At 45.7% G+C, this 131,344-nt stretch overlaps 1 protein-coding gene and 1 long non-coding RNA gene across 3 annotated transcripts; one reads left to right on the top strand and one right to left on the bottom strand.

Annotated features, from left to right (window-relative positions):
- The first annotated feature begins 27,502 nt into the window (after window positions 1-27,502).
- LOC105467459 (transmembrane neural differentiation associated intracellular calcium regulator) lies at window positions 27,503-77,039 on the top strand. 2 transcript variants are annotated; one of them, XM_071099646.1, is made up of 4 exons: window positions 27,503-27,827; window positions 28,099-28,416; window positions 45,508-45,633; window positions 74,241-77,039. In XM_071099646.1, exon 4 carries the CDS (start codon window positions 74,280-74,282, stop codon window positions 74,424-74,426), a length of 147 nt encoding a protein of 48 aa, XP_070955747.1. In that variant the 5' UTR covers window positions 27,503-27,827; window positions 28,099-28,416; window positions 45,508-45,633; window positions 74,241-74,279; the 3' UTR covers window positions 74,427-77,039. The 2 variants fall into 2 exon arrangements, with proteins under 2 accessions (XP_070955747.1, XP_070955746.1); XM_071099645.1 differs by lacking the exon at window positions 45,508-45,633 and having other exon boundaries at window positions 27,514-27,827.
- Window positions 77,040-99,495: 22,456 nt separating this feature from the next.
- LOC139364082 (uncharacterized) lies at window positions 99,496-101,333 on the bottom strand. Its single transcript, XR_011625334.1, has 3 exons — window positions 101,117-101,333; window positions 100,849-101,028; window positions 99,496-99,934 (listed from the first exon to the last, which is right to left on the bottom strand). It is a non-coding gene; the product is annotated as an uncharacterized lncRNA (long non-coding RNA).
- Between the last annotated feature and the right edge of the window lie 30,011 nt (window positions 101,334-131,344).

Raw genomic sequence — 131,344 nt, 5'->3', positions numbered from 1 at the left:
GCCAAGTAGTCCAGCTATTTTATCCTTAGGTCTAATTACAACAAAACATGCTTAAGGACTGTCAGAATCAGAGGGCGAGAAGTTTTCAAAAATCTGGACGTGGGACTCTTAAGGTGTACAGTGTCACACTGAGGCATAAATGCTGGAAAGGGCAATCTTGGGATAATTAGAGTTTGACTTGGAGTTTGTTTAGCTGGAAATGTCATATTTGTACTTACATTTAGAAGTGATAACCAAGCTGACTAGTTTGAAATAAAAAAGGGTTCATCATTTTGGCTCAAGTGCTAGTGCTGACCTGATTATTGAAAAGCATTTTTAAATAGCATAAGATAAAGGTCAAATACTTCATAACTCTCAAACTTCTTCCAAATGGGGTTGGAAAGATTCGTGATTCCATAGCACACAGGGAAGGTGCTGAATGCTCTACCTATTGCTGTCCTGGCTCAACCTCTCCAGTCATGGCTCCTTATCTCTTGAATCCCCTATCATGGAAAGCCCCCACCTCATCAGGCAGTCTTCCTGGCATATCTTTATCTCTGTGTTTTGTTCTTGCTGTTGTTCCTTTAGCTAGAACTCTAGTCCCTCCCGGTATATTTCTTCTGCCACTGGCCATCTTCCACTCCCTTCCTTGCCCATTTTTCCATACAGGCCAAGCTCAAATGCTGCTGTTTCAGGATACAGCTGTTCCAATCATTGTTGACAGCAGAATCCTGACGTCACTAGCCAGGGGAGGTCATTCAGCAATCAATCAAGTATTTTTGAACCCCAGTTATGTGGCAGACACAGTGCTAGGTATAGCGGTGACCATAGAACCTGACTACCTCCTCATCTTCGCCTGGTGGATCTTGAAGTCTAGTAAGACCTCTAATAACACATGAAAGAGTTATTTTATCTCTGAATGCTATAAAGATGACATAGAAAAATTATTGCTGTGAGCTGAACTCATGATATGGAATTTATTTAACATAGAGTTTACTAAAGAATTAACCTTAGCCAATTTCATGCAACAGTTATTACATTGTATTTCCTCGAATATGAGATCCTGTCTTTTCAAATGTCAGTGGTCTTGAAATCAAGCTGTACCTTAAAATTGATTTTTAAAAGAACTTGTCCTCTGTGCAAATGTTGCCTCTGCCTGTCAGGTGCTGTCAACTAATTTGAGTTATTTGACTTGGCAGCACCACCTAGAGTTGGATTTTATCTTAAACTGAATCCCTAATTGTCACTTGCAATGTCTTCAGAAAGATTACATTCTAGGGCAGTGTTAAAACAGAAGTTATTGCAGGCAGAAGGGCCTGAGTACAGATCTGCGGGAGGTAAATTTACTAAGAGTAAAGCCAATATCTGTGGCCAGAGGGGTCCCGCACTTTCTCATTGTCTTGAAAAGCAACAACCTTTCCTCTAGGCGGTAAGCATGCTAATTCACAACCTATATAGTGAAGCCTTTTTCTTGTCTATATATAGCGAAGCCTTTGTCTTGTAGTGAGACACGTATAAAAGGATGACATTGGTCAGGCAATGCAGTTAGCTGGTGGCAAGAGAAATTGACTGATCCCTCAGAATGGATTAGAGAATAGTAAAGCTGGGAGAGTTAGTGTGACCGGCCCAGGCTAATGAAGGACGGTGACTTAGGAGTCATGAGTCAGAATCTTGCTGATTTCCAGGAGAAGCTTTCTACCTTCCAGCAATAGAAACTCAATTAAGAAAAAAACACAATGTTGAGTTTAACCAAATAGGAAACACAGACAGAGTGCCAATGTTCTTCAATATGCCTTGAATTAAGGCATTAAAGAATGAAGGTCATGAACAGAAATTATGGAAAACAGCATGTCACCACACTGCTCTGCATCAAAGCCAATGGCCCAAGGTGAGTGAAACTTCAGACGCTGACTTATGTAAGCCCTGGGCTTAAACTTGAGTTAAGAAACTAGAGAAGAAGGTGGCATAAATGGGTGACATTGTCATCTGAATGTTCTTTAATGTACATCTAACAGTGCTACTTAAAAAAACAAATATTAATGAATTTAGGGATATTTTATAATGGTTAAAACTACAGGAATTCCACTTCTAAGTATATGTATATATATACACATACATATATATACACATACACACATACACACAGACATATATATACATATGTATGTCCGAATTCATTGACATCAGGATCTCTAAGAGATATCTGCACTCCCATGTTCGTTACAGCATATTCACAATAGCCAAGAGTTGGAAACAACCTAAATGTCCATTGATGGATGAATGGATAAATGGATAAAGGAAATGTGGTATATCCACACAATGGAATATTATTCAGCCTTTAAAAAGAAGAAAATCTTGCCATGTGTGACCAAATAGATGAACCTGGAGGACATTATGCTAAGGGAAATAAGTCAGCCACAGAAGGACAAATACTGCATGATTCCACTTATATGAGGTATCCAAGTAGTCAAACTCATAGAAGCAGAGAGTAAAAAATGATGTTTGCCAGGAAGAAATGGGGATTTGATGATCAGTGGGTATAAAAATGCAGTTACGTAAGATGAATAAGTTCTGGAGATGGGATATAGTGCCTATAGTTAACAATACTGTATTGTGTACTTAAAAAAATTAAGAGGGAGGCTGAGGTGGGCAGATCACGCGGTCAGGAGATCAAGACCATCCTGGCTAACACGATGAAACCCCGTCTCTACTAAAAAATAGAAAAAACCAGCCAGGTGTCGTGGCGGGCGCCTGTAGTCCCAGCTATTTGGGAGGCTGAGGCAGGAGAATGGCGTGAACCCACGAGGCGGAGCTTGCGGTGAGCTGAGATTGTGCCACTGCACTCCAGCCTGGGTGACAAAGCAAGACTCCATCTCAAAAAAAAAAAAAAAAAAAAAAAGAAAGAAAGAAAAAATAAGAGAGTAGATCTCATGTTAAGTGTTCTTACCATAAGAAACAAAGACAACAGGGCATGAGGAAATTTTGGATAAGATGGATATGTTTATTGCCCGATTATAGTAATGGCCTCAGGGGTGCATGCATACGTCCAAACTCATCCAATTATATACATTCCATATGTACACAGTTTTTGTATATTAATTATACCTCAATAAAACTGTTAAAAACAAATTAAACTAAAAATGGAAATTCTTGTTGGATTATACTCATATTATTACTATTTATCACTTAGGGATTGGCACTTGAGTGATACGGCAGAAAAACCAAATATCAACGACATAAGCAATATAGGTTTATTGTTCTCATAAAAAGATAAATTCAGAAGTAGAGAGTGGCCAGCATTGGTTCAGGGCCAGTGACACCCTGATGTTCTTAGTCTGGTTTGTATGGTTGCAATATGGTGCAGTAGTTCCAGCCATCACATCTATGTTTTGGGCAGGAGGATGGAAGAAGAGAAAAGATGCAAAGGAGAAGAATTTGCTCCCTTTGAGGAGCTTTCTTGGAACCCACCCCAAGACTTCTACCTACATCTCACTGAGTGGAACGCTGTGAAAGCATAGCTGGGGAATGCGGTGGTTATTTTTAAGCTGGGTTCCTTGCTATCTTCTAAAAATTGGGTTTTTAAAGTAAAGAATTCAGGGATAGTGGGTAGTGGGTATCAGTGGGCAACCAGCAGCATCATAGAACCTTCTTATGACACTACAGAGAGTGTTTCTTTCTCTCCATCTGTAATTGCTCAAAGGTCACAGTTCAGGAAGAGCGTCTTCCCTATTTGTGGCTCATAGTTCCTAGTTTAATACTACACAGATGCACTCAATGATAAAAGCACAAATTAGTCTGTCTTGCCCAATATGCAGACTTTTCTGCACTGCACACTTCATCGCGGTGGAGGGAAAGTTCATGTATCCCTGAGTTTGGCAGGAAGGACAAAGTTTTTAAAGTGTTTTAGCTGAAAAAACATCTTTCTCACTGCACAGAAATCAATGATTGAAAAATCCCTGCTGGATTGCACCATCAAAGATCTCCTCTGGCCTGACACTTGGAGGTTTATCTTTAACCCTCCGTTTTGGCTATTTATGGAATTGAAGCAGCCTCTCCACCAAAATAGAAGTTGCATCATTTGATCGCTGAAGTCCCTACTGGGTTTACAGTTGTGTGATCCCCAGTGCTGGCATTCACGGTTTCCTCTTATAGGCTTCTTTGTCTGTTTATCTCTCAGTATTTCTTTATTTCTGTCTTGTGTGATAGTTTTCACGTTTGCATCCACACCATACTGTGGGCTGTTTGAGAGCAATGATCTTTGTTCCTTCATCCCAGCAGCATCTCTGTGGTGGGCATCTTGTGGATCCTTATTAATACTGGCTAAATAAATGGAGTCCTCTTGCGGAATTAGGTCCTTGCCTAAGGATGCTGTGGACTATTGAAAGCCTGTTCCCTCTCCATCTTCCACTGTTGTTTCTGCCCGTCATGATGGTTAGGATGGCAACACCAATAGAATAACGACCACCATGGGCAAGTTATAAATTAGGTAGCACGCACTCTATCTAATCCTTCAACAAACCTGAGAGGCAGTGACAATTGAGAGGGAGCTGATTCCCAGAGAAGTTTAGCCCCTCGGCCAAGGTCACACAAAGAGCACTTGACAGAGCTGGCAAACAAAACCAGATTTGACTTCAAAGCTCTGTTTGAGGCTGGGCACGGTGGCTCATGCCTGTAATCCCAACACTTTGGGAGGCCGAGGCAAGCAGATCACAAGGTCAGGAGTTTGAGACCAGCCTGGTCAATACGGTGAAACCCCATCTCTACTAAAAATACAAAAATTAGCCGGGTGTGGTGGTGTGCACCTGTAGTCTCAGCTACTCAAGAGGCTGAGGCAAAAGAATCACTTGAACCCAGGAGGCAGAGGTTGCAGTGAGCTGAGATCGCACCACTGCACTCCAGCCTGGATGACAGAGTGAGACTGTTTCAAGAAAAAAAAAAAAAAAAAAAAAGCCTCCATTTGATTGAACCCAGGATAACTCATCTTGCACTTTCATGGACTAGACATTGACTTGTAGTGTGTTGTGGTTGTTGCAGAGGAAATGGAGACATTCCTTCTGAACCTAGAGCTAGGAACAACAATGGCTTGGAAGAAGCATTCATATTTGTTAAAATGCACTCTTTAGCTACAATCTCATACTGTTTCCTGGAAAGAAATATCTTGCATACTGTCAAACCTCCCACAAAGATTTTCACATGTCTCCAAAGCTTAACAAATAAATATCATTGTCTTATTTGACATGCTGATCCCACGTGTTTTCTGGCCAGTGAATATATCCAACTAAGGAAGGCTGGAGCATTTTAGTTCAAAGATGTCTGTCAAGGTCCCCAGTCTCTGTAGAGCACTTTCAAGGGGAGAGGAAATGAGCCGAGGGATGCCTGTCATGGTGGATGTCCAGCACTTTGTAATTCAGAAAACACCTTGCCTCCACTATCTCTGTCGTCCTGCGTCCCTTGAAAGGTAGAAAGGTCATGTGAGGTAACAGTGGGTTGAACAATCTATCCGTGGGCATAGACAGAGTAAGAGGCAGCTTTTGCTGCAACTCAGCTCCAGGACTCTGAATCTCATGGTCTGTTCCCACTCCAGGCTGCTGTGGCTACAGAAAAATAAAAAAAAATCATGGTCTTGTGCAACTGTCTTTGCTTCCTCAGTGAGCCACATACAGACAACAAGCATAAAAGCATTTTTCATTTGAGCCTGGGCCACCTAGAATCCCTGGGTGTGAACTGCCCAGGTGGGGTTCTGGGCACCTGTGTGTATGTGGCTGACCTGGGCCTGGGTTGACCAATCGCCATACAGCAGAACTGGGCCTGAGCAGAGCCAGGTGGACCAGGCCAGGATGATGAAGAGGTGGCTTCGGTTCTGTGTCAGCCACGAACTCACTGTGTGACCTTGAACAAGCCCTTCTCTTTCTGTGTGTCTCCTGCTCCTTATCTGCAAAATAAGGGTTTATAATCAATCCTGGCCAAGCTTCTTCTGAAAACCCACAGTACTGGGACCTGATCCCAGGTCACACTTACCCGCAATGAGAGGGAGCTTGGCCTTCCGGGCTGTCTACCACATGAAGATTTCAATCACAACACCTGCCTCTCATCTTCTTTCCCATTTCCCCCTCACTCTGCTCATAGCAGAGTCTCTCTAGTTTTTGTTTTGATACTTTAGGAGCGAGTAAGAGAAAGCCTGACTCAAACCATTTTTAATAAAAAAAATGTAATGGGTTTGTGCATCTGAAAAGTCCAGCAGCTCAGGGCCTGTTTCTCTCAGTATCTCCAGGTTCTGCTTGTTTGGCGTTTGAGTCCTTCTCAGGGTGAGTCTTTCTTCATGGTTTCAACATGGCCCCTGCCTCTTGGGAAGACGTGCTTCCTCGTTTATCCTCAAAGATGGGAGGCGGGGGTGCAGTGAGAAACCATCTCCTTGTACAACCATCCTACAAAACCCTGGGCTTTTGGCTGGGCATGGTAGCTCATTCCTGTAATCCCAACACTTTGGTAGACTGAAGCAGGAGGATTGCTTGGGCCCAGGAGGTCAAGGTTGCAGTGAGTTGTGATCGCACCACTGCACTCCATCCAGCCTGGTCAACAGAGCAAGACTTCGTCCTGACAAAAAATTAACAAATTAACTGGGTATGGTGATGTATACCGATAGTCCCAGCTACTGGGGAGGCTGAGGTGGGAGGATAGCTTGAGCCCAAGAATTCAAGGTTGTAGTGAGTTATGATCACGCCACTGTGCTCCAGCCTGAGCAACAGAGTGAGACCCTGTCTCTATAACAAACAAACAAAACCCTGGGCTCTCACCTAGCTGGATCCATGTATGATGCATGCTCAGCCCTGAGCCTGAACAATAACTGTACTAATTAGTTTAGGCCTAAACCCTGTACCCTACCCTAGAACAAGAGGTGAGCCTGCCTCACTGAAACACAAGCTCTGCTAAGGAAGGGGTTCAACTAAACAAGTGGGGTGCAGGTGTCATCAGAAAAGAATGGGTATCGGGTGGCTCTGATCACCTGACGGGGCCTTACAACAGTCCTTGGTTGCTATATTGGTGTCAATACCAGTTGGTACCTTGGGTGGTATATTGGTTTCTGATGGCTTCTGTTGAAAGAAATTACCACAACCTTGGTGGCTTAAAAAAACACAAATTAATTCTCTTACAGTTCTGGAAGCCAGAGGTCCAAAATTACTTTCACAGGGTTGAAACCAAGGTGTTGGCAGGGCCATGCTGCCCTGTGGAGGCTCTAGGAGAGAAGCTGTGTCCTGGCCTTTTCCAGCTCCTAGGACTGCGTCCCTCGGCTCATGGCCCCTTCCTTCATCGTCAAAGCCAGCAGCGTAGCACCTTCCAATCTCTCTCTGTTTCTGTAGTCACATCACCTTCTCCTCTATCTCTCTCCTCAGACCATCCTGCTGCCCTCTAATGAGGCCCTTGTGACCACAGTGAGCCTACAAGGCAATCCAGGATCGTCTCCCATCTCCCATTCAAGATCCTGAACTCTATCCCATCTGCGAAGTTTCTTTTGCCTTATGACATTCACAGGTTCCAGGGTTTAGGACCTGGACATCTTTGGGGGCCATTGTTCCATCAACCACAGGTAGCTCTCCTGCTGCCGTGGGCATAATTACATGTACCTTCTTGGTGCTTCCCAGGCCTTTCCTCATACCGGTGCAATGGCATTTATCACATTTTCATCCTGGAATCCTGTATGTATTTACAGGTCTGCCCACTGGGCTGTGAGCGCCTTGGTTCTATGAACTTTCTATTTATTTCCCCAATAAGCATACCAGCATGGCTGGCTCAGAGCAAGTTCTCAGTGAGTGAATAGATAAATCTCTTCGCCCAAGCAACGTAATGCAAATTGAAAGCACAAGACCCGAGGGAACCTGGAACCAAGGACAACTCAGAGACATCATGGGGTTAACACAAAGACCCTACATCTCAGGCTCAAATCTCCAGGCCCCTTCTGCTGCCTCCATACTGAGAGAGTTAGCCAAGCACATCTTATTTCCTGGAACCTATTTTTAAAATCCCTCAGTACTAGCGAGCAACATTGTAGCTATAAATAGAAGCCATGGATTTTATGATCAGGAAAAATGAGTCCATCATATTATTAAAAAAATACCCACACACACTCACTATTTATAGCCCAAGGATTTCCACAGCTGAGTATACTCACTGAGAACCCCTGGCTGATTTTCCTTCCAGCTGAACAGGGCTCATGGGAATGTAGCAGGCAGGAGGAAAGTATGTCATCCTAAACTGCGTTTATTTTTGAAAACCTACTTTCTAAAGAGAAGGGGATCATGCAAAATGTATGTAACTGACAGGAGTCTTTTAGGAAAAAAAGAATCACATTGCTCGTCATGGAGTAGCTCGGGGTTCAGAGGGTGAGGGTGAAGCATCCGCACAAAGACATTCATTGTGAAACACACCAGCCAGGCCAGAATATTTAGGACCCGGTGAGCCCCTCTGAAATGGAAGTCATAGCCAGTCTGCATTGAGCTCTTACTGTATGCCAAGCTCTGTGCTAGGGACATGCATGTATTATTTCCTTTTACTATTTCAACAGACACAATGTGCTAGTCCTATTATTATTAATCCCTTATTGCATGTGGGTAAACCAAGGCATAGAGAGGCTGAGCATGTGGGATTGGAGAGGGAGCCAGCATTATGAAGCACAAGCCTAGACTGTCAGCATTATGGTTTCAGAGAGCAGGGAGAAGGTGGGTGGAGACCCGTCTGCACATGTTTTCCATTTGGTGTGCAAGGCCTCCATCATCAATCTCTGTCTGACTCCTGGGACACCCCTTCCTTCTCTTTCCAAATCCTTCTCCTTCCTCTCCTCCCACTCAGCAAATGCATCTTAGAGAAGGAGATCATTGCCTTACTGGCATAGGCTCAGGGTGACGTTTATCATATTCACCCTCCAGCCTGGGAGGCCATGGCCAATCAGGACACCTGTTGACCATAAACAGCCAGGGCCACCATACAGTCCTGTTCTGTACCCAGGAAGGTTTCCTTTCTTCCAGCTAGATGCCCTCCTTATTTCTGTACCTCATCCAGTCCCGCCACTGCTTCCTAAGATAGCTTCCCTAATTACCCCTGCCCTTGCCACTTTTCCTCAACTGGCCTCTGTCTTCCTAGAGGACCGTATCTATTAAAATCACCCAAGTTGCAAGACCTCAAATGTCCTTGGAAAAAGCAGATGCTGCAAATATCAGGTGTCAGCTCCCAGGAAGCGGGCATAGACGGTCACAGAGCTGAGGCTAGAGGAACATCAGTTCTCAAGTTCCAGACTGGCTAACAAAGAAACTGAGAGTCAACTCAAGGGAATCTCCATCCCTGGCCAGTGGTGGAACCAATACAGGGTCCAGTTTTCCCAAGAGTGAGCATCAGATGTCATGTAGGAGAATTCTGAGCAGGGTCATGCCTGTGGGCAAGACATATCATCTGTCAACTTTCTCTTTTGGAAAATGAGCATCTAAAATAAGATTTTGTAATTACTGCTCAGTAAGATCTTCTTTGTCTCCTCTACCACGCTCTTGTCCAGGTCAACATGAGATCTCCCGTGACAGCAGCAACACCCTTCCACGTGGTTCCCTTTTCTTTGCTCTGTCCTTTCTCATTCCCATTCGTTCTTCATGATTCAACCAGCAAGGTCTTCCAGAAACTCAAATTGGGTTATGTCATCCCTGCCTCCTCTCTATGATGTCATCCCTGCCCCATCCCAGTCCTCCAGGTAAATCATAAACTTCCTATGACCGTTCTTAAGGCCTTTCATGGTGTACAAGGCCCTGTCCATTTCTCTAGTCTTTCCTGTTGTTGCTACACAGGAGGCCTTTGCTCCAGCCAGAGCGAGTCACTTGCGGTTCCCTGAACCCATCTGCTCTTTTGTGGCCCTGGAGTCTTTGCTCAAGCTCGTAGGAGTTCTGTGGAAACAGAGACTGTGTTTTTCATCTCCTTATTTCTTGGTTCGTAGGGGATGTTTAACACCTGTTAATGGAATAAATGGATGGATGGGCAGATGAATGAGTAAATGAATGTATGAATACCATTTTCCGCCTCTGGAATCCACCTGTTTTCCAAGACTCCTTCAGTGCTTCCTCACCTTCAACCTCACCTTTATTGTACAGTCTCTCCTGGACATCACCTCCAGTATATGTCTGGTACAATTTCATTAAGCCTTCCCTGATCCCAGTTACTGCAGCCCAGTATATATTTTCTGTATGCCTGCCTTCCCCACTAGACTGTACCACCCAAGAACAGAGACAATGTTTTGAATGTGGGTTGATTTCCAGTGCCCGGCATGAGCTTTAATGACTGAATGCACTGAAAAGCTGTCTGGCCATATGCATGAATGAAAAAGCTCAGTGACGTATGCCCATGGTCATATGGAGAGCTAGAGGAAGAGCTAGGGCCAGATCCCAGTGATCAGGCTTCCAGTTCTCTGTTCTTTCCAACGTGTCCCAGTGTAGATAAGAAGCTGGAGATTTCACTAGTTTCAGAATTTTTTCCAGGTCTCTGGAATGCCACAAAACACACCAAGCAAGTAGGAGTCAACTCAAAGTGACCAAACCAGAATATGTCTGCCCATGATGCCAAACTCAATCACTATCAGTGGCTTCTTTTCTGGAAGAATGGGATCCAGGGCATTGCTAGTTTCACCTTGGATCCTGAATGACTGGATTACAAAACAGGTGATGATGCCTTGGGAGGAAGGTGTTGACAGCAGAAAGATGGGAACAGATTTCAGAGCTGGGAGTGGTTCAGAGTAGCAACAAGAGCCTCGGACAAGAACCTGGATTATGTTTTCAACTCTGTTACTGATTTACTGGTCTGTCTGGGCCTTGGCTCACATTTCCACAATATGATGGAAGTAGAATACATTTTCTCTAAGGCCCTTCCAAGTTCTGAAGCTCTGTGTGTTTATATCTCCAAAGCTTATCTGAAAAGACACAAATGATTTGAAGGTTAATAATGAAGACAGAACTTTTCTAGTAACGTGACAAGTAGTAGGCTTATTTTCCAAGTGTTCAACAATCAACAACAAATGTAACAAAAATAATAAGAAAGATAAAATTTGGAAGGTTTCTTAAAAATAAACCTACTAGATTCAACGTGAAATTTAATAACTTACAAGTAATATCCTAACCGTGATCCACCCCCATTACCTGGAAGATCTTTGCTTCTGCTGATCCCCATGCCTTCTTCTAATAGAAATGCCCTTACAACTATTGTTTGCAGTAGGGTAGGGAGAAAGGAAAGAAGGAAGGAGAGAGGGAGGAAGGGAGGGAGGAAAAGAGGGAGTAAGGGAGGGCAGGAGAAACCCCTTACAAGATTGCAAAGTACTTTCATGTAGATTAATTTAATTTGTCATAAGAAGCCTCTGAAGCAAGTCTATGATTCCCATTTTACAGATAGAAAAACAGAGATGTAGATAAATCTCCTGCTAAGGTCACACTATTAGTAAAAGGCAGAAATATCAATTATGGTCATCTTGAGTTTCCATTCTATGGAGCTGACAATAGGATAGAAAAGAGAAAGATCAAAAACCAGTATCAGCCACGTAAGGGCCATCACCCCCCACCAAAACAAAGGGATGCTGAACCTGCCTTATCAGATAACAGCCATCAATGTAGGTCGGTAATTTCATGTGACTGAGTTACAATGACAAAAGCTAACAATGGCTCTCATCTTCTGAAAGATGCGACTTTGTTTAAAGCACTCAGGAGAGATTTCCCACACTGAAATTCCTACATTAAAACTTTAATTAAATGCTACGTAGCATAATAAAATAACTACCCATTTTGTCCATTCCTTTGTCATATTTCATCTTCATTGCTGCCACTTTAAAGATTTTCTATTTTCTCTATGAGTTACACTAATTTCTTTCTTTCTTTTTTTTTTTATGTTCCAATACAACTTTATTTGCAAAAACAAATAGGCTGAATTTCGCCCACTGGCCATAATTTGCCAATCTCTGCTCTGTAGGATAAAGTTCACATTCCTTAACCTGGCATCTAAGCATCTGTCATCAGTTCCGCACCTATCTCTACAACCCTATGTGTTATCGTGTCCCATGGACACTTCACATCCTTTGTTTTGAAGCCGAATCTAGAGCAGGGTTGCTCAACCTCAGCAGTACTGATGACTGGGCCAGAATGATGCCTTGTGGTGGGAGCTCTCCTGAGTTACACTAATTTCTAATTAGCATCATTTTGAAGTTGTACAAATTCTGGTATTTCAAAGGAAATCAAAAGAGACAGAAAAGAGCCACAAGATATGATTGATGGAGAAGGTGAACTCGGCACTTCCGCAACACGCGTAACTGCTCAGTCTGAGTGACTTGGCTTTGAAAGGCATTCATTGCAAAGCAAGGAACATTTGTTGTGAATCTAGTGTTTGGCATGGGGAAGGGGCAGATGGAAAGATGAATAGACTTTGAGGAGTTCAAAATCTGCTGGCAAAGATGGACCCAACCCCACTTAGTGAGTTCTACAACAGTTCTCTCCCAGCTTCTTGTACTGAAGTACCATTTTTAACCATCTTTGCAGCCATCTCTTCTGTGGGTGTGTTAAATGAAAAAGGAGCATCTGCCCCCAGGTCTGTTAATAATAAATTTCACAGCAACAATACTATTATTGCTAACAAGGACGATTAACATTTGTATCATGCTTTAACACTTACCAACCACTGTCACACTCAATGTGCCTTAAAACTGCAGAGTTAGAGAAGTTTGAGTCAGGTAATATTTTTCCACTGAAAATATTTATATTCAATTTTCTACAAGTAGCAAATTTGAGACATTATTAACTTTTTTCAAATATTGTAAAGAGAACCCCTTGTGGGCCATTTCTAACTATGCCAAAATGCATGCTGACATCCTTCAAATATTAAAAAGAGCAAGCAAAACATTTCAACTATCTGGACTATGTGAACCAAGCCAGTGGGGAGTGCACATGACTCTGCAGAAGCAAAGAACATTATTCAGCAAAAAAGACATGCATTCTGCATAAAGCTATAAAATAATTTTTTCCTAGAGCATATTTTTAGATCATTGTACTGCAAGAATGCTGATTTCTTTCTAAAACAAATTGACTATCAAGAATCACTGAACTTCTGTAAAAGAATAGCAACTTATCTAAATTTCCTGTTTTGACAAGCATTAAGGAAAATTATGTAGTACTCACAGCCACAAGAGGAATGTGCTATATCGTTCTTATACTGTTGAGACTCTTAATCATATCAAAACAAATAATTTCACTCAGCTAAGTTTGTACTTGGTACACCAGATATTCTTATTGCAATACTTAATTCATGGACTCAAACCATTGGCCATTCAAGGCTAAGGGCATAGAGGAGCCGGCACATGCAAGTCTCTCTCCATGGTACTGAGTTGCCCAACCTCTCGCGTTAGGGTCTAGTTGTGTCTCTTTCCTGCTGAGAGGACCAGATGCAGAGTCAGGATTTAGAACCCTGTTCCAGCTCCATCACTACATAACTAATTGTGTAACCAAGGTCACATTATTCACTTGTTTTCTCTCACCCTCAATTTCTTCAGAATGTAAAATGAGCACATTAAAAAGAGGGCTCTAAGCTCCAACATCCTGTGATTTGGTGACTTAAAATTGCCAAAGTAGGGCGGGCATGGTGGCTCATGCCTGTAATCCTAGCACTTTGAGAGGCCGTGGCAGGCAGATTGCTTAAGCCAGGAGTTTGAGACCAGCCTGGGCAATATAACAAAACCCAGGTTCCACAAAAAAAAAAAAAAAAAAAAAAAAAGCAACAATTAGCTAGGTATGATGGTGTGCACCTGTGGTCCCAGCTACTCAGAAGGCTGAGGAGGGAGGATCACCTGAGGCCCAGGTAAGTAGAGGCTGTGGTGAGCCATGATTGTGCCACTGCACTCCAGCCTGGGTGACACAGTGAGACCCTGTCTCAAACAAAAAATAAAAAATAAAAATAAAAAAGATATTGCAAAAATATTTGAACAACTGGCAGGGTTCTCAATTTGATTTATCAAAGTATAATTAGGGTCATCTCTCATATTTCATTAACTATGCTAGGTATTAAAAATACAATTACATATTAGTTAGAAACTTTTTGGTTGAAATGGACACAAAACATACTGACTTACGTGGGAAAAAAAAGGTAATAATGTCAGGTAATTTATTGGGTCATGAACCAAACTTGTAGGATTCCAGCTGGGAGTCAGGTACAATGGGAAAGAGAACCTGCAACACCCTCAAATCTTTGTTTTTTTCTGCTTTATTCCTTTATTCCAAAATGACTTTTACCCAGAAGGCGTGTGGCAGATAGAGTTTCAGGTGGCCCCCAGTTATCCCAGCCTCTTAGTACTCACAACCTTATACAATTCCCTGTCCTTAAGTATGGGCATGACTTGAGAGTTACCTCTCACCAATAAATATGGCAAAGGTAAAATGATGTCACTTCTGTGATTATGTTACCTAAGACTGTAATGTATTTCTTGCTAACGTGTTTTTTCTTGCTGGCTTGGATGAAGCTAGTGGGCCTGTTGGGGAGGCCCCAGTGACAAGGAATTGGGGGCAGCAGCCTCCAGCCAACAGTCACGTAGGAACTGAAGGGAGCCTCTGGCCAACACCAGCCAACAACAAACTCAGACCTTCGGGCCTATGGGCAACAGCACCCAATTCTGTCAACAGCCATGTGAACTTGGAAGCGGATCCTTCCCCAGTGGAGCCTTGAGATGAGACAGGGGCATCTGTTCCCACCTTGATTACAGCTTGCAGATGAGGCCCTGGTGCAGAGGACCCAGGAAAGCTGTACTCAGATTTGTGACCCACAGAAACTGTGAGATAACAAATGTATGTTTTTGAAGCCACTGAACTTGTGGTAACTTGTTATATAATAGATGAATAACATGAAGGGCATGGCCACTAAAATCCCTGAACCTGCATCTCAAGCTTTGGAACCTGGGCAGGGCTGAAAACCAGTTTTTCTCCTTTACTGTTGAAAATTCCTAATGGAGAGCTTTGATCATCCCAGCTTGTGTCAGGTATCCACACTACTAACCACTGAGGCCAGGGAGGTGGAAATCTGCAGGAGGCAGCAGCCTCTATTCTGGCTGATTGAATTGGATAGAACATTTCCCATGACAAGAGAAAAAGTGCAATTATGGGCATGCCAAACTGTAGCTGCCCACCGCAAATGGTGAACAATGTACACATGTTCTTTGCCCATGATCTAGAGGCAGGTGTATATGAGTTAATTGCCCATTAAAATCAGTCATTTCCGTGCTGCTGTAAGGGCAGTACAGATCTTGAAGAAGGACATTTACACAAACTTGAGAGTCACGAAAAAAAATATCCAGGGAAAGTGAAACTTAAGATAGCAACTGAAAACTCAGTGGGAGTAATCCAGGTAAAAAAAGGGACAACTAAGAATGCCTCAGACATGGAAGCCATCATGTGAAAAATGCCCAGGCGCTAGAGAAAAAAAATGAAGTAGCTGGTTGATTCCAAACATCTTTAATACACTCAGACCACAGAGTGGAGAGTATGCTAGGAAAGTGCCAAGAAAGAGGCTGAAGAAATTATCCAGGGCTGGGACATAAAATACCTGGTATTAGTCAGAATTCCTAGTGACATATCACAGACTCCATTCTTAGTTGGCTCACAGGGTTAAGACACCATGCAGTCAGAAACTCTGCAGCCGTGGTGATACCCAGCATACCAGAGCATCATGGTTGCCCATCCCCACTGTTGGCACCAGTCATCCCACACTGGATAACAAAAGTTCTCCCAGAGAAATTAGATTTCCCCCGCTTCTGCCTGGTGGGAGACTATCTCCCAGCTCACCACTGGGTCTGCTGCTTCAGATAACACTTTGGCATCCAGCTCTCACAGTGGGGGTCTGATTGGAAGAAGCCGGGTCACTTGCCTGCGTCCAAGCTGCAAGGAAGGCTGGAACGTGTTATTGTTGATGCTGGTTTTATTCCATCATGGGAATGTGGGAATCATATATGGGAACCGTCAAAGTGTAGAGAGGTTGTTCAAAAGATAAAAACATCCATAAACGACAGCTGCCCATGAAAGTCTTCATGAGCCAGCTGAGAATTTTGCCTTTGTCTTGGGGGATGTCATCAAAGGGGTTTGGGTAAGGGAATGGCGTGTTTCCTCTTATAGTTTAGGAAGCTCACTTGGTGTAGAGGGTGGAGGATGAATTGGAGGCAAGGAAGTCAGGTGGAAACCTGTTGAGGCATTCAGGTGAGGAAGTCCAAATGCCAGGAATAAAGTTGAGGCAATGGGAATGCAGAGGATACCTCTGGGTGGATACTAGGAGACACATAAAAAAAGTATTTTCTCTTAAGTAGACAAAAATACTTAATAAATTACCATTCTTTTCTGCACACCCACCCCCCATCCTCCACCCACATCTTAGCAACACTTGGGGATATTCCTGTCTACCTAGGGTTAAATTTGGATTTTTAAATGCATTTTCCCAAAGAAATATTACAGTGGTGGGCTATGTGGGAAACCTATCATTTTTAATATAGATTCTCTGACAAATGTCTTTTAAATATATACTGAGCATGGAATCTTTGTCAAATGAAATCTAATATAAAGTCAGCGAGGGCAGATGTTGGGTGAGCATTGTGTTTTTTGGTTCAGAACTCTGCCCTCCCTTTCTTTCCAAAATATCAGCCTGGAGGAAGCTCTGCAGAACCCTGGGGTATCATGTTGCATGGTTTGAGAACATGTGCCCCTTGAAAGTGTGTCTTGAACTTACTCAAAAAGCAGAACTGACTCTCAGTTGCTGTTATCTGCTGCTATAAGTACTAGGTGGATTCGCTGGGGAGAGAGAGGAAAAGGAAGACAGGAGCTACCAGAGAAGGTTTCTCGGAGGAAGGTGGCTGGTGCTGAGCCTCCAAGGATAAGAAAGATATGCCAAGGAGGAAGTAGCAATAGGAGTGCTCTATGAAGAGCTGATGCTGGCAAGGGCACTCACTGGAATTAGATGAGTGGTATGGTGGGCAGACTAAAAGATGTCCCCACTAGTCCTTGTCTCCTGGGATTCACACCCTCATATAATCTCCTCTTCTTGAATGTGAGCAAGATCTGCTTTTAACAAATAGAATATAGCAATGGTAATGGGATGTCACTTCTGTCATTAGGTTACATGAGATCTTGATTTCTGTTTTTCTTGCAGCTCTCTTTTTTGTCTTCTGGCCTTGCACACTTTGATGAAGCAAGCTGCAATACTGGAGAGGCTCATGTGGCAAAGAATTGCCGGTGGCCACTGGCCAGAAGTCATCTAGGAAGTACCCTCAAGGAGCTAAATTGTGTCAACAAGATCCTGAGAAAAGGCCTGCAGTGGATACATCCCCTGTTGAGCCTTCAGATGAGCTCCCAGCCCTGGTTGACACACTGATTTCAGCCTTGAGAGAGACCCTGAGCAGAAAGCTCAACTGAGTTGTGCCCATCTAACTGTGAGATCACAAGTGTGTGTTGTTTTAAGTCACTAAGTGTTGTGAATGTGTTACACAGCAAAAGACAGCTGATGTAGTGACTTTGGGCATGTTCTTCACATTCCTGACCCTCAGCTTTCTACTCTGTAAGTGTGGGGGAATATGTGAACCACCTTTCAGGTTTGTTGGAGGGATTATATAAAGCAAGACATGGAATGCCAGCATTCTGTAGAGCTAGTTGTAGATGTTCAATAACCAGTAGCTACAGCCACCACCACTAACATCAACCATGCATAAAGGAGAAATAACCCTCAGTAGATTTTCGCAATCTGTGCATGTCTGTCACTTACTGGAAGAACCAATATGGCCCTGTGAACCTCTCCCAGAAATCTAGCACTGGAATAAGAGCGAAAGACAGACAAAACATCTCTAGATGCTTTAAACCCCTCAGTTTCTAGGGTTGGCCCTAACGATGCATGCTTCTTGATCACACTGCACCAAGGAAATCCCAGGTTCAGTACCATGGCTGGATCTGTAATACACATTCATGAACTGATCTTATGTTAGGGGAGAGAAGGGCAACATTGTGCTAGTATTTTCAGGCAGCATTCCCAAGTTAATGTAAAAAAAAAAAAGTCTGCATTTTCTTTATCATTCCTCCATCATGTTCAACCCCCAACGAAGATTACAACCTTCAGATATTAGTCACTCTCCAGTTGTAAGAGTTAAGATTAACAGGGTAAAAAGATATTCTGTACTGCTTTACCAGAAAAGCTTGGCTGATCCAACAGATTTTAACTCTGTAGGACAGATTTTGCTGTATTTGTGCTTTCCTTTTTTTATTCTGTCTTCCCCAGAGGAGTATTAACTCAAAGTCATCACGAGAAACCCATTGCTGCTTCCTGCTTTTTATTTTATCGCTTGCATCTTTCTCTTTTATAATTTCTCCAGTCATTTGATTAAGCACACACACACACGCACACACACACACCCCGAGGATGCCATCCACTTCTAAAATGGCAACAATTTGATTGGAAAATGGAGAGTGTATAAAAGCATTTTCATAGCCACCCATTTCACTTTCATCTACCTTTCCTGGTCTACTCAAGCCAACAGCAGGACTTTGCTCTTTAAATGTAAAAGCTGCTATGGAATGCAGTTAGTGACTGAACTTAGAAAGGAATTAAGAAGACTGGAGTGGGTTGGAAACTAACAGAGAGGTACCCTCTGGACTTGTATTTTCAGTGATCTCTAATAAAAATATGATGGATTTCAATGATGTTTTAACAAGGTTGCTGATACTTAAATCTTAAGTATTTAGGAAAAAAACAGATAAGAGATGAAAGAACTTTTTTTCTTTGTCCAAAGTAGGTACGGTGACTGTGTTTTGAGTGGGTGAACTCTGAAAATAACAGTAATTTGACACACCAGCCATTAAGAAGGCAAAGAGGTAAGTCTGTCAGCCACTGCTTGTTTTGTTAGTCTGAAAAGTGAGAAACTATTTGTTGAAAGTTCTGCATTTTTGTTCATTGATGTGACAGAAGGTGTTGCATTTTATTAGCAATAGCCTTTGCCTAGTCATATATACTTATATTTTACTGTTAGCTTTAAATTAATGGCTTCTAACAATTGGAAATATTCATTAGCTAAGTTTGGATCTTTGGAGATTAAAAAATAGCCTTTTCCAGTCACTGTTTTTTCATCTGAAAACTGGGAATCATGATGTGTGCTTGTGGTGGTAGTATGAATTTTAAGTAGAAATAATTTACATGAAAGGGGCCTGGCACAGAATAGAGGCTCAATTAATGCTGGCAAGGATGATGATGATGATGATGATGATGACGACGACGAAACTAAGCAGAGATGTATAATATCCTGATTATTCCTATGGAAAGCATAAGCTTTCTTTAATCAATGAAATGTCTTTAGACATTGTCCTAGATGGATTATGAATATGGTCACCCTAGCAATTCAACATGCCTGTGTTTCATGAGATATTTGTAAGTCATCCAAAGCCCCTCCTTCCTTATTCATTTACAGCAATCTAGTGCAAGGAACTCCAGCTGGATTTAGCTTTATGCAGAGCTTCAGACAGGCCAAATTGGCTTATGACTGGTTTGTGAGAATAAATAGAAGTTTTAGGAAGGATCTAGATTGGAAAGACAAGATGAGGAGCCCTTTGCCTTCCTCATCATCCATTAAGAGACTCTCCTTCAACCTGAGGGAGGCAATCATATGATGGTTTGCTTCAAACTTAGCAGATGATGTGGTTAACTGGGTTGGGGGTAGTGGCGCAAGAAATGGCCTCTGATGCTAGTTCGGCTCTGTGGCATGTCATCTCTTAATTATCGCGGCTTCCCTGTCACTGGAGAATATTTGTCAGCTTTTAGAACAATTAACATTATGGAGAGTTGAGACTAAGAGGAAGAATGAGGAACTTTAACAACCTTTACATTTTTAGTCATTTTATAGATATGTCTATTTTATGGACAATCTCCCCAGCAGAACTGAATTACTACATTAATATTTATCCTTGGAATAAGGTAATGTGTGCTCGAGTGTACGCAGAGCAATTAATTTAACAATGCTCTCCAATCTTACCTTGGGAGCTGAAACCAAGCATGCTGACATCAAGTAATTATAAATAAAATATATAGGAATCATTTTGTTTGTACTTAACTGGGGACAAAGCTATTACTCTCTTGCCCCCTGTATTGTAAGTTATCGTTAAAAATAAACAAGAACCACCTCTCATTTAGGAATTCAACACTGTCCAAGCTATGGCTGGGGGAGATAAATAAAACAAGGCTAAGGCTGGTGTGTCCTGTGGCCTGGTGGGGAGGTGAAAAGGGAAGGTTCAGCTAGAGAGGAGACCTCAGCACTGAGATTGGACAATCTACGTCACAGGCAAAAATGGGAATAGAAGATGAAGGAGCACTGGGCTGAGGGTATCCCTGTGAAGACATGAAACGTCTGTGGCATTTTTATGTGATGCTTCTTTCATGTCTCACCAGGAGGACACCCCCGACATTTTCTGTGCTCTTTTAAAATTCCAAATAAACACAGCCACGACACCAAGACTTCTTCTATTGGGAGAGCAAACGTGAGTTTGGTTCAAATAGGTTTTGAGCATGATTAAGTGACTGAGAGTGGATGTGTTAAGGCCTGAATAATATCTGAATGCTTCTCAGGTGAAAACCTCTTAGGGGTATCTGTCTCGCAGCTGGGGAATCCTGCCAATGGCAACCAACCACCTTGATTATCTAACTGTCACCTGCAAACAAAAACAGCAGCAAGAAAAATGTAAAATGTAAAAATGTAAAATGAGTTTGTTGCTGCTGTCTCACTTTGATGGGAGAAAGGAATGAAAACTCAAAGCAATGAGGGCTTTAGAAAAATCAGTGCCTGGAATTCACCATGGTGTGGACTGGATCGAGCCACTTAGGATGAGGGAAGCAGTCTTTGCACAAAGACAGTAGAAACAGGAATTAATCAATTTGGCCTTTGCCGATGCTATTCATAAGGGGACATTATTTGTTTTTGGTTGGGAAATCTTTGCTTCAGCACGCAGGCTGTGGATTACTGCATAAGAACATTTTCTTTTGTTTCCATCACATCACGGTGTTTGCAAGACAGTCTGAGATGGGAAAATGGAACCTGTTTGTATTCAATCTGGTTGAGAGAAAGATAACGAAACGGCCACAGCCTTTTTTTTTTTTTTCCCTAAGAGATGATTTTTATTTATTTATTTTTGTGCCTGTGATCCTACTTGGAAAGAAAGCAAATTTCAGTTAATAACATTGTGCAGTATTGTTACTTTGCTAGATAGATACACCACCGGCTGAGTATATCCCTCCCCCTGCCTTTGGAATCTACCAGGTCCTCATCACATTCTGGCCAAGCTAGGTGGGGCCAAGGTGACCAGCTCCTCAAAGGCAGGTGCTTTGTCCAGCTCAAGGTCTGGCAGCGAATTTGCTGAATGATGTCCCCAGACACACCAACAGAAGCCCAACAAAACTAATTTTGCTGGTACCATACCTCATCCCTTTCAAACACATAGTAATGTATGAGCCACATGGGTATAAAGGTGGCCCAGAAATGATCCACGCAGTTATTCATTAATGAGCTTATTCATCAATGAGTGCCTCTTTCCCAGTGGGAGAGGCTTGGGTGTAAAAAGATTTCCAACAGATTTTCACTCTTGAGATTGCCTGGATTTGTACTACATCTATCTTGTCATATTAAACAGGCAGAGAAAGCCACTGCTCACTTTGATGGGCATCGGATACTGGCATGAAAACTGTAGTCCTGAAAGTCTGCGGAGGCTGCTTCATAGATTATTCATTTATAGTTGTGACTATTGTAACAGGCAGACAGCAAAGAAATTTGAATAACTGTCATTAACTGTTGGACTCTTACAATCTCAAAGGGACCTTATAGGTTACTCAGACTCTTTTCAACATCACCGCTTAACAAGGCTTCAGCTTTTGCTTGAATGCCGCAAGTGATGGGAAACTCACTACCTACCAAGAGAGCCTATTGTTATTTGTATTGCTGTGAGTCAGGAGTTAGAAAATTGTTTCTGTAAAGGGCTGGATACTAAATGCTTTAGGCTTAGTGGACCATTCAGTCTCTGTAGCAAGTACTCATCTCTGTTCTTGAAGCATAGACAAGACAAAAACGAATGGGTGGGCACTAGAACCTTGTTTACAGAAGTGGTCAGTGAGTTAGATTTGGCCCATGAGCTGTGGTTTGCTGACTACTGTTCTAAGGGTGAAGGTGTTCTTTCTCGTCTTGAAACAAAGCAATTGTCTTCCTGGTGGCCTACTTCAACCTCTTTGGGCCACCTGTAACAGCTAATCAAGCTCTGTCCTATAAGAAAACCCCGCAGCTGGCCGGGCGTGGTGGCTCAAGCCTGTAATCCCAGCACTTTGGGAGGCCGAGATGGGTGGATCACGAGGTCAGGAGATCGAGACCATCCTGGCTAACACAGTGAAACCCCGTCTCTACTTAAAACATACGAAAAACTAGCCGGGCGAGGTGGCGGGTGCCTGTAGTCCCAGCCACACTCGGGAGGCTGAGGCAGGAGAATGGCGTAAACCCGGGAGGCGGAGCTTGCAGTGAGCTGAGATCCGGCCACTGCACTCCAGCCTGGGCAACAGAGGGGACTCCGTCTCAAAAAAGAAAAAGAAAACCCTGCAGCTATTTGAAATTGATGGCATCCTCTTTCCAAATCATCTCTTTTGTGTTCGCCACTTCTCTCAGCTCTTTCCAGCTGTCCCAATTTCAATCTTTCACCACCTCCTTGGTGTGGCCAGTTGATGATCTCATTTCGATAACCTCTCGATATGGGTGTTGCACAGCAAGATTTCCAACCTGAAAGCCGATCCTAAACAAATGTTTGAGTCCTCTTCACTTCATTTCACCTGTGCTTTATGGTGCTCTTCACTCAGGCCCTGCCGCTCACACAGGCTGTTCTAGTCACGTGAATGCAAATGAGCCAAACTGCTGCTCAGCCCAGAGGCTGCCCTCTGTCTGGATAAGCCCAGCCAGTCACCCTCCTGGCCTCCCGCTAACCAGGGGGCTCTGCTGGATAGACGCTGCCCCTCCCTGGATTAGCATTTTCTTCCTTCGAAGCTGGAGATGCTTACAGAGTCAAGTGAGCTCAGGAAGAAGGACATGCATTGTGAACTGTAAAGAGTGATGTGCAAGTATTAAAAATTAACAGGACCAGGTTGGGGGCGGTGGCTCATGCCCGTAATCCCAGCACTTTGGGAGGCCGAGGTGGGCAGATCACAAGGTCAGGAGATCGAGACCTTCCTGGCTAACGCGGTGAAACCCGTCTCTACTAAAAATACAAAAAATTAGCCAGGCATGGTGGTGGGGGCCTGTAGTCCCAGCCACTCAGGAGGCTGAGGCAGGAGATTGGTGTGAACCCGGGAGGCGGAGTTTGCAGTGAGCCAAGATTGTGCCACCGCACTCCAGCCTGAGCGACAGAGCAAGACTCTGTCTCAAAAAAAAAAAAAAAAAAAAAAAAAAAAAAAAAAATTAGCAGGGCCAGACCACCCAGGAGGAAGCCCTAGGTTCAAGTCACAGGGTCTGTCAGGTATCAGCTTTGAGACTGAGGAATCCTCCAGACCAAACCCCCATATATACGATGAGAGCCAATGAAATGTGGGAAATGAGAGGTTTTGAACACCTCAGAGCACCATAAAAAAATAAAACGTCATTAACAGTATAGATACTGATTTTTAGAAAGGAAAGATGCTTCCAATTTTTCCTGAGCCATTTCTAAGGAAGTCCTTTCTCCTTCTTGGGTCCTACTATCCCCAACCCCATATCAGACACTTATCTGACTACACTTCACATAATGTTTCTTCTCTAAAGGGAACAACCAGGTTTGACCTCTCTCCGTGGGCTCTATTTTTCAGTATTTGAAAGTCTTTGCAAGTGCTGCTCTTGGACTTGAAATATTTCTGCTCCCCAACCCCCAAACCATTTCCCTTTCATTTGACTGACTCCCACTTATCTTTCAGACTCATCTTAGAAACCTCCCTCACCCCAGGAAGGCTTCCTCAATCTCCTAGATCCAAGGAAGGGCCTCTCTTTTGTGCAACCACATGACCTAATAAGTGCTCAAACACTTGTTAAATGAATGAATGCACAAATGAAGGAATAGATTGTGGATCCAATAGGCTAATATCTGCAAAAAGCTGGGAACAGATGTACTATTTATGTGTCTCAGGCAAACAATACACTCATTACAGATCACCAAGCCCTCTCACACAGAAGGACCTGTGAAGTGTACTGTGTGCCTCGCTATGTCCCTGCAAAGTGTGGAGGCTGGTAGGGATCAAGACCCCATTGTCCTTATGAATGATGGGAGGAGCCTCAGTCAAGCACAGCCACTAAGTCTTGGCTTGGGTGGCTGTCTGGAGGCTGGATCCTCTTACAGCTACCTGCTCCACTGTCTCACACTCACCACCCCATAGGCCAGACTCAGCAGATGGCCTTGCCTGCTCCTTCAGGGAGGAAACCAGCATTGACAGGAGGCATGGGCTCCCCTAGCTCCCTCTCTACTTGCCTCCCTGAGAGCTCAAAAGAAGGGCAGTCCCTGCACAGTTTCGAGACTTTTCTTCCACCTGTGTCCTTCAGCATCCCTGGGACTTGCTCCATGTCTTCAACTTCTTGTCTACCTGCCTTGGGTCTCTCTCTCTCAGCTCCTGCACACAAGAGCTGCTTGTTACCAGCTCTGGGATTTCCCCTGCATATTCCTCCTGATTAGCTTGTTCTTGCTTCTGCCTTATCATCTGCCCAATATTTACAGATCCTTGGGGACCCAACTCAGATGCCACCTCCTCTGGGCAGCCAGCTGCAGTCCCTGCAGACAAGGTATAGTCACTTTCCTCTATGCCTCCAAGAATAGTATTTGGTAACCTCTATAAGACAGAGCATAACAATTCACAACAACTATGAGGGTCTAATGATGATGATAACTATCTTTTTATCAACAGCTCACTTTGTTCCAGGAACTATGCTGGAGACTCCATGCACACATCTCATTGGCAATCCTAAGTCTCAAGCAGCTACTAGCTATGTTACCATTGTTCTTTGTTTCCTTTAGCCTGGCGGACAGTATAGGAAGTTAGGAACTTGGGCTTGGGGTTAGGAAGACTGGATTACAAATCCCCAAGTCCATCATTTGCCAACTGCATGACTTTAGGGAACTTACATAACCTTTTCGAGCTTCGCTTCTTAAGCAAAGATAACAGACCCACTTTACAGGGTTTGGTGAGGTTAAAATGAGCTTTCCTAGATAAAATTCGTGGTACCTGGAATTCCTGGCATGGGTTAAGCCCTCAATAAAAGCACCTATGAGGATCCAGAAGACAGAAGACTTATCTAAGTCATTTTTGCATCCCTGGTGCCTAACACTGTGCCTGACTTCAGTAGATACTCCTTACAAAGTTAGGGAGATGTTCTTCTACTGCATTGCTAAGGAACAATCCCTGTGTGGCCATAGGGATCATGGGCTTCCTCAATCCTGGCTTTCCTGTGCACTCCCCACTTCCTATTATTTGAGAAAAACAGGAAGAATGACTATGTAATGTAGGAGTCTTCCCTGCTCCCCCTTTCCCCACGCATACACACACCAATAAAACATGTATGTGCCAGCTTTTGCTGTGCTCAAACAACATGTTTCAAATCTCTGCAAACCATGAATGAGACATTCGTGCCATCGAATCACACTTCCTTACAGGCTGCTTTGTTTCCTGGAATAGCAGGACGCATGGAATCCAAGCTCTGAGGTTTCATTTATTGTAAGCACTGGGCTCCCTGACAAATTAGGTATCAAACTCTACCTGCAGATTGGGAAATGGGGGCTGAAGAAAGAGCTGGCTGCCAATTTGGCACCAAGAAATAGTCTTTCTGGAGTTTCTGTGGACCAGCTCCCTGTCTGCAACTACCCATAGTAACTGGTTGGGAAATTCAGAGATATTGCTCCCAATTTCACTGGAAAATGTTGGAATGCAACTGTTATACACAGGCTGGGATGCAAAGTGCTTTTCTCAGAAAAGTGTGGCCTTTGGACCCTGATTTCTTCAGACACAAGGTTTCTGTTTCGATAGACTTACAGGGTTTTTCGACAGGAGTTACTGGCATGTCAATAATAACAATAATTGGAGGAAATGCCTTGTCACTAAGCCAACAAAAACCACTCAGACTCTGCTGTTTCCCAAAGCCCCTCACGGAGGGACTCTCTCCCGTAGAGCCGCAGGGCTAGCGTGTGGGTGTTCCTGGGCAGGCCTGATTCCCCTAAATCTCCGCAGAGTCTGTCCTCTGCATCTTTCTCCCCACATCCATACCAGAGAGGAAGCCAGCAAGGCCAGCTAGGGAGGGTATGGGTTGGTCTTGTGGGTGAGGTGGCAGGCGATTCCTATTCTGTAGCAGGGATGGGAAGGAAGCAGCCTTTTGGTAGGCAGGAGGATCTTCTGGAAAGTAGGGGCAGAAGGTTCCTTGCACCATCCAACTGGGGAAGGCGCACAGCGGTGGGCCCTGGTAACCTGCTAACCAGGATGTCTGGGTTCTTCCCCCAGCTCTGCTTCCGAGGCACCCAGCGGACCTGGGCAATTTGCCCCCCTCGTCGTGTTTCCCGGCACTTGCCTTACCTCCCTGGCCGTTGGGGTGGATTTTGGTGAGGTCCCAGAGAACCAGGAGACAGGCGGCTTCTCTTCTAGAAAGTCATGTTCACATTCAGGCCTTGGGTACTAGTACTTAGCTATGACCTTTAGAGACAAGGACTCCATCTTCCTGAAGACGGTACAAACGTCCTGCGTACTGCAAGCAATTGGAGGGGCCTGGATTTGAACCCCAGTCTGTGTCAGAGGTCCTAAGTCCTGAAAGCGGAAGGCGTCCTGAGGCAGGTTATAGGGCCTACGAGTCGGGCAACTGGACACGGGGATGGGTTGGGGAGGGGCCAAAGGGCGGCAGGGGTTGGGGTTGTAGTGCTTTGACCACGACATAACTACCTTCAGCTACCAGGCCATCCTCCTGTTCCCTGAAAGATAGGAGGAGCTGGAGTGGGGAACGGAGCAACCTGGGCTTCCATAATGAAGAAAGAGCGCAGGAGCAAAATGTCCAGGAAGGAGGGAGGGAGGGAGACCAGAGGAAGGAGGAGGCTCCTCTTTCACCCGCGTCCCCAGGTCCCCATGTACGCCACGTGGGTGGGAGCGTGTCCCACACATCCACGCACCCACAGCCACATTCGCCACGCTCCCGCCGGGGCCGGGCTTACCGCGCGCCTCTGGGTGCCCAGCCTCCACAGGCCACGTAGCCGCCACCTGCTGCTGCATCCCCACTGCGGGGACCGGAGCACTTAGTGCCTCCCTTCGTTCCCCCGCCCCGCGCAGGCCTCCCATCCTCCAGGGCCAGGCGGAGGCCACGTCTTTCCCGGGCCCCCACCCCATCGCGGAGAGGGAGGCGGAGGGAGGAGCTCGGCCCGCAGCCGCCAGCCCTCTCGGCACTGGAGCTCCCCCTCCCCTCCTTCCCCGCCCCTCGGCTGCCGCAGCCCGGCTCGTCGCGCGCGTCAGCGTGGGCTCCCCGGAGCGAGTCGCTAGGTAACGGGGCTGGCTCCGCAGACCCGGGGCCGGGGAAGCCCGCGCGCGTTGTCAGCAGCGGCGCCTTGGGGCGGGGGGCGCGCAGATCCTCCCCCATCCCGGCCTGCAGAACCCCGCTCGCGCGCAGCCCCCGCGCAGGATGCCTTAACCCGCGGCGATCGCTGCCGCTGAGGTGCCCCTCCCCAGCAGAGACCCCGACGCAGCCAGCCCCTTCCTCCTTCCCCGCAGGTGCGCACTGCTCTGCGTGCGGCCGGGTGGGCGTCCCGCCGCTGCGGTCGCGGTAGCCGCTGGTAAGCTGCGCTCTGGGGCTGGGGCAGGAAGCAGTGGGGGGCGCTCGAAGAGCAGGGCAGCTTCGGCCACCGCGGCCGCCAGACCGGCCATGTGCTAAAGTTTCTGGGGCTCGGCGCCCCACTGGGCGCGCAGCGCGGGGCGCAGAGGCGCGGTGGGTGGGGCAGCACGGTCCTCCTGGCGCCCGCCCGCCCCCGGCCCCCGCGGGGCGCAGCTCTGCGTGTTCTCATGCTGACTCTTGCTCTCTCTTTCCCTCCGCGCTGCCTCCCCGAGATCCTCCCTCCGAGCCCCGGCGCGGGGCATGAGGAGCCCCCGGGTGCCGCCCAGAGACCAGCCGGCTGCGCGCACACCTCGCCAGCGGCAGACGGGGACATGAGCAGCGCGCACAGGGTCCCGCGCCCGGCGGCCAGCCCCATCCGGCGGCGGCCCGCGGGTCAACGCTGCCCGGGAGAATGAGGCAGGAGCCGGCGGCAGCCTCCTTTTTTTCCTCCTCTTCGCCTTCCTGCGGCTCCGGCGCTCCGGACCCGGGCCGAGCTTTGGCTCTGCTGCGTGCCCCGCGCGCCCCTCAACCGGCTCCGGATGCGCTTCTCGGTAAGCCAGGCCCACCGCCTCGCGAACAATGCTCCCTCTGGAGGGCCCGGAGGCCGCCTCCGGGCCCCTGTCCTACCCTCCTTCCCTACTTAGAGCCTGGAAACATTCGGGGCTTCCGATTGAATCCTTCAGTTTCCCGTGCCCGAAACCCCGCCTGGAGGCTGAACTGCCGGGGCAGACCTGGTGCTTTCCTCTGCCTTCTGGAGAAAGATGCGGGCTTGACATGCAGGCTGGAGACCTGTCTGGTCTAGATAATGGCATGTGTATGCAGCTGGGTTCAGACTTAGCATTTGCGGGCAACAACTCTTACTTAGTGGGTGTCCAGGCCGTGCCGGGCAGTGCGCCTCAAAACCGCTCTGGGAAATAGGTTCCTGTTTCTCCTTGGCCCCGATGAGAAACTGAGGCTCAGAGAGGTTGAATGACTTAATCAAGGTCACAAGGTTAGGAAGTGGGAGACCAGGATTGGAAACCAGGGTACTCTACTTCCCTGCCAGACTGTTCCCTTTGTAACAAACACACCTGTCTCATTTCTTCTACTGACTGCTTCCGTCCCAAGAGTCATTGCATGTGTGTGAAAATACTTGCTCCAATGAGCATCTGTTCTGATGAAACAAATTGCCGGTAGCATGCACTTTTTGTTCATCCTGCCATCACGTTGCTGCCAACCCCTAATGTGTACTCCAAGTGTAAAGCTGGGGTTCTGTTTTCCCAGTCCTCTTGAAGGATGGAAAGGACAGTGGTTCCTCCTGTGTGCCCAGCACATGCTAGGCCTCAGAACTGCATCCTAAACCTTTCCCTGGGGGCAGGGCTCATCAAGGTTACCTGCCCCTGGTTTTGTAAATCTTGGAGATGGTTACTTAACAGGAGAGGAGGCTGATCCCAGACGGCCACTGTGCAGGGGCTGGCCCAGTGTTGGCCCATATTTGCCAGCCCTCAGTGTCAGCAGAACTTCACACTTCTGAGCCCAAAAGAAAAGGAGTTTTAATGCAGATCCGATGCCTGATGCATGCCCCCAGTTCTCTGGCTTGCCACTGTTAACTGTTTGCTTAAGTGCATTTAGTTCAGTCCTGAAGTGGGAAGCCACATGGAATCAATTGGTCCTGGTCTGAGGGGCTTGTTCCAATGGTGGAGTCATAGTGTTGAGCTCAGCTGTCTACACGTACATTTGTGTTGGTGCAGAGCAAGTCCCTTAGCAGTAGGGGCCTCTGTGTCTCGGTTAGTAAAGAGCAAAGCAACTGTGGATTGACCGGCCCCTCAGACCCCCTTCAACTAAGTGATTCTATGAGTGAAAGAACTAATAAGTTCCAGGCTTGAACTACGGTGTCTTAGTCCAGTGATTTGGACAAACGTTCTACACTGAATGGGTTGTTGATTTCCAAGAAGAGTACATGGTTTCCAGGGAGCTGCGAGATTCAGGTTCAGACCCAAAGAGGTGAAGCTGAAGCTGTGCCTAATAGATTATTTATTGGGCTAACACATAGTGGCTATAAAATGTTCCAAGCTACCAGATTGGGGTTATGGGACAGGTTAGGCCTTTCAGTAGGAGAGATGACATTAACTCCTAAGAACTGATGACATACAATGCATTAACAAGATGCCCAGCAGGCTAGAAAGCAGCAAGCTGGTGAGCTTTTCCTGCCCCTCCCAAAAAGAATCAATCTTATTTGCATAGGTAAAACATTCCCAACGCAAACAATTACTGCAAATAAATAAAGTGATTTTTTTTTTAGACTCTCCCAGCTCCATTGTTTGCTGAGTATATTAGCCATGCCTGGAGCCTGCCTGAGCTTGGCTGTAGAGGGGCTGGGACAGGGAAGGTGGGCCGCAAGGGTGTTCAGACTCTGAGTTAGTTTTTGGCTGTGGGTTAGAGCTAAATCCATCACTTTGACCTATGGGCTGTTAATGGGGTTGTCATGGGTCTTTTTAAGATGTGGATTAATGAACCTCTTAAAGTGTTGCCGAATCCTAAATGAAACGGGCGTGTCCCACCTTTTTCCCAGAAACTCAGCTCTCAGCAGGTTTTGTGACTGTTTTAAATTCACAAAACCAGAGCAAAGCTTTCATTTTTGACAGGCTCATACGGTCTGCAAAGGAAAAATAATGCATCTTGTGTGGGGATATTAATCTCCTAGCATTGTGTGTTTTAGCTTCTCATGATTAACTGGTAAGGTTTTGAATAAAAATGAATGCAGAGAAACAATCTTCATTAAGTTGCTTTTGAAAATGCTGAGGTAATTATGAAATAACGATTTTTGTGTCATAGATCGTACTACTCAGAGCCAAAGCTGGATTACATCACAAAACATTACTCTTGCTACTGATATTTATTTTTTAATTCATTCGTTTTCTCCTATTTTTTGCTTTTTTTCTCCCAGTGTGAAAATAAGCAATCAAGAATAAATTTTTCCTTTCCAGTTTTTCTTTGTCTTAAACCCAGGGTTTTTTGTTTTTTTTTGTTTTTTTTTGTTTTTTTTTTCTGTGAGATCCCTAAAGCTGAGCTCTGCCACACTATGCGTATAATGGCCTCATGTTAAAATATGTTTTAAGGGCCTCGGATTTCTTTTGGGAGAACAAGAGGGTTATGTGTAATAAGTAAGTAACAACGATGAGACGATGAGACGTTTCCCTTGTTTGCTTACTATTCTAAGTCAGGGGTTGAGACCATGCCCTCATGATTGCAGCAGCCACACTTAGCATCCTGAGGACACAGCCCGAGTGCTGTGGCATTTCCACCTCAGTGAAGATGCACAGCTGGACTGATCGGAGTGTGGAGGAAAAGAACAGCTTCCAAAGGCCAGGAAACCTGGGATTTATTCCTGACTCAGTTGTTAATTGGCTTTGTGGCCATGGACAAATTATTTCAATTTGCCAGATCTGGGTTTATATATATGCAATGGGTGTGTACGTTTGCATGTATATGTGTGTGTATTGGTACCAGAGGTCACCCTCCAACTCTAAGTTTGAAGAATCCTCAAAATTTGGAGATAGCTGGTTATTAATAGCTCCAGAATGCTCTGTACTTTAAGGTTACATAACATCCCAATTAGATATTCTTATAAACAATAAGAAATTGGTGATTATCGAAGATATGCTGTTTATTACCCTAAGTGGAGACTCCGCACCCTGAATGTGTGAAGGAGGATGGAGCTTTGATCTTAAAGGTGATTATGCCGGCTTCCCTATCAGAGTCCCCTTGCATGGTAGAGGCTCAGCACAAATCTGAGAGCGCTAGAATGAGCATGACTGTCTCTAGGATCCATGTGGCAGAAGATGCAAGAACCATTATGTAATTTGGGTCAATGGAGTAAGAAGACTATGACATTCTATCTGTGTAGCTTTAGGGTTCAGGAGACTTGAAGATTTCGCCTCAATCTCGGGCTGTTCCTGGAAGGTAAGGAGGGGAAGTATGGAATTACTGTTTGCAGTTGTTTTGAAAATGGAGAGTGCTTTAGTTAGAGCCTTGAACTCAGCTGAAGCTGGGAAATGGTGAGGAAGAAGTGTCTATTTGGCTGGTATTTTTGCCAGGTTTTGTGTGCAGGCTTCCTTGTAACATCTAAGAAAGTGTGTTGTCTGAGGTCAGTCTCCCTGGCGAAGCTGCAGTCATTTTCAGATAGAGAGGGCACGAGAAAGGAGCCACCAGCCCTTAAACATTTTGTCCTTGCAACTCTGCAAAGTAGATATTATGAACCCCGTGTTCTAGATGAGGAACCCAGGCTCAGAGAGCTGAAGTGTCTTTCTCAGTCTCTAATAATTATCGAATGGCAGAACCAAGCAATGTTTTAAATGGACTCTGCTGGGGTTTAAATCAATCCGTGCTGGACCTCATTTCCGCTGTTGCTGCAGTGTGTCTGTCTGGCAACCAAATTGTGTCCTTCCTCCCCAGTTTCTAGATAACCATGGCACTAAAAAAAAGCATGCAGATGATTTGACAGAAGTAACATATAGAGGTGATTTTGCTGTCAATAAACCTCTAAATTCACCAGGATTTTTGTTAGTATATTAGATTTCTTGTAACTACACGATGTCAAACGTATCCATTTCCAGAAAGATCCCTAAATAAGCCAAGTGTAACCCTAAAAGGGTTAGTGCTGGTGATTCTTTGGGAAAATCTAAAAGAATTCCTCTGTGTCCCACACTCATCCCCCTGGGGTTCTGTGGGAAGTGAACACGAACTGACATATGCAACCTCAGTCTGAGAAGTTGTCGCTAGGCTGCACCTCCTGAAAAAGGGACACAATAAAAGTTATGTAACAGAAGCTTTCAAAAGAACTGCTTCTCCTCCTCCAGGATGCCCATGAGTTAATCCTCCCCCAAACAACAGACTAGAGAAGGTATTCAGAGGAACATATGTAAGACCTTCATGGTTCACCTGCAGCTCTTAGGAGTTTCTGGGACTCGGGAGGAAAGGTAGGTGTCAAAGAACTTTTCACATTACGGAGTAGAGGTGCTGTCGTAGCTGATATTGGGGACGGCCTTCGGAAGGTCACCCATGTGAGTATAGCAGCTGCTGTTCTTCGTTGTAAGTGTGTAGAGCTGGCCAAGCATCCACCATTCCCAGGACTGGAGATTCCAGGGTCCTGTCTGTAACACTCAATTTACAAAGAGCAAAGGAAAATCTCTGAAATACTCTGTCGTCCCATCGCGTGGCTTTACATTCTGGTAATGATACTCAGGCTGAGTTTCTTCACCAGCAGTTGAAAATGCTTCCATCTCTGACGCTGGCCTTGCCTGTGTCATGCGAGTGACATCTTCACCAATAGACCCCTCCTTCATCTTCCTTGGATCACTGAGCTACTTATATGGCAAAAGCTTCAAGTTTCTTGATAGGTGCTGAATGAGGAAAAGCAGACAGAATGAGTTAGAAAGCTTGACTATGCTTCATCTACAATCTGCAAAATACTGACCACATCTCAGCAGTCAGCACAAATTTTTGATTTGGTAAATGAGGAATAACATTGCATGTCCTCAGTGTGGCCTGTGGAATCTGCATCTTCTGCCCCCAAACTTTGAGAGAACAGGTGCCCCGTGGCTTCAGCTTTGGGCTATATTTCTAATATGTGTAGTTATTAAAAAGTAGAAAACGCAAGAGTAGCTTTGCAGAGTCATCAGAGAGGATAAGATAAGAAGACAGAGAAGTTCACGGCCTCTGATACGTGATTACTGCAAACACTTATTCGGGGCATGATAGTAGAAACGATTTCACACTTGTTTCCAGCAACAAGAATCACAGGATACATTCACTAAGAAATTTAGGTGTGTTTCCTGTTGTCTTTGTATGTGGCTTATGTCAAGTGCAGATGGCACTTCGTGTGGTTAAAAACCTCCACCTTCCCAAGTCCTTCGGGGTGGCTGAGAGAGGCTAGGCTAAATGCCTTGGTGGACCCGAATTTTTGAAGCCTGAATCCCAAGGTCAGGTGGTGGTCTTGGTGAGGGTCAATGTATTTCCAGGTGCTTCTGTTTCTTAATAATCTATGATGAGCTGCTGTATGTACCTCATTTAGCATCACCGAGCAAAAGAGCAAACAGAGAATGCCCAGGGCATTTTCCCAGCCTGCCACGTTTCTCCGCCTCTATCTGCTAATATGGTCTCGGGATCCCGATCCGCTTGATTCTTTTAATTCAGAAAATGGATGATAACGACAGTCATTTTTTAATGATCAATATTGATAAGTCTTTTTTATATATATATATATATATTTTTTTTTTTTTTTTTTTTTTTGAGACGGAGTCTCGCTCTGTCGCCCAGGCCTGGAGTGCAGTGGCCGGATCTCAGCTCACTGCAAGCTCCGCCTCCCGGGTTTACGCCATTCTCCTGCCTCAGCCTCCCGAGTAGCTGGGACTACAGGCGCCCGCCACCTCGCCTGGCTAATTTTTTGTATTTTTTAGTAGAGACGGGGTTTCACTGTGTTAGCCAGGATGGTCTTGATCTCCTGACCTCGTGATCTGCCCGTCTCGGCCTCCCAAAGTGCTGGGATTACAGGCTTGAGCCACCGCGCCCGGCCAAGCCATTTTTAAATAAAGTGAATGCCCCCGGAGAGCATCACGTGCAAGTTTAAAATGATTTATGAATGGATACAGTATCCTTGCTCAGAGGGCTTTATTGAATACTTCTAAAACAGTACGCCCAGTTTTGCAGTGTTAAGTCTAAAGGTAGAAGTGAAAGCCACATCCTGTGTTCTTCATCTGAAAAGGAGGAGTGGAAAAATACACCCAACTTCTGAAAGGGAATGTTGAGACTGTTCCACTATCACTTTTACTGACAAGATAACGTTGCTTTGGTCTGAAACTTCTCTGTAGATGCAGCTTCTACACCAGGGCTGGTTGTCCTCGAGTCTGTTTGAGGACATCCCTGTGGCGGTTGAGAGTGGCTCTGTCCATCTGTGCAGGCATGGAGCCATCTCCTCCACAGAGCATGCGTCTCTCTGGTCCTGTCTGATTACCAGGATCCACCCCACACACACACCATCATTCTTTCCTCAGTCAGGGGCAACGGTTTAACAAACAGTTATGGAGCACTAGCTCTGGTCGAGGCACTGCTGGGCATTGAGGCTGCCGTGGTGGACACAGACAGCTGTAGTGTGTCATAGGCTGCTACTGTCATAGGCTGCTAGAGGGGCGTCACCCTCTGCCCTTTTTAAGGGGTCTGTTCAGAATCTGGAGGACTTAGCTGTTGCAGACTTGGAGGCACACGAGGGCTGGTGGGGAGAGCCCAGGCTGGGAGGAGGTGGCCTTCTCTCTCCTCTCACCTTGGTGCCTAGGGCCAAGCCACCCCCCACCTCTGACCCTTCTCTGGTTTTAAGTGCAAAGATTGGGCCACTGTAGGTTTTTTCCAAGTGTGATCCAGGTACCACTTCCGTGGAAACACCAGGTGAGCTTATTAAAATGCGTACGGGTGGACCTTGCTGCAGACTTGCTGAATTAGAACTCCTGGGGATGGGGGGCTCAGAATCTATACTTTTAACACACTTCCAGGTCACTCTCATCTTGGGCGGGCACAGTGGTGTTTGAGAATCACTGGTTCTCACAGGTGGCGGATCAGTAATGCCCCTCCCTGCTCTAAAGGACTCAGAATGCGGCACTCACCCCCATGCTGGCCATTCTTCCCACCTTCACCCACCACTGTGCTGTCCGAGTCCCTTGACCCTCTTCACTGTGCTTGCCGCTCCTCCTCCTCTGCGCACTACAGTTTGCTTCCCATATGGTAGCCAGAATGGGCCTTTTAAAGGATCTCATTTCTCCTCGACTGGGAGAGCTTCAGTGCCCCCTGTGCCCAATAGCCAGGGACCTTAAGGTGACCCTCAGGGCCCTGCATGATCTGGCCCTCCATCTCACCTCCTCACCCACCACCTGCCCCCTTGCCTCCCTCTTCATGCCACAGTGCTAGAACCCACTCTATTGCCAGGCGTTCACTCCGAGGAGCCACAGGACCTGGGGACTGGCAAGGCAGGGTGCCAGCCCCAGTAGGTGGGGCACAGCGCTGTGAAGCTCTGTTTTCCGTCCCGCCACCACGCTGAAAACCCCTGCAGACTGACACTCTTAAGCCCAATTGGGCAGATCTGTTTCTGGGCCTGCCCACCACCATAGTAAAAACAAATTTCAAAGCAGCTCTTTAATTCTGGGCACCGTGTTACAGGGTGACTCATCATGGGACTGCATTGTCCAAGTGGCTCTAGAACTTTTTTTCAGAGGAAGTTTCTGGGTATAGACTGCAGCCCTCTTGGGCTGAACTGTTAACTCAGCCACTTTTGATCCCAGGGCCCTGTCATCCCTCCTTCTCTTCTTTCCACAAATATTCACAAGACACCTGCTACATCCAGGCACTGCGGTCCCCGCAATATGTGTCTGCGTGGTTGTATCTCCGACTGCCGCTCTTGCTTACAGATGAAATGATGTGGTCTGGAAAGTATTTCTCTGGCCTTTTTTTCCCCTCCTACCGAGAAATAGTTGCTCTGGCCTGTGTATCAACAGTAGCCCTTTTGGGGCCTAGGTTAAGCAAACTGCACTCGAAAGTATCAGTCCCTTGGCAGCTAGGAGGGAAAGATGGACTGTGTTGTGAGATTCCCCTCCGAGGCGAGCTGAGCGCGACACTGGAAGATCTGTGGGGTCTCTCAGCTGGGACGCATGCTCAGCGTGTGGGGCCGGGGCTTGGTTTTCTGAAAGCCAGCCTGCCCAGCAGTGCAGACGAGTGAAAAAGGCCAGGACAACTTCAGACCCTTTTGGGTCTGATGTTGCAGATGCTTTACCTTGAATCGTAAGGAGGGAAGCATTTTCATTCTCGGCATCATTCTTCTTTGGGATGCTTTCTGTGGACACGTTGACCAAGCCTTCACTGAGAGGCCATTAGCAAAGTGGGGTGGAGGATGAAGGTAGAGATGTTCCCTGCCTTTTATGGATTCAGAGACAGTTGGGGAAAACGTGCTACGTAACTACCTGTAGCCAATTAGAGTGATTGACATGTTCCGAGAAGGCAGAGATGGGAAAGATGGGTTTGGCCAGGGGAGGGTGGAGGCGTTCAACTGGAGTCTTGGGAGATGAGAAGGAATTTCTTGAGCAGAGATGAGCGGGAAAGGCACTCTAGGTAGGAGGGCAAGTGTGAGCAGAAGCACAGAGGCCTGTTTATCAGGGAGAGGGGACTGTGTTGTAGGTCTGTAGAGTCAGGCTGAGGCCATGAGGCAGAGACAAGGCTGGGTCACTCCTGCTTAGATGGGAGTGGGTCTTGAATGCTAGATTAAGGAGGGTTCCACGTCTTACAGGTGACAGGGAGCTGTGGGAGGGATTTGACTGAGGATTCGCATTAAAAAGATAGCTGGTAGCCCTTGTGTGACCTCCCATACCCTCTATATTATAGGATAGTGAAGATGTGTAAAATCTTCAAGAAGAAATACTGTGCGGGAACAAGCATGGTTGTCCCTGGTGTAACCTCAGGCACCGTTTCTCTGATTGCAGTGTCTTTGCTTGTCTGTATCTATTGACTGATCCTCTGGGCCCTGCTGCCCAGACCCCAACTCTGCCAACTCTGCTGAGGCTCGGAAGGAAAGCAAGGTAGCCGCTGGCTTCAGCACTTGCTGCCCAGCCATCGTGGACTCTAGCCAACAGGAAATGGAGCGGGCAGTGTCCCAGCCTGATTCACCGAGCCGTGGGTCTCCCTGTGCCTCTGCAAATACATTCAGGCTGCTCCTGGCCTAAAAACAATGCTCCCAGACTTACATCCACAGCTGAGAGAATCCAGGGCACACATTGGCCGGCCAGCTTCCCTGAGCTTCCCCCAGCAGTGGGCTCAGTGGGTGGGAAAGGGGGTCACAGTCAGGAATTAAGGCATGTGCCACTCAGTGACCATTTGCTTTAAAATCCACATGCTTGGCAGGGCTGGTGACTTTTGCAGAGCTGGCTGGACAAAGGGAACATGAAGAAGGGAAGAGTGTCTCAGGGTCATGGGTGGTTATACTACCCTTGACCTTCACTTTCTTATTGCTAAGGAGGAGAGAGAGAAAAAGAGAAAAAGCATGTTCCACAAGCCGGTGGGCAAATTCTTAGCTGGTTTCTGTGGAGTGTGGGCCTGGCAGAGAGCCCTCTTCATTACTGGCTGACTGCCAGATGGTGCCAAGGGCATGGCATCCTGGGCAGTCAGCCTCCTGGTGAAGATTGCCACCCTCTGGAGGGTTCCTCACCCCAGGACGTGGGCCTGGGAAGGGAATGCAGCTCCGCCCTCCATGGGTCCCATTTACAGGTCAACAAATTGAGGCCAAGAGAAGCGAAGTGGAATTGTGGCCGAGCAGGACATCAAATCTTTCTGGAGTCGGTCATGATCCTTGAGGCCAGCCAATGTCCAGTGCCCACTGCTGGCAGAGTCCACCTGGAAATGGACAGTTTGTCTTCACACTGCCTTGCTGCCCACCACGCACGGAGGACGTAGCTTTCTCCTTGTTCATCTGTCTTCCCTCTTGGAACCCAGGCCCAGAGCCATGGGGCTGGGCAAGAACCCTAGATGTCTGGCCCTTTGTTTGTTTCTTGGTTTCTGAAGCTTGTGTGGAAGTTGAATGCAAGCAGAAAAAGGAATTCAGTAGCAAGTTATCAGAGTAGATTAGAATGGTTGTCAGGATCTGGGCATGGAAGTCGATGGGGCTGAGTTCTCTGTTTGGAGCTCTAAGGCTCCTGAAATGCAGCATCAGGTGCTGGGAAAGCCTTTCATCCTGGTTCTCAGAGCCCCTGGTGCACACTTACATACATACATAAGTTTAACCCAAACCATCTCGTGAGATCATCGTCGCTGGCTCCATCTCCTTCTCTCAACTATCTATTCCCTGGATCCTCAGTACCTGGGGCGAACCTTGCTTGGCACCTGGAAGTTACTCCTGGCCTGTTAGTGACCGGACGGAGCATGCATTGTGCAAAGGGATTTGTGCAGCGGTCAGTCTGGCTGAGCTTTTGGGGCAGCCTGGCGCTCCTGACTGTTTCTCACCTTACCAAGTAGGTTCTCCTAAATGCATGAGAAGCTGATGACAACTCTGCTGGCTGACTTCAAAACAGTAAAACCTTCAGGGCTTTATTAGGCAGATCTATAAGTACAGTTCCTGCTCATAAAATGCATCCATCACAGCCCCATGGAACATAAAGGAATTGTTTGCAAACTTTCCCAGGTTATTACCCCCAAACTTAGTAAATATATGTATTGGATAAATAATCTTGGGAGGCCCATAAATTATTGCAGTTTCGGACAGAACTAATCTACCTGCTGGCACATTTCATAGGTTTCACCACCTTATTGACTCTCATTTTAATGAAAGAGGAGAGCAAAGCTATAAAAACTATCCTCTTGGGTTAGGGACCCGACCAGATGATGGATGACAAAACAGTGTAGAAAATGTATGAGTTCTGTGTGGTTATTCAGGGTAATTATTATTAAGACATTTTGAGCATCTGACCTCAGTTCCTTTTGTTTTCCTGGGCAAGGACCTAGTACCTCCCAGATTCTGCTGCACTTGGCTGGCGACTCTCTGTGCCTACAGTCTCACCATTGGAATGGCAGTTCTTCAACAGGATTTTGATGGCTGTCACAGTCACTTTGGGGAACATGCACCTTTTATTTGAAGCTGTTCTTTGAGTCAGATTGTGAGGCACTGGACAGACCTGGATTGAAATCTGAGCTTATCCTCTAACTCCCTGTATGATTCTTGGACAATTTGCTTCAGCCTTTGTGAGTCCTATTTTCTCTTCTGAAAAATGGGCATAATAACAACAATTAATGGTAATCCCAGCTTTGATTAATGTTTACTGGGTGCTTACTGGGGTGGGGACCCTGTGCAATAGGTCCTTTCCATGGATTCGTTCACTGAATGTGTACAACAGCTTGATAAAGGAGTTACTTTTATTATTCCCATTTTACAGATGAAAATACTAAGCCCTCAAGTATGTATTGGTGCATACGAAAACGTCTCAGATAGTGGTTTTGAACATGGGTAATCACTTATTTCGCTCAGCTAGGTGACCTTGCTGCGGGGCTCGTGTGAGGTTGCAGTCAGACTGGCTGGGCTGGAATCACCTGCGAGGCTTCCTCACTCGAATGTCTGGCACCTGAGCGAGAAGGGGGGCACAGCCTAAGGGTGGGAGTGGGGAGGCTGGCACAGCTGAGACTCTCCATCGCTCTGTGGACGCTCCGTGTGACTGGGTAACTGTACTGCCTACCTGTAGCCTAGGGCTCCATTGCCCCAAGAGAGAGCAGGCAGTTGTAGGAAGTGGGGGTGTCTGTATCCTCTTTGGTGATCGAGCCTCACAAGTCACATAGTATCACTTCTGGCGTGTCCTTAGAAGCAAGTCCCTAAGGCCAGCCCATATTCAAGGGGATGGGGGGCAGTTAGACTCCATCCTCTGACGGGAGGGGTGCCGAAGGGTGCCAGTATGTTTTCAGCCACCACGGAGTGCTCAGGTGCCTTACACGAGGTAGACCATTGCAAGGCAGCACACTGGGGTTTCGGATCCTGAGCACGGCCGTCACCCCGCTGCAGTGTAAAGTGTGAAGCACCACAGGCCCCGTGAAATGGGACCTCTGTAAGCATGTGAGCTGTTTCCCCTTCCGATGTCCTTTCTGAAGAAGGAAGCAGAGCTGTGTGCGAGTCCAGCTGCGGCTCCTCAGCTTCAAAGAGGCCCTTGGTACCAACCCTTGGGGCAGACCATCTCCCCTCCCCTGCTGTCCCTGGCCTCCCTTCTCTTCACCCGGAGCCACCTTCTCACTTTCCTGGGTCCTGGGCAATTCTGTTTTCATGGGCCTCTTCCTCCATAAAAAGAAAAATTAAAACTTATTTCTTAGGACTGAGCTGATATTAAAGATGAACATATTAATGTTATATATTAAAACATTTTCTTCTACCCAGAAGTTCGTTGTTTTCCTTCTGATTTTAAATTGGAACATTTCTGTGGGCCCTGGGCACTGTGCCTGCTGCATCTGAAGGAGAATTTGGCTTGCCCTTCCCCCTCCACCCCTCCCCGCCTCCTCTCCCTCCCCCTCCTCATCTTCCGCCTCCACTATTAACTTTTCCGCTGGACCACCACTTAGTAGGCTGCTCTCCTCTCCTACACTGTGAACTTTCAGGTTCTTCGAACCCTGGGCAAGCCCCGTGACTGGGAGCTGACTGTTCCCGGTAACTCTGGCTTTCCTGTTTCCTGGTCCTTCACCAAGGGTAGACTTCCCTTGTGAGGAGGAACTTAAGCAGGAACTCATCTTCCCTGTAAGCCCACGGAGCTGTCACCCCCGTCTGGCTTCTGGCTGGTCTCTCAAAGCAGAGCACCGGAAGGGCCTCCCTTCCTGTGCACCTGCAGGGGTGGTGGCAGCGCAGGGATGGCTGCTCTCCTGGCTCTTGTGTCTGACGCCCCAGCCAGCCCATCCATCCATGAATCCTCCACTCAACCATTTAGGAAACAGCTTTTTACTGGTGAGCATTTCATGAGGGCTATCTTGTCTCCTTCCTCATGGAATTTAGAGGGACACAAAGAAAAAAAAAACAAACAGAAAACCTGACAAATGATTCTAAGCAATGGGAGATGTTTTTCCCCAAGGAGTGGGGTCTCACTCTGTTGCCCAGGCTGGAGGGCAGTGGCTATTCACAGGCGCAACCATTGCACACTAGAGCCTTGAATTCCTAGGCTCAAGCAATTCTCCTTTTTTAGCTTCTCAGCGATGGGAGATTTTTTTGTAAGAAATTGGCATTTCATGGAAATTGAAGCAAGAAATGCATTCTGGCTTCATGAAGGAGAAATGAAGCCATCAGTGACCAGGATGTCTTCCTTCCTCTCTGTCTGGAGCCCCAGGTCTCACCATCTAGTACCCTTTGTCTCTAACTTTCCTTTTCAACTTTGGGTTTTTCTGCTTGTCCTCTGAGCATATGGCCAAACAATGGTCACCCTAATATGGCAGCCCCAACCCTACATTTGTGTGGCCCTAAAGCTCACTCCGTCTCCCCGGGGCCTAAATTCCCAGGAGAGAAGTAGAGTGCCCTGGCTTGGTGAGGAGCCCTCTGCTCTAAACAGCTGTGGCTGGGAGGTGGTGTCACATGGTAGGGAAAGCTGTCCCTCGAGGCTGTCACTGGGATAGGTTCCCCAGGTAGGGTGTGCAGGAGGGGAGAGAGAAATAGCGCGTTCCCCACGCCTTTGCCTCAAAACCAGTTCCTGGTTTAGGGTGGTGGTTGCCAGCCTTTTGATGTCCACAGAAGAGGATATTTGTTTAGTTGGGAAATTGGTATAAGATTGCCCAGTTTTAATCTGCCGTCTCTCATCAGCATGTGATAAATAATTTAGAAAACAGGAAGATCTTAATATTAGAATTGTAAAAGTGTTTTAAATTTATTCATTAATCAAATTAATCAAGTGTAATTAAATTAATCAGTGTATTGTTCTTGGTTTTCCCATGTCACCACTGACAGCTGAGACTTTGGTCATAGAGCTGAACCGGTCTGTGGGCTTACACCGGGCCCCACAGCACTCGGAGTCCTCAGAGATCATTTTTAACAATAATAATGCAACCCAGACAGGAGCAAAAAGAGTCGACCTGTGTCTGGAGCCTGCTGAAGTTGGGGGACAGGGAAGCGACATGATCTAGTCTGTGATTTAGAAAGAGCCCTTCAGCCATGGGGAGGTTGAACTAACATTCACAAATTAGAAATCTGTGCTGGCAAACGCTTTTAAATAGAGCAAATGTTTGGCATAGGCAGACACACTCAAAGTGACTGATTTCTGAAAGTGCATCCCCGTTCAGAAGCTAGAGCCAAGGTCCCACCTCCTCGGGGGTTTTCCCTGGAGCTTGAAAGGAACCTGTCACTTGCCCACCTCTGAGTCTGAAGACACAGACTGGCGGCAGTCGTGTTCATGACGTCACCTTTGACGGTTGATTCCTCTTTTGGAGAAAACCACTGGCTTTTGGAATAATTTTCACCCTCTCTCCGCAAGAGCCCTGCGATTCATGTAAGTTCTGTTTATAAAGCCCCTTCATGGGCACAGGTCAAATTTAACAAGTGTGGAATAGGTGGGCAAGGCTTACTGGCCCAAAATGGCAGATGAGGAAAAAGGCTCAGACTCCCTCAGGAGCCTGCCCAGGGCCACACAGCTCCTAAGAGATGGAGCAGGAATTGGACCAGAGTCTCTGCCGCCAAGTTCATCTCCCTATTACTATACACTCGCTACACATGCCGCTGAGAGGCTGTCCCTGATCTTGGCTCTGTTGTCTCTTATGTGTCCTAGCTGGGTGCTTAGTCTCCTAGGGTTGCCATAACAATACCAAAAGCTGGGTGGATGGAGACAACAGAAATGTATGGCCTTGTAGTTCTGGAGATGGGAAGCCTGAAGTCCATGTGTCAGCAGGGCTGTGCTCCATCAGAAAGCTCCAGGGGAGGGTCCCTGTCTCTTCCTGGTTGCTGGTGCTTGCCCACAATCCTTGGCATTCTTGGCTTGTAGCTGCACCACTCCAGCCTCTGCCCCTGTCTTCGCATGACCTTCTCCCTGTGTGTCTGTTTGTCTGTGTCCAAATCCTCTTTTTCTCTTATGAAGATATTAGTCATTGGGTTTACTCACCCTGACTCATGTGACTAGATTTTAACTTAATTGCATCAGCAAAGATGCCATTTCCAAATGAAGTCACAGGTACTAGCGGTTAGGACTTGAGCATATCTTTTTGGGGGACACAGGTCCCCTATGACACTGAGACACTGCCAGGGGGCCCGTAGTGGACCATGCTCTTACCCAGAAAGTTCTGTGCCTGGTCAGTGTTCTTCCCTCCCTGGGTTCTCCTCAGTCCCCTGCTCAGGCCCATGAGATGCTTCCAGTAGGGGCTGTGCTCATGAGTCCCTCTGCCAGGAGGGGCATGAAGTCAGCTGCTGCCAGCCTGGGGACGGGTTGTGCCGCTTTCGCATCTGTTTGAGATGCTGCCAGTGCGTGGCCTCAGTGAGTGGGTGGCAGTGCAAGCACAGTGTGTGTTCCGGGGAGCGGGGCCACCTCTGGCTGGAGGTGTCGACTTCCTCAGGGCTCCTGGCAGCACCTGGTGCATTACTGGTCAGGGTATCATTTTGACCTCAGGGTGGCCAAGGAAGCTATGTTTAGGGAAGTGACATGGAGCTTAGACATTCGAGCTGGCCTGGTTCTTTTTCCCCCACCAGATGACAAGCGTCTCTAGGGCAGGGATGCCTGGCCATCTCTATGTCCCCTCCAGCAGTTTCAGGCTCATGGGAGCTGCCATGTTTCTGCAGCTTTAGTCCCACATTGCTGTGACCCTGTGAGGCTCCCCTGGGCAAGTCTCTTCACTCTCTGAGCACCCTGCAGGGCTGCTGTGGGCTTCCATGAGATGATGCATATTAAAACCATGCACGACTTGAAAGGCCTCCAAGTCCGCAGCTTTCCTTATTATCTGGGAGATGCCTCAGGACGAAGTGGCAGGACCTGATTGAAGAATACGGTTGAAGACAGCACCTCGATATGTCTGGTGGTGCAGGGATAGGTGGCCTTGTAGCCCCAGTGAGAGCCACTTATAGGAAAAGGTGGTAGATTTGGGCAAGGAGGTGGCCCCTCCAAAAACCTGTTGCAGTTTCAAGTGAATTTCTGAAGACACGTCAAGTTTTAGGTGTGCTGAGTCTGCAGTGACCATGGCCAATGGGATGGGAAAATTTTCTCACTAGAGACCAGTGAGAGGGAACATGGACTCTCCAGAGAGTTTCATGAGCGTCCCTGCCAAGGACTAGTGGAAACCCAAGCGGGTGAGGACAAGGATAGTGGGAGAGGTGGGAGGCCACCTGGGATCTTGGAAAAGAGGAAGTTTCCTTTTGGCAGCATGGGAAGCAGCCTGGGAAAGCCCGGGTTGCAGGATGGGAATCCAGGGTTTTAGCAGACAGGAACCTGGAGCAACCTGGCTGGGCAGTGCTGTCGGCAGACCTAAGAATATTGACTGCTTGGCCTGTAAAGGAAAAGTCTGTTGCAAAGTGGGATTGAAAGTGGCCAGAAGCCAACGGGGAAGGGACCGCCCTCACTCCTTATGGCTCTGAGGGGTTGGGTCTGTCCTCAAGTCCTGTGTGTGGCCCTGATTCCTAAAGCTACCTGGCTGCTCCCTGAGAGCAGGAGCTGCTTTCTGAAAGACCATGGATCCTCCCCCACCCCCGCCACCCCCGGCAAGCAGCCAGCGGAGTGCCAGGGGCATAGCACGTGCTCAGTTAACGAGAACCGACAAGACCCGTTGCCAGAGGCGGCTTTTGCTCCGCTGCTGGAGTTCTCAACCCAACTGTCTATGAGAATAACCTTTCCAGGAGCATTTGAAAAGTACTCATGCCCGGGCCTCCTCACTCTGTATTAATGTTGCAGTTGGTCTGAGCTGGAGCCTGGCACCAGGCATTTTCAAAGCTGCGCATGGATGCTGCATTCATTATTAAGATTCACCACCAGCTCCGAATTGTGGCTGCACTATGTGGGCACGTGCCCGGTCTTTCTGGGCCTGTTCAGTCATTTGCAAATAGCCTTGCAGAAATATACATGGTGGGTCCCATGTGTGCCTGGCACACAGAGGCACCCTGGCTAATGCTGATTCAGAGTCGCAAGACGATTTTGCCCTGTTTTGGAGGGTAGCTGCCCTGTGGAGATGACTGCTCAGAGGAGCTGGCAGCTTTCCAGAAGAGAGAAGAGGAGCAACCATTGCCGATTGGATCATCCAAGCTGGGGTAGCGTCTGTCTGGCTGTGAGTACTGGTTTAAGGTGAGCATTAAGGTCCCGTGGGATGTCAAGAGTGTTTGAGGAGAAAGAACGCATCTTCTTGGTCTAGGTCGCCTTTCAATGAAAAAATGCCATTTTGTCAGAAATTCCCCTCTTGGGGGATCAGGCCGTGCATTTGATGTTAACGAGCTCTCGTTGAACACACGCTATGTGCTGCATCTGTGCAAGGGCTTGGGGACCCCTAAATGAATTTGACAAATTAGACAAAGTCATGCCCTGTTGGAGCCCAGCGGCTTTCGGGTCCCCCTTCCCCAGGCACCTTAACCCAGGACAGCCACACTAGCAGGAGGAGGGCGGGGAGGGAGAGATTCACACATGAGGGTCAGGATTTGAAATGCTGATGAAGAACGGGGTTTGCGGGGCCCTTGTCAAGAGTTCTGCTCGTCGAAACATTTTTTTCTTGGTATAAACTGTTCCTAATCAACTGAGAAAGGTGATTTGGAACCAGGCCCATGACCTTCTGCAGGTGCTGAGCTGTAGGGTCTATAGATTGTTGGGATGTTACATAAAACAAAAAGCCCCTAAGGCCATGCCTGGAAGAGCAGGCTTTCCCACAGGTCAGCCTCCTTCTCTGCATATTGCAGAGCTTCAAGAGATCTTAAAAGAAAGGACTCTTTTAAGCAAGGGTCAGATGGGATTAGGATGACACACAGCGAAGGTGTAGATGCGGTTGCAGTGAAAGAGAGAGTGAGGACCCAGAGACCTCCTGTCCTCAGCCACAGGCGGCTTCCTCTTGGAGTCCGCGGCACGTGCATATTGGTGCTGGGCATCCCAGCCACACGCTCCTGCTGGGCACCACCTCTCTCCTGGTGATAGGTTGGAGCTGATGGCACAGAAATGGCCAAGGCAGGGAGTCAAGCCAGACAGCCAGCATCTCCAGAGAATGGTGACAGATGCTGTCTGCCAGGTAAGTGCGGGAATTGCAGAACCAGCCTTGAAGCTGGACGAGGGTCATACAAGGTGTCCCAGAGAGGGGACATCTGAGCTGCATCCTAAAGGAAGAGTAGCAGTTAGCCATGTGCAGAAGGGTAGTCTAGGCAGGAAGAACAGATGTGTCTAACCCAGGAGGACAGCATGGGCCAGTGGGAGGAGAGCATGGGCCAGTGGGAAGGGCAGGAAGCTAGGACTGGGCAAGATAGAAAGATGTGCCTGCTGGTTTGATAGGGTGAGGGAAGTGTGGGGCCCCATTTTAGCTCAGTAGTCAAAGACCTGAGTTCCAGCAAAGCACACATGTGTGCATGTTCTTAGAGTGTGTGTGTGGTGTGTGTGTGTATGTGTGTGTGCATGCATGGGAGGAAAGGGAGTGGAGAGTTGTCAAATGAGGCAAGCCAAAACCCAGGCAGTGGGATGGTCATGTTAACATCTTTTACAAGGGAGTTCCCAACACATCCTCCAGGATCATGGTTCACTCATCCTCACATTGCTGCAAAGCGGGAATTTTACCAATTATTTAAAGCCCTTCCAAGGGCTTCCAGGGTCTCTGATCTTCCTGGCATAACTCTCTGGCATCTCCCTCACCCTCAGTGCCCTGTGCCCCAGACCTTGGGAACATGTTTCAGGCCCAGTTTTTTCTTCCTTTGAGCCATGGCACGTGCTGTTGCTTCCACTGGAACACTCTCCCACTTCTGTTCCTCCTTCAGATCTTAACCCGCAGTTGCAGTCTCTCTGACCCTGGTCCCTCCCACTGCAGGCTGTGCTCCTGTGTCTCTGGGCTGCTCCACCACACAGTGCCTGCCCATCATAGCATCCACCACCAGGTGGCCTTTTCCTTGGTAGGTTCCTTACAAGCATGCAACATGCTTTGTGCACCTCTCAAATCTTCAACACCTTGCGTGGTACCTGGCCCCAGGTGGGCACTTGGTCGCGTATTTGTTAAATGATTGAATCCTTTAGAAAGCCCAAGCTCAGCAAGGTTAAGAAACGTTTCTGTCAGTGAATAACAGAGTGGACATTCAAACCAGCCTTCTTGCTGGTCCCACTCCTGTGCACCTCTCACTGCACCTACCCAGTTGCTGCCTTTCCTACCGATCTCAACGATTATGCAGTCAGCTGTGGGGGAAATGGGGCTGAGAGTCCAGTCTTCTAGAAGGTGGAGTGAACCAGGCAGGGTGTCAGTGTTCAGGCTCAGTGGGGAAACTGAGGCAGAACTCCAGCAATAGAGATTGGGCCGTTCCAGCTAAGTAGGGGGAGTGCACAGACATGACCCTGTACCCACTGGAGACTTCATTTGTGGCAACAAGACTCACTGCAGCCCCACCTCCTAGGGCAAAGCACCTCCGGCCCCGTTTTGCGTGGAATAAAGCTGGGACTTCCATGAAGGGACTGGGCCAGATGTGATTGGCCAGCCAGGAGCTGCACCACACCCTCTGGAACTCTAGAGGCCATTCCAAGCCTCACTTGTTTTTCTTTTTGCAAAAACAGAAGCAGAAAGCCTCTGCTCTGTTTGCCTTACTCTGCAAATAAAAATGGAATCGAGAGAGTAGCAGTTTGAATCCCACTTGCAAGCAGTTTGTAAAAAGTGCCCAGGTGCCCCAAAAGGTGGAAACATTTATTTTCCATTTGCAAAAAATAACACTTTGTTATGTCGATATCATGCGGCAGTAGAGTACTCTGCAGTTTGCAATTTGGGAGTGCAAAGGGCAGGGTCTCCTTGCAAGCCTGGCTCTGGGAAGCCTCCTCCCCACAGCCCTCCGTGTTTTCCATGACACTCTCCAGCTCCCAGAGCGGGCTGCCTTGCCTGCTTAGCGGGCTCTAAAATCGTACTTCACAGTTCATGCCGTGATTCGGGCTTGCGTTGGAATTTGTTCTTTCAGATAGCTCTGTTTGGCGTATCTTTTTATTTCACAGTAAAACCATTTTTAAAAATTAACACGTGCACATTGTCAGAAATCAAATTGTATAGGTGAGTGTATCATGAAAGCCCTGACAAATCCTGAATGCTTGCTTTGTGCCAGGCACTGTTCTGGGAATGTTTTTCCTGTAAACTCATTTAATCCTCATCACAACCTTGTCCCCACTTTGTGTGATCCAGGATTTGCATCCAGACAGCGCATTGATCGTCTTTGGACCCCAGTCGTGGACTTCCTGATGTGGAAGAGGAAGCCATGCCATACTACTGGCTCTTTCTCCTCCTCTCAGTTTCATCCGTGCTTATTAAAGTGCTTCTATCTGTTGCTTTTTAATCTTTAGATACATTTTTCTCCAGCACCCTTGCACAGTGCGTCCGTCTCCTTATTTCATAAGGTGAGGTTGTTAATCCATATTGTTTCTTTTGTCTTTCCTCTCAAGCTTCGGTACCACCCACCTACTACCTTCAGGCTGACATTCCTTCAAGGTTGCTGAAGTTTGCATCCCGTCCTGAACACTCTAGCATATGTGTTGCCCATAGCTTGACTCTGAATGTTGAGAACAGTAGGTGACATTGCTGTAATTATTGCTACATTAGAGGTGTCTAATGCGGGGTTAGCTCATGCGCTGGGATGACCTTTTCTTCTCCAGAGATCAGTGTCAGAACCCCTAGACCACTCAAAGCAGAATGGCCCAGAACAGACTTGAGTGGGTTCTCCCGCCTACACAATGTCAGTTGCTTGGAAGCATGCCGTGTTGTCGTTTGCTTCATCTTTGGATCATGACTTCATTGTGCAGGATATTTTTTCTGGGATTTCTGGTTGCCTTTCTTTTTTTTCTTCTTGCTTTATATGCCTTTTTCATACTCTCCCTTTTTTCATACCGTCTGTTCCATTGAGTCTTTCCCCATTGTTTTTGTTTTGTTTTGTTTTGTTTATTTCTGGAGAGCTAACCCCTCTCAGGATGCTCACCCCTCCTCTACCCAGGGTACTGTATCCTCTCCAAGGCTGCTGCCCCCAGGTCATCTTGGGCTCGCCATCATTGCTTTCCTGGGTTGGAGGCTCTGTTTGCTCAAGTTACTTCCTTAGAAAAGGTACATGGAAAGTAAACTGTCTGAAAATGTCTGTATTTCATGCTCATACTGAGGGTCGATTTCCAGGTTCCAAATCATTTGCCTTTAGAATTTTGAAGACTTTAGAGTTTCCCTTTTTTCATTTGCCGATGAGAAGTCTGATTCTTGGTTCTTATCGATTATTTATTTTCTGTTTTTCTCGTCCAGAAGATGTTAAGAATTCTTCTTCATTCATGGGGAATTCTTCTTCATTCAAGGGGTTCATGTATTACATGAGGATAGTGTCCAGGGTGGGTCTTCATTTATTCATTGTTCTGGTCATCCAGTGGACTCCTTTCATCTGAAAGCCCCCGTCCTTCAGCTCTAGGAGATTCTAATGGAACTGATTGTTTAAAAATCTTCATTCGTTTCCCATTCTCCACATCTGAGCTTCTTACTTGTCAGCTCTAAAATCTTCCAGAATGGGATTGTATTCTTCTACATTTTTCTCAATTCTTTGCCTTTTTGCTCTTTATTCTAGATTTTGTTGACTTCATTTTCCAGTTTGTCATTTTGATTTTTTTTAACTTTTAAAAAACATGTTGGCACTAACATTTTTAACCTCTGAGAGCTTTTTCTTGTCTCTGATCATTTCTTTTCCTAGAATCTATTTTTGTGTTATAGATACTAGGACACTGAGTGCTGGAATAGTAATTAGAGCATTTTGTTTGTTTGTTTGCTTTAGTCCATGAATTATTTCTGTCTCCTCTGTGGTCAGTTTTTGATTGTTTTGACCCTGCTCTTCCCGCTGCTCACTTTCTCATGTGCCTTTTCGTTCTGAGTTGAAAAAAGTCTAACAGCTCTTGTGAGATTTGGCCAATGAGTAAACAGGCTGAGAAAGACTGGGTAACTGACCAGGGTCACCCAGGTAGAAATGTGTAGCTGGTAACCAAACCCCAGTCTTCTGATTTCTACTCTGCTTCCCTTCCCCCCAAAACTTGATTGATTTCAAGTAGATTTGAGGCCAAGACTTATCCCACTTTGCTGATTGCATGGAGGCCGGCATCTCTTGGTAACTGGGGCTGTGGAAGAAGCTGACTTTCCCATCACTGGTCTGTGACTCATCCGTGGTATGCTGGAGGCCCCAGGAGCTCTGTGGTTGTCAGGAGACCATGCAGCCACATCTGGAATGGTTGGTAGCTTCTCACTGGCCTGATGTCCTTTGTCAAAGATGAGGCCCCAGAATCCACTCCCAGGTACCCCACAGCCCCCACAAAAAGCTCAGGCTTCTCCCTCTCAGAACAGGAGACCTGTGCTCTGAGATGGGGACCACAGTGGAGCAGCACCCACTAGAAGGACTCCTGGGTCCCCGAGGCTTGGTTAGAAGTAAATCTTCACCTGCGTGCGGAAGAATTCAAGGGGGTGTTTGACTGCAGGCAGGCTGCATGTCTTAGTCCATTTGGGCTGCTATAACAAAATAGCATAAATTGAGTGGTTTCTAAACTACACACATTTATTTCTCACAGTTCTGGAAGCTGGGGATTCCAAGATCAAGTTGCCAGTAGATTGAGTGCCTGGAGAGGGCCCGCTCCATGGTTTGCAGATGACCTTCTTCATGCTGCCTCCTCGCCTCTAGTGGAGGGAGATGTGGAGAACTGTCTGGGGTCCCTTTTATAAGGACATTAATTCTATTCATGAGGGCTCCACCCTCATGACCTAATCTCATTCCAAAGGCCCTACTTCCTCATACCATCACCTTGAAGGTGAAGATTTCAACATATGAATTTTGGGGGGACACATTTAGATCACAGCAGTGCAAAATTAGGAAAATGTGAAAGAAACCATTAAACCATAGATACTTTAGCTCATGTCACCCTCCTCTTCTGCTCCTGCGACTTTCTCCTATAGAATATTCCGACTTGCAGAGAGAAACAGTGAAATCATTCAAAGGAATTTCTCGGCCCTCCAGCTTTGGGATGCTCCTTAGATCACATGGAATCTGAGACTGAACCATTTATTGGGAGCTTTTCTTTATTCCTTTATTTTTTTTTCATTTATTCAGCAGATGTACATGAAATCTTCCTGTAAGCATAAAATGGTGCTTAAATACAAGAGGTGAGAAGGGTGCAGAGTCAATTAAGACGCGGTGTCTGTCCTCAAGGGCCCTGCAGCTCAGAGGGAGAGACAAAAGTGTGAACAGGTGCACTGCGAGGCAGAGGGAAGGCTGCACTGCTGAGAGGTACAGTTAGTGGGCTGCGTGATTGCGGGGAAGGGAGTGATGAATTGTGCTCAGGGGAACTGAGGCAGACTGGTGCAGAGACGGCACCAGGGCCAGGCTGGACAGAAATTTGAGTGTTATTAGATGGAACCAGTAAAGGGGGCAAGGCATGGTTTGAACAAGAGCCAGGGGTCAGAGGCTCACAAGTGCCAGGCCTGTCCCAGGGCTGCTGGCCCCCGTTGGTGGGAGTCCAGGGCAGCAAAGGACTTGGCCATGTGAAGATTTGGGTTTCTTGTCTGGTGAGGGCACAGTGCCTCCTTCTTAGGTCTGTGCTGGGGAGTAAATGAGCCAGCTGGGGCAGGAGGTGGGCTCCATACTGGTTGCATAGTAAGCCTTAATCCAAGTTAGCTGTCATTGCTTATGACAAGGTGGCCAACAGTTCCACCTGGCCTTGGAGTGCATACTAGTTTGGAGAGCAAGTGGTGCCGGGTTTCAAAGAACATTAAAAACAGTTCATGGCAAAAGGAGAGAAGCAGATGCCCTTAGAAGGGGTGCAGCCACCTTCTCCACATTGCCATTTCGTGGACAGGCAAACAGAGGCTCGTAAAGGAAAGATGTAGCCCATTTATGTGCAGTGAGACAGGACTGAAGGTATGTGGTTTATAGATGCCTTTTGCTTCTTTTTTGTTTATTTAGTTGGTTAGTTATTTTGCTCCCTTTACCTATTTTTTAAGAGCGTATTTTTCCCTGCTTTTTAGTTTCAGTACTCATGTATAGATTTCTTTCTTTTATTTTCTAGCATAATGTTTGAGATGGGTAAGAGACAGTCCAGGCAATAGCTTCAGAAGGTGTGTGTTTAACAGGCAAGCAAGCAAGTGCTGTTGTCTGGCTCGGCGTAAGAGCTTTCTGACCAGCAGAGCTGACAGGAGCCATTGCTTATGGACTGCTTTGGGAGGTGATTCATGCAGCCCCGGAAATGCTCAAGCAGAAATCTGGGCAACCATCTGGTGAAACTAGTAGAGAAGGGAATGAGGGTTCAATGAGTGGTCAGACTGGAAAAGCCTGAACATTCTCTTCCTCCCCGGAGAGTTGGGGGCCAGGGATTCTGCTCATGTATTCAGACCCTCCTGCTGTAAGCATTTTGTGAGCCTCTCCTGGGCGCCAGGCCTCATATAGATGCCAGTAATAAGGATGTTAAGGGACAGAGGCAGGAGATGTAAATTTTCTAATGTAGAGCACAGGAGTTAATCTTGTGGATTTGGGCTCAGAACAGCCCCAAGGGTTGACAGCCCTGGCGCCTAGCAGGGCCATCGTGGACAAATTACTTAACCCCAGGGAACTACAACTTTCTTTTCTGGAAAATGGGCAGATATTTATTCATTGAGCCTCTGCCATACAGCATTGTTCTTGGCACAGGGGCTGCAGTGAAGGACATGATTGTTGTCAAGTGGCTTCTCTTCAAAGTAGGGAGGAGAAATGAAAACATAGCATACTTTGGAGTAGGGAATCTGACTTTTTCGGTACTTTGATGAAGATGAAGTAGGGCACATAGCTGGAGAGGGATGGGAATGGGGGACCTTTATAGGCAGGGCATCCTGGAAGACTTTTGCTGCAGGGACATGGTGTCTGAGCAATCTGAATGCTGTGATGGAGCCAGCCAGTGCAAAAGTTTGGGCAAAGTGTGTTCCAGTAGAGGAGACAGCCGGTGTAAAGGCCCTGGGGTAGTATTTTCAAAAAAGATCAAGAATGTTCAGTCCTTTAGTTGTGATGGGATTGACAGAGAGGGAAGAGTAGCAGGAATTTAGATAGCTAAGCAACAGTAGTATCATGCATATTTTTCCGGTGTAACACCTTATAGCAAAGTCATTTTTTTCCAAGTCTTTTTTTTTTTTTTTACCCCTGTTAGTCTGGACATGTATTGGATCAAAATTGTAAGGTTGACTTCTCCCTGCGTGTCAGCCGCAGTTTCTTCAAAAAGTTATCATTCAGAAGGATGCTATTTCCAGCCTGGACAAAACACAGTTGGAGGGATCCATATGCAGAGATGAGAATTTTTATATCTCAGAAGATGGTAAAACCCACCCAGCTGTCTAGTCATGTCGGAAAAAATCACATTAAAATGCAAATGCTCCTGAGTAAGTGAAATGTAGATGGGTGCAGCCCGCCAAAGAAAAATATTCATGAAATACAGGCTGTTGATCCACGGCTAGCATGGGCCAAGCCATTTGCTCAGCAAGACCTAAGCGCTAGGAAATCGCAATGATGGGAGCTGTTCCGTGCCCTTAGCAAACCCTGATCTCCCCAGGGGCATTTGGAAATGGGGACGCTCAAGTGCTGGGTAATCATGGGATGTGGTGGGGGAGCCTGCTTCGTAAAAGGACAGTCTGACCACATCCCTTTCATCGTCTGTTTGAACCTCTCAGCATGGACCTTGGGGACAAAGACTAGAGACAGTGTCACCTCCACCTTCCCAAGAGGAGGAGATCTGCATTTCCCTGCATTGTTTAAACTTCTATTTCTGATCCTATCAGGGACTGTAAGCTGGAATTCCTTAGAAACCTTTCTCCTTTCATGGGTGGGTCTTTGAAAAAGCATTGAGAACATAGATTTTCTTAGTAAATATCTGTTATTTGCAACTTTGAGCCATAAAACATAGCAGCGGAGAGAGAGAGAAAAATGTCTACCAAACAAGATGACTGTTTCCCATTGAATCCATGCAGCAGTAATCAGGTGGGCGTTACTATTCCATTTTGTAGACAGGGAAACTGAGGCTCAGAAACAATAGAGTGGGGCCGTTCAGAGCATGGCCTTGGTGAAAATGAGAGAATCCCAGCTCTCTCACACCCCGAGGAATGGGGAGACGTTTCTCCCACTCGCCGACTCCACTTTGCCCATCTATAAAATGTGATCATAGCACCTTCCTCTCTTCTGTTGTTGCAAGGATTAAAATTGTTGATGGACATAAAGTGCTTAGAACATTACCTGGCCCCTGGGAAGCAGTCAGCAATGCTAGGGGCTCTGCTGACTGCTTCAAATGTGACCACGGTCACTCAGCAAGCAGGAAGTAAGAGATGATGACATCAGCACGATTGTCCCTGTGCAGGAAGACCACGCTAGAAGCCCAGAGACCCCTTGAGATCACCAGCAACAAACATTCAACACAGATCACAAACGAGCATTGTCCTGCTCACACAGTTCTTGCTCAGTTACCCGTGGAATTATTCTCCCCACTTTACAGATGAAAAAAAAATGACATTCATAAAAAAATAAAAAAAACTTCTTTTCCTTAAGGATTGCAAACAAAAGCCTCTTTCAGCCAGTGTTCTCGTTACCTACTGCTGTGTAACAAGCCAGCCTCAAACTTGTGGCTTGAAACAGAAGGTGGTTGTTATCTCATGGGGTTCTGTGGGTTGACTGGACTCAGCTGTTGGTTCTCATTTTGGGTCTCCTGGGTATTGTGGACAGATGGTGCCTGGGGCTGGAGCCACTGGCTGGTAACTGGGCTGGGTTGGCTGGCACAACCAGGGCTGTAGGTCTTCTCTGCCCCCGTTTCTCTCCACCTGGCTAACTGGGGCTTCCTCACAGCAGGTGGCCTCAGGGGAGTTGGATTCTGACATGGCAGCCAGCTTCCGAAGAGGGAGTGTTCCAAGACACAGGAAATGGAAGCTGCTGGGCTGTAAACCTGGCCCAGGAACCTGCATGGGCTCTCACCCAAGGGGAGGGAGCATGGACCCCTGCCTCGTGACTGGAAGCAGGGCGTGGCCATCTGTAATCCCCCATCGCTGGGCAAGGTGGATTTTGCAGATCCTGGAGGGCTACGTATGTGTAATAGTTCACCCCCCTGTAACATAGGTTCTGCTAGGTCCCTCAGCACAAACCTGGAGCCTTGCTTGATCCTGCTGGAGACAGAGGCCATCACTGACTCCTGTTAGGGGGCCTGGGTGGTTGACTTAGACCAGAACCTGCCTCTTTGGGGATCTGGGAAAAGGTCACTCTGGCAGACGGACTGAACCCAGGCAAGCAGTCAACATTCAAGGCCTGTGGAGGACATGCTGGTGATAGGCAGAGCACGGTGGAAGGGAGTGGGAGAGGACAGGTGGGCCCTGGAAGGATTCAGGAAGGCAGGCAGGCCGACCTCCAGGCCTCAGGAGCACAGCCAAGGCCACCGGGCAGGTGCAGGGCAGACCACTCTGTCTGGCAGGTGAGGGACAGGCATGAAAGTCAACAACCCAGGCCAGGGTCACCAAGCAGGTTTCTGGGACAGGAGCTGAGCCAGAGGCCGAGTCCTAAGAGGTGGGCCACAGCTGTGTACTGGTAAAGCCCAGGTGTCATCTCTGAAACACAGAAGCTGGGGTTCCCAGAACCCAGGGCCCTTGAGGCTCAGCCCCAGAGAGGAGGGGAGCCCCTTCCAGGCCTCGGGCCCTGATTGCTGCTGAGAACCAAGGCAGGTAAGGTCTGCAGAGGAAAGTCCAGGAGGTGGAGGGGCTGCCCGGGCTGGGTACCGCGCAGGGCCTGTGTTTATATCCTCTTCCCCTCAGGACACCAGCCCCGGCTGAGGACCTGTGCAGGATGTTCCAGAGCTCCCTTCAGTTCTGGGGTTTTCTGTAACCAAAGACTGACCCAGAGCCTGTCACCAAAACCAACTCATTCCACCAGGGCCCTGGAAGCTGTGGTTCAAATCCAGCACTCCTTAGCCTCTGTTCCCTACATCCTCTAGAGGGATTGATACTAGAGCAAATTCTTAAGTAGGACTTAGCAAAGACCCTGGTGGTTTGGCCTAAGTGTTTGTGAACTCGTTGAATAAGGGACTTAAGCATTACCTCTTTTTAAAATTTTGAGCTAATGTAGAAGTAGCTTCTGCACCCAGTGTCCCCTCCAGTGAACGTCTTATATAACCCGAGTGTAATCAGCAAATTCAGGAAGTTACCAATGTGCAATACTGTTAATTCAATTGCACACCGATTCAGATTGCACCAACTTTCCCACGAATGTCCTTCCGTTCCAGGATCCCGTTCCAGATCCCACACTGCTCAGTCGCCATGTCTCCTTACTCCCCTCCAATCTGGGGCAGTTCTTCAGTCTTTCTTTGTCTTCCATGACCCTAACACTTCGGAAGAACACTTGTCAGTTATTTTGCTGAATGTCCCTCAGTTTAAGTTTGCCTGAAGCACTTTTTTGGACTGAGGTTGTGCATTTTTGGCAAGAATCCTGCAGAGCTGATGTTGTGATCTCCTTGGTGCCCTATATCGGGATTCATGGTGTGGACATCACTGGTGACATTGACCTCGATCACTGGGTTAAAGGGATGTCTGCCAGGCTTCACTGTAAAGTTACTATCTTTTCTTCATAATTGATAAATACTTTGGAGGAAATACTTTGAGACCATGTGAATCTCTTTCTCCTCAAACATGAGCTCATTAGTTGTAGCATCCATTGGTAGATCTTGTCCACAACAATTATTACTGTTGTGAGCGCCTCCTGGTGATTTTTCTGTTTCTCTCTCTTTGTATTCCTACATTTATTTATTGGAACTCTACTGTAAGGAAGAACTGGTTTTTCTCCCCCATTTATTTATGCGATTATTTATCTATGTCAATAAAAACTCATAGACATTTCTTTTATCCTATGATTTATAATCTAAGACTGTAGTTATTTATTTTCTTGCTCAAATTGTCCCAGCTTTGGCCATTAGAAGTTCCTTCAGGTTTACTCTTGTGTTTTCAACCAGCCCCTCCACCCCCACCTGTTTTGGAACACTTCCTTAACTTTCTGGTATCACAAGATGTTCAAGGCTTATCTTGTATGTTCCCTTCCTCAGCTCTGGAATCAGCCACTTCTCCAAGGAGCCCAGGTTCATTTTATTGGAGAATGGCGTAGAGAAACCAAGGTTTGGGTGCCAGGTATCTTTATTGCTACTGAGCTGTCATTGCTTTTAGGCCTTTTAGGGGATATCACTGGGAATGACATGGACAGGCACTAATCCACGCGTGCACACTCATCTGTATTTCTGTGTCCGCCTACCTGGATGTATATTAAAAGCCATGTGTGTATACTGGTATCTCTAGTTCTAATCCAACATCACAAGGCTCATTTTAACTTTTTCCCTTTCTTGAAACTTTTTTATCCAACAACAAGAAGCCCAGCTTTTGTTAGCTAAAATATATTTATTTAATTCTAGTATACACTAAAGTAGTTTCAGATTTGTTAACCCATGCCCCCATGAGAAGCACATTTTACTGAGTAGGTGATAGTGTTTGTGTACAGTCGTTTTGTCTTCAGCTTTATGCTATCCAATCAAAATACTGTTTTCCAAAATTACTTACGTGAGTTCTTTTCTTTTCCACCCCCTTCAGTGTAGTCATACTATTTATATGTAATAGTTTGGTCCACTTATTAATGTTTACATTCCATTCTGGGTTTCCTTGAGGTCTTGGTTGGTTTGAATTGTTTTGTGTGGACATATGAAAGACATGCTAAACATCTCAATGCTCCTCAGTCAGATCTATAGCAAAAGATACACTCAGAGAAGCATCACTTCCTCCCCGTCCTCGCCATCGTGATCCTACCCCCGTCTTCTCTGCATCCCTTTCTCTCCCACCTCTTCTAGGGAACCTGTCTCTTTAATTTCTAGTTTACCTTTCCTATATTTCTTTTGCACAAGTGAGCAGATGCATGCATGCATTGTTGTAGCCCCTTTCTTCCATGAGGTGTAGCATGCACTTTGACACTTTGCTTTTCTAAGTTAACATTGGGTGCTTGAAATCTCTCCAAGTCCATTCATAAGGTCCTTCCTCCTTCCTTTTTGCCACCACATGGTACTCTTATGTGTGGACATGCCGTAGTTTTTTCAGCCCCATCTCCTATATCTGAGAATTTAGGTTGCTTTTCATATTTTTGCATTTACAAATGATGCTGCATTGGATGAACTTGCACGTGTGTTTTTGTAGCATTGGAGGTTATCTTCAGGGTAGAGTCTAAAAAGTGGAGTTGCATAGTTGGAAGAGAAATGTATATGTGGTTTTGTTAAGTGTTGTCAATTTTGTTTCCAGAAAGCTTTGCTTTCAAGGGTTAGAAAATGTTTGTTTCTTTTTGGAAGTCAACGGTAAGCATAAGGGGCAAGGTGGGGGTATTGCTACTCTTGTTATGGGGTCTTTAGGATGTTGCTTTTCTAGCCAGAAATCTCTGTGGCCAGTGGTGCCTTTGCCCAAGTTCTTGTCCCGCATCCAGGAAGAATGAGGTGTGCAGACAAGTGGAGGGTGAGCAAGGTGAAGAGGTGCTTTACTGAATGTTACAACAGCTCAGGGGAGATCTGCAATGGGTAGCTCCTCTCTGTAGGCAGGTCATCCCGTTGAGTGTTCAGCTCTCAGCAGAGAAGAGGCCCTGGAGTGAGTGGCTCCTTTATGCCAGCAGGTTGTCCCACCATTTCTTCAGCTCTCAGCTGAGAGGAGGCCCTGGAGAGGGTGACTCCTCTTTGCAGCTGAGTCTCGACATCTCTGCAGATCTCTGAAGCCCTCAGCAGAGAACATAGATCCTCTCTGCAGTTGGTCCTCCTGTGGTCTCTCTGTCCTCTCCATCCTCTGCCCTGCTCTGGCTGACCCTGGGGCTTTTATGGACCTCAGAGGAGAGGAAGTGTGTGCCAGTTGGTCCATGGGCAGTCATGGGTGGGCCAGGAAAAGGCACCACAAGTCCCCAGTTCGATCTGCAGGACTGGCAGCCCGGTCCCCAGCCTTCAGGCCCTCCCTGGCCTTAAGGTGGGGCCTTCCTAGGGACCCACCTCCTTCTGCTCAGGAATCTGCCTGCCTCCTGATGCTGTTCATGGCACCCAGGTCCCAATTTTGCTCTAAGATCAGAGCAGATGCCAACAGCAGGGAGAAGTCAGACAGTGGGAAGAGGCACTTCCAAGGCTGTGAGGGCAGGGGTGACTTCCCAGGTCCCCAGGAGTGCAGGGAGGCCTGAGTCTGCAGCCATGGTTTGGGCAGCTGCAGCAGCACCCAGTGGGGTGGGGCTCCTGCCTACTCAGCCGCTCCAGATGGCCTGCCACTGCCATCACTCTGATGGAGGCTCTTTCTCACCAGGCAATGATCTGTCAGGCAAAGTGCGTCCTCCCATCTGTCCTCTCAGCATCGAGGAAGGGCAGATGCTGGTCTCTCCCTGACAGCTTACTGAGGGCTCTCATATACGCCGCCTTGTTTTGTCCTCTAACAACCTCATGAAGAATCGGGGCTTACTCTACTGTTGGCTCCATTTTAGAGGCAAAGAAACTGGGGCAAAGAGAAGTTAAGAGATTTTCCCTTGGTCACAGAGTTAGTTGGGATCACAGAGTCTCAAATTAAGTTTCCTCAGATTATGGCCTTCTTCCCCTCTCCATGTACACTATTGGAACCATAAGAGGCCTTGGCTATCACCCAATTTGAGCCCATCATGAATCCATTATGGATGAGGACCAGAGAGGGAGGTTGATGTATTTTAGGTGACACAGCTCATTGAAGGCCATACCTGGAACCCAAATCCCTGGGTCCTTCCCCTACTCCTTGTTAGTCCTGGGAATTGGAGGTAGAGTCTCCCTGGCAAGTGGGGTCCATGGCCCGGTGGAAGTGGCAGGCAGGCGGGGGGTGACGTTGCTGGGCTGGAGGTCTGCTCCATAGGCCTGTGTCTCATCTCCACTATTGAAGCATCCTTGCCTCAGAGATACCTGGTGACTTGCGTTCCTCAAGGAAGTCTAGACTAATAGAATTAACCTTTCCCACAACTGAAAAACGTGTTCTCATTGAGCAAAGGAATTACTGATTAATTTACCCTTAAGTGTCAGTACAGGGAGCTGTTTTTTCTCTCTTTAGATCAGTGTTTAAACTTTTCTCACTCAACACACAGTAAACTAATCCCTCCTTTCCATCAGACTTCAGGGGGAGAAAGAAAATAAACAAGGTTATCCTTGCTGCCATCTCTTTTTTTTTTTTTTTTTTTTTTTTGAGATGAAGTCTCACTTTGTCACCCAGGCTGGGGTTCAGTGGCATGATCTTGGCTCACTGCAACCTCCTTCTCCCGGGTTCAAGTGATTCTCCTGCCTCAGCCTCCCAAGTGGCTGGGACTACAGGCGCCCGCCACCACGCCCAGCTAATTTTTTGTATTTTTAGTGGAGACGGGGTTTTACCATGTTAGCCAGGATGGTCTTGATCTCCTGAGCTTGTGATCTGCCTGCCTTGTCCTCCCAAAGTGCTGGGATTACAGGCATGAGCCACCATGCCCGGCCGCTGCCATCTCTTTATAGGGAAGTCCAGCTTGGAGGGCTGGGCTAGGCTGTCCCTGCCCCTTGTCTCAGCTGCCTCTCAGAGTGAGCCAATGCATGCACTCACTCTCAGTACAGAACACCGTGGCTGCCCCAGGCCGGGCTCAGGGGCCAAAGAACAGGGAGGTGAATCAGACCCACCCAGGCCTGACCCTCCAAAGGAGCTCAGTTTAGTGGGGGAAAGACTCAAATCAAGAGATGGACACAGGATAGGGCAGGAGTTGCCCAGACATCCGAAGACGGGGTCCTAGGAAATACTACCAATGGAATTGAGCCTCAGAGGGCCAGCAATAGTTATCCAAGCCAAGAAGAGCATGTGAACAAACGCACAGAGGTTAAAGCCACAGCAGGCGGTGGTGGGACAGGAATGTGGTGGGCATTTGAGGGCAGGCAGGAGATGGGCAATACCTGGGAGTCATGTCGGCTGCATGATTTAAGTTGCAACTTAGTTTATGATCATTTCTTTACTTTTTTCACTGCCATATCCCTAGTACCTACAAACTTCCTGGAATGTTGCAGAGGTTCACTAATTATTTTAAGTATCAATTCCTTATCTCTAAAATGCAGATAATGCTTATTTTTGTCTGTGCTGTCGCAGTGTCTCTAGAATAGGGTCTTGGCTGGCCATGGTGGCTCACTCCTGTAATCCCAACATTTGGTGGAGGTGGGCAGATCACTTGAGCCCAAGAGTTTGAGACCAGCCTGGGCAGCAGAGTGAGACCTCATCTCCAAAAAACAAAATAGAATGGGGCCAGCATAGAGTAAATACTAAATAAATATTTGTTGAGTGGGTGGATGGATGGAGGAACTGTGTATTTAGTAATTAGTAGCTATGACTTTTATCATCATGTGTGGCTGGATAGTAGCTACTGGCCCCATCATGACAGATACCAAGTACAAAGCCAGATCCAGCAACATCTTTGCAATTAGGGAGGGGAAGCACTGTAATTAATGCTAATCATTGTGAACCTTCGTTGATCAGACTAAATGCTTTACAGATGTTTTATCTCTTCAGCGGTCCTTTGGAACTCCTGGGAGTAATTCCTGTCACCAGAGATGGCCTGGCTGCCATCTCCCTTGAGTGGCCGTCTGATGACAGCCACACCATTCTGTGGCTGCCTGTGCTGGGCATGGGCACATGTGGAGGAGTTTGTCCTTTGGAAAACTCTTGCCCAGCCCCTGATGAAGACCTTGCCTGGGTTCAGACTCTGTCACTCAGAGACTCCCAGCTCATTTCCTGAAAGCCTGGAAGGCAACTGTGGAATGTTGCCAGAGCTGGCAACCACCCTGTCCAGACATTTAGTCCTGGAGAGCCGGTTACCCATTTTACTTTCTGTGGTTTGATTTTAGGAGCCAAGTGAGTTTCAAAAATTCAATATAAAGTATCTAATGCATATAAGAGTATACATAGTGTATATGTGTGATTGAGAAAATAAACAGGAATTGAACATCCATGTATACATTGCATCTAATGAATAAATTCCACAAGTGCCTTGCATGACTTACAAAGGCCTCTGTTCTAGTCCCTGCTTCCTCCTCCAGCCTCAGCTCTTAGGACAACCCCCTCACCATGCTGCTGTGCCAGTCCTCCTTGATGTAGCATTCCATACTTGCACATTTTCTTTGCATCTGCCAGTCCCCTGCCTCAGTGCCCTTCTCCCACCATCAGCTGAGATGGTCCTACTGGCCTTTGATGTCTCCGCTCAGACCTTCTATCTTCTGGGGACAGTTCACTGTGTGCCCTCTCTGCAGTGCCCTGAGCCCTCATCACCATAGTGATCAATTTTTGTTTTCCCCTCCTTGGGCTATGAGCTCGTTGAAGGCCAGAGCTCTCGTCTTCCATTTGTATATGCCCCTTGCTTTGGGTGGCTGTGTTTTAGGTGACCACTGAGGTCTCTTCCTCGAGGGGAGAAGTTGATACTTCCTCTGTGCTCTGGCCTCATCTGCTAGATTTGTCAAACAGTGATGCTAAATTTCTAGGCAGGAGCTTGTCCTTGTAGATAGGATCAGCGTGAACCTTCCCCGCTCCAAAATATGGAAATGTTCTCAAGATGGAGAAACACTCAGAATTACAATTGAGCCAGAGCCACTCCATTGAACGCAGGCAGCAAGTGATGGAAAGAATTTGGATAGAATAGTCCCTGTCTTCCTTTTCCGGAATGTCTGGTACCTTTTAGCACATCAGGGAGCACAGATTTAGTTCTGAGACTGGCATTATTTTGACAAACAAGTTGGTACTAGAATTAAATGACACAAAAGTCAACTCGCATTCAGCCTGAACATCTCTGCTGTATTATAGAAAAGCTGTCAGAACCTCTCTCATTTGTCATTTTTCACATACAGCAATGATCCCTTTTGGTTTTCAAGTTCCAGCCTCTCAAGCAGAGAGATACTGACACCAAGATTTCTCCTTGCACGCTGGCATTGTTCTCGTCACTTGGCTGGTGAGGTTCTTCGAGGATTGTTGGAAAACAGAAGCACTCGTAGTCTTCGTAGTTTTATTTATTTATATATTGATTGCTTTGAACGTGATAAAAGTAAATTAACATAATCAACTCTGTTATAGAACATTTCTGATTTTTTCCCCCAGCATGTTTTTCCTAGACAAGTAAGTTTTAAAAATCTTACTTGCACTATATTGTACTTTGTATTTTTACTTTAGTCCCTGTAATCATGTTGAATTTATGTGATGATTGATTTTATTTAATATGGAAAAGCTAGTTTCTTCTTAAATTTACATTATCTAATATTCTCACTAGCTACATTCTGCATTCCACACTGCCTTTTATTGTAATATTGTCTAAATAGATGCAGAAAAATGGAATTTTCTCTATTAAAGTATTTTACATTTGAAATATAAAAGAACTAGATAACATTTTTCTGTTCAAATGTGTTCATTTTAACATTGTTTGGTTAAAAAGATAGATGAAGTTCCAGTCAACCACTTTTTCCCCCTGAAATTTCAAGATAATGCTGTACTAACTGTTCTAGATATAACATTAGCTTATCCTTCTCTGTGATAACATTGTTTGAACTTACTGAGAAAATATTCCCATCAGTAACAAAAATAAACTATTTAAATAATAAAAAAATTATTTGCAGTCATAAGTAGAACTGAATTTTAATATCCTGTGTTTTTCCCCTTATCACATCGTGGGCATCTTCCTTTTTTATTTGAGACAGAGTCTCGCTGTCTCGCCCAGGCTGGAGTGCAGTGGCGCGATCTCGGCTCAATCCAAGCTCCGCCTCCCGGGTTCACACCATTCTCCTGCCTCAGCCTCCCGAGTAGCTGGGACTGCAGGCGCCTGCCACCGCGCCCGGCTAATTTTTTGTATTTTTAGTAGAGACGGGGTTTCACTGTGTTAGTCAGGATGGTCTCGATCTCCTGACCTCGTGATCCACCCACCTTGGCCTCCCAGAGTGCTGGGATTACAGGCGTGAGCCACCTTGCCTAGCCAGGCATCTTCCTTTTTTTACCACATGGTCTTTGTCACCATCATTTTCTTTCTTTTTTTTTTTTTTTTTTAATTTTACTTTAAGTTCTGGGATACATGTGCAGAACCTGCAGGTTATTTACATAGGTATACATGTACCATGGTGGTTTGCTGCACCTATCAACCCATCATCTAGGTTTTAAGCCCCGCATGCATTAGGAATTTGTCTTAATGCTCTCTCTCCCTTTGTCCCTGACTCCCCTACAGGCCCCGGTGTGTGATGTTCCCTCCCTGTGTCCATATGTTCTCATTGTTCAGCTCCCACTTATGAGTGAGAACATGCGGTGTTTGGTTTTCTGTTCCCGTGTTAGTTTGCTGAGAATGGTCACCATCATTTTCAACTGCCAGGTAATGCATCAGTGAGTTGTAATCACACGAATTTTTCATTCCCCAGTTTACTATTGATCACTGAGTGACTTGGCAAGGGACGAACTCCACTTCTTAGAATTGGCTCTGAGAAATTGGTCTAGAGAAGTAATAAAGAGGAAACTTCACCAGCAAATAGAGGCTGCAGAGGGTGCCAGGACCCAGCATCTTGGATATTGCTCAGCCATGGTCTGTCCAGCAGGGTCACTAACCTAGAGACCTCTAAGTCCTAGATGGAATTTTTTTTTCCTTTTGAGACAGAGTCTCAGTCTGCCACCAGGCTGGAATGCAGTGGTGCGATCTTGGCTCACTGCAGTCTCTGCCTCCTGGGTTCAAGTAATTGTCCTGCCTCAGCCTCCCGAGTAACTGGGACTACAGGTGTAGGCCACCACACCCAGCTAATTTTTGTATTTATAGTAGAGGTGAGGTTTCACCCTGTTGGCAAGGATGATCTCGATCACTTGACCTTGTGATCCGCCCGCCTTCACCTCCCAAAGTGCTGGGATTACAGGCGTGAGCCACCATGCCCGGCCGCTAGGTGGACTTTATAGCAACCTTGAAGAAATGTCGGCCAGAGGAGAAGGCAAATAGTAACCAATTGACAGCCTTGGAAGAGTGCTAACGAGCTAGCTGGTATCAAGCTGGAAACCTAGTCAAAAACTGGAAGGTGAGTCATTTAGACAGCTGTATGGAGAGTGTGCATATCCTGTGTGTGGATGAAGCTGGGAGGAGAGTGACTATGTAGGAAGACAATCATCTGGGAACCAAGGTGAACTCAACAGATTGGCACAGTGGATAGAGGTCAGCCCCTTGGACTGTAATGTAAATACTAAGTCCTATTCTTGGGTTAAAAATGCTCACCTTCCATGAACAGGAGGGAGCAATTTGGCTTTGCAGCATCATGAGTCACGGCATGCTGTGGGGGCCCCAAAGTGAGGTGTTCTTATTAGCATCCATGGATGTGCCACATCCAGGAGGGAGAGGACAATCCTGCCCATTTTGGGCTCAAAAAACTTTCCCTGGAATAATGTTTTCCTTGTGCGTGCTGTGATTTTTAGGGTGGGCCTTCCCAGGAGAAGGGATCATGATTAGGAGTGGCTATGTGGACAAGTAGGGAACAGAAGGTGCTTAGCTGGACAAAAGGGCTTGTGAAGTCCATGAGAATGAGCCTGTCATCATCATTGTCATCATCATCATCATCACCACTTAATCGTAGTGGCCGCCATTCATCAAGCTAGGAGACTTACACCTAGTATCTTTAATCCTACAAGCTATTATCCCTACTTTATAGATGAGGAAACTGAAGCTCAGAGAGATGAAGCAGCTTGCCCCAGTCACATAGCTGATAAACCACTGAGACAAGGTGGATCCCAGCTATATCTGAAGCCAGAGTTGTCATTCCTTCAGTATCAGTTTTTCAGAAACCGTGGTGCTACCTTGCAGAGGATAACAAGGACTTGCTTTTGTTTAGTTCCTGGTTATAAAGTAGTTCCAGTGGGTGCACGCTAAGCGAGAATATTTTGTTGTAAAGTAAAGGGCTTTCCTGACTGAGCTGTCAGCTGGTAGAATATACTTCCTGAGAGGTGGTAAATTCCAGAATGATGGGAAGTCTTCAAGAGGAGGCTTGGTTAGCATTGAGTATTCTTCTAGGGGGAATTCAAAGAAGCCAACAAAATAAACTTGAATACCCCTTCTGTACAAGTAAAAGCTCCTTGGTTGCATGCAACAGATACTGGTAAGAAATGGGTTCCAGCTGCCTTAAGCAAAAACACTGTTTTTTGCAGGGATATGGGGTAGTTCATGGGATAGAAGGAAATGGTGAACTGAGCTTTAGAAAGGGCAAAAGTCAGCCTGGCTCCAGGCATCCAGGCGGCAGCAGCAAATGGAACCTCATTTCAGCACCGTGGCTAGGATGAGACAGTGTTTACGGTTAACCCACCTGCTATCACTCTACCTAAGACTAAGCTCCAGAGAGAGAGCATCTTATAGGCTTAGCCAGGATCCAGACCCATCTCCATGGTAGGTTGATTGACAGCCTCCATTGAGAAGGGTAATTTTCCAGAGGAAAATCGAGACCCTGATCCCAAAAGAAAGACCATGGATGCTGGGCAGGCCCAGTGAGCCATGACCTCGGTGCCTTCTAGCCCTGACCGGCTGGGATTCCACACTGAACCCTGAGTCCCCCTGCAGGGCTCTCCCCAGCTGCCCTGCAGCCTCTAGGCCCAGACCACACACAGCACTGTGTCACTGTATATTCATGTGGTTTATTTTCCAAGACATGCATCCTAATTAAGCAAATGATTAAAAACTCTCAAGTGTGCTCATTGGAAGCAGCCCGGCAGAGGACTGGCTTGCTGAGAACTGTGCTTGAAAGTGAGTTGCCCATCGCCTTGGCACAGTAGGGGTGCTCATGAGGGGCACCGTGTCTTTCCAGAGAAGTGGCTCCCTTCCTGGTTACCATGCAGGGTTTCTTTTGGCATTCAGCACAGCACTTAATATGCCCAGTCTTTAAAACCCTGTGTTTTTTTAAAAAATGGTTTTTGCTAATTAGTTATTTGTTTTAATATCATTATTGTTTTATTGTTAATTATGTAGTTAACTAATAAGTATTAAATCAGCAATTGACTTGTTAAATATGGAATAGATATGAGAAGCATATTTAGAATGGAAGTAGAAAGAGCAAGCGCTCGTGTATCCACCACCAGCTTGAGAAATATTACCAGTGGCTTAGAGAGTCCCTGAGCATCCTCTCCATCCTGTCCACTTAGTGGGAACCACTACGCTAGCTTTGAGGTTTATTATTCTCTTGCTTTTCTTTGTGTTTTTATCACACTTGTACCTCCATATAAAATATTGTCAGATTCTCCCTGTTTCTGAACTTCCTACCTAAGTGGGAACATCCTTTCTGTGGTCTTTTGCAACATGCTTTTTCACTCGATATTGTATTTGCAATTCATCCATGTGATGACACATTGCAGCATTTCATTTTTTCCTCAACGCTCTGTGTTATGCCAGCATGAGAACATACAACAGTAGATCCAGGCCACTGAGGATGGCCATCGATGCTGGATTCAGCATTTTGCTTATGCTGACATTGCTGTCTTTAAATGCTCTTATCCATGTACCCTGCTGCGCATTTGCAGGTGTACTTGGTGTGTATCTCAAGGTGGCATGGCTGGATCACTGGAGTATGAGTATGTTTGGCTTTACAAGATAATGCCATCCTGTTTTCCAAAGGGACAGTATCCACTGATACTCCTGCAATAGGTATCTGGAGAGTCCTTGCTGCTCTACAGACTCTGTCTGTGTTCGGTGGTCTTGTCAGATGTTTTAGTTCTTGCCAATCTTATGGCTGTTTGATGGTAGCTCACTGTGTTTTAATTGGCATTTCTCTGATACTGAGGTTTAGGTTCTTTATGGCTATGTACTTTTTTGAGAAATGCCTGGACACTGTTTTGCCCAGTTTTCTACTGGATATTTATCATTTTCTTGCTCATTTGAGACTAGAATGATGTGTAGTATGTATCCCAGTTTGTGGCTTAACTTTCTGCTTTTGATGATATTTTATTTTTTGATAAACAGATATTGAATTTAAGGTTGTCGAATTTCCTTATAGTTTGAGCTTTTATGTCTTGTTAAGATACCATTCTCTACCCCAAGGTCATACAGATATTCCTTTATATTGCCTTATAAAAGTTTTGAATGTTCTCTTTCTATTCTTATCTATAATCCTTCTGGAATGGATGAGCTACTAGTTTGATTTCATTTATCCTTTCATACAGATACTCAGTTATTCCAACATTGCTCATCAAAGACCCATTTTCCCCTGTGGATCAGCAGTGTCCATGTATGTGTGACTTTGTTTTTGTTTCTTTGGCCTATTTGTCTAAGGCTTGTATAAGCCTTAGACCTAAGACATATTGATGTCTTATGAGGCAGATTTCCCTACCTTATTCTTTAGTAAACGTATTAGCTGTTATTATCCATTTGCTCTTTGATAGACATTTTAGAACCTACTTATCAAATAACACCAAAAACCCAGTAGACATTTTGACTGGAACTACAACAAACCTATAGAACACTTTAGGAAAAACTGATGTTTTTAGGATATTGAATCTTGCATATTGAAGGTGGCATTCCATGAAGATGGTATATCTTCCTTTTCATGTTGGTCTGCTTTTATGTCTTTCAGTAAAGTTTATAATATTCTTTATAAAAATTTCACACCTCTTTATTAGATTTATTTCTGGGCACTTTATATTTCAGATTCTATTGCAAATACTGTTTTTAAAAAATGAACATCTTGATTGAGATATAATTCACAAACCACAAAATTCATCTATTGGAAGTGTACGGTTTCATGACTTTAGTATATTGAGTGTATTTAGAGTTGTGCAACCATCACTAAAAATCTAAGTTTAGAATATTGTATTACTCCAAAAAGAGACGCTTTTACAATTATCAGCCAATCCCCACTTCCCCCTCCACCCAGCCCCTGGCAGGAAGAAATGAGTAAATGATTGAGTTGATAAATGAATATCTATACCTTTTAGCAGACGTTATGTCAGACAATGACTGATCCCAGCCTTTGCTTGTTGTTTTTTATAAATTTTTTTACTTTTATTTTTTAAGTTTTAATTTTTGTGGCTACAAAGTGGGTGTATATATATATATATGGGGTACTTGAGATGTTTTGATACAGGCACACAGTGTGAAATAACACATCATGAAGAATGGGGTATCCATCCCCTCAAGCATCTATCCATTGAGTTACAAACATTCTCATTGCACTGTCTAATTCATTTAAAAATGTGCAATTATTATTATAGTTGTTGCTTCTTGTTTCTGTTTTCCTTTCCCATCTCTATCATTGCTCTGGTTTCTAGGCTAATCTCCTGGATTCTGTGAGTATCCTCCATCACTGTTCATCCTCCAGACCCTGGCCAGACAACTTTTTCCAAAGAAAACAATATTCTAACCACTCCATTTAAGGAAGCCCTCAGTAACTCCCCTGGGAATCAAGCCACACTCCTAACATGGTGTCTACAGGGGAATTCAAGTTTCCAAGTTGACGACTTAAGCAACTTGGAAACAGATGCTTAAGATGCAACTCTTCTGTGAGTCGGAGAAGGTCTCTTCTAGGTCTTTGTTTGCTTCAGAGTCCTCAGAAAGTAAACACAGCTGACCTGATTATTCCCCTCCACTTCCTCCTGAGTCAGAGTTATCTCGGGTTAACTCAGGAAAGAGGCTAAATTAAGCCTTGAAACGAAGCAGCCTCCATGACAGGCACTTTGTTTTGCTTGACTGACTGTGATGATGGGTCTTTGGTTATAAAGGCAGCACTAATTGCATCTTCTTAAACCAACCCTGGCCATCTATTCCCTGGCCTGCAGAGACTGGGAGATGCCAGGTTGCCCCAGAGCACCCACTCATTCATTCAGTCACTCATTCATTCACTCATTCAATTTTCTTAAGTTCCTGCTCCATGCCCGGCCCTATACTTGGAGGTGGGGATTCGAAAGTCCTTCCTCTAAGGGCTTGCAGTCTTTCTAAGAAGATGAATGATAAACCAGAGACTCCATTAAAGAGATGACTAGTGCTTGGATAGACATCTGTCCAGGGCAGTGAAGGGAGTGGATTTCTAAGGTTCTTACAACCAACTTCTCATGACTTTGTGCAAAGTTTGAGCCATGGAGTCGCCAAAATAAAAAGAGGGGATCCACTAACACCTACAAACTAGCAAACAGACACAACCACTTTGAAAAGCTGTTTAGCAGTATCCACTACCGTCAAACATATGCATACCCTGTGCCTGGCAGCTCCTTTTCTAGGTATGTATGTAGTCAATAGGAAATGCACATGTGAATTTTACATTAAAAGAGAAAACTGTAAATAAATACTGAACTGTAGTTAAAACATGCAGCATGCTTCTGTGTTTAAGGGCAAATGAAATAATATCTGCAATTTAGGCCAAGCATGGTGGCTCACACTTATGATCCCAGCACTTAGGGAAGCTGAGGCAGGAGGATTGCTTGAGCCCAGGAGTTCAAGACCAGCCTAGCAACATAGTGGGACCCAGTCTCTACAAAAAGAAATTTTATTAGGTGGGCATGGTGGTGCACACTTGTGGTACCAACTGCTCATGAGGCTGAGGCAGGAGGATCATTTGAGCCCAGGCAGTCAAGGCTGCAGAGAGCCGTGATCACACCACTGCCCTCCAGCCTAGGCAAAAGAACAAGAGCCTGTCTTAAAATAATAATGATAATAGTAAGAGTAATAATGATATATGTAGTTTAAAGTGCACCCAAAAAAGAAGATAGATGAATAAGGAATGGGCAGATATGTGACAAAGCAAGTATGGGAACATGTTAGTGATGGATTTGAGATGGTGAGTTTATGGGTGCTCACTGTAAAATTCCTTCAAATTTGCTGTATGTTAAAAAAACTTCATATGAAATATTGGGAAAGATGTATGTATATGCTTGCCCAAAGATACGTACAAGAATGTTCATAGCAGCATTATTCATAATAGCCCCAAACTTGAAGCAACGAACATGCCCATCAGCCACAAAATAGAGACATAAATTTTGGGTGTAGTGATCCAGTGGAATACTGTTCACATATGAGAGTCAATAAGCCACAGCTATACACAAAGACGTGAGCAAATCTCACAAACACAGTGTAGAAAGTAAGAAATCAGACTCAAAAGAGGACATACTGTATGATTCCATTTACATAGAATTCAAAACCAGGCAAAACTCATCAATGGTGTTAGAAGCCACATTAATGGTTTTCAGGAGGTAGGGATAGTGACTGGACGGGGCACTGTGGGAGGCCCCTGGGTGCTGGAAGGCTCTGTTTCTTTATCTCGGTGCTAAACAGATATGAAAATGTATCAAGCTGTACACACTTTGTGGACTTTCCTGTATGTTTACTATACATCATGAAAAGCATACGAGGGGAGAAAAAGCAGGAAAACCAAACGAATCCAACTAGAAGCTTTCCCTAACTGAGCTATGGGAGTAGAAAACCACTGTAGGTCTGTCTAGTAAACCAAAGTTGTGAGGAGTATGAAACTTGCCTTTAGGGCGTTCCTTTGTTCACTTATGCACATTTTTGTGTTGCATCAGTTCCTCCATTCTTCACTGATGTGCTTGCCTCTCCTTCGTACAGATGTTCATTCACATATACTGTCCTCCGGATCCAGAGCCGCTCTGTAAGGTGCGAGCGACCCAGCCCTCTCGGGGCTCATGTGCACGGAGGGCGGGGCATGCAGACATTTCATTTCCCATTTCGTTTCACATTCCCACGTTCCTGGATTCCCGTTTGTGATCCTTCCTGGATGTGTGTCCTGAGACAGCATTCGAATGAGAGACACAGAGCCAGTAAGATATATATAGGTGTGTATGAAGAGATTTGTTATACAGAATTGACTTATGTGATTTCGGAGACCAGCAAGGCCTGAGATCTGCAGGGTGAGTCAGCAAGCAGGAGACCCAGGATGGCCGGTGGTGTGGTTCCATCTGAAGACCTGCAGGCTCCAGGCCCAGGAAGAGCTGCCTGAAAATCGACAGTTCCAGTCCAAAGGCAGGAAAAAGCCATTGTCCCAGCTTGAAGGCAGGCAGGCAGGAGGAATTTGGGGGAATGTCAGCCTTTTTGTTTCATTCGGGCCTTCAGCTGATTGGTCCATCACCACCCACATGTAGGAGGACAGTCTGATTTCTTCAGTCTCCCAACTCAAATGTTAATCTCATCCTGACACACACACACCCAGAATAATGCCTGACCAACTATCTGGGCATGCATGACTCAGTCAAGCCAACACACAGATTTAACCATCATCAAACCCTGAAGCATGAAAAGCCTTCTGGCTCTAAAGGTGCAGCCCTCCAATGGAGGAAATGTAGCTATGGGCTGGTCTGGTGCACATCACATCACAAGTGGACGAGCCGCCACCACCACACACACTAGTCCTATTTTAGTTATGGTTTGGACCAGCAATTGGTGGAAAAGAAGGCTTTGACTGCCCAGTCTGCCTCCTGGATGGCCATGTTTTTTGTCTTCGAAAATAAAAAGTTATTTTGGTTATTGCAATATGTATCATGCATACAAAGAGAGTAGCTGGAAGATATGCCAGCAGTTTAAAGGAACAGTTTAAAGCATAACAGATGGCAGATGACTAGTATCTGAAGGCCACTGGTGCCCCTCCTTCATGGCAGCCTGCTCCGCTCTTGCCTGGAGAAAGCCACTGTCCTGAGTTTTACACTAGTCATTTTGATGCTAATCATTGCGTTACTTTTTATGAAAATCAAAGAGCTCATCTCTAAAACAATAGATAACTTGGTTTTGCCTGTTTTGAGCCTTTATGAATCAAATGGTGCTGCACAAATTTTTCTGCCATGTGCTTTTTCCCTCCGTTAAGTGTCTGGGCTTTGTTCTTCCTGTTGCATGTAGCTGTAATTCATTCATTTCACCATCATATAATATTCCATTGTAGAGATTGACCACCACATGTTCATCTGCTCTCCTCTTGGTGCGTATCTGGGTAACTTCCAGTTCTCTGCTATGGCAGATGAAGCCCATGGGAGCAGTCCTGTCTATGTCTCCAGGTGCACAGAAGCGAGGCCTTCTCTAGGGTACACGCCTGGCAGAGCAGGTGTCCAGTGGTAGAATATGTCTTTTCACTTTTCTGGCTAATGCCAGGAAATCTTCTGGAATGATTGTAGCAATATCTATTTCTACCAGAGATTATGATAATTTCTCATGGTACTAGTCATCCACACTGTGTGTAGACCCCTTACCATCCTGCCTGGTCTCCATGAATCACCTTCCCTGGCTTCCAACCATCCCTACCCACACCGCAGTCAGAGCTTTAGCATGGTAGGACTGTGATGCCCGCTACACACTTCGTGGATACTCAGGACAGCACATTTCTTGGGTGTAACCTGATATGTGAGAGTGTGTGAAATTCCCACCACCAGGACGGAGGGCACAGACCTTAGTTTCACTGCAGTGCAGCTGACCCAGTTTCTCCTTCAAGGGAAAGGGGGAAAACCAGCTCAACAAAGTGGGTGGTGCCCGGGTAGACTCCTAGGCTCCTCTCTCTGTACCAGTGTCAGGACGCTCATCTTCTAAACCGATTAGCCGTGTTCTGCCATTTTCCCATGGCCAAGAGCAAGGTGTCCCAAGATAGGATCCTTGTGTGATTTGTCATCCCCCCAGCATGGTCTGACCTGCAAGCAGATCACCACCCGTTGCAGATCTGCCTGGCTATGGAGGGCGTGCTTATAAGTGATCATCTTTTGTGCTGCCTCTTTCCAATTACAGGTTAGCCTGGTGAGGAAGATAAAGACATTTGCAACCAAGATGGTAATCACGAGTGGAAATGATGAAGACAGAGGAGGTCAAGAAAAAGAAAGTAAGGAGGAGAGTGTCTTGGCAATGCTGGGGATTATTGGGACCATTCTGAACCTGATTGTGATCATATTTGTCTACATATACACCACCCTGTGAATGGCCCAGAGCGTCCTCAGAGGCCTCGGGATGGCCAGAGACGGAAGTCCTGCGTGTCGGCGTATCACTGACCAGACCCTGCGAGAACCAGCAGGCTTGACCCACCCACACCACCCAATCAAATTCACCTTCAGACTTTACAGAAGGTCACACAAATAGACCGATCCTGCTGCAGGGAGCAGACACTAAAGCACAATGATTCCAACAAAACTCATTCACAGCACTAGGAACTCAACGTCTTTGGCAGGGGGCCCAGAAGAATGCTTGGACGACCAGCCTCTGACACCATCGGTGAGCGGATGGGTGCAGAAATTCATTATTCCAGATCGCTGACGGATATCACATATTTGAAAAGATGAATAGGGCGGACACGGCTCAGATGTGTGTCTCCCAGGACAAGTGTTTCATCTTCACTTGACGAGCTATTTAGTGGAAAAACCACAGGGGCAGCCCTTTGACAAGCATCCCATTCATCAAAAGTGTCTAACTATTTGATACCGGGGAGATAACTTATTTTTCTTTTTTCATTGGCTTGATGTGTGTATCTGTTCATATCAAGGTTTATAAATATATATTTTTAATAAATGTGCTCTATTTTTTAGCATGAACCAAATACTTGGAAAGGCACTCCCAGATCCATAGAGCTTTCCTTGGTTTTATCTGCTTTGTCCCTTCCTCCCCCAACTGCAGGTGTTCTCTTGTGGAGCCATTCTAGTCCTCTTGTCTCGTCTCGAATCTTTTACTTTTGCGCTCTTGTTCTCTCTCTCTCTCTCCTTCTCTGTCTCTCTGCCTCTTTGGTCTGAAGGACATTTTCCCATACTACCAGCCATGGTTTTGGTTGGTGCATGTTTCAAGATTGTCTATTGAGTGACTTTTTGTTGTTCTCTCGGAGATATCAAACGATTGTGGGCATGCAGACCTTAGATGCACCCTATCTTTACTGAGAATTATGCATGAATAAGGGCTGAGTGATAGATCAGCTTAAAATTAAAAGGACTACCGTTGAGGAAGAAGAGTGTGGCTGTATTTGCAGATGAACTTTTGAACAGAATATTCAGCTTCTTATTGGCAGGGTTATTGTTTCATTCTTGTCACCATTTGTTTATCAGATTTTGATTTTAGTGGTCATGTACCGTGACAGTTGGGAAGAACAAGGCGGAAAGGTCAGAACTAGGTGCATTACTCCTTCCTTGGCAAGATACCTGGGATCCTCTTCAAAAGTGGGTGGGGTGTAAATGACACAAGAACTCCCCCATGAGAGCTCATGGTGGTTCAGGCTGTGAGGACAGCCCTGTGACAAGTGACTTTTCAGGGGCATAAGGAGGGGATTTAATGATTGCCCTAAAGGACTGCTGCATTTTTAAAGCCCCTGGTTTACACCCACGTGAAGCAACTTCCTCTCTGGCAGGGATGGGTGCATAAAAACAAATTGGCTCCCTGAAATGGGCCCTTGCCTGGCTGCAGTGACATGGCCTAAAAGAGGGGGTTAGTATTCCTTCTGCCATTGCCAGCTGTATTCATCTGTTTTCACACTGCTGATAAAGACATCCCCAAGACTGGGCAATTTACAAAAGAAAGAGGTTTATTGGACTTGCAGTTCCACGTGGCTGAGGAGGCCTCACAATCATGGTGGAAGGTGAAAGGCACGTCTCACATGGTGGCAGACAAGAAAAGTGAACATGTGCAAGGAGACTCCCATTTTTAAAGCAGATCTCGTGAGACTTATTCACTATCATGCAAACAGCATGGGAAACCTGCCCCCGTGATTTGGTTACCTCCCACTGGGTCCCTCCCACAACACGTGGGGATTCAAGATGAGATTTGGGTGGTGTGACAGCCAGACTGTATCACCAGCCTTGCCCCTAGGCAGAAGCAGCAGCAGTCTGCCTGGCTGGATTCAAATGATTCTGAGGCTTCTGTAGTCCATGCCTCCAGATCTCTCCCTCAACCATGCTGTGGTGTCTGAAATTCCATCATTAGAGAGTCATTTCTTGGGCTCTATTAAAGGGACCAGGCTCTTTTATAAAGCAAATGCTCCTGAGCAGCTGGCTCTGGCATTGATTTATCAGATATCTTCTCTTCCCTGCCAGAAGGAAGGAAGCTAAGGTGCATGTAGGGCATACTGTGTGCCCAGGCACTGTGCCAGAAGCTTTGGATACTTGGAGTCATTTGATTCTCATAGTAACCCTGTGAGAGAGGGAGGTTTTCCTCCCCCACATTGTAGAAGAAGGAAAAATGGTTCAGAGAGATCAAGAAATGTCCCTGAGATCACATTGCTCCTAGTGGAGTCAGGATCCAAACCCAATGTGTCTGATTCCTTAGCCCTTGGGGGTCTGGAGGCTGCTGAACAAGAGAGGAGGTGGAGAGGAGAGAAAGCCGCAGGAATACCACCGAACACCCTTCTCCCTCCCCTGTAAAAACAACCCTGGGAACTCCTTGGACACTAGCAGAATATCATACACTAAGGACAAGGGATGAGAGGAGGCTGGTTAGAAATAAAGCAATGTCAGGGGAAAGGAGCTACTCAGTAGGCTCTATGTGATTCTAGAAAGTCTGTATGAAAATTCTGAACATTGAACAGAATAAACAATAAAGGTGCAATGGAAAAAAATACTCGATGTCTTTTCTTTCAACATTGTGGGATATAAAGCATTTCAATGTCAGTCCTTTGCCTATACGTAGTGTTTATTTATTTATTTATTTTTTAAAAAACTGAACGTGATGCTGTTAAACAAAGACTGTTTTGTGTGGACTGTAGAAGCCTCAGTGATTTTTCAAGTATATGAATTTGACATGTATTGAGGGGGAAAGTGCCTTTCCAATCCTCTGCTCCCGGGATGGTTCTTCCAGGTTGTCCTAATCCACAGCCTGGAAATAAAGCTGCCTGTTCAATGTTGAACAGAGCAGTGACATTCTTTCCCACAGCTCCAGCATGCCCTGTCTTATTTCCTTTCTAATTTAGTAGAGACCATGAACACACACTGGGCAAACTCATAGCTTCCCCCAAATCTGAAGCCATCGCGGAGGGACATGGAAGGGAGAGGCAGGCAGTGCCCCTCCTATCCTCAACATCTGAGGTTGACCCCCAAGCCCAGCCTTGGCCAGCAATAGCAATACCCAAAACAATGCCAGGGCCATATACTCTACCAAGCACTTTCTACTTATCCTGTGGGACACAGAACAATCCCATGAGATGTGTGTGTGTTTATCCTCACTTTGCAAGACCAGGAAAAAAAGACAATTGACTTTTCTGAAATTGCACAGCCAGAAACCAGCAGAATCAGGTCTTTGCCCCACGTCCACCCACTGTCAGCACCTTGCCTGGCCCAGGTGGTGTGATGAACCATCTGACTAGCCCAGTCACAATATACAGATTCCCATCAGCTCTGGCACTTCTTGATCACAATACAGTTGGCCCTGTATTGATCACAATACAACTGGCCTTTAACCTCTCCTCTGGGAAGGCAACTTCGAAAGGCTGGGTGCCAGCAGCGGAGGGCCAGCTGGGCTCCTGGCAGTGTAGCCTGGTGGTTTGGAGCCGCAGAACACTTACCCTATGGCCAGAAACCTCCTGGTCCTGAGTCCCATCTCTTCGTCTTTCAATCTAAGTGATGGCGGGCAGCTCACAGGAACTCTTGTTTCAGCTTTCCTCATCTGTAAGAGGGGATAACAACGGTCCCGCCTGAAGCTGCTTTGTGAGGATTAAAGGAGCCTGACCAGCTGAAGCTGCCAGCAGCACCAGGCCTGGCCCATAGCTCGTGCTCAGGTCATGCTAAGTTCCTGCTGCTACATGAAGGTAGTCAGGGAGCCGTTGGACATACATTTTGGGGGCCCCTCCTGGCCTCACTCTCTCCAGTCTGCATGGTGCCCTTGCCTGCAGGGAGGCCCAGAGAGGGGCCTTATGCTGTCAACAGAAAGGGAAGTTCACATGGTAACTCGGTCCTACTCTTCTTGTCTTTTCATAAATCACACACGCATAGTCACGGTCAAAAAATTATTATAATTCTAAAAACTCTATAAAAGCATTTTTTAAAATTAAGGTAACTGCCAAATCTCACCACCCAGAAGCAATCACTATTAATATTTAGTGTGTAATTTATAGAGCAGGTGGCTTGCGTATCTGTTTGGTGAGTCAATTTTTTCTTGAATTTTGAAATCTCTTTGTCTTCAGGCAGGGCACACTCTTCGGCCACTGCTCCCATGGCCCCTGCAGTCTTACAGTGGACAGCTCTCTGCATTTCTGTAACTTGGGTCACAAGATGTTCTGGATGACATCCTTGAATGGCCGTCCAGACATTGACCTATAAATAATAGATTGGATATTGTAATTTACAAAAAATGGCCTCATGCTATGAGCATTGCCCCCAAATAATTTTGTCATTGGCAATTATGAATATGCTTCCATATCAATGGATCTATATGGGCAAGCCCTCGTGGTGCTTGTTCAGTGTTCTGTGGTTTAGACATACCATCACAAATTCCCCTCTTCTCTTACTGCTGACCCTCAAGATCATTGTCCGTGTTTTGCTACGAACCATGCAGCCTTGCTCTTTAAAGCATCCCAAGCATTGCCCATATCTCCTCCATGATCCCCTTAGAGTGGTCTCAGGTGGTGTCCTTTACAGCAAGCTTCAAGGACATAACCCTCTCTCCCTCCCTCTCTGTCTGTCCCTCTCCCTCCCTCCCTCTCTCCTTCTCCCTCTCCCTCCCTTCCTCTCTCTTTCCCTCTCTCCCTCTCCCTCCTTTCCTCTTTCCCTCTCCCTCTCCCTCCCTCCCTCTCTCTCCCTCTCTCTCTTCCTCTTCCTCTGTCTCCCTCCCTCTCTCCCTCTCCCTCTGTTCCTCTCTCCCTCTCTCTCTCCTTCCCTTCTTCTCTCTCCCTCTCTCTCTTCCTCTCCCTCTCCCTCCATCCCTCTCTCCCTCTCCCTCCGTCCCTCTCTCCCTCTCCCTCCGTCCCTCTCTCCCTCTCCTGCTCCCTCTATCCCTCTCTGTCTTTCCCCTTTCCTCCCTCCCTCTCTGTTTCTCCCTCTCCCTCCCTCCCTCTTTGCCTCTCCCTCTCTCTCCCTCCCTCTCTGACTCTCCCTCTCCCTCCCTCTGTCTCTCTGCTCTCCCTCTCCCTCAGTCTCTCTCTCCCTCCCTCTCTCTCTTCCTCTCCCTCTCCTTCCCTCGCTCTCTGCCTCTCCCTCTTCCTCTGCCTTTCTGTCTCTCCCTCTCCCTCAGTCTCTCCCTCCCTCCCTCTCCCACTTGCTCTGCCTCTCCCTCTCCCTCCCTCTCTCTGCCTCTCTCTGTCCCTCCCTCTCTGTCCCTCCCTATCTCCTTCTTCTTCCCTTCCTCTCTGCCTCTCCCTCTTCCTCCCCCTTTCTTCCTCTCCCTCTCCCTCCCTCTCTGCCTCTGCTTCTCCCTCTGTCCCTCTTCATTATTCCTTCTTTCTCTTTCCCTTTCCTCCTCCTCTAAACACCAGGGCCTCAGCTCACTTTCCTCTCCTTTACATGTTGCCACCCCCATGCTTAGCTCAGGGCCCCCTTCCCACCAGCTGCCTGCAGAGCATGAGAAAGCCCACCCCCTTCCCTGTCGCACTGTTCTCCACACCGACAACCCCACTGGCCATTTAGGCACTTCCCTACCCGCGATTTCAGGAGCCCAGACTGGCTAGGAGCATGCCACATATTAGGAAGAGAAAGTTCCAGGGGCCAAATTCCTGATTTCTCTTCCAAAAGAGCTCACCTATGAGACTGTGGCCTCCATCTCCCTAAAGGCAGGACCCCTATAACAGGACACCTCCAGAAAGATCCCCTTGTGGACCCGGAGACCCTCTGGCATCACTATGCAATGATTCCTCCCTGTCCTGGGAAGCAGATGGGATGAACAGACTGTCAATATTTTCTGTTGTTCGTAAACATGTTACATAAAACTGTGGATACCTTTCCCAGAAGATGGGCTCCGTGTTGCCATGAGAAGCAAGATTACATAGCTGTAAATTTTCTCTTAAAAGACTCTTCGTTAAGAGCCGTATTTGTTTACTTTCTCCACTTCCATGAGGGAGTAATGGGGAAACTTTTCCAGAATGGGGTAAGAGTCACAGTTGCATGTCTCCATGGGAAAGTAACGAAAGGTCCTCGCACCTCCCTCCCTGACACAGCAACCGGCCAGGTACATGGACAGATGCTCAGCTTCAAAGCCGGTCCATCCAACAGTGTCATCCACCCCTGACTACCAAGAGGACAGCACAACTCAGCATCCTGTTGCGACAGTGGAGACATCCCACCTTCTAGCGAGAGCAGGAAGCAGGGGGGTCATAGCTGAATAGCCCTAAGCGTTGTCGTTAATCAGAAATAAGATGACAGCGCTTTTAACTGGTATCTGTCTCATTGGGACTAAAGGAATCAAAGTTAGAACAAACACAGAGAGGTGAGTCAGCCTTAATTCTGGCAAGATCCAAAGCCTACACTTTATGTCTCCCTTATCTCATCTTTCTCTTAACCAGGAAGGCATTGTTTCTAGCACAAAAGGTCAAAGGCACAGATTGACTGACCCATCCATGTGAGCCAGCCACAGATCAAAGCTGCCGAGATGTAGACAGGCCGTTTCATCTCTGAGACCTCCAGCCAGAGAAGGCTGACTTCAGGCGCTTCCTCAGGAGCCTGCGCATGCCTGAATGAACAGTGGTAGCTTCTATTGGAGTGGATGCATGGTTAGCTTGCCTAGCCCCTCAGTCAGTTTCCAAAGAGATTCATAATTCTCACAACAGAAGCCAGGCAGCCGCCACAGTGTGGCGTCCTGCCCACGGTTACCATCACTGTCTCCCCTTCTCTCTACCCAAGCCTCTGTCGTCCCAGCCTCTGGAGTCACTGCCTGACGAAGGTTAGCCCTGTTCTTCTTCTTGTATGTATGTATGTATGTATGTATGTATTTATTTATTTATTTTTGAGATGGAGTCTCACACTGCCCTCCAGACTGGAATGCAATGGCATGATTTCGGCTCACTGCAACCTCCGCCACCTGGGTTCAAGTGATTCTCCTGACTCAGCCTCCCAAATAGCTGGGATTACAGGTGCCCACCACCACGCCCAGCTAATTTGTTGTATTTTTAGTAGAGACGGGGTTTCACTATGTTGGCCAGGCTGGTCTCAAACTCCTGACCTCGTGATCTGCCCGCCTCAGCCTCCCAAAGTGCTGGGATTCCAGGCGTGAGCCACCGCTCCCAGCTGAGGCCATGTTCTTTCTTTGGTAACTTTGTTTTAATTTCTAAAGAGCCCTCTTTAGTGTTTTTAGTTCTAAAGACTGTACTGCAGAACTTTGGGTTCTGAGGTTCTGAGACTGCCTCAATATTGAAGAGTCGTGTGAACTCAGCTTCAAGAGGCTGTTCTGGTTTGACGTTGGCTTGGCCACCCAAGCTGCCAATAGTTCTCACCTATCCCATTTTCCTCCAGAAGAGTTGGTGGATCATTCCATTGCCTGTGAATACTAAAGCAATACGTGTGTGCAGAAAGCCAATCCTCACTCCTCAAGGACCACCCGCCTTTTTTTTCTGAGGGCCAGGAAGTTATCCAGAAATGGAACTGGGATTCAGAAGCAGAAGATCTGTGTTCAAGTCCCAGTGCTGCCGCGTGTGGGCTGTTGCTCTTGGATCACACCCGCAGTGCTGCCGAGCCTTCATTTTCTTCTTTTGAGTTTAATAATTCTGGTCTCTCAGTGTTGTGTGGATTACGTCTTTATATATCATTTGGGGAACTGAGAAATGTGTGCTTCTGCTGGCAGTTAATCACAGATATTACAAATTATATAGAGATGATAGATAGTTGGATAAATAAAAAGTAAATAAATAGCAGAGATGAAAGAATGTATAGAGATAGATATATTTAGACAGATATGTGTATTTAAATATTTTCACTGAAGAATGATAAAAATACAAGATTCAGATGCAATAATGTTTCAAAATCCTTTTATTGTCAAAATTAAGTGTGATTTCACCTGGGTTGGTAGCAGAGCTCTATGTGACTGGAAAACTAAATATTAGGAACTTGGAAGTAGCTACATATTCAAATATGAGCGCAATGATCTCTTCATCAGTGATTTGAGATTTGAACTCTGCCTTCTATCCTCAAAGAGAACAAGCAGAGATTTATTTATTCACAAGGCAAAGGTGTGTGTGTTGCAATTTCAGAGCCCTCTGTGTAGACAGATACCTTAACCCCTTTGTTCCAGGTGGTCCTCAGAACAATCTTTGTGGAGTGGATGGGACAGGACCCCATGCGTCAGTCATGGTCAGAAGTTAGCCACATCCTTCCTGTGCTCTCAGGCCAGTGCTCACGTCTCCTCCTCTGCCTCTTTACTTTTGCAGAAGAAGACAGAGATGTAACCAATCACTGGAAGAAGAATTCTGGAAGAAGTCGCCATAGTGTTCTGGGTCTCTGTGCCACTAGATGACTTTTATATTTATGAAGTTTATCATTTCTCTGGGCCTCAGCTTCATTATCCATAAAATGGGATGCTACCTGGCAAGGGCTTTGTAAGGATTTGTAGATCATGCATGCCCAGCACCCAGCATGGTGCTTGGCACATGCGAGGTGCTTGCTGAATGAAAGTTATTATCATTATTTCCCAAAGACATAGGAGTAACAGGCTCCATTCAGCTCCTTCAAGGTTAACCTGAGTAACCATCTCTAACCACCAGCATGTCACTCTAGACCCCTCTTGCTAAGTGAGCCCTCACTGGAAAGCATATGGAGCTGAGTGGTTCTACCACTTACTAGCTATGTGGATTTAAGACAAATAAATTGTCTGAGCACTTTATACTTAGAGGATGTGATGATATCCAAATAGAATCCCTAGAGATGGATAAAAACACACTAGATTAATTGTTCCTCTTGCAGTAAAAATACTCCATATTATTCAACTATGTCTCCAATAAGTTAGGTACAACAAGGTTTGGGAGTCTCATCTTAGATCCTCCCTTCTGTTTCCTTTCCTCCTTCCAGAGCTGGTCTTCAGCTGGTAGGAACCAGTACAGATGGGCTGGGTGTCATGGCCGACACCTGTTCTGATTGGTTAGTAGCTTGTTCTTATTAGCTGGCACCCATGCCATACAGGTGAGTAGATATTTTAAATATTGCTCTGTTCCTGTCTATTATCCTATCCCCAGGCCTCCCAGAAGAGGCCAGTACAACTCCTTCTTTTGCAATATTCTCCATTACTACTTCCCCAACCTCTGCCAGCCCTGGCCACCTCTCATGCATCCTGCCAGGTACAAGACTCTTTGAGGCAAATACTGCTGTAGGAGTTCTTATGATTCACGCAGTAGTGCCCTTTGTGATGCCATCCACACCCAACTTCCTTTCTCTAGTGGCAGCTGTCTCGCCATTGGGAAGTACTCTGCAGGAAAGCAGTACCAGACTCTTATTTGCTCAAGTACGGCCACTATTTTGGTCCAAGGATTGATGCTTGACCCAAGCATTGACCTTTCCATTGACAGTCCAAGGACCCTTGATGTATATAGCTTGGCTTAAAAAGATGGGCTGAGCCAATCCAGTTTCCAAGAGATATAAATAGGAGTTTCCAGTAAAAATCTAGGTCAGAAGGGTGAATATCTTGAGAGCTCCTGTGATGTACAGAGGAATGGGAAACTCTAAGGGACTATGCACAGCGTAAAGGCTTGAGTAAGGTGACCAGAAGAGGAGCAGAAAACATGGACAGTGTAGTAGATCCAATGATTGGTTCTAACTCTTTATAGTAGTATCATATATTCTCCCTTTCCTCATCTCCCGTGGCCTAAGCATGGCAAAGTTTAAATTCCCAGTTGTCTACTTTGGGGTTGGCCGTATAGCTTGCTTTGCTAAAGGAATGTTAGTGGACATGATGCAAGCAGGAGCTTGGCATGTGCTTTTGCATTTGGATTTTTCGCTTTTCAGTTTCTGACATCATCACGAGAGAATGAATTCTGGGTGTCTGCTGCTGCTGCAACCTGAATCTGAAAATGACACACTAGTGTGATGGTTAATACTGAGTGTCAATGTGATTGGATTGAAGGTTGCAAAGTATTTTTCCTGGGTGTGTCTGTGAGGGTGTTGCCAAAGGAGATTAACATTCGAATCAGTGGACTGGGAAAGGCAGACCCACCCTCAATCTGGATGGGCACCATCTAATCAGCTGCCAGAGCGGCCAGAGTAAAAGCAGGCAGAAGAACGTGGAAAGACTAAACTGGTTTAGTCTTCTGGCCTCCATCTTTCTCCTGTGCTGGATGCTTCCTGCCACTCCAAGTTCTTCAGCTTTGGGACTCGCACAGGCTTCCTTGCTCCTCGGCTTACAGACAGCCTATTGTGGGACCTCACCTTGTGATCGTGTGTGTCAATGCTCCTTAATAAATATATACATATGTATATTAAGCTTATATATAGTATATAATAAACATACATATATGAGAGTGTGTGTGTGTGTATACATATATATCCTATTAGTTCTGTTCCTCTAGAGAACCCTAATACAACCAGGATCCTAGTTTTTCTAAGAAACCTACACAACCACCCTTGTCAACCCAAAGACGTGAATGAAACATGTTGAGCCACCCCCCGTCAACCCAAAGACATATGAATGAGACATGTTGTCTACCACTGGGATTCTCTGGTTGTTTTGAGCACTAGCTGACTTACACAGGCAGAGAGAGGTGGATACACCATGACAGGGAGAAACTTCCATTTCAGGCACTTCTAAGTTTGAATTAGCAAACACAAGGGAGTATCTACCCAACCTTGGGTAGATTGGAGACAGAAAACACTCATTATAAAACAATAAGTTAATACATTAGACGTTACTAAACTCGGAAGTTCTACTCCTCAAAAGATACTATTAGAAAATGAATAGTCATTATCTGACAAAGGACTTGTAGTCAGAATATATAACGATCCTGTATACAACTCAATAATAAAAATAAAGACATTCCAATTTTTAAAATGAAAAAAAGACTTGAACAGACATTTCACAAAGGAAGTCACCAATAATCTTTTGATAACATCATTAACTATCAGGGAAGTGCTAATTTAAAATGCAGCTACACACCAACATCTTGAATAAAGTTTTTGCATCTTGTAGCTTCTCAGACTCCATAGTACCGGCTTAAACAGTTGTATAAGGTGCAGACCTTCTCATTATACCTCATCTTTTTAAAGAAAAGTCCCAACTGTCATGTTTAAAACCATCCAACTGTGAGACTCCGGAAGCTTGAAAGAATCAGAAATTTTCCAGACAAGCTTCTTTCTTATATATTTCAAGCCTTCTTTCTCCTCCATTAACCACACACCTCTGGTGCTGGGTACCACAGATAATGTTCATATTAAGAATCCACCTCTGGCCTCTTTTCACTTTTGGCCATGATGCCAGTTGAATAGTTAAATGAGTGGCAGTTTTCCTGGAAGCTCTTCCTGCTAGCAATAGCCTGAATATATATGAAAGTAACTGTGAATGAAATCAATTTATTTCATAAAACTCAAAATAAATGTGTCCCTAACTTGATAATTCATTCAGCCAGATACCAGAAATGCTCAAACATACCTCAGTGTCATCAGATACAAAGGAATATGTAATGGAGAGGAAACCAGATTGGAAAGAGATAGCAGCATTAACCAGCAGTGGTTAAAATATTGTACTTTAGCAAAACATATGACCCTGTGAGCACATTGCCAGAGCCCTGCCCAATGTTTTATGAAGTCCTGTTCAGCGAGAGGTCCTATTAGTCCTCATGGAGAATCAACTCCTGTACCTATTAGTGGACACCCACACTTTTGTTTGCAAAAACAGGATTTCCTTCTTCCATGTGGTGTTCTTCTCTAATTTGATGTGATTCTAGCAGAAGCTTCCATCTTTCAAATCCCACCTCTCTGCTATTCTCCGCTTACTTTCAACTGCCTCATGAATGAGTCAATCAGAGTAACCTGTCATGTGGCCAGAGTTGAATGGCCTAGTGTTAGTCACCTGATCTTGGCTGGGACAATTAGAACGAAAGGTTAGGAAGAGTATCAGAGTCCCTTGAATGGCAAAGCTGTGAGATGCCAGCATAATCATCATTATCATCATCACCATCACCATAGCTAGAATTTGTCATATACTCAATAGTATTTGCAGCACCTTATGAGATAGCTTATGATATTATCCACATTTTAGAGATGAGAATACTGAGGCTTAGACAGGTTAATAGACCTGCTCATGGGACAGAGCCCCTAAGTAGAATGGCTGCAGTTGTAACCCAGGCAGATTTATATAAGGGCCCCTATGCTTACCCACTACTCCACAGCACATTATTGGTTTTCTGGCTGTGGGGGAAAGATGGTTGGACAGAGTGAGGACATAAAACACAAAGATACATAGGAGTCCTTGAGCCCCACGTGCAGCCCTTTCCTTCCTGGGCTGTGGTCCTGGAAACTTAAAAAAGAACGGTTTGCATTATGTCACTTGCAATCAAAAAAGCTCAACCCTCAATCAAAAGAGATAACCACACAGAATCTCCTTTCACACTCACGGTCCATGTGCAATCAGATGGGGAAGGGAGATATGAATGGGTTCTGAGATCCTGAGAACTCAAGCTCTACTTCCTTCCCCCTTCCCCTTTATTTAACACATCTGATTACAAAATGCTGACTTCCATTTTGTCTGCTTGTCTGTGGACCTATGTCAGTATCTGAGCCCCTCGCTGTCCTGCAACGAACTATTGTTACAGCCAGGGGGACCTTCTGCATCCTCTAGTCCACGGAAACAGGCTCAGGCCAAGCAAGTGACTAGCCCAAAGGCACAACCAGGTGAGAACTGCCTGCCTGGCTGATGACACAGGGGGCAGCTCCTGATGTGCGGGCTGCAGGCTGGCTACCCTGTCAAGGAGGTAATAGCAAGCTTGTGGAAAGAAGACACAGCCTATTTTTCTGATGTGGCCTGGAAGTGTGGCACTCTTGTCTGGCAAGTAATGAGATATATGTTTTCTTTGTTAACAGCTGGCTAGTAGATTTTATCCTTGTCCAAAAGCAGAGATTACATTGGCTTTAGAAGTCTGGCAAGCAGGCTGTAAAGTATATAAAGACCCAGTTTTGTTCCAAAACCCAGATTTGTGCGAACTCCTCCAAATGTTCATCCATAAGCTATAACTCCAAATTTTTGGCACAATCCATTGTGTAACTTGTTGAGCTACAGTGAGGATGGAGCTGGGTGTGGGATGCATGGCAGGGAGGACTAGGATCAAGCCAGCTGAATTGAATTCAAGGGATGAGGGAAGGAGCCATTACTTGTCAGGCGATTATAAGGCACAGTGATGAGCAACATCCCAGAGTTCAACTCTCTAGGTTCAGATCCTGTCTTTTTTTTTTTTTTTTATACTTTAAGTTCTAGGGTACATGTGGATAATGTGCAGGTTGTGACAGACTGGATTACGAAAATATGGCTCATATACACCATGGAATACTATGCAGCCATAAAAAAGGATAAGTTTGTGTCCTTTGTAGGGACAAGGATGCAGCTGGAAACCATCATTCTCAGCAAACTATCGCAAGAACAGAAAATCAGATCCTGTCTTTACTGCTTACTAACAAGAAGACCTTAACCAGTTACTCAACGTCTTCATGATTTAATTATCTTCCTTGTGAAACAGGAGTGTTAACAATAGAGCCTGCTACATAGGCTCGTTGTGGGAAGCAAATGAGTTTTCACACATGCAGATGACCAGGAACAGTGGTTCACTCTGATGACCAAGAACCCACTATGGCCCTGTGCAATGCTCTGCCTCATGGGATCTTCATCACTCCCTGTGAAGTGCTTTTGAAGTCCTATTGATGAGAAAACAGGGACTCAGGGAAGAGGTACCCTTGCCTTCAATCCCACGGGCAGACCTCTCAAGCCTCTGTCACTCACTCTGATTCTTTCTAAGCCACAGGATCCCATCTCCAGTCTTCTCCTATAACTGCACAGAAATTTTGCAACGGGATGTCTAATAGCTTTGAGTGAGGTACCAAGATACAGTAGACAATGAATAGCAAAGTGAATTTTTAGACAACTGCTTGCTTACACCGAGGGTATGTGAGGGTCAACATGAAGCTTGGGAGAGGGCTTGCAGGGAGTGTTTCTTTGGAAAAGACCTGGATGTGAGATAAGCCCCACCCTCCTGGAGGGCAGGGAGTGTCTCCCCATTCACTTCTAAAGATGGGCTTCAAGGAGATGACTCAGAGTATAGTAGGGGGTTTCTGTAGGTTGGAAGTGGGTAACACAGAGGACTGGTGTCCCAAGGACAAGAGTTCAACTGACCAACAAGTCAAAAGAGTTGACCACAAGCCAAAAGAGGTGGCTCCATTGGGACCAGCTGCCCTGAGGTTGTCAGGACATAGAAACCGTGTTTCCCATGGACTGCATGAGTGACTCAAGAGTAAGAGAGCCAGGGTGCGTCCACGTTCAATCCCACCTAAGAAGACCACCTATAGAGGCAATGGAAGTCCTACAAAGGCAAACTTGTGGAGTTGACTGCCCGCAGCAGAGGCTGGGGACAGCCGGAAAAAAGGCAAATGCTGTGGTCCAGAGAATTGGAGATAAGGGGCCCTCCCCACTGGGGTGGGATGGATCTCAAGAATCCATAAAAAGTGCCCTCTTGGGGGAAGAATCGGCTTTAGACATCTTCCAGTCTCAGAGAGCACAAAGTCAGCTGACCAGAGTGCTGGTTGGGTACAGAAGGAACTCTTTCAAAAGTCTAGGCCAGTTCAATTAAACAGAAAAGAACAGTGCAGTATCTCAGGGCTAGTAACAGAGCAGAACTGTTACCCCCAGCCTAAAGGAGAAGGGGGGAATCCACCCTCCAGACCCAGACGGAGCAGCTATAGGAGAGGGTGCTCCACAGGCACCAGGAAACTCAGCCAACCTGCAGCAACATGGCAGGGAGGGAACAAGGGGCACAGACGCCACACCCTGACTCCCCTCCCACTCCCTGGCCCGTGCTGAAACTTTCCACTGGCTGGACCAGCTGGAAGCTAGAGGACAAAGGCACCTGTTGATGGTTCATGCAGATCATTGAAGGAGATGGGTGGAGAGTGGATCTGGGGGTCAGTGGAAGATCCCAGCATGTATGACATCTTGGGTCTGAAGTGCCAAGGGCTGTCAAGCTGCCTCCTCTAACCTTTTCTGGTGTTTGAAGTTCTCATGCCAGAAATAGAAGCTCTGGGAGGGCTGGGACTATGTGAGACTTGTGCATACTATATGCCTAGCACCAGAAACAGTGTCCAGCACATAAGAGGTGTGCAGTAACCATTAGTTGAATGGATGGATGAATGAATGAATGAATCAGTGAATGAATGAATATTTTCACTCTGTCCTGCTCCTATTCCAGCTCTCTGGCTTGAGTGGATGTCCAGCCTTGCCCCTCCAGGTAAAGGTGGGGAGACAGAACTGTTGTCCATGCACTGAGTCTGTACCCAGCCACTATGCCTAGTGCTACAATATTAACCTCACAACAGCAGAGCTGGGCAGGACTGATCAGCCCGACTTTCAGATGAGAAGGAAAGGTTGAGAACTGGCTGAGGTTGCATGGCTCATAATTAATGGCTGGGTTCTCTCAGCAGAGGTCAGGACCCTTCCATTCCTCAGTGCTGCTCCTCCCAGCCTCCTGGTGACAACCCCAGCCTGCTTCCCTCCCCAGCTATGATTTGGTTTGAGTGAATGAAGGGCTGGTGGGCAGGGGCCTGAGGTCACTTCCTGTCCCTCCTCTTTCCCTGCTTCCCTTCCACACAGATCTGTCTCTAGGCAATAGTGGCAAGCTTTGGTTGGGCCTGTTGTATAAGGGCATAAGGGCAGGTGTATACATCCACCGCTTTATTTGAACCTCACCACACCTCACACCCAGCGAGTTGTTCTTCTACTTTATGGTGGTAAATGCAGAGGTCCCCAGCAGCAGAGTGACTTTTCCAGGGACATGCAGCCAGCAGACCCAGGATTCAAACCCAGGCTGTCTGACCTCAAAGCCAGCTCTGACTTCTGCCCTGGGTCTTCCCAGTTGTCCATTAGAATTTCTCTTGGAGCCAAAAGGGTCAGCCATTCTTTTGCGCCCCACCCCCAACCCAAGTATATCCACTCCCTTTTTTTCTGGGAATAGAACTCAGTTTCTAATCCATAAATCTGTGTGGAACCAACCCCGTTCCCTGGCTCCAGGGCGGTAGGCACATGAAACAAACCTGTCACAGCATTGCTTCCTTCTCACCCTGCATACATGTCATGGTGTTTGACTCAGGACCTCTTAAATCTAAAGCAGCAGGGGCACTGTGTGGAGGGAGCCTGCTGAAGCATGACTTCATCAAAGCCCCTTGATCAAGCCACGCCTGATGTCAGTGCACTTCTGATTTTCAATTGAAAGAATCAATACATTTCCTTTTTCGAGTAAGCCAATTTTCAATGGGTTTCTGTGTTTTCTTTAAAACAAATATAGGTTCACAGCTTCATTCCTAGAAATGATGATATTTCCAATTCAGAGATTACACCTGGGAACTTTTCAAAATTCCCAGGTTTCATGCTGTCATTACTGGGGACAGGATTGAAGGAATGCTGATAAAATAAAGTCAAGCATCCCCAATGGCATCTTCATGGTCAGGACTTCGCTGAACCAGATCATTTGTAAGTATCAGTGTGATGATTCACTCTAAAGTTCAGTGGTCTGAAATGAGATTCTGGGTTTCATCTGTATTAATGCACCAAGCATTTATTTAGCACTCGCAGTGTGCAGGCCATTGTGCAACACAACACAGGGTGGAGAGAGAGTCATAATGAGGAATAAGATATAGCCCCAACCCCCAGTGGCTCTCTCTAGGGCAAGGGAATAATTCTATAGTGAGGCAGCCTGGAATGTGGCCCACAAGAGGAAAATGAAGATCTTGTAGCAGATATCATAACCAGGATTTGGTAAATACCCAGAACCTGCTCCAGACTGAAGCCTGCCCACTCCATGAGGTTCCTAGAGTATACGTAACACAAGGAACAATGCCAGACGGAAAGCAAGGTATCAATTTTTAGACCCAAAACTCTACCCAGAGGATAACATTAATAACCACAGACACTGATTATGTACTTATTCCACCAGGCACTGGGCTTCATGCTTATTATCTCATTTGAAACTACAAGCACCCTAGGAGATAGATGCTTTCATTATCTCCATTTCAGAGAGGGAAAAAAGAGAACTAGGTTATGCAACCTAAGACCAAGGTCATATAACTTTCAAGTTATACAGCTAATATGCAAACTTTGCTCTTACCCAAACTCTGATATACTAGTCAGTGTGAGTAATGTTATCTGCAGTGATATGGTTTGGCTGTGTCCCCACCCAAATCTCATCTTGAATTGTAGCTCCCATGATTACCAAGTGTTGTGGGAGGGACCCAGTGGGAGGTAATTGAATCACGAGGGTGATTTCCCCCATACTGTTCTCGTGGTAGTGAATGAGTCTCACGAGATCTGAAGGTTTTACAAGGAGTTTCCCCTTTAACTTGGCTCTCATTCTGTCTTGGCTGCTGCCATATAAGACATGCCTTTTGCCTTCCATCGTGATGGTGAGGCCTCCACTGCCACGTGGAACTGTGAGTCCATTAAACCTCTTTTTCTTTATAAATTACCCAATCTCAGGCATGTCTTTATCAGCAGTACGAAAATGGACTAATACATGCAGTAACATAAAACCTGAATTCTTGTGGACTGAACGCAATACATTTTATCTCCTGCATCACCATTCAAAGTAGATGCTCCTGATGGAGAGGTCTTGCATGTGGTCATTCCAGGTCCCAGGCTTCTTCCATCTTGTGGCTTTGGCCTCCCCTCGGTCCCAATGGCTCTCTCCATTCAGTGGCAGAAAGGGAAAGAACATGGATTATGTGTGGGAGGACTTTATAAGTCAGTCCCTGAGGAGGTATCCAAGCAGTGGTGTGCTGGTAAATGGTTAACAATCAGCTCTCCTGAGAATAATCTGATCTGTAGCATTTGCCAACTCTCATGACGTAAATGTTCCACCCTGTTCAATTTCAAGCCAACAACAACTTCACAACAGGCTCACAAAATTCCTGAAAATTTAACATCCAGCTCTTGGAGCCACTGTGAGCCAAATCTACTACATCACTGCATCACAGTCACCCGTGTTCCACTGGCTAAAATGCAGCCACAAGGTCGCAGCTCCAAGTGAGGCTGAGAAGAGTCAACTGGGGGTGTGAGCGGGAAGAAAAAGAAATGGGTTCAGGTGAACCTGTAGCAGCCTCTGCCACACCTGGAAGAGTGGACTGGTCTTAATGCCTGAACTTGTTAGCCTCAGCAGCTTCAAGTCAAAAGCCAATACTGAAGACTTATTGGAGCTTAGTGATTAACCAGAAAAATGCCAATACACAAGAAGGAGTTTATTGATCCAAGGTGACCTGGGCATCCAGGACAGTCACCTAGCTCAATTGCCTGATGGGAAGAAGGGAAAGATGCCAGAGAGAAAGCAAAAAAGCATACAGTAGGCCAGCTAACATGTGGGCCCATGGACGTGCGACCTTCTCCTACGGCCATGTCAGTCCATAGGCGGGAAAGGAAGAAAGGAGTCACATTCATTCACATTCATGTGCTGATTTATCCACTCATTGTCTCCAGCTGAAAGCACAGCCCTGTCAGTGTCATGAAAACAATCCCAGTGGTGAAGGCACCAGGACAGGGCACAGACGGGAGAGAACATGAGGGCTTCACTTACCCAGGGGCCTTCAGCCACCAGGACTCCCAAACCACAGGGCTGTGTGCAGAAGTGAGAGCCATGGACTCTTCTGTAGAATGGATCAAATGTCACTGAGGAGCATAGACTTCATGCAGATTTAATGCCATCTTAGCTTGAGTTCCCCTGAGAGGAGAATCTGAGATAACAACTTGGCTGCCGATGGTTTTTGGGAAAAAACAGACAACAGGAGTGGGGAGAAATACAGAATGAGGCAAGGAAGGAGAAAATGCCAGTAAATAGGATGTTATAGGGCTGGTTACCAGCATGGGAAACTGAGCCTCAGTCCCACTGAGAAGCTTCTGAACTGTTCCTTCTAAGAATAAAAGGTTAGAGTATGTGGCCACCAATTCTCATTTTCCATTTTGGGGGATGATTTGGGGCTACTAACTTCCTGTAATTCCAAGCTTGTGGAATGAATGAGTTCCCACAGCTTCAATAAAAGGGAAAGAAGTGGGGAGCCAAGGTAGACACTTGAGCTAGAGCATAGTCAGCATGCATGAATAATGCCCCTGAAGCTGAGGGATATGGCACAGGTCATGAAAAGGAGCTGCTGCAAATATATATCCATAAAAACTCCTTTGTCATTTCATGAGGAAGGAGGGCCATTGTAGTGCTTCAGGGGGATGAAATTCTCAACAAGCACTTGACAATGACAGGAGGACCAGAATTTAAGTTTGGCTAAAAAGAACCAGAATGTGGGTGGATAATCCCATCATAGCTCATAGGAAGCCTGATGCTTAGAACATCACCTTCTCTTTGCATCTGTTCACACTTTTATTCAACAGAGATTTGTGCAGCTCTACTATGCCCCAAGCCCTGCCAAGGTACGAGAAATACAATAGCAAGATAGTATGTTAATTGGATCCTCTGGGAAGCAGGTGCTGATGCCAAGTTAATAATTTAAAAGATTTATTGGAGGGGGGTGTGATGAAGAATAAAGGAGAGGAAGCAGGAGTGTACAAAATGCCTTGGACCATGATGCTGGCCTGACAAAATAGTCAGGGAGCCCCAGGTCAGGTTGCCCATTGAAGGCATTCCATGTTGGGAAGGAATGTCCCTGAGTACCCTTGCAGTGCTCATCATTGGCTGGGAAAAGGATGATCTCTATCCTGAAGGTGTTGCAGCTGGATGCTGTCAACTAACTGTACTATTTGCAGCTCAACGGTGAGTTTTATGTTGAAGGGAGGTGAAAGTGGTGTCCCTCCATGGCTTCCACAGACAGATTTGGCTACCACCCCCATGTTCTGGTTCATACTCCATTTCATAGAACTGGGTCTAAGGTCCTTGAGAGAACAAGGACCATGCATTTTGCTACTTTACTATCCCTCACACTACCTAATTCTGTGGTAGCTAGGTGACTCACAAAATTAGCACATATCTACTGGGCATATAACCTATGATAGATACTGTGATGGGTGATGGAATTATATACAAAGATCACACAGATTTTAACCCTGACTTCAAGGTGCAGTCAGCCAAGAATTACAGAGAAGATATAGTTAAACTGTAATAAATAATAAGAGGTAAAGAGGGAGATCATGATGGTGGTGGTGGTGGTTGATAATGATTATAATGGTGATGATGATGATGATGTTGTTGAAAGTGATAATGATGGTTGATGGGGATAATGATGATAGTGATGGTGTAGGCAGTGATAATGCTGATGTTGGTAGTAGTGGTGATTATGATGATGGTGATGAGGATGATGGTGATGGTGGTGGTGGTGCTGGTGATAATGGTATGTGAATCACAGAGAAAAACAGACTCAGGTTCAGAGGAAGAAAATATTACCTTTAGCTCCAAATGCTGTGGAACTTTTTATTGAAGGCCAAATTACTCTTGAACATTTGAAGATGAGATAAATGACATCCCCAGATGAAAAGAACAACACAAGCAACGACTCAAAATTAGAATAAGCAGAATTCTGCAGAGAACAAAGAAAATGAGTTCTCTAGAGCATTGGATGGAGTGGAGAAAGTAGCACAAAGTAAAAAAAAAATGGAGCCAGATGTTAGCAAGCATTGAATGCTATTATAATGACCCTGGGCTCAGGTCAGTTGGGAAGGAGGAGGCATTGATTGATTTCAAACAAGACAAGGGCTTGATCTGAGTTGTGTTGTAGGAACATAACTCTGGCTTAAGTGTGAAGAACACTTTAGATTGAAGTGATAGAAATCAGGCCGAGTAAGGTAAACTGGTTCAGGACTCAGGTTGAGATGAGAGGCATTGGAGATGTAGATCAGCACCAGAATGGAAAACATTGAGAGAAGCACCAGAAACACATGGTAACCTGTTGACTGATACTCTGGTGATCTGCTAGAGAGCATCATCCCTTTCTGCCACTATTTGGTAACATTGGGTTGTTCCTGACCTGATGTTTTGGTGTTTTTACTCTTGAAATTTTCTTGAAGTGTAGATTTTTCCATTCCAGGCTCAGATGATTTGTCCTAGAGTTGATATTTTGTAACCTAAATGAGTTGTCTTCAATCAGTTGGACGCTATCAATGTTCACAAATGTGCCATCACCTTGACGGCCAACCTCAACTTCTAAAATATTTATGAAGCATGGCATGGGCCCTTATTCACCCTCTAAATATTATCTGAACAATAATATCATGCAAAGCCTTGCATTTGATGCTGCTGATTTTAGGTAAAACAGGCTATAGAGAAAGAAAGGAACACTACTCATTGTTGAGTATGTGCCTGCCTATTTGCATATATCATCTCATTTAAAACTTGCAGCAGCCCAGAGGGCTAGGTGTGACCAGCTTCATGTTAAAGACAAGCAAACTGAAGCAAATAGAGTGTACGTCATGTACCAAATTCCACAGCTAATAAATGGCAGAGCTGGGACTTGAATCAACATTGTCTGGTCCAAAGGCTTTTAACTTTGGACTCATGTTGTTAAAGAATTCCAGCAGTTGCTCCCTGGGGTGAAAAGTGGGCATAGACTGACCTCACAGGACTATGGGCACACATGCATTCTGGGAAAGAACCCAGTATCTCAGTGTCTATGGACTGAATATTTGTGTTCCCCTCAACCCCCACAGCAAATTTAAATGTTGAAGCCCTAATTTGCTAATCTCCAATCTGAAAAGGTAGGACCTTTAGGGAGTTAATTAAGTTTAGATAAGGTCATGAGGATGGGGTCCTCATAAGAGATTAGTGCCCTTATAAAAAAAACCTCAGAACTGTGAGAAGTAAGTGTTAATTGTTTAACTCACCTAGTCTATGGTATTGTTTTTTGTTATAGCAGCCTAAACTAAGGCACAAGTGCACATATCTCTTTCATCACTTGTCGTTTTAGAATTCCAGCTGATGCTGCTTACTGTACCCAGAAAACACACACAGCAGTTTCCCATGGAATTTCATACAGACCCTGAGTGAGCCTTCCCACAATACTGAAGACAGCTTCCTCTGAGACAATAGGGTTTATTGGTTCCTTTACTCATTCATCCAACACGTATGGAATGCCAACTGTGTGCCAGGCACCATGCTAGGCTTGGAGGCTCCAGAGATGCCTGGGACATGGTCTGTAGCCATGAGAAGAAAGTAATTCATAGTCTAGTCAAGGAGACAGATATGTAACTATCCTATTACCCAAGATGCTTTATTCTGCCTAGGACAAGATGGAAAATCATGAGATACCTCCTAGGAGAGTTAGACTTGAAGAATGAGTAGGATTTTGTCATGGGAGTAAAGGTGGAAGATGTTTGAGCCAGAGGAAACATCAACTGTAAAGGTACCAAAGTGGGAAGGAGAACGAGGCTGTTCTCAGCCCCAGGGAAAACTATTGCCACAGATGCCAGGACACATATTCTAAATATATTCTCATCTCTTTCTCTTTCAGACCTGGTGTTTTGGGGCTTTTTATCTCAAAATTTCCTCAAAGTATGGGTTTTTAAAAAATATTCCAGGTTCACATGATTTGTCCCAGAGTTGACATTTTGTGATCTAAGTGAGTTGCCCCCCTTTGGTTGGACGCCATCAATGTTCATTAATGTGCCATCGTCTCACAACCAGCCTCAACTTCTAAAATATTTATGAAGCCTGACATGGGCCCTTATTTACACACTAAAATATTTAACTACCAAAGATGAACAAGACCTGCAAAGAGTGGGCTGCATCCCTGGGTTCAAACTGGCTCCGTTTTGCACCAAAGCACTCTTAAAACCAGCTCTTTTGTTAGAAATCAAATATTAATACAAAGGGTGAATAATTCATTGGTAAATCTGAGTGCCTGAGAAGTTCCATCGAAACCCCCAGAGGAGATTTTGGTGCAGCAGTGACTATATAGACTCAGCTCTTTTCACCAAGTTCAAAATGAGAGATGCTGGCTCAGAACATGGGCTTTTAACTAGGCTGCCTGGGTTTTCACCCAACTCTCACTGACTTGCTGTGCCAGATGTCATCTATTTGTCCCTCTAAATCACTCTCTACCCTTCACACTCTGCTCTGCGCTCCAACAGGCTGAACTCTATGGACTGTAGCAACAAACGCCTTGGGCCCATGGCTTCCAGTTGCTCAGCCAATGGAAAGCCCTGGCAACCACTGCAGAAATTGAGAATAACTAGGCTGAGAAATGTGTTTTCCCAGCTCCCTGTCTCCCTGCTGGATCACTATGGGCTCAACTAATGGCCATGTCTCCTCTCAGGTGGACTGTCCACATGGCTCCCTCTATGGGCTCTGGTAACTACTACCTCCTCTCGCTCCTTCAGACCTAGCAGTGGCCTCAGCTTCCTGGGTTGCTAGCCCCAGGGTACTGCACCATCACTTGTTGCTTGCCCTAAACCCTGGTCATACATTTGCATTAAGCTCAAACTTATAAAATTGCTATTTTTGAAAGTCAAAAATCAATAAATATTAGTAGTCTCATATGTTTCAACCTCATATATTGTTCTTTTAGTAAACTTGCTTTAATTTGTATGTGTTACCTATTTTCTACAACAACTTTAACTAATACAAAAGATATGTGACTAGTTAATCGACCTCACATTGCCTCAGTTTTCTCATGTATAAGATGTAGGGAATAATAGTAGAACCTGCTTTAGAAAGTTGTTCTAAGGATCAAGTAAGCTAATGTACATAAGAAGGAGGTGTAAAACAATGTCTGTCAACAAATACATGCTCAGTAGGTGTTGTGGGAAGAGATATTCATTTGAGATAGAAAAATCAGAAGAATGGGTTCATGTCTTAATAATAGACTGGGCAGAAAGAAGGTGACATCCTTTTCAATATCCAATGGAGAAGAATATAACTAATTTACATTTATGTACATTATTCTAGTGCTCAGAAAATTTATGCATATGTTCTATTTTAACCACTTAATTACAAATCTATTAGATGCCTACTATATTGCTGCCAGTCGCTATAGAAATATAAACAGAGAGCCCATCAGGGGCCCTCATTCCCCCATCCTCATCTCCTGGAAAGACACAGACATGGAGGCTGAAAATTACATTACAGAGTACTAAGAAGTGCAATGATAAGAAAAGTCAAAGACAATACAGGGAGCATTGACCACAGATTTGGGGAGTTAGAGGATGGGCTTCTCACAAAAGAAAATGTTTTCTCTTTGACTTGAAGGAGAAGTAGGAATTATCCAGGCACAGGGTCCTGATGATGGAATAGTATTCCCAAGAGAGGGAACAGCCTGCAAGAAACCTAAGAAATGAGAGGTTGTAGACTATATAGGAGAGTAAAAGAAGTTGAGTGTGGCTGGCGCAGTTCCTTGTTGCCTAAGTCAGTCCCTGGTACACAATAGGTGTTCAATGATTAATGAAGAAACAGAAATTACAGGCACATCTCTAATACATTCACACAAAGAAGACAATATTCTCCAAGTGGAGTGCTTTGTCTCCCCACAAGTTTATTGGACCTTACTGCTTATCTCACAGAAGGACAGCTCCCTGTAGTTGTTGGGTAGCCCCCTTCCTGCCCACCCAATCACTCATCTTTCCTTTATCAGAATTCAGAAACAAAGATGCAGATTTCTGGAGGATCTCTGGAGCTCAGGAGGCAAGAGAAAAAAGGAGAGCAAACAGCTGGAGGCCAGGCCTTTGAGGAAGATCCTTTGAAGGCAATTCACTCATTCATCCACTTACTTACTTGTTGATTTATTTGTTCACTCATTCAACAGATACTAACTAGTTGAGTGCCTGCTGTATATGCTGGTAGCTGGTCAGTGCCACATCAATAAACAGTATAGATACAGGGCCCATACTCATGGCAAGCTACATCTGTGAGGATAAGCCCAGGTGATTAGGTAGAATGGCCAGGTAAGGACAGAAGGAGACAACCAGTGCTGACTTTTTCAGACTCTTGTCTTCGGCTCTGACAGCTAAGGGTAGGTTCCTATGGCACTGGCTTTTGGTCAGGGAGCCAGGGTGAAACCTACAACTGCATTGCCAGGGCAATATAAAGCATCATTATCTAGTGTAAAAAAGCAAGAAATCTGAGGTCAGAAGATCTGATTTAACGCTGACTTCCCTACTTGCTAACTGTGCAACGGAGAATAGGTTGCTTCACCTCTGACATTTAGTCCTCTGTTATGTGAAAAACGGGAATAATCACCCCTTGCTGTGTAGTTGTGAGAATTAAATAGGATCAGGTATGAAAAGTGTATGGCACATAGAATTCACTCCACAAATTGTAGTTTTTGCCATTATGAAAACAGTTTTGATTTCACTTCCATTGGCTACAAGCCCTTGTTCCGTTTTGGTGACTGGAAGGAGCTCTCCATGGTGCTGATCCACTTTGCCGCAGCTGGGAGCCTGCCCTGTGTTAAGAAAAACCTTCGTCAAGAAGAAAAGTGACATCTACAGCAAGATGGGATACATATGTGTTCCCGAAAAGATACTCGACCAAGGATTTCTCCCATACTCACCGCTCACATGGAAGTACTATGCCCAAATTGCATGAAGGAAAGCAAAAGAAAATACCAGTTATACAAAGACTATTCTTGAAAACATCACTGTGATGGGAAGCATCACAGTGAGAATAATAATAGAAAAGAATAATAAGAATAACATCACAACAGTAGGAGTAATATTAAACAGCAAGAGGCAAAATACTATTGTGGTTAAGAATGCAGTTTCCAAAGGCAGGACACTTAACTCCAAATCCTAGCTAGGTAGACCTTCAGTGAGTTACTCAAATTCTCTGAGCTTCCTCATCCACAAGCAGAGCCAAAATAGTACCTACCTCATAGTGTCACTGTAATGATTAAGTTACATAGTGTCATAAGAATAATTCCTCTATGCCAGACACAACTCTAAATACCTTTCATACATTAAGTCAATTAATGTATGATTAATTGACAACTCTAAATACCTTTCATACATTAATTGACTTAATGTCAATTAATCATACATTAATTGACTTAATGTATGAAAGGTATTTAGAGTTGTGTCTGGCATAAAGCAAGCACTCAATAAACATTAGCTCTTAGCACAGTAGTAAGAACTTTTAGCATAATTGCTAAGCAGCACAGAGTGAAGCATTTTATGTTCATTATTTCTAAGCATCTCAACGACATGCAGTGACCAATTACCAACACAGACTGCATGTACTACATACATATTCTGTACATACACCATCTCAATTAATATTCTGGAATAGCTTTTCTTTTATCTTCATTTGACAGATGAGACCCAGAGAGGGTAAGTTTCTGATTTTTGAACCCAAACCTACCTGACTTCTGAGTCTCTTTGTCTGAATGTTTTGAGTGAGTCTGTCACCACCCAAGACAGGCCAGCTGCTTCTTGATCCCTTCCTATTTGAGGTTCTCTTTGCTAAAGGTTTAAGATTCCCAGGCCTTCAGAAGCTCCAGTGGACTTCTGACCTCCTCTATTTGGAAAAAACTCCACAGGCCTGAAAGAAAATGAAGGTGCAAAATAAGATATTCTGATCTTACCAGTGGCTGAGCATCCAGAAGGGAAGAGTTAAGAATCATCCATACCTTTGCTGTCTTTCCTAAAATTACACAGCTTCCACTTGGTACCTGAAACTCCCAATTCAAAGCCTCCTTTATATTCCTTGAAACCATCTGTCTTCCTGGTTCTGCTTCTTGGGCTGGCTCTGCACTTGCTTGCTGTCTGACATGAACTACAATCACTTCCCATCAGTGAGCCTCATCTCCTCTCTGTAAGGTGGTGATTATGACCATGGACCTGATTCCTCCTAAGGGTAGTATTGAGGGGCAAAGGAAACTCTGAATATGTTTGATAAACCATAAAGTCCTCTTCTAGATAGCCTATTATTGTCATTCTCTCCAATAGCATAGAGGAGAAAGGACCATCAGAAGGCCTATTTCAACATATCCTAGGATCTCAAAACCAGGGGAGATTTTTCTCTTCATCTCAGATGTCACTTGCTGTAATGCATGCCCCCCTCAGTCAGTTTGTACCAATCACACTCTGTTGTGGTTCATATCCCTCCAAATAAGCTGATATTTATTTCAGAGGTGTGGTCTCCAAAATGTAGATGCCCAAATCAATCCACTGAGAGGTTGGGAGAAAATGTAAATTCCTATCTTTTAAGATTAAATTTGATGCATACTTATCATCTATATAACTGTTGCTGCCATGGGAAATGCATACGGTGTATGAATAACATTTACATGTGTACTACATAGAAAGGAGTCACAGCATAGTGGCTAAGAGCACAGGCTACTGGAGTTCCCATCCCATCTCTGCCATGTACTTACTTGGCCAACTTGTTTAATCTCCCTGTGCTGATTTTTTGTTTTGTAAAACAGTGATAATAAACAACTACCTCACCAGGTTGCTGTAAGAATTAAGTCTTACACTAGACAAAGGGATATTACAGAAAAGAATTCAGTTTATAGATGTAAAAAGCTTAGGACAGAATTTGAGGCATCGTAAGTGGGACATGTGCATGGGATTGGGACAGGGACTAGCTTAGGCTTTATGATTTTTCCCATATTATTCCCTTGCCCTGATATATCCCTCCTTTGTGTCACTTGGCTCAGGTGTCACCTCTTTCAGGAAGCCTTTCCATCTTGCCCCTTAACCTCCCCAGGTGAGACGAGGGGTGTCCTTGGACACACACAGCCCCACGCCGTGCTGTACTGTGACTTGCCTGTTTCTGGGTTATCAGTGCCTTCTCCTTTCTGACAGTGCAGCCCTTAGGACAGACAGGACCTTCCAGGCACCCTGATTTCCTCAGCTCCTGGCACAGGGCCTTCCACACCGTGAATACTTCCAGTACATGGGAGTTAAAATAAACTGAATTTATCTGAATTAGAGAGAAAACGGCCGTCAAATCCAAAGTGACTTGCCAGCATAGCCCATGCACTTAGGAGGAAAATGCCATATAGAAAGTTACCAAAATTGTACCCGCTTCTCCCCCCACTACCAATCCCCTCTGGAAGAGGCAGCTGAGATTTTTTCTCTTAAGAAATTAATCCTGCCAAGAAATAAATCCCCAATGAGCTTCCCAAGGAGACCGTTAGCAAACCACGGTTTGCCACTGGCAGGAGTTTCTTCCTGTGGAAGTCCCATTGAGTCATTGCTGAATTCTTTTCTCCTGCGCAGCAGTTTGCCTGAGCCTGAGGGATGGCCAGCAATTACAGGAGAGTAAATGTTTCAGCAGCACAGAGTCAGACTTCTGAACAGCCAACAGGAAACGGCTTCTCTTTCCTTTAAACTGTTTGTTAAAATACAAGGTTAAACCCAGCAAGGGAATACATTTTTCTGCTGCCTCCTCCAATTAACAAGTTATTTCCATGCTGAAGTTCTTGCTTTAGCAAAACCTCTGCATAAACTGTGGGAAGAGTGTTTTCCCCTCAGGGGACCATGGGGGTGCTGAACTTGGAATCAATTAGATTCCAATCCCAACTCTCCTATGATTTAGCTGTGCAACCTTAGGCAAATCACTTTTCAAATGCCTAAATTCAAGTTCAAGAAAATGGGGACAGCAACACTGACCTGCTTATTGCAGGGAGGCTGCTGTGAGATGGTAAAGCATGTGGACGTAGAATGCCCAAATTGCACTGAAGGCAACTTTGCTGCTACCCAAAATCCACTCCTTCCTTCTTGTCATCTTTTATCCCCAGCCCCAAGGCATGAATCCTGAATGATACATGTCAGTATGATAAACCTATTTCTTTGCCAGGACTGGTTTAAGAAAGGATATAGGGCATAATTTATTGGCTAATGAGACATGAAGGAAAATCTGTTGGGGAGCTTCTGGAAAGGGTATCATCACTTTCCAAAGGGATACGTCAAGAGGAAGGACATAAATGTGGTTTGATGTTTTGTATTACTGAAGTTTGGGGTCTATCTGTGATCTCTGGAAGTGCTGCAGCCATCTCGTGACTATAAGGAGATAAGCCTGGGAATAAAAGCTACTGTACAAAAATGACAGAGTATAAAGATGGAAAGGACCAGGGGCTCTGATGACACCTGAGTGTCTGAGTTAAGTAATACTGACTGACTCCACCCTGCTTTTGGATCTACTCCAATTTCTGGTTATGCAAAATGGTTCCTTTATTGTTTAAGCCACTTTTAATGGAGTCATCTATTACACGCAGTTGAAATCATCCTAATAAGAACACCAACCAAGAATGAAATATCAGACTTAGGGCACATTTTATCATGGAAATGTCACCTCTCTACCCAGCTAGCCAGTGGCCATGAACACCTATTATACATACATAGCTTGCATGTTTACAATGTAATATAAAGTAAGATAAAGAAAAATACCAGGACTCCTTTCCTCTCAAAAGAAAAATGAACTTCAAGAAAATAGGGACAGCAACACCCACCTTCCATTTTATTATTTATTTATTTGTTTGTTTTGAGACAGGGTCTTGCTCTGTCACCCAGGCTGCAGTGGCACAACCATGGCTTATTGCAGCTTCCCAGATAGCTGAGACTGCAGGCATGCACCACCATACTCAGCTAATTTTTAATTTTTTTCTTTATCTTACAGAGCAAGACCCTGTCTTAAAACAAATAAAGGAGACTAGAGGTGGGTCTCATCATGTTGTCAGAGCTGGTCTTGAACTCCTAGGCTCAAGGGATCCTCTTGCCTCAGCCTCCCAATGTGCTGGGATTACAGGCGTGAACCACTACACTCGGCTCAAGCCATTTTATATCTAAGATACAAATCATAGAGATGGTGATGATGAGAATGAGGATGATATTTGTGCCCATTCGGATTTTAAGTTGCAGACAACAGGGTCTACTCTATCTGGTTTAAATGAAAGAGGAATTTATTAAAGATTTTTAGGAGTTTGCAGAATCTCCAAGAGGGCCAGAGACTGGGGCCTGGAGACCACATGCCCAGGAACAACTTCCAAATCGCCCCTTTGCACTGCTCGCAGTTCACTCGGATCTCATGGCCTCTGGCTACAGGCCCTGCAGACGCCAAGCACAGGACACAGCTGCTGCATCCTTGGGCTCTGCCAGAACTGAGATCTGGATGCTGCCTCTGCCTCATCCTTCACTATCCTCATCAAGAAAGGATTGCATGTGGGGTTTGCTTTTTTATGTTTCCTTCTTCCAAATCAAGGCCTTGCATGGATGCCTCTGATGGCCTGCATCTAGGCAACATTCTCAGAAATGCCTGGGAAATCAACTTCTAGCTTTTACTTGAAGAGGAGAGACTTAAAAATGTGGGAATTTCCTCAAATATAGGAAAAATGTTCAGAAATGTTAAGTGATATGACAAGGGTTCATTATACCATCTATTCAGTACTTTGATTTAGCCGGAAAACTTTTGGACAAGCTGACAGAGGGTAGGGGAGATTATGTACCAACTTTAGGGGTAGTAAGTGGTTGGGTCACCAAACTAAAAAGCTGAAGATGCAGGTTCATATCTTAGCTCCATCACTAACCAGCTGAGACCAAGCAACTGCCTGGACCATTGATGATGACCTGACGAGCACCCCTGAGGCTCAAAGGAGTCAGCCTTCTGCACCTGGTGCCGTGAACTCTCAAGCTCCGTGTTGAGGGCTAGGAGACAAGGAAGCTGAGTCTCACTCTTGCCTTATTGGCTAATTGGCTGAATGACCTTGAGAATGTCATTCTTGGGCCTTAGTCTCCACACTTTTTAAATAGTGGGTTGAGCTAGGTTGTGTCTAGGGGTTCTTCCTACTCCATTTCTTGTCCCTAGAAAGATGTCGCAACTGATGACTCTTTAAAGTGCCTCTGGTTTCTGTAGCAATAATTCCCCATTTAGTGTTGTTCCCTTTTGTAGGACTCACCAAAAAACAGCTTGCCCAAGAAAATCTGATTCTCAGGCATTAGTAAACTTGCAGCAAATATTTCCCAAACTTAAAGTGACCAAGAAGTGTTTTGCAAACAGAGCACCACGTCAACACCTTCTAATAATACAGCAATCTCTCCCAAAAGACATGCCACTGACCTGTGTCAGGCAGCTGCCCGCTGACTCATCCACCCTCAGAAGACAGATGGCTCGGCCTTGAAGGCCAGCCTTGGCCAGCGTGTACACGATGAGCCACTCACTTCCAGCGTGTCCAGGGATGCTCTCCACACGGGCTCCGGGCAACTTTATCTTTCACCCTAGGAAACCCATGCACTATAAATACAGCAGTCTCTGTCTCTGGTGAACCCAACTCCCGGCCTTTCACAGACATATCACAAAGACTGACATCTCCATTCCCACACTGACGAGAGTGCACAGACTGCACACACTCCACCCGCCACATCCATCTGGTGGCTGGACAATGTTTCACTCATCTTTCCTGTCTCTGAGCCCTTGCCAAAGAACATGAGAGTCCATGGCTCCAGATGCAAAAGACTAACTCCTTTGAATGATTTTTGACCATGGACAAGCTTCTGTGTCTCTTTCTGAGCCTCAGTTTTTCTATCTTGCAAATCAGAGATAAAAATATCCAATACAAAGAATTAGCCAGTGAATGTGTACAGAAGCCCCTAGCCTAGTGTTGGGCTTTAGTACATGCTCAGTAAATGTAGCTTGCCTTTCTTTCTTCAACATCCTCTTAGTATCTAGAACCCACTCTCTTTTTTGAGGGTGCTCCCATGTGAGTGCCCACCCTTCCGCATATGTGGTCCTGCCTTCGGACCTGTCTCCTGGTGCCTTCAAGGCTTCCTCCAGGACTAACTTTCCAGGATCCTCACCCTGCCTGTAGTCAGAGCAGTGACCTGTCCGATGAGCTAAGCAGAGAGTTCAAGTTAACTAGTCAATTATGGCAGCATGAATGATGTAAATAATGAATTATGAGACTGTTCACCAACAAAACTTTAACTCAAGGGAGGTAGTGCTGTGGGCCCCCATCCACAGGGCTCAGGGAGCCTGTAATTCATATATATATAGATATATGTCTTTCTCTCTCTGACACACACACACACACACACACACACACACACACACACACACACACACACAGAGTTAGGTGCTCCCAGAAAGCTGGCATGGTATCATTTGTGTCCTTATGATCTCTGTGACCAGAAGCTGGGCTACTTATGGGTGAGGGTCTGCATCCACCGAAGTGTGAGTCAGATGGATGCACACACAATGAGAACCAGGAGGCCGAGTCCAGGCCACTGCCCTGCCCTAACTTGCTGCTGCAAGATTTTGGAGAATCACCCTCCTCCTCCTTTCAGCTTCCTTTTCCTCTCAGTAACATGACTGATGTCCATTGAGCCTGTGGTATGAGCCGGATGCTTCACTGGGCTCCATGTGCATTTGCACATTCAGTCATCTCCATAGCCCTGTGAAAAGATCTCATGGCCATCCTCATTGACATGAGAGGAAACTGAGGCACAGCTCCAGGTCACACAACTGCTAAGTGCTCACTTTGGGGTCTGCATATATTCAATACTCCATGGCTACACCACCCTACACACCCATCATAGGCAACTGAAAACTCCAAGAGGAGAGAGCTTTCTGTTGATTCCAGTCCTGGAAGTAAACATTTTTACATGACTGATATGGTTAGGCTTTGTGTCCCTCACCCAAGTCTCATCTTGAATTATAAACCCCATAATCTTCATGTGTCAAGGGAGACACCAGGTGGAGGTAATTGGATCATGGGAGCAGTTTCCCATATGCTGTTCTCATGATAGTGAGAGTTCTCATGAGATCTAATGGTTTTCTAACTGCTTGGTAGTTCCTCCTGCATTCATTCTCCTTCCTGCCACCTGCTGAAAAAGGTACCTTGCTTCCTCTTCACCTTCTGCCATGATTGAAAGTTTTCTGAGGCCTCCCCAGCCATGCTGAACTGTGAGCCAATTAAACCTGTTTCCTTTATAAATTACCCGTCTCAGACAGTTCTTTTTAGCAGTGTGAAAATGAATTAATACAGTAAATTGGCACTGCAGAGAGTGGGATACCGCCATAAAGATACCCAAAAATGTGGGAGTGACTTTGGAACTGGGTAACAGGCAGAGATCGGAACAGTTTGGAGGGCTCAGAAGACAGGAAGATGTGGGAAAGTTTGGAACTTCCTGGAGACTTGTTTAATTGCTTTGACCAAAATGCTGATAGTGATATAAACAGTGAAGTCCAGGCTGAGGTGGTCTCAGATGGAGATGAGGAGCTGCTTTTTGGGAACTGGAATAAAGGTGATTCTTGCTATGCTTTAGCAAAGAGGCTGGTGACGTTTTGCTTCTGGTCTAGAGATCTGTGGAACTTTGAACTTGAGAGAGATGATTTAGAGCATTTGGCAGAATAAATTTCTAAGCAGCAAAGCATTCAAGAGGTGATCTGGGTGCTCTTAAAATAATTCAGTTTTATAGATTCACAAAAGAATGGTTTGGAATTGGGACTTACATTTAAAAGGGAAGTAGAACATAAAAGTTTGGAAAATTTGCAGCCTGATAATGTGATAGAAAAGAAAAACCCATTTTCTAGGGAGAAATTCAAGCTAGCTGCAGAAAATTGCATAAATAATGAGGAGTCAAATGTTAATCACCAAGACAATGGGGAAAATGTCTCCAGGGCATGTCAGAGGTCTTCACAACAGCCCCTCCCATCACAGGCCTAGAGGCCTAGGAGGAAAAAATGGTTTCCTGGGCTAGGTCCACTGTCTTGCTACTTTGTGCAGTCTTGGGACTTGGTGCCCTGCATCCCAGCCATGGCTGAAGGGGGCCAATGTACATCTCAGGCCATTGCTTCAGAGACTGCAAACTCAAAACCTTGGCAGCTTACACATGGTGTTGGGCCTGCAGGTGCACAGAAACCAAGAATTGGGGTTTGGGAACCTCCACCTAGATGTCAGAGGGTATATGGAAATGCCTGGATGTCCAGGCAGAAGTTTGCTGCAGGAATAGAGTCCTTATGGGGAACCTCTGCTAGGACCCCAGAATGGTAGATCCATTGACAGTTTGCACCATGCACCTGGAAAAGTCACAGGCATTCAATGCTAGCCTGTGAATGCAGCTGGAAGAGGAGCTATACTCTGTAAAGCCACAAGGTTGGAGCTGCCCAAGGTTGTGAGACCCCACCTCTTGCATCAGCATGACCTGGATGTGAGACATGAAGTCAAAGGAGATCATTTTGGAGATTTAAAAATTAATGACTGCCCAGTTGGGTTTCAGACTGGCATGTAGCCCCTTTGTTTTGGCTAATTTCTCCCATTTGGAATGAGAACATTTACTCAATGTCTGTACCACCATTGTATCTTGGAAGTAACTTACTTGCTTTTGATTTTACAGGCTCCTAGGAAGAAGGAACTTGCCTTGTCTCAGATAAGACTTTGGACTTGGAATTTGGGTTAATGCTGCATTGAATTAAGACTTTGGGGAACTGTGGGGAAGGCATGATTGGTTTTGAAATGTGAAAGTGACATGAGACTTGGGAGGGGCCAGAGACAGAAAAATATGGTTAGGCTTTGTGTCCCATCCAAATCTCATATTGAATTATAATTCCCATAATTCCCACATATCAAGGGAGAGACCAGGTGGAGGTAAATGGATCATGAGGGCAGTTTCCCCCATGCTATTTTTATGATAGTGAGTGAGTTCTCATGAGATCTGATGGTTTTACAAGTGTTTGGTAGTTCCTCCTGTGTTCATTCTCCTTCCTGCTGCCTTCTGAGGAAGGTGCTTTGCTTCCCCTTCACCTTCTGCCATGATTGTAAATTTTCTGAGGTCTCCCCAGCCATGTGGAACTGTGAGTCAATTAATCTCTTTCCTTTATAAATTACCCAGTCTCAGGCAGTTCTTTATAGCAGTGTAAAAAAAGACTAATACAATGACACAGGTTTAGGGAATCCTCTCCTGAAAGTGTCACCTAAATAAAAAAAGAAGCATGATCATCATGGCTTTCCACCCACATCTGCCAGGTTTTGCCATGGCTACTTGGCAGAGAGCTTCAGTGCCACTGCTTTGCAGCCAGAGGGATCTGAGCATCATTCTTAACTCACCAGGCTGCCCTTAGACACAGGCTTTTACCCTATCTGAGGTTCAGTTTCCCCATTTGTACAGTGGGTCCAATTCTCTATGTCAATGGCATCCTTGGGGAGGATCAAACTTCCCAGTATGGAAAGGGCTGAGCAAGGGGCCTGCCTTGTAGAAGCTACTCAGCAGCTACTGCCATTGTGGAAACTGACTGACCCTTGCCACTCATAAAGCAGGCTCAGCCAGTTTTCTGACAAAGGGATGGATTTTCTTAGAGCTTTAAAGGTGAGTTTTGCTCTCCAAGACTCCCTTCTGTCGGGCCCTTCTTTCCCCTCTACCTCCTCCTCTCTTTCCCTTACAGAAAGCAAGCCAGCCGTTTAAAAAAAAAGAAAAAGGAAAAGAAAAAAAAAAGGCAGGAGGAAAAATGCCACTCTTGACTTCCTCTGGATGCCTTTCCTATCCGCTGCAGTTGTCATGGTAACCTAAAGCTATTTGCCTGCCTCTTTCGGCTGTGCCTTCCCCCCAGAAAGCTGGGTGTGTGGCTGGCCTTTTCCCTGCCCCCTGAAAGCTACGTTTGGAGTTCCCCAATCTATTCTTAAATTTCCCAGCAGCTCCCCATCCTCCCTGCTTTCTCTGCCTCTTACACTTGAGAGGGAGAAAGGACCATAGCAAGCAGGTTCCCCATGGCATTCACTCCACAGATGTTTACAGCAGACCTTCTGTGTGCAAGCACTGTGCCAGACAGAAATTTGTCAGTGCTGGAATGCATGAAAAGAACCAGTCATTTTATCCTGGAGAAACTGAGGCCCAGAGATGGGAGGAGAGCCTGTCTCAGAGCCCCATGTCCTCGTGCCCAGGTGAGTGCTGAGTTTTTGTTGTCATTAGCCTTTGCCAATGACCAGCCTCAGGTGGGCCCCAAACTTTCCATCTGCAAGTGCAATGAAACTGTGGAGCCATGGGCAGAGCTGGCCAGTTTTCCCAAGATTCTTCTTTTCCCTGGTGCAGCTGGGGGTTTAGGGCCCAGATCTCCTTATGAATGTCCTTTTAGCACAGCTAAGGCATATCTTTCCCCACCATGGCCCTATCCGCTGCCGCAGACTTCCAGGATGCATGGAAGCTCCTGTTTCTCCCACCCTGCCTTGCTCCTTACCATGGGCAGAGCTGGAGAGAGTGTGGCTGCAGCTAGCTTTGCTCCACTTGATCTGCCAGATCCATCTGCAAGCTGACATCACCTGAGCCACCACTATTCCTCCCATCCCCACCTGGCATTTTCTGCTTATTAAAACACACATGCCATCTCCGCTCCTGCACCATTAAGACATTTGCTCGGCAGCACAAACTCGGAAAAAGGGAGGGATGGAGAGAGGGAGTCCACACACAGTTGAAATAAATTAATGTGGAATGAAACAGCAGTCCTGGCTCCCATAAGGTGGCTCGTTTGAGAGGCAGATAGATACTAAAAGGCTCTCATTACTAAATAAGGAACACTTAAAATAAGCACCCGTTGCTAATGGCTCACCCTTAAAAGCGAGAATATGACAGAATGCACGAAGACCAACTATAGGTCAGCACTCTATCGTCTTCATCATGACCATATGTACACAGTACTTACTATGCGTCAGGTGCTTGACCACACTCGCTAAATCTAGTTTTCATTTGTGCATCCATTATACTTTCTGCCATCTCCACCCTCTGCTCCCTTCTCTCACTTTCTGCTCCCCATAGCCAATCCCTTTTTATTCTTTTCATTGATTCTTTTCAGATTCATCATATCTATAGATAATCTATTTATTAGGGTGACTGACTTGGAGGCTTTCTCCATTGACTTCCTACTAGGGAATTTAACCCTCTTTCCTTAGCTCCTATACCCACCACAGACACTTCCTGCCTTCATCCTCCCAACAGGGTCAAGTGGTCATTTTATTTAGATCAGCAGCTTTGCATGATCATGACTATGTGAATATTCTATGTAGATAAGCCATGTAGTGTGGTGTGATGGCCACAAAATGCACCACTCCAGTGTCTTCTTGAAGGGAGTATAATAGACTAACAGCTCAGCTGCTGCCCCTCTGGGCCCATCATTACCTTCACAACAAGGCCACATTCCTGTGGCCCAGTGATTGAGCACGGGTCCATTCCTGCAAGACGTGCAACTTCCCCAATTGGCTTCTTGGGCTGGAGACTCCTCTGTTGTCCTGGCTGCTCCTTTCTGGGAACTGTGCTGCAGCCTGGGCTGTCTTCCTGCCCCATCTTCCTCCCTTCCCTCCCTCCTGCACAGGGGCCAGCCCTGCACTGAATTCTGCAGGTGCTGCTGCCTCTGTCTGGGCCCTCCCACTAGATCCTTCAAAGGTGTTTCCCAAAATCAATCTCTCCAACATCTAATCCCATCTTAGTGTCATTCTCATCAAACCTGTACTTGTATATCTGGAGTCAATCATTGTCCCTCCCTCCTATCCTGTTTATTTAGCTTTTTATTTGTCTGTTTGTTCATACCAGCTTTATTTATGATAGCTAAAAGCTGAAAATAAACAAATGAATGGATAAATTAATAGCAGCATATTCAAACATCAGAAGAGTACTCAGAAAAAGAAAAGGCTGAACTACTCATATAACATTATAAATAAATCTCAAAGTAATTACACAAAACAAATAAAACCAGAAAATAAGAGGAGTAAACACTTTATGATCCAATCATATAAAATTCCAGAAAAAGTAAACATATATATTGTAGGGTAAGATAAATAAATGGTTACTTGGAGGCCTGGGAAGGATGAGGAGAGGGATTATTAAAGGACATGGTTTCACAGCTTCATCTGTATGTTAGAATTTGTCCAATTGTGTACGTCAAATATGTGCAGTTTATTACATGTAAGTTATACCTTTATAAAACTTTAAAAATTGGTTCAAGATAAAAATCTACACTCTCAGGTTGTTTGTTTCTTGTTTTATGAAACAAAAAATTCATTCAAGAAAAAAATCTACATATCCCATTCTCAGGTTGTTTGTTTCATTTTTTATGTGCTTATCACTAATTCTATTCTGAACTCTTCTGGTATGTAAATCTTCTCCCAATGTGTGCAGACACACTAGGCAGTCTCACAATTTCATTGCATCTTACAGAAACTTCTCCTGGCTCCTTCTAACCTCCTCCAATCTGGGCTGGGCTCTCTCCACCTGTTGTGCAACTGACCTCTTGGAATCTTCCTTACCATCATCCAGGGATTTTCCTCTGTTGGGCCCCCTGTTTCCTGTTTTTCATGCCTGGATCTCCTTTGACTCACCCTCACCTTGGTGTAGCACATCCTCCAGTAGCTTCCCACTGAAGGGTGGGATTACACCTGCAATCCCAGCACTTTGAGAGGTCAAGGTGGGTAGATCATTTGAACCCAGGAGTTTGAGACTAACCTGGGCAATGTAGCAAGACCTTGTCTCTACAAAAAAAAAAAAAAAATTAGTAAATCTCAAAGCAAGATGTAAATTCTAAACCTGTCTTTCATCTATCCTCACACTTTAACAAGAGTCTGGCTGGACACAAAATTCTAGATGGAATCATTTTCCTTCAGAGTCTGGAAGGCTCTACTCCCCTGTCTTTTGTGTTATGCAGTGCTGGAGTTCACAAGCCTTTTCTCCCCTTGGAAAGGGATGGGATTCCTCCTTCCCCGCTACGTCCTGAAAGCTCATGGCCATGTGCCTGGTGTGGGTGGGTCTGTTGTCCTCCCTTGCTCTGTGCTCGGTGACTCTTTCCAGGCCAGCAACTTGGCTCCTTCAGTTCCAGGAAAGCAACTTGAATTCTTTATGGGTGAATTCCTCCTTTCTCTTTCTTCTCTTTTCCTTATTTGCAGCTGCTTTTCCTTGGATATTGAATGTCCTAATGTGGTCCTCACATCTTCTCATCATTTAGCTCCCATTTTCTCATCTCTTTTCTCTCACTCAACTTTCCATGAGATTTCTCAACTTTATCTTACTACATTTCTTATCTTTTTTTTCTCTCTCTTTTTGAGACTGGATCTCACTTTGCCACCTGGGCTGGAGTGTGGTGGCACAACCACTGCTCACTGAAGCCTCGACCTCCCAAGCTCAGGTGATTCTCCTACTTCAACCCACGCCACCACGCCTGGCTAATTTTTTTGTGTTTTTTAGAGCCAGGTTCTTGCTATGTTGCCCAGGTTGGTTTCGAGCTCCTGAGCTCAAGTGATCTGCCCACCTTAACCTCTCAAAGTGCTGGGATTATAGGCAAAGGCCACTGTTCCTGGCCTATCTTGCTACCTTTTAATTGAAATTTCTGCTATCATTTTTTTTTTTAATTTTCAAGTTTTTTTTTTTGGTCTTAGAATAGTCCTTTTTATAGCATGTTCTTTTTTTAAAAGCATTCTTCTCTATAAAAGAATATATTAATCATATTAATTGTTAAGAATAGTAAGAATAATTTACGTGAAGTTCACTGTACCGGAATAGCTTCTGCTTCTTTCAAGTGGCTTTTTTTTTTTTTTTTTGAGACACAGTCTTGCTCTGTCACCCAGCCTGGAGTGCAGTGGTGCAATCTACAGGCATGTGCCACCATGCTGGCTAATTTTTTTTTTAGTTTTAGTAGAGACAGTTTTCACCATGTTGGTCTTGAACTCCTAACCTCAAATAATCTGCCCATCTCGGCTTCCCAAAGTGCTGGGATTACAGTCAAGTGGCTTTTTGTTTGTTTCAATAGCTTTTGTGTTAAGTGCATTCCCAAAAGTCTTAGCTGTTCAGTAGTATTTACAACTAGTCATTGAGAAGGTAACTAGAAATCTGGGCAAGGCGGCTGGGGGAGCTTGTTATCTGTAGTTATGTTGGGTGATCTGACTGTTTCCTTAGGTAATTCCAGATCTTGGTATCTTTGACACTTTTCTTTTGAGCTAGTGAAATATCTAGAAAATCTCTTTCTGGACATCAATAGATTGTGCAGAATTCACTGCCCGTGATCAGCATTTTCAACTTGTAGCAGAGTCCAGCCCCTCTCCCAGAGCAGACCCTATTTACAACCCCCTCCTCTATACGAAAAAATTATTCCCAGTAATAGTCATGTAAGAATCAACATTAATCACTTCTTTATTTCTTCTTTAGTTTTGTTTTTTTTTTGTTTTTTTTTTTTGAGACGGAGTCTCGCTCTGCCGCCCAGGCTGGAGTGCAGTGGCGCGATCTCGGCTCACTGCAAGCTCCGCCTCCCGGGTTCCCGCCATTCTCCTGCCTCAGCCTCCCGAGTAGCTGGGACTACAGGCGCCCGCCACCACGCCCGGCTAATTTCTTTTTGTATTTTTAGTAGAGACGGGGTTTCACCGTGTTAGCCAGGATGGTCTCGATCTCCTGACCTCGTGATCCGCCCGCCTCGGCCTCCCAAAGTGCTGGGATTACAGGCTTGAGCCACCGCGCCCGGCCTTCTTCTTTAGTTTTAAAACAAACTATTAACATAACAGATGGATAAATTTTCATTTTAATTATATTATGCAGATTCAGTAAAGTATTTTATGTAAGAACTAAAATCCGCACTTGCCAAACCAAAGTACTGCACTCAGCTCACACTCTGATTTACTGATTTAAATTTTAAGCATTCATGAAATTCCAAGCAGTCACATAGAATGCCAAAGGTGAAATAACTCAAATTCTACTTCTTTGTCTTTGCAATCACAATGTCTCATTGTTGCAGTCTTCTTTACAAATGCAGGAATATGCCGCACCCCAGGGATGGGACCCGGGTCACAACCCAAGAAACTGCACAAGATCTGAAGTGTTAGCCATCTCCTCTCAACCAAATGCATATGCTGAGTCCTCATGTGCTGGGGTTCTTGCAAATAACTTCCATGTAGAATAAAATGCTTATTAAAGGGTAAGTAATAAAATGTACTGTTTTGAAGCTTCCATCTATACGTACTTTTTTTATTTTTTGAAAAGCGGTTTTGCTGTGTCACTCAGGCTGGAGTGCAGTAGCCCAATCACGGCTCACAGCAGCCTCAAACTCCTAGTCTCTAGTCTTCCTCCCATCTCAGCCTCCTGAGCAGCTAGGACTACAGACATTTGCCACCAAGCCCAGTTATTATTATTATTATTATTATTATTATTATTATTATTATTATTTTCTTTTTGTGAAGATAGGGGTCTCGCTATGTTGACCAAGCTAGTCTTGAACTCCTGGGCTCAAGCAATCCTCCCGCCTTAGCCTCTCAAAGTGGTGGCATTACAGGTGTGAGTGTGCCCAGCTGACATCTGTATTACTGAAACTCAACAGTAACCACACAGTTATTTAGAATATAGACTAACAAGATATTTTTCAGGGAGGAATCCTTTATCACAACATTGTTTAGAATTACCAGCACATGGGGTGATAATAAAAAACCTTGGTTTTTTTATTGTTGTAAAATGAACATACCATAAAATTTATCATTATAACCATTTCTTTTTTTTGGAGATAAAGTTTTGCTCTGTTCTTCAGACTCGAGTTTAGTGGTGCAGTCATAGCTCACTGCAACTCCAAACTCCTGGGCAGAAGTGCTCTTCCTGCCTCATCCTCCTGAGTAGCTGGGACTACAGGCATATGCCACCAATTTCAGCTAATTTTTTTTTTGTTGTTGTTTTTTATGAAGTCACACTCTGTGGCCCAGGCTGGAGTGCAGTGGTGCTATCTCAGCTCACTGAAACCTCTGCCTTCTGGGTTCACGCAATTATTCTGCCTCAGCCTTCTGAGTAGCTGGGATTACAAGCGTGCGCCACCATGCCTGGCTAATTTTTGTGTGTGTGTGTGTATGTGTATTTTTAGTAGAGATGGGGTTTCACACCATGTTGGCCAGGCTGATCTTGAACTCCTGACCTCATGATCTGCCCGCCTCGGCCTCCCAAAATGCTGAGATTACTGGCGTGAGCCACCGCACCTGGCCATTATTTTTATTTTTTGTAGAGACAGGGTCTTACTTTGGTGCCTTGGCTGGTCTCAAACCCCTGGCATCTAGTCACCCTCCCATCTTTGCTTCCCAAAGTGCTGGGATTACGGGCATTTTAACCATTTTTAAGTGTAAAGTTCAGTGGCTCTAAGTACATTCATACTGTGGTGAATCACCACCATCCACCTCCAGAACTTTTTCATCATTCCAAACAAAGCCCTGTACCCATTAATACACTAACTCCCCTTCTCCTCTCTCCCTAGTTTCTGATAACCTCCTCTCTACTTTCTACCTCTACAATTTTGACTACTCTAGGTATCTCATATAAGTGGAATGCTACGCTATCTGTCCTTTTGTGACTGGCTTGTTTCACTTAGCATAATTCTTCAAGGTTCATCCATGTTGTAGCATGTGTCAGAATATCATTCCTTTTTAAGGCTGAATAACAACCCATTGTATGTGTATACCACATTTTATTTATGGGCACTTGGGTTGCTCCCATTCCTGGCTATTGTGAATAACCACTACTATGCACATAGTTACACAAATATCTCTGTGAGTCCCTGCTTCCACTTCTTTCGAGTATATACTCCAAAGTAGAATTTCTGTATTATATAGTAATCCTATGTTTAATTGTTTGAGGAGTCACTATATTCTTTTCCACAGCAGTTGCAACATTTTACGTTCCCACCAGCAATGCACAAGGATTCTGATTTCTCCATATCCTTGCTAACACTTGTAATTTTCTGTATTAAAAAAAAAAAAATAGCCAGTCTAATGAGTGTGAAGTGACACACTGACTTTTCACCAGTTGTATAATTTTTGGGAAGTTCTCTAGAGACAACCTGTGACTTTGCTACCTGCACCCAAGACAGACTCTTCCACCGTCTCCCCTTGGTACTTCTCTGGCCTCCAGGATGTAGCGTTTTCCAGCATTGTGCCCTTGGCGTCCCAAGTCCAGAGCCCCTCTCTTTATCTTCTGCAGGGAATAAGGCTCACACCCTCTGCTGGAGTGGGAAAGGGGCATGCCCAGTAGCATGAAGTGGCTGAGGAAGCTGGAAGTCTAACTGCTTCTTGAACTTTCAACCAATCCTTCTGTTTCTAGCCCCAAATTACTTCCACTTCCAAAACTACAGTGCCACCAGGTCCAGAGCCTGTACGGTGTTCGGTGATGCTCATCCATTGCTTCTCAGACCCATTTTGACTTAGGATTTAATGCCTCCAATCTGCTTAGTCAGTTACCACGCATCCATCTGCTTTCCAGCCTGCAATTGCAGTTTCCAGATCTGCTGCTCCCTTCTCTCCTTCTCTCTTTGGCCTTAAGGGTCTAAGCCTTCTTAAGAATTCCTTTGTTGTCATTCGGATGGGGTTTCAGGAAGGACTAAAGCTAAAAACATGTGTTCAACCTTTCATCTTCAAAAAACCTCAACTAAACTTTAATATGCATTTTTTTAACTTAAATTGTACTATTATAAATGGAATTAAACATGAGGATCTGAGCTGTGGTGGAGGTGGAGGGGCATGTGGAAGTTCAGGTAGGGCCCCCAGTGCAGCAAAGGGTACCACCGAAAGCTACTCAAGGAGGTAACATCTGAGCACATAAACTGAGCTGTGAAGGCAGAGCAAGAGTTTGATTCATTTTACACTTGTTCTGTGCTGAGAACAGAAGCATAAAGTTTTAATAATTCATTGCCCATCCACCCAAACTAACACTTAGCTGCTCTCACCATGTGCCAGACCCCAGGAAAATGCTGGTGAGTCCTCGGCACATGCAACCAGCCTAGGGGTCTCCCCTGTATCCTTGGCTCTCTGAAACAGCCCCACCCAGAAGCCATCTGCTTTCTATGATCTGGCATCACCTCACCCTGCTTCCGAATGCTGATAAATCTCCCAGCCTCACCTAAATGTTCAAGCAGCCTGTGTGTAACCCAATCTTTGTAAAATTGTTGGAAAGTCCCTCCCTCCTTCTCCAAGAATGGAAGGTTACATAAAGGTCGTACAGAAGAACTTGGATGAAATAGAGAGATTGTGCAGAATTCATTGTCGATGACAGCCAAGCTGGGGACAGATAATCCTAGAGAAAGCATCAGCACTGACTTGAATCTCTGCCCACAGAGAGGGGATCCAGAATTCAGAGTGTGACCTTGAACAAAATTTCAGTCTGCTCCTGGACTGAATATCAACAGCACTTAATTAATTGGAAGTGAGGTCCTTATGAGTGACAGGTTGGCAGTGATTAATTATCTTAATATTTGCTTTGGGTTCTGAGGATGTGCAAAATGATTAAAGAGGGGTTTTGGAAACAGTGACTTGTTTGTTCTCTGTCCCCTAATTGTTTGCTAAATGATTCACCATAATTACATGTAATGTCTCCCTGCTCCCCCAGATAATACTTGCATCATAAGGAAACAAAACTGAAATTCCTAAAGTACAAACACAGCGAGGGCTGGGGAGTGGGCTGAGAAGTTCCAGAAGGCGTCATATATGGGATCCACTAGTCCAAGGCTCTGATCTTGTACATTGCCTGGATTTGTAGTCACCTGAACTGTAGCTTACACAGAGCTGTGGAGGGAGCAGTATTGTTTCACAGCAGAATATCGAGGGGGTGATTAAGAGGTGACGCTGGGGTTAGGCAAGGAGTTAACCTCAGTGCCATCAGGCGACTGGGGTTCTAAACCTACTGTTGCCACTTTGTGTGCAGAAAGATAATCTGAGGCACAGAGAATCAGACTGAGCCATCATGGGTCTTCCTAAGCTGAATGCTCTGATCCAAACCCAGCCTCCTCAGCCTCAGGCCCCCAGGCTTCCCTGCACAAGCAGGAGAAACAAGTCCTGGACCTACCCTCCTCTTCCATTGGGCAAGGGGAGAGCCACCATCTCTCACTCACCCTCCAGCGCCCACCTCTTGCCCATCCCAGCCATTGGGATGCTTGGCTAAGAAGAAATCAGCTGATCAGGGTGGGGAGTATCAGGGAGCATCAAGGTAGATGTTGGGCTTCCAAATTCCCAAAAACCCCCATCCTGATTTCAGCACTCCTTTACCAGTCAGTACCAAGGACAGCGACGATCGCTTTTGGTTCCAGAAAACACAATACAAAGGTTCAAAGATAGGAGATCCAGGAGGGCCTGAGAGGTGGTAAAGTCTAGTCTGTCCCCTTATAGGAAAGGACACAGTCCCAGAGATTAGGAGGTATTTTCCAGCACCAAGCTGAGCTCAGTTATTCAGGACAGGCAAGATCTGACGGTTCACACTGTGTGCTACACCTGGGATGCTGCCACGCTGCCTGGATTCTCTGGGCTCCTTGGAGGAAGGGGCTGGACATAACTCATCTGTGTCCCCACAACCAAGTCCAGGGCTCAGCACAGAGGAGGTGCTCAGTGTACACGGGTTTAACTTATCTGTGAATCCAAATCCTCCCAGGCACATTCCCATAGGCCCAGGCCAAGGAACACCTCCCCTGGGGAGACCACCCTCTCAGTGGTGGAGAAAGTGCCTACAGCATAGAGCTGGTATCACTATTTCACAGGAGTAAACCTTCTGTGTGTTATTGCTGCTTTTCCCCCAACTATATAAATTGTCTCCTCAATAAAACCGAGAATTATGAATTTATATTCTCTGAATCTTTAATAATGCCTGGCATAGATATTTGTAGGACTCCCACATGAAATACTGTCCCAATAGAAGAGGGAGAGAGAGAAGAGGAGGAGATAGTTAGAGGGACAGAGACTTAGAAAGGTAGAGACATTTTTAAAGAAGAAAGAAGAACACTATGCATCACTGTGTCACAACTATTGTTCAGTGGTCCCCAAAGCCCAAGAGGACCCATTTAAGCAAGTAGGAATCACCGGAGAGATTTCAGACTGTGCTTCCTTTAGTTCGATCCAGAAGAGAAAATAAATATTATGACTCATTGTTGGTTTAAAATGAGCTTCCCTACCCCCAAACCCCAAACGCAAAACAAGCATAGATTCTATTCATCTTCCCTCCAGCCTACACTCTGGGCAACACCTTTGCATGCACACATCAGTCACTGCCTGTCACTTCCCCGTGGCGAGGGAGCATGCTGCTCAGTAAGGCTTCCCAACAGAAAGCTTACATCAGATTTGCAGAATCAGGCGAGTGAGTCATGGACCAGGACCCTGGGCCTCCCCCGCAGACCAGCTACTTGGTGGAAGTGTGCAAGGGTTGACAAACTGAAGGACGATAAAGTCAGAAGAAAGGATCCTTCAGCTATGTTGAAGAGACTCCTTCCTAGATGGTCAAATAAGGATCTTCAGGCTCCATATAGAAAGTGTGGTTTTGTAACATGCTGATCTGATTGTATTTGGCCACTACTGAAGACCACCATGGCTCCGCTTTGCTCACAAAAGCTGCTTAACCCAAATAGCAGGGCACCAAGGTTGGGGTTATTCCATGAACGTGGTCTTTGCTTCTACCCCACCCTTTGCTCTAGCACCACCCACTGCTCAGCTAGGCACACACAAGGTGGCCCTCTAGGGGGACTCGTCTCTCCTAGCAATGCCTTTCTACCCTCCCCTGCCCCAGTTCTGCAATTAGCTGAGGACTCCCAGTCATCTTTCAGGACCCCAAGCTGAGCCAGCTGTCATTCCTCTGTGCCCCAGAGGCAGGCCCTTTGTGACTGTCCATTGGCTCCTGTATTGCAGTGACTTTTTTACTCCCACCACTACACTGTGAACCCTTGAGAACAGAGTCTGTGTGGTGGACACTGGCTGACTGCCAAATACCCCCTGCCATTCCCCATGCCTCCCATTATACAGCAGAATGAGACCTGAGAAACAGACTCCAGTCTGCGGATGGGGGTGTGTTAGTCCAAACTATTGGGGCAACCTCATCCCCTTGGGCAGTGACTGGTCCGGAGCCCAGGGCTAAGCCAGTCAGTGTGTGGTGGTGCCCTGGAGATGCTATTGGTCAGGGGCAATAGAGGCACAAGAGCTGCTCCAATCAGAAGGAAGATTGGGCTTTGCCTGTAGAGTTAGTGAGGAAGAACTCTTTTTTCTCAACTGGCCATGAATGAGGAACTCTCTTTTCTCCACATTTGGTCCAATGGCTCCTTGACCATGAGGCAATCCAGCCCCAATCCAGCTGGACACAGTGTGTCCAGCACTGTGGATGCCAGAGCACAGGATGGGAGAACCTGCATCCTTGTTGGCACCATAGAGCCTCTGGGTCCTCCAATTGTCCTCTGAGTTTCTGACACTGCTCTGCTAAGAAGTGCATTTCCAGTGTAAGCCAGTCAGGACTGAGTTATCTGTCACTCAGAGTTGAAACTCCAGAACTGATATAGTTAGTCTCAGTCACCTTTGTGTGTCAGTGCTCAGAAGCATGCAGGAAACAGGAGATGCTCAAATATGAGAGTGTCAGCATTGGGTGCTCAATTCCTGTTGCTGGTCAGGAAAAGAATCAATGAGGAGGAGGAGAGAAGCTTGCTGAGGACAGTGAGATCACCAACCACAGGTTGGGATGGATCAAGGGCAGGTCATGACGACCACCTTTGCAGATTCCACAGGGGAACCAGAACCCACCCTGGGTCTCTGTGGCTCCAGTGCCTGGCTTATCTCTACCATCTGTCCTATCTTGTGGTCCCAGACCCAAAGAAGGCATTACTGGATGTATTGTGTATTCCATATTCAAGATATTTTATCAGAAAATGCCTTAAAGGTACATTTTAATACCGGTCAAACAATATTATTTTATATTATTTCCTTTTACATCAGCATCACATAAAAATATAAAGTCCTTTATCTTAACCCAGCAACCAGTCTATCTCTCCAGGGCCTCTGCTGATTATTATCAATGTGTCAACATTGTTTTGCTGTCTTTGTAATCCATATATATCCCTGCTTCCTAGGTTTTTTTAGTTAACTCTTTCATTGACAGGTAGCAAAGTAGCAAAGGACCTTATCTGTGTAATCATCATATTTATCATTTTAAACATCTGCACCCCATTCCATCATACTAATAGCTTGATTTTGCAGCCTCCAGTGGTTGGGCCTGAGGACTGTATCTGCTTTCACTGGAACAGTCATTGGAGTAATACAGCTGTACTGGTAAACAGTGACTGCCCTTGAGATGCTAACAGCCAGTGGGTAGAATGCAAAGTAGGGATCCCGGGTCTTCACCACTCATCAGTTTCAATCAGCGTGCATTAGTTTGCAAGGGACTGAAACTCACTCAAGCTGCCAGGAGCCAGGAATTCAGTATGGACAGAGCAAAATATCTGGGAACCACAAAACAGCCAGGCCTCAGGGAGCTGCTAAGAGCCATCTCTACAGTTTTTCTGTGTCACCCTGTCTCTGTGTCTCTGTCTCTGTCCCTTTGTGTCTCTCTGTCACACATGAATCTCCACAATCACCAGACCTCAAATCCCCACTGACCTGCTGGTCCAGGGCCCATCACCAACCAACCCAGGGCTGAAATTCGCAGAGGATTGTGCATGTCTATGGCCAGTGGGGGCTGGGGGAAGCGTGTCATATGCCATAACCTACACGCTGACTTCTGTCTCTTCAACCAGGACTGAAGGTGAGCAGCTTTCAGAGAAAGGGGTTCTGGGGGAGGGAAGCCACGTGCGCCCCCTCCACTCTGGCACTTCTATTATTAATACATCACAGAAAAGCACTTTATAAATTTTAAAATTCTCTTGAATGCAGATTTCCCTTTAAAGGTAGGCCTCCTGTATTTGAATCTGGCTCCACCACCCACCACTCTCTGATTTTGGGCAAGTCGTGCCCCATACCTAGTGAGCTCCCTGTCCCTAGGTGTATTCAAGTCAACAAACATTGACTGCCTGTTCTTAGCTGACATTAATTGAGCATTTACTCTGTTCCAAACGTGGTTGTAAGCACTTTGCATGAGTTAACTCAGGGAATCTTCACAGCTTCCTAAGATGAGAAATCTGAGGCACAAAAAGGGTAAGTAAGTACTTGTGGATTGGACAGCTAGTGTTTAGTATGCAAATAAATGCAAATCAAAGTAAGATACCACTTTGCATTCACCAGATTGGCAAAATGAGCAAGTTGGGTGACACTAAGTGTGGGCTGGGATATGAGCAAAGCAGAGCTCTCTTGCAATATTGATGCGTGTGAACTTGGAACCGCCTTTCTGAAGGGCATCCTGGCTGTGTTTATACTGGATGTATTCAAGTTCAGTGACCCAGCACTGTCACCTTCAGGTTCCAATCCCAGAGAAACTCTCCACGGCTACCCACGGAGGCATATTCAAAGATGTTCATCGCTCTGCTGTTTACAGTAGCAGAGAACTGAAAGTGACGTAATCTAGGCTTCCCCTGCTAGCAGAATGGAAAAGAAAAGGCACAATCCACATCTACATAGCTGTCAGCTTGATTGCAAAACCAGAATGAGGAGTGAAAACTGTGAGGAAAACAGAATTATTGTGAAAGGAAAATATCTTGGGCTCCTTCAAGCTGGGAACTGCGCAGGGCAAATCTGCCTCCCATTCTATTCAAAATCACTCCTCTGCTCAATGAGATAGATGCATATCTGATTGCCTCCTTCGGAAAGGCTAATGAGAAACTCAAAAGAATGCAACCTTTTGTCCCTCACCTACCTGTGAGCTGGAAGCCCCCTCCCTTCTTCTAGTCTTCCTGCCTTCGAGTTGTCCCGCTCTTCCAGACTGAGCCAATGTACTTCTTACATATATTGACTGATAGCTCATGACTCCCTAAAATGTGTAAAACTAAGCTGTGCCCCGATCACCTTGGACGCATGTTGTCAGGACTTCCTGAGGCTGTGTCATGGGCGCACATCCGCAACCTTGGCAAAATAAACTTTCCAAATTAACTGAGACTGTCTCAAATTTTGGGGGTTCACTTTATACATATGGTAAACTGTTAGGGACAAACCACCCCAAAAAAGCTTCTTGGTACCGCCAACACCCCTCCCCTTCCTCCAAGGCTTTTTACATTTCTAAGCCTTTATCTAGGCACTGTGGTGAAGCCTGCAGACTTTACCTGTCAGGCCTTACTGCCATAAAGCAAACTCCAATTACAAACCATCCAGACCATACAGGGGGAGGTCGTAGGAAGCATAAACAAACTTTACCCTCCTATAAGTTCCTGATATCATAAACATCACCAGGTGATATGTGGCAGAGTTAACCAACAAACGACCCCACGGTCTCTCCCCCATATAAAACCCCTCATTTTGTAAGCTCAGGGCTGCCTCCTTTGTCTGTAATGTAGCAGCCGGCAGGTTCAATAAACTTACTCGCCTGAACTTGGGCCTCTCTTTCTCTTGTCCTTTCTCTCGGCTGACCTTACATAAATAATACGCATAGATATCCAAAACAATTACATATAAATTCAATATATATGTGTGTATACATGTTCCTCACATTATGTAATTTTCTTGAGACATGTGAGTAAATAAATGTTTGGCAGGACACACAGTACATGAGAATGCAGGTGTACGGAAGGAGAGGACAATTCAATTGGGAATAAGGATGAAGAGAATGAAATTGAAATAAAATGAAATAAAACCCTAAGAACTCAGCTTCCCAGGTAATTTAGTTTGGATGTCTGTTGCCTCCAAATCTCATGTTGAAATGTGATCCCTAGTGTTGGAGGTGGGACCTGGTGGCAGGTGTTTGGGTAACGGGGCAGAATCCCTTCTGAATGGCTTGGAGCTGACCTTGCCATTGTGAGTGAGTTCTTGTGAGAGATCAGGTTGTTTGAAAGTGTATGGCACCTCCCCTATCTCTTTCTTGCTCTTGCTCTGGCCACATGACATACTGGCTTCACTTCACCTTCCACCATGATTGTGAGCTTCCTGAGACCTCCCCACGCCAGCACCATGCTTCCTGTACAGCCTGAAGAACCATCAGCCAATTAAACCTCTTTTCTTTATAAATTATCCAGCCTCAGGTATTTGTTTATAGCAATGAACAAATGGCCTAATACACCAGGGCTTCTGAGAATCAACCTGTCAGGTTCAGAGAGCTGCTGCGGACACCAGATTGGTGTCCAAACTGAGAGATAAGGAGTAGATACAACATCAGTATCTCCAGGCCCCTGCCCTCCACATCCCATGGTGAGTGCCCTCTGCAAGCGGCATCTCTAAATCTGCCTGCTATGCTTGGGTGCTGCATCAGGTATTCTCGGGACTTTTACTCAGTTTGGTAATTGGACAATTTGACAAACACTTAAAACTCTACACAACTCTTGCGACTCTTGTTCAATTACCAAACATGGGTAAAAGTACCGAGAATCCCTCTACTGTAAAGACACATGCACAAGTATGTTTATTGCAGCACTATTCACAATAGCAAAGACTTGGAACCAACCCAAATGCCCATCAATGACAGACTGGATAAAGAAAATGTGGCACATATACACCATGGAATACTATGCAGCCATAAAAAAGGATGAGCTCATGCCCTTTGCAGGGATATGGATGAAGCTGGAAACCATCGTTCTCAGCAAACTATCACAGGAACAGAAAACGAAACACTGCATGTTCTCGCTCATAAGTGGGAGTTGAACAATGAGAACACATGGACACAGGGAGGGGAACATCACACACCGGGGCCTGTCAGGTCATGGGAGGCTAGGAGAGGGATAGCATTAGGAGAAATACCTAATGTGGATGACGTGTGGATGGGTGCAGCAAACACCATGGTATGTGTACACCTATGTAACACACCTGTGTCCCAGAACTTAACGTATAATAATAATAATAAAAATAAAAACTAACTAAATAAATAAAACTCTGCTTGCTACTTTACAAAAAAATGAAAACTCATTTTTTCATATTTTATGTCTCCCCCAGTAGGTCTGGTGGAGAATGGAGAGCTCAGGGGAAATGGGGTTGATTGAAAGAGACTCTCTGGAGGGTTTTGTGCTGCATGTACCCAGGCGGCCCGACCACCAAGAGGAACACGCTGTTCAGAATGCAGCCTGTTCCCTCCTGCTCAAGACAAAGCACAGCCCTGGCCCTGGCTCGCAGTGTCCTGACAGCACAGACAGCACCTGGTCCAGCCCCCACGACACGGCTGATGGAAACTGAGGCCTGGAGAGGAAATGTGGGTTGTTGGGTTGAGTGGTGCCCTCCCCACAAAATGGTATGTCCACTTGGAACCTGTGATTGTGACTTTATTGGAAAAAAATCTTTGAAGATGTAATTAAAGATCTTGAGAGGTGATCATCCAGGATTAGGGTGGACCCTAAATCCAATGATAAGTGTCCCTAGAAGAGAATTCACAGAGGAAAGGAGTGGCACCGAGGGGAAAGCCATGTAAAGAAAGAGATGGAGGCTGGGTGCGGTGGCTCACGCCTGTAATCCCAGCACTTTGGGAGGCTGAGGTGGGTGGATCATGAGGTCAGGAGTTCAAGACCAGCCTGGCCAACATAGTGAAACCCTGTGTCTACTAAAAACATAAAAAATTAGCCGGACATGGTGGTAGGTGCCTGTAATCCCAGCTACTCAAGAGGCTGAGGCAGGAGAATTGCTTGAACCTGGAAAGAGGAGGTTGCAGTGAGCCGAGATAGCACCATGGCACTCCAGCCTGGGTAACAGAGTGAGAATCTGTCTCAAAAAAAAAAAAAAAAGAAAAAGAGGAAGGAAGGAAGGAAGGAAGGAAGGAAGGAAGGAAGGAAGAAAGGAAGGAAGAAAGGAAGAAAGAAAGAAAGAAAGAAAGAAAGAAAGAAAGAAAGAAAGAAAGAAAGAAAGAAAGAAAGAAAGAAATGAAAATTGGATCCTGCAAGCCAAGGAATGCCAGGGATTGCCCATGGCCACCAGAAGCTGGAAGAGGAACGGGGGTCCACTCCCTCCAGACTGCCAGGAGGAACCAGCCTTGCTAACTCCTTAATTTTGTGTTTCCAGCCTCCTAAACTATAGAGAATATGTTTCTGTTGTTTGAGGCCATTCACTTTCTGAATCAGGAGACCAATACAAGGATCTACTCAGCAAACAGCTGTGACCACCTCCTGTCCTTTGTGCCAGGGACTGGTAATTCCAGCTGAACAAAGCAAGGGCCTGACCACAAAGAATGCTCAAATTAGGAGTGTGAGTCAGATGCAAGAGTGACAGACAGAGCAAGAGCCGTCGGACTTGGCCCAACCCAGAGGGCCCAGGAGGGCTTCTAAGAGGAGGTGATGCCTGGGCAGGAAGAGAATTCCAGGCAGAGATAATAAGAGCCAAAGTAAGGTATCTGAGGGAGCTGCAGGCCACTTGGTGTTGCTAAAAATTAAAGTCCATTGCATCAAGAATCAACGGGTGAAGTGATGGGAGACAGGGCATAGCCAAGTCCCTTCCTCAGCACAGCTCACTGTGGCTGAGGATGTGACAGGGATGGCCCTCATGGGCAGATCCATCCAGAGCCCTAAGGGAAGAGATCCTTGCTCCTGATTTCCTTTCTGTGATGCAGACATTAGAGAGGGGTGGCTGTCATGTCACCGGACCAGCATCCAGCCCACAGGCTATCTGCCCCATGCCCACATCCCCTCTGCTGTCTAAGCTTTGTGGGGCTAGCAAACGCAGAGTCTCATTGCTCATTCCTTACTCAATGCAGATACTCATCCAGGGTTTGTGGAATGGATGAACAATTTCTGAGGATAAAATAGTATGTATGCTGCTTTAAATACTTCTCAATGCCACTGTGTTAGCTATAAATTGCTTGTTCTTTACGACCTATAACAAGCTCATCATGAGAACTTTGAAACTAGCCTGACATGACAAGGCCATCTGGAACAAGAAGCCTTTAGCATGGGCTCCTAGACTTTCAGACAGTGTTCCCCAAAACCTAGTCTGCAGACCCTCTCCATCAGAACCTCCTGACACCGGCCGAGAGGTACATATTTAAGCACTGGCCCTGGCCTTCATCCAAGCACTGGCCCTGGCCTTCTGACTCAGACTGTCTGTGGGTGGGTCCTGGGTGCTGGCATATTGAACAGCCCCCAGGATACCCTGTGCATGCTGAAGTTTCAGGACTTGGCAGGATAATCCTCAGAAAAAGGGAAGACAGCTTCTGGCTACTGCTTCTACTGGGCATTGCTGCCTTGGCAGGGCAGGCAAGCCCCACACCAGGAAATGGGCTATTTGACCCCAGGGTTGGCCTCCACCAGGGTGACAGCTATTGAAGAAAAGTAGAGTGGAGGACCTGCAGAGAGGGTGACTACCCATCCTGGTCTGCTCGAGACTGAGGGGTTCCTGGGATGCAGGAGTTTCAGGAGTTTCAGTGCCAGTGCCAAAGTCAGGAAGGTCCTGAGTAAGCCTAGGGGGACCCTCCGCCTGCCTTTTACTGCAGCCCAGGCTCTGGGAGCATCCCTGGGCCTCACTGTTATTCACCTGCAGAGAGGAAAGAGATCCTGGAGCCCTCCCATTTCCACTAGAGCCTTGATACCCCTGCCCCTCCGGGAGCTGACGAATTTGATATGGCAGCTGAACAGTGAGAGGACGAAGCTTAAGAAGCAACTTTCATAGAGAAGTAAAAGGAATTGTGATAATTTTGACCCTGTTAACTTGTGAAGGGAGAGTCTGAAGTGTTTCCCTTACAAACACCTTTCTCTTTCAAGGTGTGGGCCCCCAGTACTAAAAGGGACTTTATGGTAGGAGAGAAAGCTTTCAAGCACAAGCTCTTATCACAAAGCATTTGCCTTCCCCTCAGGGCAAAGGTCATGAGTGTGTGTGCATGTGAGCATGCACACACACATGCAGACACCCACACACAGGCACATACACACAGCCACTAGAGTTGATTAATCAACGTCCACACTAAAGCTCCCCATTCTAGCTGCTTTTATCGTAACAGTTTCTTCAAACAATAGCTTTCCATTCCTAATACTAATAATTACAGCCGTTATTTGTGGAGTACTCACTGTGCTGGGCACTGATGTGTTTCCCATGCACTATGGCATTGCCTTGCATTTCATTCTGGAACTATCCCCATTTTGCAGATGAGTACCCCAAGGTACAGAAAGGCTAAATAACTCTCTGCAGTTTATACAGAGGGCAGATGGTGAAGCCAGAATTCAAAGCCTGTGTTCTTAATGAGCACAACAGTGATTCTCTTGAGGGGGTCTCAGAATCGCCTGGGGGTCTTGTGGAAGCATGGATTGCGGAACCCACCCCCCAGAGCTCCTGACTCAGTAGTCCGGGTAGGTTCAGGGAATTTGCATTTCTAACAAGTTCCCAGATGATGCTGATGCTGCCGGTCCTGGGACGATGCTTTGAGAACCACTGCACGATACCATATTGCCTTCATTAAGTCAGAAGGGCTGCTATGTAAGAGCAACGACAATAATCATAATTAAAAATGAATGTTCCGCAGTGCTTTTTAGGTTCCAGGCAGTATTCTAAGTGCTTTAAATACATTAGCTCATTTCATCCTCAAACCCGCACTCCATGATGGAGAGAGATGGTCATTACCCTCATTTCACATGTGAAGACATTGACAGCAGAGAAGCTGAGTAACTTGCCAAAGGCCTCTCAGCCAATAAGTAGTGAAGACAGGATGCCATCTACCTGGTTCCATATTAAATTGATCAATAATTACTTTTGGTGCATTCAGACCTCATTCTGACTTGACTTGACCTCCCCCACCCTTTTTCAACCTGTTCCCTTATAGTGTCTTCTGTTCCTGTGATTTTATGTACTCAAAATACAGCAGCCATGTTTTTTTCCCTGGGCCAGTCCAGTCTCTGAAAACTGGAGTGTGCATGGCATGGACTCATGGGTTCCCTGTTTAAACAGACAGATCCCTAGAACAATGCGGGATAGGGCATGAACTCATGACTACGGAATAATTTATCAGAAAAAAGTCTCCCTAGAATAGCGATTCTTAACCTTTTATGGGGTACAGACTCTTCTGAGACCCTGATAAAAATAGTAACCCTCTTCCCAGGAAGACACACATGTCCACATACACCTGAGATGTTGCATCCAGTGCTAAGGCAGTTATGAATCTTCTGAAACCATTCACGGTCTGTACACCCCTATGTAGGGCTCTGCCTCAGAAAGCAAAGAACAAAAAGCCAGGGCAAGTGGTTTCCCCAAGTTCAGCCCCTCCTTCCATGAATGCAGCTTTCATCACATGGATCACATGGCCTTAAAGTCCCCGTCTGCCTGCAAAGCAGTGTCTGACCCTTAGCCTGCCATGCAAGGTGCTCCTACCTGGGAAACAGTACCCTACTCCTGCAGCTTCACCTCGGGAGGATCTCAGGCTACCCTCAGGCCCCAAAGACCATTGAATTTCCACTGGTCTTTGAAGTGTTCTGTCAAAAATGCAAATACTACAGGAAGGGATCACTGACCACAGCTGGCCCTAATACAAATGCAAAGTGTTATGAAATGTTATGAGCTTTAAGATCTTTATTGCAGGATCTGGCCAGCAGCCCACAATGCAACCAGGCTCTCTCTTTGTTTCCAGGTGGATTGGCAGGTTGAGAAATAATAGACACACACAAGATAGTGAAAGCTGGGTCAAGGGGGGGTCACTGCCTTCTGGTCCTACGATGCCACCAATGCACTGGATATACCAGCATTTATTATTAAGTTTAGTGAGAGCAGGGGTAGGTTAGTGAGGGATTTAGGGTCGTTTGATTATGAGGTGAGATGTCACATGGGGATGAAGTAATTGTTTAACATAACATCTGTATGCAGAAGTACAGTGTACAGAGGTAAGAATTTACAGTATAGTGTGTGCATCAGTCATTTCTAACAGAGCCTTAAAACAGAAACACAGTCTTTCCATAACCTGTGATTAGCAAGATATTAATCAGCAGTAACAGTTGCAACAAAAGCTGGTTATAAACAATCCATAGAAACAGGACGTGAGGCTAGACAACTGGTTTGACCAGAAATTCTCAGAAGGGAGTATGCCTTAACCCTAAAGAGGCCTAGAAGAGCCGTGGCAAGATGAGGGCGTTTATAGCCCTATCTTATCCATATGGACAGGTG

Source organism: Macaca nemestrina, chromosome 7 (assembly GCF_043159975.1).
Source record: "Macaca nemestrina isolate mMacNem1 chromosome 7, mMacNem.hap1, whole genome shotgun sequence".
Lineage (NCBI taxonomy): Eukaryota > Metazoa > Chordata > Mammalia > Primates > Cercopithecidae > Macaca > Macaca nemestrina.
This window is presented reverse-complemented; position numbering and strand designations above follow the sequence as displayed.